Genomic DNA, 144179 nt, shown 5'->3' on the forward strand with positions numbered 1-144179 from the left:
TTCCAGTTGTTTACCTGTGACATGCAAAAAGTTTGAAGACGTGACAAGGAGTACTAATACGTCTCACACTTTTTGCATGCCACAAGCAAACAACTGCTTACGACTTTCATTCATCTGGCGTAATACAGCTACGTTGCCCGCAGCTCGTGGTCGTGCGGTAGCGTTCTCGCTTCCCGCGCCCGGGTTCCCGGGTTCGATTCCCGGTGGGGTCAAGGATTTTCTCTGCCTCGTGATGTCCTTGGGTTAGTAAGGTTTAAGTAGTTCTAGGTTCTAGGGGACTGATGACCATAGATGTTAAGTCCCATAGTGCTCAGAACCATTTGAAGCAATACAGGTACGTTAAATCTTTAGCGTTATGCACTTCCGATACAAAACAAATGCTATACACTATATTTTTTTATTTATGTTACTTTCATTGCAATATGTCTAGTACACGAACTTTAAAGGAGATAAATGCGAGAAACGAATAATTTTTACAGTCACTGTATTAAATTTCCCTGTGCTGTAGTAGTAGGCTACTGTGAGTTTATTATAGCTGTAAAGAAAGGCATTTAACGAATGATTTCGTCATATTGTCTTGTGCTTTTGATTCGGTGAGTGTGTACTCCACTACTGGCCATTCAAATGTCCCACCCGCAATTTGGCAGAAAAATGGCCGCCGTATCGTCCGGTTGGCCACTCTCTCCCTATACAGGCTCTCTAGGACAAACACAGACACCCATGCCCGAGGGAGGACTCGAACCTCTGCCGGGACCAGCCGCACAGTCCATGACTGCAGCGCCTCAGACCGCTCGGCTAATCCCGCGCGGCCCTGCTTAGAGAAACTGAACTACACTCCTGGAAACTGAAATAAGAACACCGTGAATTCATTGTCCCAGGAAGGGGAAACTTTATTGACACATTCCTGGGGTCAGATACATCACATGATCACACTGACAGAACCACAGGCACATAGACACAGGCAACAGAGCATGCACAATGTCGGAACTAGTACAGTGTATATCCACCTTTCGCAGCAATGCAGGCTGCTATTCTCCCATGGAGACTATCGTAGAGATGCTGGATGTAGTCCTGTGGAACGGCTTGCCATGCCATTTCCACCTGGCGCCTCAGTTGGACCAGCGTTCGTGCTGGACGTGCAGACCGCGTGAGACGACGCTTCATCCAGTCCCAAACATGCTCAATGGGGGACAGATCCGGAGACCTTGCTGGCCAGGGTAGTTGACTTACACCTTCTAGAGAACGTTGGGTGGCACGGGATACATGCGGACGTGCATTTTCCTGTTGGAACAGCAAGTTCCCTTGCCGGTCTAGGAATGGTAGAACGATGGGTTCGATGACGGTTTGGATGTACCGTGCACTATTCAGTGTCCCCTCGACGATCACCAGTGGTGTACGGCCAGCGTAGGAGATCGCTCCCCACACCATGATGCCGGGTGTTGGCCCTGTGTGCCTCGGTCGTATGCAGTCCTGATTGTGGCGCTCACCTGCACGGCGCCAAACACGCATACGACCATCATTGGCACCAAGGCAGAAGCGACTCTCATCGCTGAAGACGACACGTCTCCATTCGTCCCTCCATTCACACCTGTCGCGACACCACTGGAGGCGGGCTGCACGATGTTGGGGCGTGAGCGGAAGACGGCCTAACGGTGTGCGGGACCATAGCCCAGCTTCATGGAGACGGTTGCGAATGGTCCTCGCCGATACCCCAGGAGCAACAGTGTCCCTAATTTGCTGGGAAGTGGCGGTGCGGTCCCCTGCGGCACTGCGTAGGATCCTACGGTCTTGGCGTGCATCCGTGCGTCGCTGCGGTCCGGTCCCAGGTCGACGGGCACGTGCACCCTCCGCCGACCACTGGCGACAACATCTATGTACTGTGGAGACCTCACGCCCCACGTGTTGAGCAATTCGGGGGTACGTCCACCCGGCCTCCCGCATGCCCATTATACGCCCTCGCTCAAAGTCCGTCAACTGCACATATGGTTCACGTCCACGCTGTCGCGGCATGCTACCAGTGTTAAAGACTGCGATGGAGCCCCGTATGCCACGGCAAACTGGCTGACACTGACGGCGGCGGTGCACAAATGCTGCGCAGCTAGCGCCATTCGACGGCCAACACCGCGGTTCCTGGTGTGTCTGCTGTGCCGTGCGTGTGATCATTGCTTGTACAGCCCTCTCGCAGTGTCCTGAGCAAGTATGGTGGGTCTGACACACCGGTGTCAATGTGTTCTTTTTTCCATTTCCAGGAGTGTATTAATCGCGCATACTCTTCTCGACGTCGTAGATGCCGGTACCACAGTTTCCTTATGCGGCGACTATAAAATAAGACTGACGGTCTGATGACCCGCATAACGCGGAGGTGATGACGCAGGGCCCTGACAGCACTCCAGCGAGGCGCTCCTGGCTGACCTCTACGCCTGGCGGTTCCGCACCGCCCCGAACAACGGGCAGAGCCAGCCGCAGCTGCTGCCTTCTCGTGGCTGCACACACGCCGACCCCGCATTCAGCTCTCCGAGCGAGGCTGCGGGGCTGCCGTCCAACGTCTGCCTATTCGCCTGGGGCAACGCGGCATCCGACCTGCCGCGCACTGCGGCTCCTGCAGGCGTTGAACACGGCGAGCTCAGCGTGAAGCGCGCTCCCTAACTGTACAGCTGACCGGCGACAGTGATGCTGGCCCACGGTTTACTGCGCCTGTACAACGGTCCGTCCCGAAAACGTGGATCAACTGCACTTTTTTGTTCCCAATTGCCTGGTACTCTAGGGCCAACGGCTCCCGTCACATTACCGAAGTTAAGCACTGTCGGGCTGGGCTAGCACTTGGATGGGTGACCATGCGGTCTGCCAAGTGCTGTTGGCAAGCGGGGTGCATTCAGCCCTCGTGACGCAAAACTGAGTAACTACTTGGTTGAGAAGGAGCGGCTCCGGTCTCGTAAACTGACATACAGCCGGGAGAGCGGTGTCCTGACCACATGCCATTCCGATCTGCAACCAGTGACGCCTGTGGTTTGAGGATGACACGACGGCCGGTCGGTACCGTTGGGCCTTTGTTGCCGGTATAATAATAATGTCTTCAGTCCTGAGGCTGGTTTGATGCAGCTCTCCATGCCACTCTATCCTGTGCAAGCTTCTTCATCTCCCAGTACCTACTGCAGCCCACATCCTTCTGAATCTGCTTAGTGTATTCATCTCTTGGTCTCCCCCTACGATTTTTACCCTCCACGCTGCCCTCCAGTACTAAAGTGGTGATCCCTTGATGCTTCAGAACATGTCCTACCAACCGATCCCTTCTTCAAGTTGTGCCACAAACGTCTCTTCCCCCCAATCCTATTCAATACGTCCTCATTAGTTATGTGATCTACCCATCTAATCTTCAGCATTCTTCTGTAGCACCACATTTCGAAAGCTTCTATTCTCTTCTTGTCCAAACTATTTACCGTCCATGTTTCACTTCCATACATGGCTACACTCCATACAATTACTTTCAGAAACGATTTCGTGACACTTAAATCTATATTCGATGTTAACAAATTTCTCTGCTTCAGAAACGCTTTCCTTGCCATTGTCAGTCTACATTTTATATCCTCCCTACTTCGACCAGGCCGGCCGGGGTGGCCAAGCGGTTAAAAGCACTACAGTCTGGAACCGCGCGACCGCTACTGTCGTAGGTTCGAATCCTGCCTCGGGCACGGATGTGTGTGATGTCCTTAGGTTAGTTAGGTTTAAGTAGTTCTAAGTTCTAGGGGATTGATGACCTTAGAAGTTAAGTCCCATAGTGCTCAGAGCCATTTTGAACCTACTTCGACCATCATCAGTTATTTTGCTCCCCAAATAGCAAAACTTCTTTACTACTTTAAGTGTCTCATTTCCTAATCTAATTCCCTCAGCATCACCCGATTTAATTCGACTACATTCCACTATCCTCGTTTTGCTTTTGTTGTTGTTCATCTTACATCCTCCTTTCAAGACACTCTTCGTTCCGTTCAACTGTTCTTCCAAGTCCTTTGCTGTGTCTGACAGAATTACGATGTCATCGGCGAACCTCAAAGTTTTTATTTCTTCTCCATGGATTTTAGTACCTACTGCAAATTTTTCTTCTTTTTCCTTTACTACTTGCTCAATATACAGATTGAATAACATCAGATGATAATATATATAATTAATAAGTTAGTTTTTTTTTTTGGAATGTGTAATCAAAATTTGATTAGTCAGGAGGAAAGCTGATAAATGAAAAGTAAAATTAATTTAAAATATCTCATTCGCATACACAAATCACTTTCTTAATCTTTTTTACTTTTTGTGTTGTTTGAAGTGAAGATCAGTAGACTCTTAACGTGCTGAAAAAAACGTTTAGTTTGCGATCTTAAAATCTCAGGGGAATGGAAAATTGTCTTCTCGCCTCGCGAGAAAATTCAGATCAGTACTAAATTAATTTCGTGGGTATCGCGTTGACAACGTAAGAAAAAATGTAGTAAAGAAAAATCTGTAACATTTTATAAATTGGGGATTGATAACCGTTACTATGAAATGAAAGCGGAAATGCCAAATTAAGCTATTATTATTTCACGAAGTAAGTTTTTTATACAGACATCAGACATCTCGAACACTAATCTCACAGTTTTGAACAAAATAAAGAATTGTGCCGTATTTCGGCGAAACAAGTAGAAATTACACTAATCTGAGCTGGATTCTGGAGCGAAAGAAAAATATTCATAGTAAAGTCATTTCGGTAATTGCAATTGCCGATAATAATGACACAACTAAACAAATTCCTAACACGAGTACGATTTCAGTTCATTTGAAACAAAATTTAAGAAGATAGGAGTCTGGTAGCGTAAGATGCTGTCGGAAGGGTGCGCGACTAAAGACAGGAAGAAAAGACGAGCGCGCATTCTTATGTGGGACAAAATACAGACGATAATGCTACGCCGTTCTCATTATCCTGGGCGTACATATTCGCTGACTTGCTGCGCAGTCAAGTGACACAAAGATTAAATTCTATCTTTACTTTTGGTATTTCGATAGTAAAGGAAAATGTATATTATTACGTCGCGGGCAGGATACAATATTACACAAGTTCCGGCGCAGTAAACTGCCGCTGTCGGAGCACAGATTATTTCGGCTAATCTCTGCAGTATCTCAGAGTTATCTCGTCCAGATGCCTTTCCTCTGCTGAGCACTCTTCGTTCTCCTTGTATTCCGCGATCGCTTCTTTACATAAGACGAGAAATTCTTAGTATTTTTAGTCAGATACATTGCCGATATTTTATTTACGAATTCATCAAACACATCTGCATTGCACTCTTTGCGCTAATTTTGACTCAGACTAGCATTTGTTTGCCAACCAAACCTTCACTTCGTTTAATCCATTATTTATCATTGTCTCTTTGTTGGGACGCAAATATCTTATTTGTTTTACACAAGCATTGAAATCTTTAGCTTTCCTTTTTGTATCTAACGGCTGAACTGACTGCTACAATGCTTCAAACTGAAAAGGAATAATTTTTCTCTAACTAGCTTTTTTTGGGAGGGGGGATTAATATGCTGCACTGTGTGCCTCCTGGTAGTTTCTGCATAAAAAGGAATTTTTCAGATCTGCTGAAGTAACTGCCATATCATTTTATGCGTCCCAATAAAGGGCAATGGAATGTTACATTATTACTACTTTGTTGATATGCCGTATGACTTCTTCTTAGCGTTTATCCCACACTAGCAGAGTTTACTTGGTGACCCATCTGACTGCATTTGGGTCTAATCGTTCAAATAGCTCTGAGCAGTATGGGACTTAACATCTGAGGCCATCAGTCCCCTAGAACTTAGAACTACTTAAACCTAACTAACCTTAGGACATCACACACATCCATGCCCGAGGCAGGATTCGAACCTGCGACCGAAGCAGTCGCATTGTTCTAGACTGAAGCGCCTAGAACCGCTCGTCCATCGCGGCTGTGATGTATTTATATCGTTGTCATAAACAGACATCCAACTTAACGGCATTTCTTATATGGCTACTGTAGGACGAGTGATAGTTCAGATATTGTTATAGCGGATTGGTCATTGCGAGGGAACCTGCACAGGTAATGTGACCAGTTTTGACGCAACTCAAAAAGCAACAAACCTATCATGAAGTAGAAATGAATACTGGTTAAATGATATGATAGATGAAACTGTTAATAAATATTAGTTTCTCTGTAACAGAAAACTTCTTTTAATCACAAGTAAGTACGTCAAGAAATGTGAGATTTTTATTGCACAGAGGGGCCGGAAGGGGGGGGGGAAGAAGAATAAACACCACTTTTACAAGTGCCTATATGTGGGTAGAAATTGATAAATAGGCAGAGGATGTTACTACATAACAGCCATGTTTAAAGACATTGTTACCGAGTTCTTAACTCGTTATTTACTATTTACAAACTATTACGCAAGTTGCGAGCCTAGATTAATAGAGCAAAGTATTATTATTTTTCAGTCTTCGCGTTATATCAAAAGGGCATTCTAGATACCCCCATACACATTAATTGCTGTTTAGAACGCTTCTACGAGTAATATCAAATATTTTATAATATATATCGTATAAAGTTGCGTGTATAGATTCATCACCCCCAAGATAAACATTGCCGATTGCTCAGGGTTGGGGGAAAAGATGTCGGACGATTCAGCCTATTATATAGGAGCTCCATGACCCGCACTGAGGACGCCCTTGTCAAGCACACTTGCGCAACCGTGCTTGATCAAGGACGCCCAAAATCCTCCCGCCTGTACATGGTTCAAGGATACTTGTACAAGCATCAGTTCATTTGTCAGGAAATGTCAAGCTCAGACAACGATGTCCTGGCTTTGGCAGCCTTTTGGCTCGTGTTAATGAAAAACAAAACAAAAGAGAAAATGTGATATGTTGTAAGAGGGAAAATTGTTGCTGGAATTCTGCAAGAGGAATGGGCTGACGATCGCAAATTCCTGGTACAAGAAGAGAAGTAGTCACAAAATAACTTGGTACAGTGGGGACTGGTCCCAAACTTCAGTAGTAGACTATGTACTAGTGGATAGGCAGATGATGAGCAGCCTCACAGATGTTAAGGTCGTTCCATCTGAGGCCTTAGACAGTGACCATCGGCTGTTGGTAGCCACCCTGAGAGAGAAAAAAGATAGGAGGGCAACAGAAATACAGGAGAAAAGGTTGAAGACATGGATGCTGAAAGAGGATGAACGGAGGACCCAGTACCAGACACTGATCAGGAAGAAGCTGCCAAAGGAAGATCAGAGAACAGTGGAAGAAGAATGGGGAGATTTTAAGAGGGCCCTAGTTGAGGCAGCTGAGATTGTGTGCGGAAGAACTAGCACAAAGAGGAGAAGTAAGGAAACCCCATGGTGGAACAACATATGTAAAGAGGCAGTACTTCGAAAGAACAAAGCCTTCAGAGAATGGTTCCAGACCCGAACAGAGGAAGCTAGGGTAAAATATAAGGAAAGCAAGAAAGCGGCACAGACCATAGTAAGGGCGGAGAAGAAGAAGTGGATGGAAAAATGGACAAGAATGTTAGAAGAGGACAGTGAAGGGAACAAAAAAGTACTTTACACCATGGTAAGAAATAAGAGGAACGACAGAAGCGAGTGCCTGAGGATCATGGATAATAATGGAAGAGTTGTGGAGGAAATGCATGAGCTCAAAAAGATTTGGAAGGAGTACTTTGAAGATCTGTTGAATGCCGCCAAGCGGGTAACTAACAGCGATGGAGAGCCTAAGGCAGCAGACGATGATAATAGTGGGGAAATTGATGATCTAACTTGGAATGAAGTGGAAGAAGCCATAAAGAGGATGAAAGGGGGCAAGGCACCAGGTTGGGACGAAGTAACAGTGGATATGATACGAGCAGCAGGAGAAGTAGGAACCCAGTGGCTATACAGAGTGCTGAGGGTGGTGTGGAAGGAGAACAGAATTCCTGAGGATTGGAAGAAAGGAATTATAGTCCCGATCTTCAAGAAAGGGGATAAAAGGAGATGTGAGAACTACAGAGGAATCACCCTGCTATGCCACTGTGGAAAAATCTATGAAAAGATCCTGGAGAAGAGAATAAGAAGCAGTATTGAAAGTAGACTGCAAGAGGAGCAGTACGGTTTCAGACCGGGAAGATCAACAACGGACCTCATATTTGCGGTAAGGCAACTGCAGGAAAGGCACTATGAGTACGGGAAGGACTTAATCATGGCCTTTTTAGATATTGAGAAGGCGTATGACAGTATCTGTAGGGACAAGCTCTGGGATGTGCTGAACGCAAAAGGGATAGATGAAGAGATAACACGAAAAGTCAGAAAAATGTATGAGGGGAGTGAGAGTTGTGTGAAAGTGGGGAGGGAACGTACTGCATGGTTCAAGCTGGAAAATGGGCTGCGACAGGGAAGTGCACTTTCGCCTTTATTGTTTATTATTGTTATGGATGAAATCCTACAGCAAGTGTCAGATGCAATTGGAGATCATAAAATGCAAGCAGTGCTTTTTGCCGATGACCTGATGTTATGGGGAAATTGCGAGAAGGAGGTGCAAGAGCAGTTAGATGCATGGGAGGCAACGGCAGCACAATATGGAATGCATTTCTCTGCAAAGAAAAGTGAAATAATTGTCACAACAAGGAAGACGAATAGGCCAAATGTGGATATAACTTGTGGAGGGGAAAAACTACAAGTGGTAGAGAACTTCAAGTACCTGGGAAGCGTGATTGAAAGTAAGGGGGGAAACGCAATGGAAATAAATGAAAGGTGCAGAAAAGCAGGGCAGTTCTACAAATGCATTAGGGGGCTTATTTGGAGCAAGGAGGTGCCACAGAAATCCAAGGGAATTATATACCGAACCTACTTTGTCCCCATATTGGCATACGGAAGTGAGACATGGGTAATGCACAAAAGCGACAAAAGTAGAATACAGGCTAGCGAAATGAAGTTCCAGAGGAGCAGGTTGGGTGTAACAAGACGAGACAGATTGCGAAATGTGTATGTGAGGGAAAGACTAAAGGAGGAACCAGTACAGGACAGGATAGAAAAATCAAGATTGCAGTGGTATGGACACATGAAGAGAATGGATGAGGGAAGAATTCCAAAGAGGATGTTTGATCTGCAACTGGAGGGGAAGAGGCCCAGAGGAAGACCAAGAGATAGATGGGTGAAGGGAGTGAAGGAATGTGTGACGAGAAGAGGAGAGAACTGGACGAAGGTGGAAGAGGGGGAATGGTGGAAAGACAGAACACGATGGAGAGGCTTGTGTTCCCGACAGACCCAGCCAGTGGCTGGAAACTGTCCAAGATGATGAATGTAAGAGGTATGCGCTGTCTGCGATATGAGAATCGTTGACCAGAGAGCAGTGTTGACTGCAGTACGAACTGTGTAACTGTAGCAGTTAGTTGTTGCTTGTCGCTTGTCTGAGGTGGTCTGCGCTTGTCTGCAGTCTGCTCTGGTCGGGAATCTGAAGATGAGTATTGTTGTATAAGGTAAAGAAACAGGGTCGCGCATATCTAGTGATGTATTTGAACTGTCATCCAAATGTTTTTTAAAAATGTCCTAATAATAATTTTTGCAATATAAAGTAATTTTTAAAAAAGCATTCATTTCAATTTTAAAAAATCAGTTGCTTCCTTTCGCAAATCACAAATGTATAAGTCAGCATTGCACGGAGCTGTGCCGAAAAGATTTTTAGATAAGAGCAGATATATTCGCTGTTTTTATTGAGGTAAGAATTTTTGCTTTTTTATTCAGAATGATCTTACAGGGCCACGACGCAGCACTGCTCTCGTCCAAATTTTACCAGGTTACTGAATTTATTTTTTTATTATGAGGCTTAGGAATTTTTCTGTTTCGTGCTTACATTAAATGAGAAAAGAATTTTGTGGGTACATTGAATGGGAACCAGTTTTGTTCTGAGGTCAAACAAAAATGACAATCGCTATCCATAATAATAATTAATTTTTAATTTCAATTATAATATAATTGTGGGGAGGTTACAATGTGTATCAAAGAATGGTTAAAGAAAGGAAAACATTATTCCCGTACTATTTGCGGTAGGCACACTGAGGAAGTTGTCTCATTGTACTCTTGTTTTTCTTCTATCTTCTCCAAAAAAAAAAAAAAAAAAAAAAGGTTCAAATGGCCCTGAGCACTATGGGACTTAACATCTGTGGTCATCAGTCCCCTAGAACTTAGAACTACTTAAACCTAACGACATCACACACATCCATGCCCGAGGCAGGATTCGAACCTGCGACTGCAGCAGTCGCGCGGTTCCGGACTGAGCGCCTAGAACCGCGAGACCACCGCGGCCGGCTTCTATCTTCTCCCTGAAATATTGCATTCTTTGAGTTTATCTACGTTATAGTACAACCGAACCAGTCGCATTGTTCTGGATTGAAGCTCCTAGAACCGCTCGGCTACCGCGGCCGGCCATTTGGATCTGACAAGTGCATTTTCATACGTGGCATTGATTAATTTCATATCCTTCTTGATACTGTCCGTGCATCGTGTGCGTATTGTATGTCAGTCGCAGCAAGTCGTTCGTGGAGAAAGGCTGCAAGACGCGAAGGTCACGACTCGCACCGTTGGCCTACCGCCAGCATTCGGCTGGGGGGGGGGGGGGAGGAAGGGAGGGAGGGTTCCGCGTGACGTCAGAGCTGCTGCCGCGCTGGTTCTTGTTGGGCAGTCGTTTGCGAGACGTGTGAGACAGAGCGTGCTGCACCCATATCCGTCTACGCAACAGGGCAGGCGTGTGAACAGCAGAGGTAGGAGCGCTGAGCTAGCTCTGTTAAGACGCGATGTTATAAAGTCAGACATCCAGACAGTTAACTACTGGAGCAGGGGGCGTAGCTGGAAGTGGCGAGTCGCGAAATGTGTGGCCTCAAAAGCGGCGCCCACAGTGGCTGTGCGAATTTCGCGAAATCACGTTCTGTGGGCTCTCGTGTTTGCGTGGTTCATTTGCAGTAAAACATGGCATACTGCACAACTACAATGCGACAGTTGCTACGTCGGTATCTTGTCAGCAGTAGAAATCAACGTATCGTAGTAACCGAGTGTGTAAATAGCGTTGCATGTCGGCGTCGGTATTTCGCTTACTTTTCTGTAATAGTAACCGCGTGGTCATTTGCTACCAGTACCACAAAATTTGAAGCAACTTCGTAACATATGATTTCTTCAATTTCAATTACTACGACTTCCGACTCTCGCTTATTGTGCGAAAACTGTATTTGTTTCAGTGTACGCCTAAATGCAGAATGCTAGCGGGTCACAGTGAAAGCGCACTCATTTTGATTAATTTTTCTTTTGCTACGAGTATACAAGACAAGAGGAGATGTTGAGTCATAAGCTGATTTACCAAAATCTTTACTACCAATTTCAAACATATGATAGGTACGATAGGCAATTACATCTCTATCATTAAAACTTTCAAGACCAGGTACACTAGAAACTCCGCTACCACCTCTTACTATGGTAACGGTGAACCATCCATTTACATGTGAAAAAGTGTCGTTTATATCCAAGCTAAAATTAAGAGAACATCCAAGAAATACACAAGGTCCATCGACGAGAGCGTGGGCTGCAACACTCTTCACTGGAATGCGATTTTTCTTGTCTCCTGATGTTGTTGTTAGTTCAATGCTAGCGGGTCAGAGTGAAAGCGCACGGCTAGACAGACACAATTTTTGCGTAGAGAAAGTAATAGCAATGTGGACATTCACAATGATAATCAAAATATCCACGGGTATGCTGCCGGTCTATAGTGTCCAACGGGCACAATATTTCGGCGATCAAACATGTCGCCATCATCAGGTGAACTGACGGACTGAGCTCCTGTGAACGTACCGGCACGGAGATCCGTACGCTATGGCTGCTCATGGAGTATGACCGCACGAGGATTCTGGTACAGACGTCGAGATACTGGGACAGCGTTGTTAGAGAGGCCATCGAAATTCGCACCAATGACGACCTCATAAACCGGGACTGTGGCTATAATCTTAGCAAGGCTTGGGAACCAGCGATCGGGTTAATCAAGAGTAAATCGAGCAGACGTATAGTTGTGACGACCACGGCGGACAGAGCCATCACACCGACGTCATCTCAGACGCCGTCGCAAGCTGTTCCACCGCGCGACCGTGGCGCTGGGCGCGGACGGCGGAGGGAGCGCGCCGCGGGCGGAGGGTATTTAAATCGGCCGCCGCCGCGACCGAACCCAGTTCCCTCTGAGCAGCCATAGCGTACGGATCTCCGTGCCGGTACGTTCACAGGAGCTCAGTCCGTCAGTTCACCTGATGATGGCGACATGTTTGATCGCCGAAATATTGTGCCCGTTGGACACTATAGACCGGCACCATACCCGTGGATATTTTGATTATCAAATACGCCGGGAGAAACTCAAGAATCACATTCACAATGATAATAGCGATCATAATTTTAATACGTGAACATCGAAAATTGAAGTAAACATTTTTTAAATTAATTATATAAAGAGGTCAATGAAACTTATACAATTCGGAAGGAACTTCTACATCTACATATATACTCCGCTAACCACCAAGCGGTGTGTGGCGGAGGTCACAATTCGCGACAGTCATATTCCTAGTATGAAGGCTTTCACGGCCGGATGACATATCTTCTGGTAAACCTTCCGGGATGGTAACGCTCTCGCGATGGCTAAATGGGCCAGTCACGAATCTTGCCGCTCTTCTTTGGACCTCCTCAATCTCTAGAAACTGAGTTTCATGGACCACGACCTTACATCCCGGAAGGTTTACCAGAAGATATAGTCATATTCCTCCCCCCCCCCCTCCCCCCGTCTTTCCACTCACGGATCGCGCGAGGGAAAAACGACTGTCTGAATGCCTCAGTACGAGCTCTAATTTCTCTTATCTTTGAATGGTGATCATTGCGTGATTTCAAAGTTGGTGGTGATAATATATATGCTCTACATCTTCGGCGAAGATCGGATTTCGGAATTTAGTGAGCAGCCCCTGCTGTTTAGAGCGCCGTCTGTCTGCAAGAGTGTCCCACTTCAAACTTTCTGTGAGATTTGTAACGCTCTCGCGATGGCTAAATGTGCCAGTCACGAATGTTGCCGCTCTTCTTTGGACCTCCTCAAACTCTAGAATCAGACCCAAATGGTCAGGCTCCCATTCAGACGAACAATACTCAAAAGCTGATCGAACTAACGTACTGTAAGCAATTTCCTTTGTTGAAGGACTGCATCGCTTCAGGATTCTACCAATAAACCGCAATCTAGAGTTCACCTTAACCGTTACTTGTGTAATCTGATCATTCCATTTGAGATCATTTCGAATAGTCACACCCAGATACTTGACGGACGTTACCGCGTCCAAAGACTGGGTATTTATTTTGTACTCGTACATTAATGGGGATTTTCGTCTTGTTATACGCAGTAGGTTACACTTACTAATATTGAGAGGTAACTGCCAGTCATTACACCACACACTTATTTTCTGCAAATCCTCACTTATTTGTTCACAACTTTCGCGTGAAATTACTTTCCTCTAGACAAAAGGAAACAAAATCATGTGTATACATAGCCATTAGTTGAGCAAATATAGTCACACACACCTGCACACACTAGAAACGTTTTCCTTCTAGGTGAGGAAATATAGTCACACACACACACACACACACACACACACACATACACGCGTGCGCGCGCGCGCCACACGCACACACAAACACTAGAAAAGTTTTCCTTCGTCTTTGCTACCAACAGGCTTAATGATCAGGTGCTATGATAGAAACTAAACACGAAAGTAACAACGTTTCGTGAAGTTGCATTCCAGGGACAGTGATGTTTAAACGTTGCAGATAGTTCATTTGCAGTAACACTCGTATACTGGACAGCTGGAGCGCCGCAACTGTTGATGTTTCCAACAGTGGGAAACGAAACGTAATAACGAAGCCTTCGGGGACAACAAACGTTGTTTATTAGCGTCTTTTCAAAATGGCTCTGAACACTATGGGACTTAAATTCTGAGGTCATCAGTTCCCTGGAACTTAGAACTACTTAGGCTTAACTAACCTAAGGACATCACACACATCCATGCCCGAGGCAGGATTCGAACCTGCGACCGTAGCAGTCGCGCGGTTCCAGACTGTAGCGCCTAGAACCGCACGGCCACCCCGGCCGGCTATCGTCTTTTGTTCAGTTAATTTGGTATAAGAGTAAACGCAACTAACTCTGTGTTCGTTTGCCGCCATTGCTACAAGATTTAGTGTGTTCCCAACTTTCAGTATCTTCATTTTGAGTAGCCACAGCGTTTCTTATTACAAGGAAACAATATTTGTTTCAGGCTGCCTCGAAAAAGAATATTAAAGGGTCGGACAGGCCGAGGAAGAGCTAGATAGACACAGCTTTTGCATAGAAAAAGTTGTGCAGATGTTGATAGTAATCATTCTATTGTCGTTCTGAATGATACATTTAAATGTGCACTGAACAGAATTTCAAATACTTTTGAGAACTGTAATTGCAGTTTGATGAATTTACATTGGAGATTTCGTAAAGCAAATTATTTCGCTTCTGAGGTGACTTTCCGGCATTCACATTGTGTTGTAATAAGGGATAACTTAATTTGCCCCCATAAACACAAAATTTATTTTTCAATGCATTGTATTAAAGACTTCTTTCAAACGAATCTTAATCGTGTCACTGTAGATTCAAAAAATCATCATGTCACCAAAAAGTAAGAACTCTGCAGTGGTTGGTAATATTTCTAGTAATTTATTGAAATATTCTTGTGTCTAGATAAGGGACATACTCTCTCATATTTTCAAAGCTTCCCTTCAGATATGTGTTGCTCTCAGTAAACTTAAGAATGCCATTGTAAAGCCCCTGTACAAAAGGGGCGATAAAACTGAACTAACTAACTATCGACCTATCTCTCTGCTGGCAGCTTACTCTAAATTTCTAGAAAAGCTAATACATGTAAGAGTTACTGATCATCTCATGAAGAATGGAGTTCTCAGCAAGCCAATTTGGCTTTCAAAAGGGCCATTCAACAGAAGACACAATCTCTGCACTTGCAAATGAAGTCCTAGAAACCCTTAATGATGAAATGGTAGCACTTGGCGTTTTCTGTGATTTGTCTAAAACTTTAGATTGTGCTGATCACCAGATTCTCTTGTAAAAAGCAGAATTATAGGAATTAGTGGTGTTGCAGGTAATTGGCTACAGTCGTATCTCCAAAACAGAAAACAAAAAGTTGTCTTGAATAGCTCAGGTGGAGTATGTGATGTTTCCTCACATTCTGAACGGACTTCCGTTACAGGTGTAGTGCCTCAGGGCTCAATTCTTGGGCCTCTATTATTCCTGATTTTTATAAATGATCTACCATCATGTACAAGCTTACCATGTAAATTTACACCATTTGCTGATGATACCACAATTTTTATGAGCAGTAGAACAGATAGTAATCTTGAGGAATCCATTAATCACATACTCTCAAATGTGGTAATTGGTTCAAGGTGAATGGTCTCTCATTAAATTCCTGTAAGACCAGCTTTATTCAGTTCTGTACAAAAACAGAAAACGAGAGAGATAAGTGTGAGATGTGGTAATCAGCCAATAGGAATAATGAAAACAACAAAATATCTTAGAGTGCACATTGGCAAGAAAATGAACTGCTCTTCACGTATTATAGAGCTCTGTAAGAGTCTTAGCTCTGCTACGTATGCTTTACGAGTTGTCACTACATGTGTTGAACCTAACACTACAGAAGTGACATACTATGGCTATTTTCACTCAGTCCTTGAATAAGGCATTATTTTTTGGGGCAACCAGCCACTAGCAAGGAAAGTGTTCATTGCTCAGAAGCGAGCTCTAAGAGTTGTATGTCGATTGCGCCCAAGAGACTCGTGTAGAAATTGCTTTCGAAAACTTAAAACATACACAACTACTTGCCAATATTTTTCACTCTCATGTGTTTTGTTTCTAAAAATATAGAGATATTTCAACCAAACAGTAATTATCATGAGCATAACACACAGAGGAAGAATGATATACATAGTGAGCATAGAAATTTGAGCTTGGCGCAAAAGGTTGTCCACTATTATACTGGAACAAAACTCTTCAATGCTCTTCCTCCTGAAATAAAGGCAGAGATCCATCGCAAGAGTAAGTTTAAGAAAGCATTAAAAATATTTCTGCTAGAAAAAGCTTTTTATAATCCAGATGATTTTTTAAATAAATAGGTTATAAATTCTAATATTATACACTCCTGGAAATTGAAATAAGAACACCGTGAATTCATTGTCCCAGGAAGGGGAAACTTTATTGACACATTCCTGGGGTCAGATACATCACATGATCACACTGACAGAACGACAGGCACATAGACACAGGCAACAGAGCATGCACAATGTCGGCACTAGTACAGTGTATATCCACCTTTCGCAGCAATGCAGGCTGCTATTCTCTCATGGAAACGATCGTAGAGATGCTGGATGTAGTCCTGTGGAACGGCTTGCCATGCCATTTCCACCTGGCGCCTCAGTTGGACCAGCGTTCGTGCTGGACGTGCAGACCGCGTGAGACGACGCTTCATCCAGTCCCAAACATGCTCAATTGGGGGACAGATCCGGAGATCTTGCTGGCCAGGGTAGTTGACTTACACCTTCTAGAGCACGTTGGGTGGCACGGGATACATGCGGACGTGCATTGTCCTGTTGGAACAGCAAGTTCCCTTGCCGGTCTAGGAATGGTAGAACGATGGGTTCGATGACGGTTTGGATGTACCGTGCACTATTCAGTGTCCCCTCGACGATCACCAGTGGTGTACGGCCAGTGTAGGAGATCGCTCCCCACACCATGATGCCGGGTGTTGGCCCTGTGTGCCTCGGTCGTATGCAGTCCTGATTGTGGCGCTCACCTGCACGGCGCCAAACACGCATACGACCATCATTGGCACCAAGGCAGAAGCGACTCTCATCGCTGAAGACGACACGTCTCCATTCGTCCCTCCATTCACGCCTGTCGCGACACCACTGGAGGCGAGCTGCACGATGTTGGGGCGTGAGCGGAAGACGGCCTAACGGTGTGCGGGACCGTAGCCCATCTTCATGGAGACTGTTGCGAATGGTCCTCGCCGATACCCCAGGAGCAACAGTGTCCCTAATTTGCTGGGAAGTGGCGGTGCGGTCCCCTACGGCACTGCGTAGGATCCTACTGTCTTGGCGTGCATCCGTGCGTCGCTGCGGTCCGGTCCCAGGTCGACGGGCACGTGCACCTTCCGCCGACCACTGGCGACAACATCGATGTACTGTGGAGACCTCACGCCGCACGTGTTGAGCAATTCGGCGGTACGTCCACCCGGCCTCCCGCATGCCCACTATACGCCCTCGCTCAAAGTCCGTCAACTGCACATACGGTTCACGTCCACGCTGTCGCGGCATGCTACCAGTGTTAAAGACTGCGATGGAGCTCCGTATGCCACGGCAAACTGGCTGACACTGACGGCGGCGGTGCACAAATTCTGCGCAGCTAGCGCCATTCGACGGCCAACACCGCGGTTCCTGGTGTGTCCGCTGTGCCGTGCGTGTGATCATTGCTTGTACAGCCCTCTCGCAGTGTCCGGAGCAAGTATGGTGGGTCTGACACACCGGTGTCAATGTGTTCTTTTTTCCATTTCAAGGAGTGTATAATACAAGTTGACATAACGCCACTAAGAATGTTATTTAACTTGAGCTCTGTATCTGTGTGTATCTGTTTTTCCGTAGTGCTTTATTGATTCTAAGAAAATATGTATCGTCTTTTTACTATATTGCTGCTCAAAGACACTGTATAAATTTTTACATAATTATGTACTCAAATGTCTGTATATGCTATAAGATTATCATGTTGTATTTGTAAAAAAGTGACTCGGGTCCTTGTGAACTCAACACAGTTGGACCTATGGAACACTAAATAAAATCAAATCAACTGAGCAATTAAAGAGTAATGGAAGAATTATTTCTAGAACACTCGTAGCTACAGTGTATCATGTGCCACAGATCAGTTCTGCAGCTAAAATTTCAGATACGGTACATGACATTTGCTATCGCAGATAAGGTCCACTGACACAGTTGGTCGAATTTCGACCACAGGCGATACTAGGAAACACTGAGACGCGCGGAAAACTACGTTTTGCTTCTGGAGCGCAAAGTACCGAGACTACTATATTCATCCAGTGTTTGATAATGACAACAGTTAGTGACTTCAACGATTTTAAAATGTAATTTCAAATCTTTCCTACGTTTTTCTCGCTTACATGCTTAACGTAAAACATTAATTCATTTGTAAAGTAATCAGAAGACTGGAACTGTTTCATATATTGGAGCGCATTTCGTTAAAGCATCTTGAGTAGGTCATTTACTGGTTGTAGTGTAAAATGAATCGTGAACTATGCGGTGGAGCTTATGCCGCAGAATGGTTACGTCTGTGAAGCATGTGTTGCATCTACACTGCACGCCTAGATGTGTTTCAAGCTTTGCCGTAAGACGTGGTTGGATAACTCAGCTGGTAAGAACTAGGGGACCAGGCTGATGCCTCATTCACGGCACAGACGTCCGATCTGCCTCATCGTCCAGGTGTGGTTGGCGTTCTGTTGATGGACGCTGCAGTAAACATTCTGTCTGCAGGTGCGAAGGCAACATACGTAACTGCCTGCTTGACGAGCACGCTTGCCCAGGAACGCTTGAGCGAGTGTGTGACAGACTTGCGCAGGCGTCACAACCGTACAAGCAGCTTGATGGTGGATCGAATTTCGATTATGCATGCGTGTGCAAGTATTCAAGGGTCTGTATGGTTCAGCACGTGTGCCAAGAATAGGGGAGGCATGTGGAAGCATTCGTCAGTAGCTTCACTTAATTTTTATTTGGTCCTGTTATACTACTTTTTTTGTTTATGAATTTGGCCAGCTATGGACCGCATACAAATTAAGACTTATGGTGTTTCTTTTTCTTCCTTTCTTCCCAGTATTTCTTCATTTTCTCTCCAACTGCTTATCTCTGCTCATCTGTCCACACTCTCTTGGGTCGAGGTTTTGGCTCATCTTCTTCATAGTTTGCGTTTTTTATCAGTAGCCCGAAGCGATTCCTGTCACATATTATTTCTTCTGTAACACCTATTTTGTTGGCATCTTTCTTTACTGCTTCTATCCACCCTACAGTTTTTTTTCAGCTTACTAACTTAATTAAAAATTTTCTTTGTAATGCGTGTTTCTTCCATTCTTTTTAAATATCCATAAAATTCTAGCCGTCTCTTCTTCATTGTATCTGTTATATTTTCTGTATTTTCATATAAATCTCCATTTCTCCTTTTAATGCATCTATTTTCATTGTTTTTCTCAAGACCTAGAATTTATCTTAGTATTTTTCTCTCTCTTTTTTTCTAGTTCTCTGAATTCGCCTTTTTTTCAGTTTTAGACGCTGTGAGCCTAACATTGAATAAATTTGAATAGTACATTGCGTGTAAAGGTTGTACTACAATGTAGATAAACTCAAAGAATGCAATATTTCAGGGAGAAGATAGAAGAAAAACAAGAGTACAATGAGACAACTTCCTCAGTGTGCCTACTGCAAATAGTACCAGAATAATGTTTTCCTTTCTCTGACCATTCTTTGATATACATATAACATTTTCTCTTTTGTTTTGATTTTCATTAACACGAGCCAAAATGCTGCCAAAGCCAGGACATCGTTGTCTGAGCTTGACATTTCCTGACAAGTTCCTTGTACAAGTATCCTTGAACCATGTACAGGCGGGAGGATTTTGGGCATGCTTGATCAAGCACAGTTATCAAGCATGTCCTTACTGTGAGGCTGAATCGTCCGACATGTTTTCCCCCAACCCTGAGCAATCGGCAATGTTTATCTTGGGGGTGATGAATCTATACGCGCAACTTTATGCGATATTTCTTATAAAATATTTGATATTACTCGTAGAAGCGTTCTAAACAGCAATTGATGTGTGTGGAAGTATCTAGAATGCCCTTTTCATATAACGGGAAGACTGAAATATAATATTACTTTGCTGTATGAATCTAGGCTCGCAATTTGCGTGATAGTTTGTAAATAGTAAATGTAACGAGTTAAGAACTCGGTAACAATGTCTTTAAATATGGCTGTTATGTAGTAACAACCTCTGCCTATTTATCAATTTCTGCCCATATATAGGCACTTGTAAAAGTGGTGTTTATTCTTCTTCCCCCCCCCCTTCCGGCCCCTCTGTGCAATAAAAATCTCACATTTCTTGACGTACTTACTTGTGATTAAAAGAAGTTTTCTGTTACAGAGAAACTAATATTTATTAACAGTTTCATCTATCATATCATTTAACCAGTATTCATTTCTACTTCATGATAGGTTTGTTGCTTGTTGAGTTGCCTCAAAACTGGTCACGTTACCTGTGCAGGTTCCCTCACAATGACCAATCCGCTATAACAATATCTTAACCATCACTCGTCCTACAGTAGCCATATAAGAAATGCCGTTAAGTTTTATGTCTGTTTATGACAACGACATAAATACATCACAGACGGCCAGGGTTGCCGAGCGGTTCTAGGCGCTGCAGTCTGGAACGCGCGACCGCTACGGTGGCAGGTTCGAATCCTGCCTCGGGCATGGCTCTGTGTGACGTCCTTAAGTTAGTTAGGTTTAAGTAGTTCTGAGTTCTAGGGGACTGATGACCTCAGCAGTTAAGTCCCATAGTGATCAGAGCCATTTCAACCATTTTTTAAATACATCACAAATATTGCTCTCCACTTTGGAAATTACGAAAACATCTCAGGAATCGAAAACTTTTGAGACGTAACTGCTTCAGTGTAGTTTTGGCGGTGGGAAGAAACGCAGTTGCATACGACTGATTTCATTTTTGTAATTACTTTTATTATTGTAAGTTAAACTGGTAGGAGCCGTCCTTGGGGAAGATCAGTTCGGATTCCGTAGAAATGTTGGAACACGTGAGGCAATACTGACCCTACGACTTATAAGAGTCGAGGGACACGAAAGGGAAGCAGTGGTTGGGAAGGGAGTGAGACAGGGTTGTAGCTTCTCCCCGATGCTAATCAATCTGTATATTGAGCAAGCAGTAAAGGAAACAAAAGAAAAGTTCGGAATAGGTATTAAAATCCATGGAGAAGAATTAAAAACTTTGAGGTTCGCCGATGACATTGTAATTCTGTCAGAAACAGCAAAGGACTTGGAAGAACAGTTGAACGGAATGGACAGTGTCTTGAAAGGACGGTATAAGATGAACAGCAACAAAAGCAAAACAAGGATAATAGAATGTATTCTGGGGAACAAAATAACTGATGATGGTCGAAGTAGAGAGGATATAAAATGTAGACTGGCAATGGCAAGGAAAACGTTTCTGAACATGAGAAATTTATTAACATCGAGGATAGATTTAAATGTCAGGAAGTCGTTTCTGAAAGTATTTGTATGGAGTGTAGCCATGTATGGAAGTGAAACATGGGCGATAAATAGTTTAGACAAAAAGAGAACAGAAGCATTCGAAATGTGGTGCTACAGAAGAATGCTGAAGATTAGGTGGGTAGATCACATAACTAATGAGGAGGTACTGAATAGAATTGGGGAGAAGAGGAGTTTGTGGCACAACTCGACTAGAAGAAGGGATCGGTTGGTAGGACATGTTTTGAGGCATAAATAGATCACCAGTTTTGTACTGGAGGGCAGCGTGGAGGGTAAAAATCGTAGAGGGAGACCAAGAGATGAGTACACTAAGCAGATTCAGAAGGATGTAGGCTGCAGTAGGTACTGGGAGATGAAGAAGCTTGCACAGGGTAGAGTAGCATGGAGAGAGCTGCATCAAACCAGTCTCAGTACTGAAGACCACAACAACAACAATATCGTAAATTACAGAACAGAATTGAGCAACAGGTCCTGGTTCCCAGTTGTCTTTGCGACAATCTATGGCCCGTCTTTTCCTTCATTTTAGGTTACGTGGAAATCTAAACATGCAAAAGCTATGTTTGCAATAATTAGTGCAGTTCAGAGCTAAGCGGCCGCCCGTATTTACGGCGAATTCTTTGGCACATTTAGTTAGAAATCTCCACTCTCATTGTGACTCAAATGTAAATAAGTGAGAATATGTTATACAGGGTGACACAGGAAAATAGGTACATTTCCATAATCCAATAAGCCTGCAAGTAATGAAAGAAAGAAATTGCATTCGTAGTAATTGGAATCTTACAACTTTGCCATTTACGACAGAGTGATGGCATTTATCTTTTTTTTTTTAATTACGTCCTTTACATGACGTATACATTCGTGAATTCTGCTGTTGAGATTCCTCATTTAGCGCTGCAACATCTCAGCTGCGATATTGTGAATTGCATCCCCAATTCTCTGTTTTAACTCACCAGAGGTTTTAGTCGAGTCGTGCAGACTTTGCTCCTGAGGTAGCTCCACAAGAAAAAAATCACAATCGGATAAATTTGGCGATCTAGAAGGCCAGGGAATGTCATCGAATAGTGAGATCGCACGGTTGCCAAACAACTGTCGCACATGTGGCGTTGAGTGCCGTATAGTGTGTGATGTCGCTCCGTTCCGTTGAGATCAGGCTTCTTGAACGTTTGGAAAGTTGTTCAATGCAGGTGTAACGGAAGTTCATAACATCTGCACATAACGATCGGCATTGAGAGTTACTGTGTTTCCCTGCTCATTTGCGAAAAAATACGGTCCGATGATCCCATGTGACGAAACATCACACCATACTGCCACTTCACTAGCGTGTAAAGGGCGTTCATGAACGTCCTTAGGATTTGTGTAACGGTAGTTCTGTTTATTCACATAATGTGTGAGATGAAAATGTGCCTCATCTGACAACCACAACGTGTTTAGAAATTCGTCGTCATTCTTTATTTTTGTCATCATTTGTTGACAGAATCCTACTCGTAATCGGCAATTGTTGACCTTCAATTGTTGCACCATCTGTAGTTTGTACGCGTGAAATTTTAAATCAAGATGAAGAACTCTGTGAACACTCTCCCGGGACATCCCGACCACTGCTGCTTGCTTACTAATTGAACGCCCGTGGGCTCCGTAAGACAGACTCGTGTACATCATCTACGTTTGTTGGAGAACGCACACTTCTCGGTCGTCCTGTTGGTTTATTCTTGAGGGCAGATCCAGTCTCTTAAAAGTTATTAATCCAACATTTTATCTCGTGTTTCGACGGAACGGCAGCATTAAGACCAAAATATAAAAACGTCGAAACTCCCCCAAACGACCACTAGTTTTATAAAACATTTTTATGGGTAACGCACGCTGTTGTCCGTTCCAACTGATCCATGATTACCGAAATGGCGGACTGTTTACTCGCTAACTGTCACGAACCTGCAGTGCTGCCACCTGCCCGTGGGTGCCGCAACTCATTTCAAACATTCGCGTTATTCTGTGTCACCCTGTACTTTGGCGAAAAACATGTCTGTCAGTTGGGCTCAGATTGTAGGACAGCAAGTGGTCTGTAGGCTAGAAACGGCCGCCCGCACAGTGCAGGCAAAACAGCTGAGGCTGGGAGGTGACGTCACGCGGCCAGACTGGTTGGAACCCGTTGTAGTGTTGCAAGTGGGTTGGGGAGGGGCGGGAGGTAGGAGGGGGGACAGGAAGGGAGAGGGGCAACAACCGCTCTACCGCGACGGCGGGGCGTAGTGGCGTCTGTGACGTGAGTGCAGTTCGCCGAACACTGCACGGTGCCTTGAGCAATAGAGGTACAGGTGGTTATTTATTCATTTTTGCAGCAGACTCCAGTTCACTGTTAATTCTGTACATGTTTTGCTTTCAGTTTGATTCAAAATACGTGACCAACAAGACCTACCGTGATAAATTACGATTTAGTTGACGAAAGTACACAACTGGCCATTAAAATTGCTACACCAAGAAGAAATGTAGATGATAAACGGGTATTCGTTGGACAAATATATTATCCTAGAACTGACATGTGATTGCATTTTCACGCAATTTGGGTGCATAGATCCTGAGAAATCAGTACCCAGAACAACCACCTCAGGCAGTAATAACGGCCTTGATACGCCTAGGCATTGAGTCAAACAGAGCTCGGATGGCGTGTACAGGTACAGCTGCCCTTGCAGCTTCAACACGATACCACAGTTCATCAAGAGTAGTGACTGGCGTATTGTGACGAGCCAGTTGCTCGGCCACCATTGACCAGACGTTTTCAGTTGGTGAGAGATCTGGAGAATGTGCTGGCCAGGGCAGCAGTCGAACATTTTCTGTATCCAGAAAGGTCCGTACAGGATCTGCAACATGCGGTCGTGCATTATTCTGCTGAAATGTAGGGTTTCGCAGGGATCGAATGAAGGGTAGAACCACGGGTCTGGAGAATGTGCTGGCCAGGGCAGCAGTCAAACATTTTCCGTATCCAGAAAGGCCCGTACAGGATCTGCAACATGCGGTCGTGCATTATCCTGCTGAAATGTAGGGTTTCGTAGGGATCGGATGAGGGGTAGAGCCACGGGTCGTAATACATCTGTAATGAAACGTCCAATGTTCAAAGCACCGTCAATGCGAACAAGAGGTGACCGAGACGTGTAACCAATGGCACTCCATACCATCACGCCGGATGATAGACCAGTATGGCAATGACGAATACAGGCTTCCAATGTGCATTCACCGCGATATCGCCAACCCCGGATGCGACCATCATGATGCTGCAAACAGGAACTGGATTCAACTGAAAAAATGACTTTTTGCCATTCTTTCACCTAGGTTCTTCGTCGAGTACACCATCGCAGAGGCTCCTGTCTGTGATGCAGCGTCAGGAGTAATCGCAGCCATGTCTCCGAGCTGATAGTCCGGGCTGCTGCAAACGTCGTCGAACTGTTCGTGCAGATGGTTGTTGTCTTGCAAACGTTCCCATCTGTTGTCTCAGGGATGGAGACGTGGCTGCACGATCCGTTACAGCCGTGCGGATAAGATGCCTGTCATCTCGACTGCTAGTGATACGAGGCCGCTGGGATCCAGCACGGTGTTCCGTATTACCCTCCTGAACCCACCGATTCCATATTCTGCTAACAGTCAATGGATCTGGACCAATGCGAGCAGCAATGTCGCGATACGATAAACTGCAATCGCTATAGGCTACAATCCGACATCAAAGTCGGATGCGTGATGGTACGCATTTCTCCTCCTTACACGAGGCATCACAACAACGTTTCACCAGGCGACGCCGGTCAACTGCTTTTTGTGTATGATAAATCGCTTGGAATCTTTCTCATGTCAGCACGTTGTAGGTGTCGCCACCGGCGCCAATCTTGTGCGAATGCTCTGAAAAGCTAATCATTTGCATATCACAGCATGTTTAAATTTCGCGTCTATAGCACGTCATTTTCGTGGTGTAGCAATTTTAATGGCCAGTGGTGTATATTCACAACAGTTCATTTGGAGTAAGTTTCGCGGTAGCGTTCTCGCTTCTCGAACCCGTTCGATTCCCAGTGGGGTGAGGGATTTTCATCTGCCCCGAGATGACTGGGTGTTGCTGTGTCGTCTTCATCATCATCACGCATCCCCATTATGGTCGGAGGAAGGCAAAGGCAAACCACCTCCACTAGGACCTTGCCTAGTACTGCAGTGCGGCTATTCCGCATCACTGCCGTATGCTCTGTCAAGGACATGATTCGTCTGGCTACTATTAATTTCTATACGAACTGCGAAATGTCTGCCATTGAGGTTTCACGAAGTCCGCCATCTTTGGCGCTTCCGGCGCGTCTCCTGCATCAACACAGCGTCACTATGGAATTCCCAGCCTCGTGGGCAGGCTGGACCCCTCTTGCTTCGGCCAGCATCACTACAGCAAGGTTACTGATAGCAGAGCCATCGGCTCCTATCACTGAAACGAGTGACATGTTGTGTACACTAGTGCTGTTCACATGCAAGGTATTTTCTTTGTATTTATTGGCTTTTGGAACGCTCCCATATGGCTACCTCAACAGTGGAACGTCATTTCTCACGATACGAACGTAAGAACAGCACAACACCCACTGCCCGAGCGACAAAACCTCCAACTCCGACGGGAATCGATCCCGGACCTCTCAGGCTAGCAATACGCCACGCTGAACAGGGTGGACCATATGCCGCTTGAAATTCAGCCATAGTTGCACAAAATCAGTCACATGGTAAAAAGATAACGTCGGCCGCTGTGGCCGAGCGGTTCTAGGCGCTTCAGTCCGGAACCGCGCTGCTGCTACGGTCGCAGGTTCGAATCCTGCCTCGGGCATGGATGTGTGTGATGTCCTTAGGGGACTGATGACCTGAGATGTTAAGTCCCATAGTGCTTAGAGCCATTTGAACCATAACAATGTGCCAGTTAACCTCATCAGAGACTTACCAATCAACACCACATTATCGATATTCATACTTTGTTCACCAACTGTATGGATAAATTACGTGATATAACTGAAGAGTGGTAAATAATGATAGTAAGTTACTTAATAAAACATATGTTCTATCACTTGATACGGGCAAGTCTTCAGGTCCAAATTACGCTGATACAATAGCTCCCTACTTAGCAATCATATACAACCGCTCACTCACCGATAGATCTGTACCTACAGATTGGAAAATTGCGCAGGTCGCACCAGTGTTTAAGAAGGGTAGTAGGAGTAATCCATCGAACTACAGACCTATATCATTAACGTCGGTTTGCAGTAGGGTTTTGGAGCATATACTGTATTCAAACATTATGAATCACCTCGAAGGGAACGATCTATTGATACATCTACATCTACATCTACATCTATACTCCGCGAGCCACCTTACGGTGTGTGGCGGAGGGTACTTATTGTACCACTATCTGATCCCCCCTTCCCTGTTCCATTCACGAATTGTGCGTGGGAAGAACGACTGCTTGTAAGTCTCCGTATTTGCTCTAATTTCTCGGATCTTTTCGTTGTGATCATTACGCGAGATATATGTGGGCGGTAGTAATATGTTGCCCATCTCTTCCCGGAATGTGCTCTCTCGTAATTTCGATAATAAACCTCTCCGTATTGCGTAACGCCTTTCTTGAAGTGTCCGCCACTGGAGCTTGTTCAGCATCTTCGTAACGCTCTCGCGCTGACTAAATGTCCCCATGACGAATCGCGCTGCTTTTCGCTGGATCATGTCTATCTCTTCTATTAATCCAACCTGGTAAGGGTCCCATACAGATGAGCAATACTCAAGAATCAGCATGGTTTCAGAAAACATCGTTCTTGCGCAACGCAGCTAGCTCTTTATTCGCACGAAGTAATGGCCGCTATCGACATGGGTCTCAAGTTGATTCCGTATTTCTAGATTTCCGGAAAGCTTTTGACACCGTTCCTCACAAGCGACTTCTAATCAAGCTGCGGGCCTATGGGGTATCGTCTCAGTTGTGCGACTGGATTCGTGATTTCCTGTCAGGAAGGTCGCAGTTCGTAGTAATAGACGGCAAATCATCGAGTAAAACTGAAGTGATATCAGGTGTTCCCAAGGGAAGCGTCCTGGGACCTCTGCTCTTCCTAATCTTTATAAATGACCTGGGTGACTATCTGAGCAGTTCTCCTAGGTTGTTCGCAGATGATGCTGTAATTTACCGTCTAGTAAGGTCATCCGAAGACCAGTATCAGTTGCAAAGCGATTCAGAAAAGATTGCTGTACGGTGTGGCAGGTGGCAGTTGACGCTAAATAACGAAAAGTGTGAGGTGATCCACTTCAGTTGGAAAGACCACAAAGATAATATTGTGGGGAAGGCGAGCCAAAGGTTGCGTTTCATTGGCAGGACAGTTACAAGATGCAACAAGTCCACTAAAGAGACAGCTTACACTACACTCGTTCGTCCTCTGTTGGAATATTGCTGCGCGGTGTGGGATCCTTACCAGGTGGGATTGACGGAGGACATCGAAAGGGTGCAAAAAAAGGGCAGCTCGTTTTGTATTATCACGTAATAGGGGAGAGAGTGTGGCAGATATGATACGCGAGTTGGGATGGAAGTCATTAAAGCAAAGACGTTTTTCGTCGCGGCGAGATCTATTTACGAAATTTTTGTCACCAACTTTCTCTTCCGAATGCGAAAATATTTTGTTGAGCCCAACCTACATAGGTAGGAATGATCATCAAAATAAAATAAGAGAAATCGGAGCTCGAACAGAAAGGTTTAGGTGTTCGTTTTTCCCGCGCGCTGTTCGGGAGTGGAATGGTAGAGAGATAGTATGATTGTGGTTCGATGAACCCTCTGCCAAGCACTTAGATGTGAATTGCAGAGTAATCATGTAGAAGTAGATGCCTTAGACCGGCAGTGATAGGGACTGCCCGCGCTTGACTGAAGGTGCTTCAGTGTCTAGAACACGTTTACTCGATTACTGGCGTGCAAAATAAATTACGCACAAAGATGCCCTTATCTGTTAGGCAAGGGGGTCTAACCCTCCTTCCCCCCCCCACCCCCCCCCCACCCCCGGCCAGCTCCCAGGGGAAGGAAAGAAACATTCAGGTGTTTTTTCTTCCAGAAATTTACATGAAAGTTGGTATTACGCAGGTTTTTATGAGGTCAGAAATGCGTCTTTTTTTGGCTACTTACAAGTTGCTATGTTTCTTCCAAAATACTAAAAATACTCCACACCCACAGATCCAGAACCCCCCCCCCCCCCCCCCACACACACCTAGAAACTATCCTAATGGCATCCTTGCTTATAGATTAGGCGGTAGGGACGCGAAAAACTGACCGTCTGAAACGGATACTGCTAGTTTAGTTCTGAAGAACCGATATTTTTCCTTGTTTGTTTGGTCTAGGATATAACGGTTTCTTCACTTTTTTACTAATAACTGGATAACGAAACCAGAATACAAATTTTCCAAGGCACCAGCTCTTTGGTCTAGTGACTAGCGTTGTTGCCTCTCGATCGCAGGGTGCCGAGTTCGATTTCTGGCCAGGTAGGGGATTTTCTCCTCCCGGGGTCTGGGTGTCTGTGTTGTCCTTATCATGTCATCATCTTTCGGGTAGTGGCAGGACTGAAAATGGAAAAGAATGGAACTTGTACGGACGCTGATGACAACGATGTTGAGCGCTCCACAAACCACCACCACCACCACCACCACCACCACCACCACCATCATCATCATCATCATCATCATCATCATCATCATCATCACACTGTCAGTCACGCTACCTCACGTCGCATCCCGTCAGAACATTCCGCAACAATGGATTTCAAACGGTAGCATCCACACTGGCCGTCGTGTCGCCTCATATCACACCACGGCGCCGTTCAGGTTTCTCCGGAAGAAAGATTGTCGGTCACGTGACCCCGGAGCTCGTTTCCACCTCATGCACACATTTCCATATTTCGTTTCGTCCTGGTTTTCATGGTCGCTATCAGTTGCTTGTTGTTCTTTATTTGTTATAAATTGTGTCGTTTCGTTACTTCTTTTGTTAAAAGTTATAATTTTATAATAGATGATGAAAAATTAACTGAAGCGATGAGGCGGACGTCTGAATTGTATGACGTGAGCGTACAAAACTACTTGTCCCAGACTGCATTTATAAAGTTCATTTTTATACATACCGGCATCGTACGTAATATCTTAGAATGAGATGGATTGCAGTATGTCTGTAAGTTGAAGTGAAAAATGTGCTGTGGGTAGAACCCAATTGATTAGTAAGTGGTATTTATTTGTATGTTGGCAGGTATTTGTATGTTGGCAGGTATTTGTGCTGTTGAAACCTTCAGGCACTGCAACACTAACATAATGCCGATTTTGTGAAGTATACATCAAATAATGTACTAGAGCTGTTTGTCTGAATACGTCTTTCTCGCAGGTTTAGTTATTGTTCAGTAGTTGTCTGTATTGTGTGTGAAGCAGTTTTGCAAACATCAGTGGTCAATATTTATGTGGTTTCACTAGCTAATCCCAGTAGAAATAAAGCACTTGAACAATTAGAAGCCAAATACAAGGCGTAAAAATTATTCTATAAATCTTGAAGGGAATGGTAACGTGCGAGAGATGACTGTTGCACAAAAATTTGCACTGGACTGACAAGTAAACTCAACCTTACACAAAACAACTTTTCACAGGATATGTTGGCAGTTCGTAACACTGTGTTCTTTATAAAGCTGGTTCAAATGGTTCAAATGGCTCTGAGCACTATGGGACTTAACTTCTGAGGTCATCAGTTGCCTAGAACTAATTAAACCTAACTAACCTAAGGACATCACACACATCCATGCCCGGGGCAGGATTCGAACCTGCGACCGTAGCGGTCGCTCGGCTCCAGACTGTAGCGCCTAGAACCGCACGGCCACTCCGGCCGGCAGGAATAAAGCACTTGAACTATTAAATGCCAAATACAAGACGTAAAAATTATTCTATAAATCTTGAACGGAATGGTAACGTGGGAGAGGTGACTTTTGCACAAAAATTTGCACTGGACTGGCAACTAAACTCAACCTTACACAAAACGACTTTTCACAGGATATTTTGGCAGTTCGTAACACTGTGTTCTTTATAAAGCTGGTTCAAATGGTTCAAATGGCTCTGAGCACTATGGGACTTAACTTCTGTGAACTATTAAAGAAACTAGAACCAAGGCTGAGGAAAAAACGACACGTTCTGGAGGGTATCAGTTTCACCCAAAGAACGACTGGCTGTTTTTTTACGGTAGGTTAAAGAAAAGTACACAGAACACAAATAAATAAGATGTTTTGAGGACAGCATTTTTATTTTATTACTTTAGTAATTGAAAGATAAATACATAAGTTAGTAAATAATACAGTTAAATTTCTGCTACCCTAAGAAAAACAAATGAGGACTATTCAGTGAATTAGTTTCTGAAGCCGATGAGGATGCAGGGGAACTTGGAGGATGATGGCTTTGGTTATTTATATACAAATTGTGCGAATCCCTTTGCAGATCCAAAAGTTGCTGTGTAGGTTCTGTTGACTCGTTTTCCACAGGTGAAGGATATGGTGTTGAAACAAATTTTTCTGAGGAATTGGAGGATGATGGAGTGAATTGATGGACTGATACGTCATTCGTGAGTTGCTTCAGATCAAAGTCTTGTACAATTGAAAAAATCCTACTTTTAACTTGATGAAAAAGTAGTGGATGCAACGATTTTAGGGCTGGTGCTATACCAGCCAAAAAAGCGTCAACTGGGTTTTGTATATCTCTCTGTTTTTCAGCTTTTTTTTCTGCCAAAATATAAGCCATGACGTGGCTTGATGCAGATTCTTGTGGTTTAACCTCACGCTGAAATTTTCATTTCAGTGATGGTTTCATAAACGTGTTCTTATTTGAAGTGACGGACGAATGAGCTGAGGGCGTCTGGGAATGCCGAGTGCGCTCTATCAAATTCTCTGCTTCACTACACTGGGTTTTTAATGATCAATTCTTCATCTGCAATGTCTTCTTGTGTAGACTTTTTTTCGTTTTCCACAATAGACTGCTCCTCTTCGGAATCTGTATTTGATTCTTGTTTATGCTCATTATTGTCTTGCGTGTAAGGAACATTGGAAACTGTTTCTCGTTCTACCATGTAAGGTAGCAGAAACGTTAAGAGATCTTCAGACTTGTATTTATGTTGATGAACAGCAGCTTGTCCTGAAACAGTTTTCCTTTTCTGCACGGTCTTCCTTAGTTGGTCACGAACAGATGCCCATTTTTTTTGCATTCCTCTATTCCACCTGTAGCAAAAATATTTTAAATCGCGTATTTATATTACAATGTTTAAAATGCTGCAAATATTTTATATATTATACAGTATTTCTCATCTTATACAGTTCAATTTTTTTCAGGTTCCTTGCTACAGGAGATTCCTTTAAAACTATTTCCTTCAGCTACAGGTTGGGAAAATCCACAGTTGCAGCTATCGTCCGTGACACCTCTAGAGCCGGCCGGTGTGGCCGTGCGGTTCTAGGCGCTTCAGTCTAGAACCTCGTGACCGCTACGGTCGCAGGTTCGAATCCTGCCTCGGGCATGGATGTGTGTGATGTCCTTAGGTTAGTTAGGTTTAAGTAGTTCTAAGTTCTAGGGGACTGATGACCATAGATGTTAAGTCCCATAGTGCTCAGAGCCATTTGAACCAACACCTCTAGAGCAGTTATCGATTTATTGTTAGAAGAGGTGATGCCTGTGCCGAATGAAGAAAAATGGAATGCTATAGCTGAGGAGTTTTGGACAAAATGGCAGTTTACAAACTGCGTTGGATCTTTAGATGGAAAGCACGTAACAATACAGGCTCCAAACAACTCACGAAGTCTCTATTGGAATTACAAAAAAACATATTCCATTGTGCTTCTTGCTCTGGTTGACCCATGTTATAATTTTATTGCAATAGACGTGGGAGCGTACGGAAAAAACTCTGATGGAAGCATTCTAGTAAATTCAAATCTTGGAAAGTCAATGGAAAACAATACGCTTAGCGTCCCAAAGAGTAAAACTTTACCCGGAACTGATGTTGAACTTCCAATGGTAATTGTAGGCGATGAAGCTTTGCCTCTAAAAACATACTTGATGCGACCATATCCTGGCAGGAACTTAACAAATGACGAGGCTATATGTAATCATCGTTTGAGTCGGGCAAGAAGAATATCCGAAAATGCATTCGGTATATTGCAACAGAAATTTCGAATATTTAGAAGAATCCTTCAGGGAGATCCTAATAACCTTACAATGATTGTGACGGCTGCGTGTGTAGTGCACAACTTTATTCGAAAAATGGAAGGTTATAGGGTGCCCGAACAGAGGATGGATCAAAAGGAAACTGCTGAGGGATCCGGAAGTTCATTAAATCTTCGAAACCTACCTCGAATTCGTGGGAGATCAACAGATGCTGCATTTGCTGTACGAGAACAACTCAAAAAATTCCTGAACTCTCCACAAGGGACTGTGGAATGGCAAGAACATGTCGCCTTGGCGATATAACGATGACATAAACCAAACATCTGTTTGTAAAATAAAAAGTAAATAAATATCTTTCGGGTATTAAAACTTGTATAGTTTTTATCTCACCTTTGGCTTGTAGATCTGTTGCAATTGTCTTCCAAACTCTTTGTACTCGATATTCCTGTAGTTTTCACTTCCCTGATCGTAAAGAACAGGAAACTTACGAACTCCTTCTATTAGTCGTTCCACATCCGTGTTTTGTACGCAGAACAGTCTTGCGCAGTTGCACAGCTCACAGTACAATTCTACAGTCCGGCCGCGTCCGTCACGTGAGAAATTAAACACGGCGAATCCAGCCCGGCCCGTTGACGTTCCCCGTGCACGGTCCGGTCAAGTGGGGCCCGCTGCATTTGTTTTGATGACGTATTTCGTTGTCCGGGTGACGGCCGATACTCGGACGTTTGGTGGCACGGACATGATGTGTGTCCCGACCTTTAAGGCCTGGCCGGACAGAATACGGCCTGCCGCTGCGACGGATGGCGCAGCGGTGGGCCGGACCACCACCACCTAAAGCAGGGGCGGCCAGGAATCCTGCACGTGTGCGGTGCACTTGCACGTGTGCAGTTAACAGGTGTTCCGCGTGCACACAGGGGCAAGCTGGCCACCCGCTTCCCTCCACTCCCCACCATACCGTCTCTCCGCTTCTTCCTCTGTAATGCGTTTTGTTTCCTGGCCTGTTTTATTGAATGAAGGAATAGGGTTAGTAGGAGTGCTTGAAAGAAATCGTGGTTTGAAAGAGTACCTATTACCTACGATACGTTTTATTTAATTATCACAGGTGGAGTTTACAATACATTTAATGTCTGGAACAAAATTTCTACATACAGACAAACGCAAACAGTTTCGTAGATATTCATTATTGATGTTTGCTCTTAACCGAGACTTACTAATTTTCATAACAGGAAAAGTCTCTCACAAACGTATGTCGAGCCAGACATTGACATTATCTTTGCGACTTCACGATGGAGACGAGGAAATTCTTGCTGTGGAAAGTCGTGATAAAAATCTATTACACGTCTTGCCAAAAGGAACTTGTCTCTCAGACGAGAATTATGCTGTAGAATCTACAGTGCAGATCTATTAATTTCATTTGCAAACTGGGATGAATATCATCTACAGAAACAGCAAATTGTCTCGAGAACTATTCAAAACCATGGGATAAGTGTGATATATCCCCAAATCGCTTGAGAAATTCCTCTTTTATTGCACTAAGTACGGGAACATATTGAAATTTATTATAATGGCGTTCAATATTAAACTTTCGCTGACCAGCGAGAATACTGTCACATATTGTACATTTCGAATTTTCACGTTTTTCCACAAAGAAAAAATGATTCTTCCTTTCCTTTTTAAAAGGTAGCAGATCTCCACTTCTCCGTTTCCTTGATTCACTCTGCATTTTCCGGTGCTTGAAATACAACGTTCACTACGTAGTGGTCGCTTCGGTTCAACGTCCGCAGCTTAGCCTGGCACTACACTGCCGCAACCTGCCGGCTGTCGCCACAGCCCCTGTCGACGCCTGCACGCGAGCAGCACACGTGCAGCGCTGTGCGCTCACGAGCCGCGTGCAACGTTTGCCCGCACCTGACCTAAAGAGAAGGCCGCGGCGCGCTCTTGTGACGTCACGCAAAGCGGGCCAGGGTTGGCTTGGCGCTGCGCTGACAGAATCGAGGCGCACGGCTTGCAAATCTTCGTCAAACGGTTTTACAGAACCTATTCCGTAAAAAATAATTAATTTCTGAAATACTTTTAGCTTTATATGGCAGCTTCATGATGAAGTGCCAATCATTGCGATAATGGTCATAACTATTGTGGTATTTCACAAATGATGAGTATCAAATCTGAGAACGTTGCCATCAAAAATAGGGGTCGCTATGAATTTGTGTTTGATGCATATTACACATTCTATTGCTGAGTATGAAATACAGATGAGGTTTTGAAATTTTCGTAAAACTTTGGATCAATATCTGCTTCCAATCTCGAAAAAATTGAGCATCTGCAGCAACTTCACTTCAGATCGCAACGCGCGGGAATGAAAAATTCATAACGGCTGTCATATCTCGTAAACCGCTGGAGATAACGAAACGAGATCTTGGCAAATGATACCACGCAAAGAGGAGAGTACTTTGCCGAATGGTTAAAATAAGTAACTTTATCAATCGCGTTATAGCAGAAACTATAGTTTATAATTCTTTTTTACCGGTAATGTAATTGCATAAGAATTATCAATAGCCAGTGAAAACGTACGAGTGCGGGATGTAAATAATATTGCGATATACACGATAAAACAAGGTACATTTGTGAAAAATGCACTGTGATAAAGTACATTGTTTCTGGACCAGACAACTATTATTTACACTCACTTGAAAAATTCTGCACTAATACAGTGTATAATATTAAATTCCTCTGCCTTTAGTATCCTAAATAAATATTGTGTAGCTGTTTATAGAGCTCCCTCAGGAAACCTGAGTACATTCCCGAACCAAACAATCACTTTTAACTCACCTCACAAAAACAATTATGCGTTGTTATTGTAATGTAAATTTTCTTTCCTGTAAAAATATGGCAGATTTTGAGCATAAGTCAACAGTGAAAATCTACAAACCTTCAGCAGACATTTTCAGCAGTTGGAATGAGACAATGTGTCAAGCTAAAAACGTCAATAATAAATTTAACCTATTTCTAGATTAATTTGTTCCATTGTTTGACACATCGAAAAATAAAACAGATATGCTTCATACAGAGAGATCGCTTTTTAAACATGAAAACAGCAGTTTCAACATTCGTTAGCACTCATGCTAACTAATGCGAGAGTGAAAAACAACACCCACTCACAAACAGAGAATAAAGCGTAACGGTAATGCGTAACAGAATACTAACTGCAGAGAAATTTAAACACGAATAAAAAGTAACACGAGCCACAAATTTATATTTCGTTTTCAAAATCAAAATAAAGCCACTTGATAACGAATACTAGGCCTATTTACTGCGAACTTTTGCTCACAATTTTAGTCAAATGTATCCAAAATGCAAGATATTCCACCAGAAAAAAATAACAATTGTACTAGGTATATAGTTTTTACATACCTTCGTGTGCTCAGTGGGTTGGAAATTGTCCCGTTGAATCGCTGAAAGACATTTCCAACGCAGATTCGCATCTTTCGGAAAGGAAAACAACATTACTTTCGGTCGAGTTCCGTAATTCCCACGACACCTTGGCACACAACACTTGTAAACCATGTTCACAGTAGCTTCACTACACGTAAACACTGTAATCGCTAGTTTTAAGCACGAATATAGCTCTCGATCCAACAAACGTGTAGATAAACAAATGCTTCGAAACACAACACGGTGGCCCACTTGGAGTGACGTCACGACCTGCTATGAATTTCGTGCCGCGGCCTTGTCTCTAGGTGGCGGTGACACAACCCGTCAGCGGCCAGGGACGCCACACAGGCAAAGGCCGGTCGGCCGCAGCGACTGTTGATGCGTCAGCTGCGTTACACTGTGGAAGGGGCCGAAACCCATTATGAAGCTTGCATGCGTAGCGCGATTGTCTTGCGTTAGACGATTGGGAATCTTCACGCGCGACACGTTATCTTTGTGCGAATTCATTTTTTTTTAATTGCAGAAATGAGTAGCTTGCACTAGCGATACGAAATGGCACGAAGAAGAGGAGACGTTGGGTGCACGACATTGATAGCAAGTGAGAAAGCTTAGGAGAATACCATCGTCTGTGTATTGATCTAGAGTCTGACGAAGATAGGTTCTTCGAATATTTTCGTATGTCGCGAGAATGTTTCGAGGAAATGCATCGCCTGATAAAAAGGTAGCACCGAGAAGTGCACAACGAACCGGAGAAAGCCAATTGATACAAGGCACAGACAAGCCGTTTGTTTGAGGTAAGTTTTACCGTTTGTGGCCTCTTTGTGCTTGAAATAGAAGTCATATAAATTATTCCATTGCAACTGAAACTTCCTGGCAGATTAAAACTGTGTGCCCGACCGAGACTCGAACTCGGGACTTTTGCCTTTCGCGGGCAAGTGCTCTACCATCTGAGCTACCGAAGCACGACTCACGCCCGGTACTCACAGCGTCCATTGCAGTTTTGCTGTATCATATCGAAGGTTCGGCGGAAGAAAGTCCTATCTCACAACGTAGTTACGAGTGGAGAGATAAATTTATCTACATTGCTTACGAATACAGTAAACGATAGTAACATCTAGTTCCGTATGTCCCGCTAGAGACATTGTATTCATAACATTGTCATTGAATTTAAACAAACATATCTTTGGTCGTTAACTTATCTATTCGTTCTATCGGCATAATTGATTTTAATCTTTTGCAGATACTTAACTACAGGCGACAGTCACCAGACCATAGCTTTTTCTTTTCGGTTACGACGTTCAACAGTCTCAAAAATTGTGAAACAAGTATGCCAGGCAATATGGACTGTTCTACAGCCCAAGTATTTACCTACTCCTACAACAGAGATGTGGAAGAAATCTGAAGAAGGATTTATAGAACTGGGGGTTTCCGAACTGCATTGGAAGCACAGACGGAGAGGCTATCAGGTTACCGGATCCCAGTTCTTCTGTTACAAACAGTTCTTTTAGCTAGTTCTCCTGGCGATCGTTGATCCATACTACCGAGTTTACAGTAGTTGATATTGGAAGTTATGGACGTCGTAGTGACAACACTATTCAGCTTTCTATCAAGAGTATATCGAGGACAAAAGTACAGGGCTATTACAAATGATTGAAGCGATTTCATAAATTCACCGTAGCTCCATTTATTGACATATGGTCACGGCACAATACAGATACGTAGAAAAACTCATAAAGTTTTGTTGGGCTGAAGCCGCACTTCAGGTTTCTGCCGTCAGAGCGCTCGAGAGCGCAGTGAGACAAAATGGCGACAGGAGCCCAGAAAGCGTATATCGTGCTTGAAATGCACTCACATCAGTCAGTCATAACAGTGCAACGACACTTCAGGACGAAGTTCAACAAAGATCCACCAACTGCTAACTCCATTCGGCGATGGTGTGCGCAGTTTAAAGCTTCTGGATGGCTCTGTAAGGGGAAATCGACGGGTCGGCCTGCAGTGAGCGAAGAAACGGTTGAACGCGTGCGGGCAAGTTTCACGCGTAGCCCGCGGAAAATTGGCTCATGCCAGAACTGAAGACCGACAGCGCCGACTTCATCTTTCAACAGGATGGTGCTCCACCGCACTTCCATCATGATGTTCGGCATTTCTTAAACAGGAGATTGGAAAACCGATGGATCGGTCGTGGTGGAGATCACGATCAGCAATTCATGTCACGGCCTCCACGCTCTCCCGACTTAACCCCATGCGATTTCTTTCTGTGTGGTTATGTGAAAGATTCAGTGTTTAAACCTCCTCTACCAAGAAACGTGCCAGAACTGCGAGCTCGCATCAACGATGCTTTCGAACTCATTGATGAGGACATGCTGCGCCGAGTGTGGGAGAAACTTGATTATCGGCTCGATGTCTGCCGAATCACTAAAGGGGCACATATCGAACATTTGTGAATGCCTAAAAAAACTTTTTGAGTTTTTGCATGTGTGTGCAAAGCATTGTGGAAATATCTCAAATAATAAAGTTATTGTAGAGCTGTGAAATCGCTTCAATCATTTGTAATCGCCCTGTATTCTATAGTCTGCGAGATGAGTCTTTGGTATTGACAGCTCGGTAGCGTCTTTCCGTCGCCTAGCGACCGCAGGCAGGCAGCCAATGACGGCCTGACTTTGAGCGGGTAGCAAGGGCCGCGTTGCCGCTCTGAAACCCGGTCGCGCACGCTTATGGAACTTACCAGTGTCTCGTGTGCAGGCGGTGCGGTCGTTCGTCGTTTGTCTGAAGTTGAATTCGCAGTTTATTTCGTTTTTGTTGTTTTTAGTGTTTCTTTGTTTATGTTTCGTTGTAAACAATGTCTAGTGCGGCGGGTAGTACCAGCCCAACACAAGAAGTGAAACGGAGGAAGAAAAGTGTGCTACACACCCAGGCCCGTGAATTCGTTTGCTCTGTGAGGGATTACTTTGAGAAAGAAAAGGACAACGGTGGGCCCTTAATTCCCGTTGTTCAGGTTTTGAAGAGAACTGCAGCAGCATTGAAAATAAGTAAGAACACTGTTGTAAAGATAGGGAAAGAACAGTATAGTGTAGATCGTGACGAGAGTGGCACAACAAAACTGCACACACCAGGAAAGAAGCGACCGAGAAGTAAGCAGGTGACAGCTTTGGACGATTTTCAGAAAGACGCTATTCGTCGTCATATATACAGCTATTTTAAGAGAAGAGAACATCCTAGTCTATCTAAATTACTGGTGTCGCTTCAGAAGGACGATCTTTTTAAAGGGAGCAAATTTTCATTGCGTACAGTGTTGAAAGACATAGGCTTCAGCTATTCACTGTTTAACGGACGCAAAATATTAATGGAAAGGACAGATGTAGTTGCATGGCGGTGCAGATTTCTGCGCAGGATCGTGGGTGTGGAATTCGGAAGTATAGTGTGGTTAGATGAAACTTGGGTCAATGCCAGCCATTCTTTACGTAGAGGCTGGAATGATGGAACGCCCGAGGGGACAATGGCAATGCCTGTTGGCAAAGGAGGGCGTATTATTGTCTTACATGCAGGAACATCGAAAGGTTTTGTGCCAAACTGCTTGAAAATGTTTCGGTCAAAAAAGACGGGAGATTACCATGAAGAAATGAACAGTGTAGTATTTCAAGAATGGTTCGAGACATGGCTTATGACGAATCTGACAAGTCCATCAGTGATTGTTACGGACAATGCGCCTTATCATTCCGTTGTTCACGATAAGGCACCTACCTTTGCAACAAAAAAAGACGATATCATTCAGTGGTTGAAACGGCGAAAAGTAGATTTCAGATAAGATTTAAGGAAGGCGGAACTGCTCGAAATTGTGGCACAAAAGAAACCCCAGTTTCCAACATATGTAATTGACGAGATTGCTAAAAGGCACGGGCATGAAATCGTTCGGCTTCCTCCATACCACTGTCACTTCGATGCAATTGAAGGCGTGTGGGCGCAGATAAAAAATTACATTGCTGCAAACAATAAAAAATTCACGATCTCTGAAGTGGAAACTCTCCTTCCAGCAGCTATCAATAAAGTGACAAGCGAGACGTGGGCTAAAATTGTAAACAGCACTGCAAGTGCCATCAGAGAGGGCGGCCAAAACCGAAGGGGTTGTGTAAGAATGCATCGAAAATTTAATTATACATCTGGGAGAGAGCAGTGATAGTTGGAGTAGTGCTGAGGAAGACAGATTCTGACAGCGATGTGAGTGGTGTTTTTCCACTACAGTAACTACAACGTATTTAGGAATGTAAGGCGGGAGCTTGCTATCGATCTACAACCAGATCATCATATTGTGAGTACTTTCTTCAGATTATAACTCTTAATACACTGACCAATTATTCTGTAGCTTGTAGTAGAACAAATTAATAATGCTAATACTTAACAATGGAAACCAAAACTGCTAATGTTCAACAACTTGCGAAAATAGTTTTCATTTCAGTTGTGAAGTTTAACAAATAACTTTATTACGTTTCAGCATCTTAGATACTTGTACTAAATAGCTCTTATCAGTTTTCGAGTTAATATATTTCAAGCATCAACTTTAAATAAATTCACGCGTACCAATACGACTTGTATTTTGTCTCGCTTTTATTTCTGCTGCTAGAGAATGCGTGTAGCAGACAGGGCGCCGCGTGCTGTGAGCCACGTTCGGCAACAGCGCCGTCTGCCCGCCGGAACTGTCAGTACCAACCACTCGTCTCACGGACTATACCTCCAAATCGGGATCGCGTGTATCATACAAAAAGCTGTATTCTCCCACCTCCTCTATAAGTCTTTCTGTGTCCACGATGCATGCACTACGAGCTGCAAGACAAAAGCCGCCTCACGCCGCTGCTTCCAGTCTGACAACAGAGCAGTTGAATCAGTGTTGCCAACTCTAAAAAACCCGAGTCGCTAGATTCAATATAAAAAGTCGCTAGAAAGTCGCTAAAACTGATTTTACTAGTAGTATACTGAAAATTTCGTGCTGTGAATGGTGCAATAAGCCAGTGGGGGGTTACTAAAATATTAATAAAAATTGTCTCATACATAATTGCTATATTGTCTTAATTAAATGACGCATCGCTTGCAACAACATACATATAAAATACGCTAACGTTTAATTAAACATGTTATCATAATTGACGCAACACATAAACTGTTGTTTCAATCACAGTAGTCAAATATACTAGAAATATGCAACTATATTTGCAACAAAAGAAAGCAGGAACTCAAATTAGGTTACAAAATATATACATACCGGTATGTGAGCTATTCATCGTCGTCACTCAGAAGATCGAATAACTCCTCTGTTTCATGCTCTGACAGAACTGTAGTTGATGTAGAGGGCTGAACGTCGCTCAAAAGATGATGTTGCAGTTCGACTGGTTTTGTCGCAAAAGAGTAACTTTTGTTCGTTCCAAAAAGCTCCAATACGTCTGACGGTATGTCAAAAGATGCACAATCTTTATTTTGTTTCTTCAGCTGGTCTCTCAATATGATCAAAGCATTAATTGTCTTTAACGATAATCTGTTACGTTGTTTAGTTTTTATAATGTTCATAGAACTGAATATTCATTCCACTTCTGTATTTGAATGCGGTAGGCGTAGAACAGTCATTGCTAGGTGTGAAATCAAAGAAAAAGGATTTTCCCATGCGGCATTTTTATACTGCAAAACCTCACTCCTAAATCGAACAGTGTTAGTAATGTTATTCCACCTAATGAAGTTGATATTATGCCATTCGTACAGCATACCGTCTATGAAATCGCCACTAAAACCCAATTCTTAGGCTACATCCGCTACAAAATTATTTTTATTCACGTTTAGTGTTTCTTCAACTTTCAGCATTGACATTTTTTTCAGGTAAGATGGTTTGTGTTTTTTTTAAATCAATTTTTTGTTTATGCTTAATAGTTTTCGAATGCTTTCTAATATCACACAATTTAGCATAAAACTCTGTTGCACATACTTGGCATCTTGCCTTGGATAAGTCTCCAACGACTGGTTTCAGCCACCCATTGAATTCAGGTTCTGCTTCCCACGCATCCCGATATTTTTGAGCGTACTGCTTCTTCTTCTGCGGTAAATCCATTATGCAAGCCACCACAACGTAAGTTTCACTAATTTATAATCACTGAAAATACATTAAAACTCAGGCGAACTAGAGGTCATGAAACAATCTACTCATTCGGTAACTCGATATCAGTCCTATTGTTCATTGTTTAACACGTAATAATGTCTGAGATACCCCCACCGAATTGTTCTTGCGTTACCACTGTGCATGTGGTAATAATTTGACTGCGAGTTAACATTTCGGAAAATTAGAGGTTGCTAGAAAGAAATGTATTTTATTATACTTAATGTTACGTATGTTTTTTGTCAATTCGAAAAATAAAGGGAGTTCAAAAGTTGAAGAATTACAGATCGATACGCTATAGACGACAACAGGCTAGTGGGTAACGAATAATGAATTGTTCTATAGTCAAGGTTTTCTTACTCTGTAAGCAATTCCCACGTTCAGGTTTACTAAATGCCGAACAATGCTACATGGTGTGCTAAGAACTTAATTTAACTTAGTAATCTAGAACGAAGTCAGTGTAGCATCCATTCTATAATTAAAATCTTAGTGTTGTTAATGAAAATACTGGCCCAAAATACACTCCTGCAAATGGAAAAAAGAACACATTGACACCGGTGTGTCAGACCCACCATACTTGCTCCGGACACTGTGAGAGGGCTGTACAAGCAATGATCACACGCACGGCACAGCGGACACACCAGGAACCGCGGTGTTGGCCGTCGAATGGCGCTAGCTGCGCAGCATTTGTGCACCGCCGCCGTCAGTGTCAGCCAGTTTGCCGTGGCATACGGAGCTCCATGGCAGTCTTTAACACTGGTAGCATGCCGCGACAGCGTGGACGTGAACCGTATGTGCAGTTGACGGACTTTGAGCGAGGGCGTATAGTGGGCATGCGGGAGGCCGGGTGGACGTACCGCCGAATTGCTCAACACGTGGAGCGTGAGGTCTCCACAGTACATCGATGTTGTCGCCAGTGGTCGGCGGAAGGTGCACGTGCCCGTCGACCTGGGACCGGACCGCAGCGACGCACGGATGCACGCCAAGACCGTAGGATCCTACGCAGTGCCGTAGGGGACCGCACCGCCACTTCCCAGCAAATTAGGGACACTGTTGCTCCTGGGGTATCGGCGAGGACCATTCGCAACCGTCTCCATGAAGCTGGGCTACGGTCCCGCACACCGTTAGGCCGTCTTCCGCTCACGCCCCAACATCGTGCAGCCCGCCTCCAGTGGTGTCGCGACAGGCGTGAATGGAGGGACGAATGGAGACGTGTCGTCTTCAGCGATGAGAGTCGCTTCTGCCTTGGTGCCAATGATGGTCGTATGCGTGTTTGGCGCCGTGCAGGTGAGCGCCACAATCAGGACTGCATACGACCGAGGCACACAGGGCCAACACCCGGCATCATGGTGTGGGGAGCGATCTCCTACACTGGCCGTACACCACTGGTGATCGTCGAGGGGACACTGAATAGTGCACGGTACATCCAAACCGTCATCGAACCCATCGTTCTACCATTCCTAGACCGGCAAGGGAACATGCTGTTCCAACAGGACAATGTACGTCCGCATGTATCCCGTGCCACCCAACGTGCTCTAGAAGGTGTAAATCAACTACCCTGGCCAGCAAGATCTCCGGATCTGTCCCCCATTGAGCATGTTTGGGACTGGATGAAGCGTCGTCTCACGCGGTCTGCACGTCCAGCACGCACGCTGGTCCAACTGAGGCGCCAGGTGGAAATGGCATGGCAAGCCGTTCCACAGGACTACATCCAGCATCTCTACGATCGTCTCCATGGGAGAATAGCAGCCTGCATTGCTGCGAAAGGTGGATATACACTGTACTAGTGCCTACATTGTGCATGCTCTGTTGCCTGTGTCTATGTGCCTGTGGTTCTGTCAGTGTGATCATGTGATGTATCTGACCCCAGGAATGTGTCAATAAAGTTTCCCCTTCCTGGGATAATGAATTCACGGCGTTCTTATTTCAATTTCCAGGAGTGTAGTTCTGATTTGTACTTCAAAAGTCGTCAGCACTCCAAAAGTCGCCAGATAAGTCGCTAAATAATTTTTGTCGCTAAAAAGATTTTTTTGTCGCTAAGACGAAAGGAAAAGTCGCCATTTCTAGCGACAAAGTCGCTAAATTGGCAACACTGACTGTTGAATGCGCCAACAGTGGCAGGCAGCCGCTCCGGCTTGCGGCGAATCTGTGATCTGTGACAACCCGGCAGGCCGCGTGCCGGTGCGTCAGAGCCGCACTCTGTGTGGCCGCCGCCGTACAGTAGCGGAGGATGCTAAGTTCACCCAACCTGGATGTGATGTGACGTCATTATGACGTATATACACTTCAGTCGATTAACACACCTATCGACTTTTACGAACGTTCGAGATTCTAAACTGTCGTCAGCTAGTGGTTTGTTTTCACACGTTAGATTCTGATAACAGCTCAGTGTGGCAGCGTATATGTATTTCGCCAAAATAAAAGTAAAAGAGCTGGATATTAATAGAAATATTCCTGACCGTGGCCTTGAAAACACCACGGACAACACGTTTCGTTAAAAAGTGAAGTCTTCTTATGTCCTGACCAGATTAGATTGTGTGATTGTTGTATTGAATGCTTACGCTGAAAATAATATTTATTTATTATCAATATTTTAGTATGGTTTCATCGAATTGGTCTTGTCAGTACATATTAGATTGTAGCAGCATACTCTTGCTGACTTTTTTTTCTTAATTTATATAGCTGAAAGAGAACTCGTGCAAGTTTGTTAGCTAAGTAATTTATATGTCCATCCCAAGATAGTCTTTTATCAACCATAATTCCAAGTAATTTTACACTCGGACCGCAGAGACAGGTACCTTAGTGTCCAGTAATGGCTGGTGTGTAGAATGATTGAATTTCGAACTTAAAAAGAAAAATATGAGGCATTGTTGAAGAAAAATCGTCGACCGGAGATGAAATACGAGGGGAAGTGGATTTCTCGATGTAATCTTGACGAAAGGTTAGTGTCTTGACGCATCTAAAGATTTTGGCTGCTGAGTGCTTCTTCTCACCGAGTACGAATAACCGACGCACTTCAGCTGGGTCAGAAGTACATCAATTTCTGCTTCAGATTCACAATAACCACGCAATTGCCAGTCGTCATCGATGCTGAACTCTTTTCAGCTTTTCTCTCATTAGTCTCTCGAATGCTGAACACATAATTAGAGACGAGCAAACGAAACACAACGCACAGGACACACACAGATACACGATTTAAACGCAAGGAACGCAAAACACATTTAAACGAATGGCGCAGAGCACAGCGCTACCCTGTCACAACCTCTCGAAAGTTCACAAAAGTCGAATAGTCGATATACGGTTTCTATCGTTTTCGATGTAGCGTGATACGTCATAATGACGTCACATCGTATCCAAGTCCGGTGAACTTAGGCTCGTTTCAGATTGGGACACTTGTGACGGTCAACGTTGACGGTCTCCGGTGACTGTGGCGAACACTCCTGGGCCACTGGTGTCCCACACTGCTGCTGTCGCCGACTGACTAGCTGGTGAAATGGACTCGAGCGAGGAGGAACTGTTGTTAGTACTTGTAATGAGGAGGAGGAGGAGGAGGAGAATGAAGACAAAACGTTCATTGGAATTGTATTTGAAATGTGCAGTGTTCAATTATTACCATGTTAACTGTAACAAACCATACTGTTGCGTTCACTGAACTGATTAAAACTTGCAATTAAAATTATAATTGCAATGCATTTTTTTGTAATTACAGTTGTGTGTACCTAATTGAACAGAACCCAAGCACGAGCAATGTTCTCATTCGGGTGTCAAAAACTTGTAAGTCAATAGTATTATGGTAAATAAATAAAATTCATTATTATAGTAACAACATATGCGAAAATTATTGTTGTTTTGAATAATATTTTAACTGTATTTTTCGGACCATAAGGCGGAGCGCCTTATTAGACTACGAAAAGACGTACCTTTAATTTTGTTATGAAAATGTTGAAATAAAACTATTTATTTTATCTTACTTTCATGCGCCCTGTAGGGGTGGGTACATGGTTTCTGCGCTCATCCATTTTGTCCATTCTTCTCGCATTGAGACTGCATAACAGTACACTTGCTATTGGTAATGCAAAAGGAAAGGGGTGAGGGATAGCATTCTCCTTGTAGGTTATTAACCTCCTAGCCTCGTACAGGGGTAGAAAATATACTTCGCTATTCTTGTGGTCCAAAAAATACGATATTAAAGTGAAAAAAGAATATAGAACTTGCCAATTTTGTGTCTTTCGTCTATGCTCTTTTCATCGAAATCAGGCACAAACTTCGTAATAATTTCTTGCCACGCTTTCATTTTCATGACTTTGTTACCGTAGTCATCGCTTTTCATGTCCCAAATAACGGGACGACTTTCCACTTGACTTATAAAATCTTCTGTGTTGATGAACTCTAAACTGATGGCTGCACTGTGTGGAGAACCCCTGGGCTGAGCAACGGCTGCCTGTCTGTAGGCAGCTCTGCACCGCTGTGTCTGTGATCGGTGTCCCAGTGTGAACACTCCAATACAGGCTGATGCATGTCCGGCGGTGACCGCAGCGAAAGCAGTGTCGGTGTCCGTCACATGTGGCGAGGGTGAGTCACTGCTGGGCCACCGTGACTCGGTCACTCAGTGCAGTGTCCCGGTGTGAACGCTCCAATTCAAACGAAGGTATCTCTATCAGTGACCGTCACAAGTGTCCCAGTGTGAAACGAGCCTTAGCATCCTCCTACAGTAGCGAGCGATTCAACAGTGCTGCCTGCCGGCTGCGGTTCAAGGCCACAGCCCGGACGGCCAGGCCGCGCGTTCTGTCTGGCCAGGCCTTTAGAGATGGGTCGTTCACGAACTAACGGGTCCATAGGAACGGTTCACCAAGATGAACGGAATGAGCGAGGAACGAATTCTAAAGGAACAGTCTTTCGTAGTTCACTTCGGTCGCGGCTTTCTACTGGTATTTCCCGCGAACGGGAAACGGTCGGTTCCGTTCCCTGAACGGCACTTCGGCCGGTCTCGTTCCAGCCTCGGTCCCGTTCGCCTCTCTGTCTCGTTCTCGGTCTCCGTCGGCCGGACTCGTCCTTCTTCGCGTGGTCGCTCGTGGCAGTTCCACTGCCGACTGCTGCCGCTTAGTTCAGAATCGAGTTGTCCGTTTCGTTCGCTACGCACGACCGTTCTAGATCTGTTTTAAATTTTTCTTGAACTCTGCACTTCTGAAGGGCTGACTGCACCCTACCAGTCTATTCACCGAGAGCTGGGACGAAACATAAACAGTGTCACGTGAGCGACTACGCTCGTTTCCAGAGAAAGCATTCGCTGTTCACGTGATACGTACGGGTGTGGAAAATCCTTGGCGCACGCTTTGCAGCTGGCGGCGTTCGGCTGGCTGCCGAGCTGTCACAGCGGGCCGTGAGAAACCTGGGCAACAATGTACGAAATAAATTTAACAATAATGTTAAAATAATGTTAAACTGAGTTCATTCCGGCGAAGCAGATTCATTTTCATTCAGGTTGCTAACAAAACGCTCCATTCACACACAATTCTTAATTTTAATAACAATACCAGTAATAATAATGAGAAAGGACGAAACAAGGTTCACTCTGTCGAACTTGAACTGTTTTCATTGAGGTTTATAACAAACCGCTCCTCTCTCTCTCCTCTATAATGCAGTCTAATTTCCACATTTGGGTTTCCACTTGTAAAGGACAAACGGTTGCACCCATCGCATTTGAAAAAACTAAAAAATTAAATTCAAACCTTTCTGAAACTTTTCTCGCTTACACTCCCACAAAAAAATTTAAAGGGGAAAAGTTTGTCGCGTACTATATTTCGGATGATGATTTGGTAAAAATTCTGCATCTGACGTGAGATTTTTATTTATTACTTCACAATTACTGACTCTATTGCGCAGAAAATTTGCGGACGTCATCAACATACAGTACTGAAGGCAATTATAAAATTATTTTGCTGTGCGACACACAGTTTAGGAGATATGACGTGATGAATATAGAGGAACGCGAAAAAACAACTTTTCCTGAAAGCTTACATATTTCTCTTTTTCAGTGGCAATAAATTTTAATGTAATGTAAAAAAAGGGGTCGGTAGGTAGTTCTCTGATCACTTTATCATGCTCAGGTGCCAAATTATAAAAAACACGACTTTCGTTTTTTAATTTCTGACGCCCCTGCCTTGTACACCCCTCGACGGGAGCGCTGTGATCACGCGAATTGCCGTGTTTACAATTCGTTTCTTGTTTCGGTGAATGGAGTATCGGTCATGGAAGACAACGCACACTGATCTGTATTTGCACGCAGACAGCTGCCACCACCCTTCACAGAGGAATCGGGTACTTAAAACTCCAGTGCATAGGGCGCGCACTATCTCTGACGCAGAGAGTCTACCCCAGGAATTGGAACATCTGAGAACTGTATTTCGAAAAAAATGGGTACTCAGAGTGGCAGATTCAACGTGCTCTCCGCCCAACCACTGCAGCACGACCTGTGGAGATGGATGAAGTCACGAGGGAGGAGGTAGGCACTGCGTTCATTCCATATACAGGCGCACTCTCGGGGAAATCGCCCGCATTTTGAAGAAACACCGGGTCGGACCTGTGTTTTGTCCTCCGAATAAAACTCCTGCACTGGTGGGGAGCGCCAAAGATGACCTCGGTCTGAGGAAGGCCGGCGTGTACCAGATTCCGTGTCAATGTGGCAAGTCGTATATTGGTCAGACGATGCGTACCGTCGAGGATCGATGCCGTGAACACCACAGGCACACTCGACTGATGTATCCGAGCAAGTCAGCGGTCGCTGAACATTGTTTGTCGGAAAACCACGCTGTGGAATATGAACGCACGAGGATTCTGGTACAGACGTCGAGATACTGGGACAGCGTTGTTAGAGACGCCATCGAAATTCGCACCAACGACAACCTCATAAACCGTGGCTATAATCTTAGCAAGGCTTGGGAACCAGCGATTGGATTAATCGAGAGTAAATCGAGCGAACGTATAGTTGTGACGACCACGGCGGACAGAGCCATCACACCGACGTCATCTCAGACGCCGTCGCAATCTGTTCCACCGCGCGACCGTGGCGCGGGGCGCGGACGGCGGAGGGAGCGCGCCGCGGGCGGAGGGTATTTAAATCTGCCGCCGCCGCGACCGAACCCAGTTCCCTCTGACCAGCCATAGCGTACGGATCTCCGTGCCGGCACGTTCACAGGAGCTCAGTCCGTCAGTTCACATGTATGATCACCGAAATATTGTGCCCTTTGGACACTGTATACGGGCAGTACACCCGTGGATATTTTGATTCTGGTTCTTTTCTGTTTTATTCGTCGTCCACGACAGGCAACGAAAATGTATTTTATAATTACACAAATTACATAAATATTACGTGGTATGTGATACATACATATTTTCAGGTAAGAAAAGGGCATATCAGCTTACTTCACTATTTCGATAAATAGCAGAAGACACACTTATAAAAGCGCAAGTTTTTTTGTTATTACACGTGTAAAGGAAGTCGACACACCACACATAAGTGGCCATTTTGCGTCTCTTTTTATCCAAGGTAAAACAGCATGCTTACAAGAATAATATACAGAAGAATGGAAAAGAAAATTGAGAATGCGCTAGGTGACGATCAGTTTGGCTTTAGGAAAAGTAAAGGGACGAGAGAGGCAATTCTGACGTTACGGCTAATAATGGAAGCAAGGCTAAAGAACAATCAAGACACTTTCATAGGATTTGTCGACCTGGAAAAAGCGTTCGACAATATAAAATGGTGCAAGCTGTTCGAGATTCTGAAAAAAGGAGGGGTAAGCTATAGGGAGAGACAGGTCATATACAATATGTACAACAACCAAGAGGGAATAATAAGAGTGGACGATCAAGAACGAAGTGCTCGTATTAAGAAGGGTGTAAGACAAGGCTGTAGCCTTTCGGCCCTACTCTTCAATCTGTACATCGAGGAAGCAATGATGGAAATAAAAGAAAGGCTCAGGAGTGGAATTAAAATACAAGGTGAAAGGATATCAATGATACGATTCACTGATGACATTGCTATCCTGAGTGAAAGTGAAGAGGAATTAAATGATCTGCTAAACGGAATGAACAGTCTAGTGAGTACAAAGTATGGTTTGAGAGTAAATCGGAGAAAGACGAAGGTAATGAGAAGTAGTAGAAATGAGAACAGCGGGAAACTTAACATCAGGATTGATGGTCACGAAGTAAATGAAGTTAAGGAATTCTGCTACCTAGGCAGTAAAATAACCAATGACGGACGGAGCAAGGAGGACATCAAAAGCAGACTCACTATGGCAAAAAAGGCATTTATGGCCACGAGAAGTCTACTAATATCAAATACCAGCCTTAATTTGAGGAAGACATTTCTGAGGATGTACGTCTGGAGTACAGCATTGTATGGTAGTGAAACATTGACTGTTGGAAAACCGGAACAGAAGAGAATCGAAGCATTTGAGATGTGGTGCTATAGACGAATGTTGGAAATTAGATGGACTGAGAAGGAAGGTAAGGAATGAGGAGGTTCTACGCAGAATCGGAGAGGAAAGGAATATGTGGAAAACACTGATAAGGAGAAGGGGCAGGATGATAGGACATCTGCTAAGACATGAGGGAATGACTTCCATGGTACTAGAGGGAGCTGTAGAGGGCAAAAACTGTAGGGGAAGACAGAGATTGGAATACGTCAAGCAAATAATTGAGGACGTAGGTTGCAAGTGCTACTCTGAGATGAAGAGGTTAGCGCAGGAAAGGAATTCGTGGCTGGCCGCATCAAACCAGTCAGTAGACTGATGACAAAAAAAAAACAGCATGTTCATTGTTATGGGAGACCGACTTACAAACGAATGAAGCCCGCACTCCATAATCGAGTGCCTGGTGCCACATTCTGTAAAGAGCATACGATAACTCCTACAACACTATTTCAGTGGCGCACGAAAAATCGGCTCCGTCTACTAGACTGCTCATTGTCGCCCGCCAGTCGTCATCTATTGTTTCGAATTAGCTTATTTGGTATTTCTTTACTGCGTAATTATTACACGTTTACCTATTCTGCTCGTAGCGGTCAACAAATCGTGCGTAACTGGCGAGCAGCATGTACTCGGGGCCGCTTTTTCGTGTGCCATCTTATATTATTTCACTGCGATCAGCCACATAGCTCTACAGTTGGCTAAACGAGAGGTTCTGCAGAATCACGAAAACTACTTCTGCAGTGTGCGAGTATTCTGTAATGAATGAAAACTCTGTACTCCAGATGGGAGGCAAGTGCTCCCTCTTGGTGCCCTCCATGCTTCAGTCAGCTATGCTACTAGTTTTCAATTTCCTGTAAAACCGTATACCATGCACAAGAGAACGGTGAACGAGTAAAAATGAACGGTTCTCAAAAGAAAAAAGAGCAATCACCAGTAAAGTAGTTCCCAAGGATGAACGAGTTTGGCCATCTCAAGTGTGAAAAAAATGCTTCAAATGGCTCTGAGCACTATGGGACTCAACTGCTCTGGTCATAAGTCCCCTAGAACTTAGAACTACTTAAACCTAACTAACCTAAGGACATCACACACATCCATGCCCGAGGCAGGATTCGAACCTGCGACCGTAGCGGTCGTGCGGTTCCAGACTGTAGCGCCTTTAACCGCTCGGCCACTCCGGCCGGCCATCTCAAGTGTGAATTGGCCTTCATTCCGTTGGGTCTTATCCGCACGCGCTAGGTACAGAGCTGGCAACATCGCACTTTGACGTCGACCACGGTCTACGGCAGTGTGCGCGCATATCAGTTCTCTGCAGAGAAGCGAGTCGATCAGCAATAAGCCAAGTACGGTGCTCTTTTCCACTGCAACAACAGAGAAAGGTAAGGAGACCAGCCGAACTGTGCTAGAATTTCTCGGGGCTGGAAATGTCACTCCGTTAACCTGTACACGTTTCTGTGGTTTGGTGCTAGCTGATAACAAAGGAACGCTGCCTCTACGTACGTACTCTGTAAACCACTGCAAAGTGCATATCAGAAGGTACTTCCGATCGTACCAGTTATTAGCGCAAACTGCCGTTCCATTCACGTATAGAGTGCGGGTGGAACGACTGTTCGAACGCTGTTACCTAATTTTTTTGTATTATCTAAGAAAAAGTAGAGTCATCACAAGCAATAAGAAGCAATTTATATATCGAGCGGTCAGTGATTTACTGCCCGTTGTTTGTCACCCAGTCATCGCCACGTCATCGCTATAAAGGCGAACAAGAATAACATGGGTTGAACGGAAAATTGCGCGGAATTCAGTTCCGTCGGGCTTCGATGTACCGGTACCCATGTTGCGTTCTGCGGAATTTTCGTACGACATATAGTTACAAAGAAAGTCGTATTTTTAGTTGTGCCGCAGAAAACTTTACTTGAACCGAGTTGTAGAGAAAAGAGTTGAAGAGAAAAGAAGAAAAGAAAAGATTGAAAATGTGGGAAGAAATGGTGAATAGAAAGGGGTTTTTAAAATCGTTAATGACCGTGATAAAGGGAAAGAATGAAATGCAAATCGGACTTCGTATTACAGAAAACTTGTCGGACTTCGTGATTCCGAAAAGCTATTTTTGGAGTGGTCCTTGTGGCGTTTCTGAGCAAAAGTCAAACCAATTTCTACTACAAAAATTATTGAAAGAGAACAGAGAATAACAAAATGTGATTAACAGGGGGAAATGGCGTAGATAAGAGTTCATCCTTTACCATGTTAACATGTCTTCTCGCGTGCGGCGTCCCAGGTCTTCAAAAATCTCCTGCTTCATTTCTGCGTGAAAAGTCGTAGCTGCTCCGAAATCTTGCAATAAATTTCATTGTCCAGGAATTACTTATGTATACAAAACCGTCTTGATATTAAATGCAATGTATTTTACGTTGCTGCTTCCATCCTCCAAATTTCATTCCACAATACGTCTGCACATCAATAAGGTTTTTCGTCTTAATCCGACCAAGACTAGCTAATAAGTAAGTTAAGCTTCCGCTCTCAATAGACAAAAGACGGATAGAAAACAAATGGAGTTACAATTTTTTGTACCTTCATTTTCTTATTTTCTCTGCCGTCGAGCGCTCATACCGCTGCGACGCTATAATTTATCTCTGAGAGAACGAGTGTAGCGCGGAGAAATTCAAAGTCCAGCTACAGACTTGATATCCATGCAGCTCGTTTTGCAGAAAAGTTGTTACCATCGTGGTTGTGAATTTATCAACTCTTTTGTTACAAAAGAGTGAAAGATAGTAAACACGATACTGTCAATTAGCCGGCCGGTGTGGCCGAGCGGTTCTAGGCACTTCAATCTGGAACCGCGCGACCGCTACAGTCGCAGGTTCGAATCCTGCCTCGGGCATGGATGTGTGTGACGTTCTTAGGTTAGTTAGGTTTAAGTAGTTCTAAGTTCTAGGGGACTGATGACCAAAGATGTTAAGTCCCATAGTGCTCAGAGCTATTTGAACCATTTTGAACTGTCAATTACCAACTTGTTTACTTGACTCTGAATTGACACGATGAAAGGGCAGTGCACATTTTTATGTGCAACCTTCAACGAAGCTAGAAATGTGTGTAGCCCCAGTTCTTTCCAATGTATGAACTGTATGAACCGATTGTGATTTATCCATTTTCAGTTTCCACTAGCTGTATGCCTAGCGTTCGCAATGCAAGTTAAGGAAGGGCCTTTGCATTCCATAGCTTTTTAGGGTTGCAAACATCAGTCGCCGGAAACAGAACCGTTACAGAATTACTCTGTCAATAAATTCGTTTCTCCTGTCCAAGAAGTAAAGCCTATCGAAAGAAGCGAATCAGTTTCATTAAGTATTTAACACACAAAGCCAAATCAACAAATCCGCATGTCCTACCCAAGTACACTCAAAGCTAGTTTTACATTCGCAAATATAAGATTGTGGCGCTTAATTTTGTCACTGCCATGAATTTCCAAAGGGAAAAAAGTGTGAAGTTCGAAGTAGGGAAAGATTGAATCTTGAGGATTGGAATCTTCGCTATGTCTATGGTATGTCGATGCAATCACAGAGCTACGAATTCTGCATTCCAGTTGGCACGCTACATAATAAGGAGACGAACTAGAAAGACGAGGACTACCTTCATGCAGCACAGGCAGCTAAAACTCGACTTTACCGACGAATTTGAGGATGGTTTTGTGAGCCAACCGACATTCGTCTAGTCGTATATTGGCTCCAACCTACACTTTAAGTAACCGACCACAATAACTGAAGCTTTGAAAACGCATTGTCTTCAACAGTGTTTTTGAATGATTTTAATTGTAAATCTGTTTGTTCACGTGCAAAATTGGTGATAGTTACATAAAATTTTTCAGTGTGTTCTTACATGATACACGCACAAGCCGCAGAACTGGCCCATGTGAGTGCGAGATCCCATTCACAGACGTTTAATTTTCGTTTATGATCTTTGATGTCATTATTGGAAACCGAGCAATCTATGCTGAAATTTAAAAGGGAAAAAATCAGTCTTTATCGCAAGAATATACAGGGTGTTACAAAAAGGTACGGCCAGACTTTCAGGAAACATTCCTCACACACAAAGAAAGAAAATATGTTATGTGGACATGTGTCCGGAAACGCTTACTTTCCATGTTAAAGCTCATTTTATTACTTCTCTTCAAATCACATTAATCATGGAATGGAAACACACAGCAACAGAACGTACCAGCGTGACTTCAAACACTTTGTTACAGGAAATGTTAAAAATGTCCTCCGTTAGCGATGATACGTGCATCCACCCTCCGTCGCACGGAATCCCTGATGGGCTGATGCACCCTTGGAGAATGGCGTATTGTATCACAGCCGTCCACAATACGAGCAAGAAGAGTCTCTACATTTGGTACCGCGGTTGCGTATACAAGAGCTTTCAAATGCCCCCATAAATGAAAGTCAAGAGGGTTGAAGTCAGGAGAGCGTGGAGGCCACGGAATTGGTCCACCTCTACCAATCCATCGGTCACCGAATCTGTTGTTGAGAAGCGCACGAACACTTCGACTGAAATGTGCAGGAGCTCCATTGCGCATGAACCACATGTTGTGTCGTACTTGTAAAGGCACATGTTGTAGCAGCACAGGTAGAGTATCCCGTATGAAATCGTGATAACGTGCTCCATTGAGCGTAGGTGGACGAAACTAAAATGAGCTCTGACATGGAAATTAAGCGTTTCCGGACACATGTCCACATAACATCTTTTCTTTATTTGTGTGTGAGGAATGTTTCCTGAAAGTTTGGCCGTACCTTTTCGTAACACCCTGTATATTTTTAAATATTTTATGTTAATGGTAATGGTGACCCTTAACATAGACAAATGTAATGTATTGCGAATACATAGAAAGAAGGATCCTTTATTGTATGATTATATGATAGCGGAACAAACACTGGTAGCAGTTACTTCTGTAAAATATCTGGGAGTATGCGTGCGGAACGATTTGAAGTGGAATGATCATATAAAATTAATTGTTGGTAAGGCGAGTACCAGGTTGAGATTCATTGAGAGAGTCCTTAGAAAATGTAGTCCATCAACAAAGGAGGTGGCTTACAAAACAGTCGTTCGACCTATACTTGAGTATTGCTCATCAGTGTGGGATCCGTACCAGATCGGGTTGACGGAGGAGATAGAGAAGATCCAAAGAAGAGCGCCGCGTTTCGTCACAGGGTTATTTGGTAACCGTGATAGCGTTACGGAGATGTTTAACAAACTCAAGTGGCAGACTCTGCAAGAGAGGCGCTCTGCATCGCGGTGTAGCTTGCTCGCCAGGTTTCGAGAGGGTGCGTTTCTGGATGAGGTATCGAATATATTGCTTCCCCCTACTTATACCTCCCGAGGAGATCACGAATGTAAAATTAGAGAGATTAGAGCGCGCACAGAGGCTTTCAGACAGTCGTTCTTCCCGCGAACCATACGCGACTGGAACAGGAAAGGGAGATAATGACAGTGGCACGTAAAGTGCCCTCCGCCACACACCGTTGGGTGGCTTGCGGAGTATAAATGTAGATGTAGATGTAGTTTCAATCTTTACCATCATCATCACATCATTACATATCCCCGAGGTCTAAACAACATTTTTAGAGGAACTCGGCAACAAAAAACGAATAAGTGACAATAACCTGTACAGTAAAAGTCATAACAATACATAGAAACATTGTGAAGCAACAGACAAAGTTCCTGTCACCACGGTGGCCAACGGTGTCCTTCACCCGTATATCTGTTCATCGACGGCCTTATCTCCATGACGGCGGGCGGCGTCAGTCACCGGTATATCTCTGGTATGTCATCAGCCTTATCGCAGACGTGCTTTGCTGATATACGTCCGTCTCCATGACAACTGACGGCGTCCTCTACCTTTACCTTCGCATCGGTCACGTATCCACGATTTTGTCGTTACTTTCACGTACTGCCCATTTATTGCTCGACTAAGTAACTTCAATTATTTTCTTTCAGAAGTGTAATTTCCACAACCACAACCATGCTTTATAGATCTAGAAAAGGCATATGACCGGGTTCCTAGGAGGAAGTTATTGTCTGTTCTACAAGATTATGGAATAGGAGGCAAACTTTTGCAAGCAATTAAAGGTCTTTACATGGATAGTCAGGCAGCAGTTAGAGTTGACGGTAAATTGAGTTCATGGTTCAGAGTAGTTTCAGGGGTAAGACAGGGCTGCAACCTGTCTCCACTGTTGTTCATATTATTTATGGATCATATGTTGAAAACAATAGACTGGCTGAGTGAGATTAAGATATGTGAACACAAAATAAGCAGTCTTGCATATGCGGATGACTTAGTTGTGATGGCAGATTCGATTGAAAGTTTGCAAAGTAATATTTCAGAGCTAGATCAGAAATGTAAGGACTATGGTATGAAGATTAGCATCTCCAAAACGAAAGTAATGTCAGTGGGAAAGAAATATAAACGGATTGAATGCCAAATAGGAGGAACAAAGTTAGAACAGGTGGACTGTTTCAAGTACTTAGGATGCATATTCTCACAGGATGGCAACATAGTGAAAGAACTGGAAGCGAGGTGTAGCAAAGCTAATGCAGTGAGCGCTCAGCTACGATCTAGTCTCTTCTGCAAGAAGGAAGTCAGTACCAAGACTAAGTTATCTGTGCACCGTTCAATCTTTTGACCAACTTTGTTGTATGGGAGCGAAAGCTGGGTGTATTCAGGTTACCTTATCAACAAGGTTGAGGTTACGGATATGAAAGTAGCTAGGATGATTGCAGGTACTAGTAGATGGGAACAATGGCAGGAGGGTGTCCACAATGAGGAAATCAAAGAAAAACTGGGAATGAACTCTATAGATGTAGCAGTCAGGGCGAACAGGCTTAGATGGTGGAGCCATGTTACACGCATGGGTGAAGCAAGGTTACCCAAGAGACTCATGGATTCAGCAGTAGAGGGTAGGAGGAGTCGGGGCAGACCGAGGAGAAGGTACCTGGATTCGGTTAAGAATGATTTGGAAGTAATAGGTTTAACATCAGAAGAGGCACCAATGTTAGCACTGAATAGGGGATCATGGAGGAACTGTATAAGGGGGGCTACGCTCCAGACTGAACGCTGAAAGGCATAATCAGTCTTAAATGAGGATGATGATGATGATGAAGTGTAATTAATGTTTACAGCAGGCAATTTTAAGTCGTTATTTTATACTTTTTCTTTTATAATGCGCCCATACTGATAACTCTAAGCGTATTCATACGGTATCGTCATACGCCTCCTTCCGTGCTCATGCAGTAGCTGATGGAAGGAGCTTCACCCATCTAAGGCATATCGTTCCTACGCTAGTTAGCATCCGACGAATGTCTCGAGGAACGTACCTACAGCTTTTGCATGGGGGGGGGGGGGGTCCAACACTATCTTTTAGGAAGGTAAACCTGTCTTCGCCCACCAAATAAAAAGGTTTTGCTGTTAACGCCAATAGAGTAAATCAAGCAGAAATTTAATTACATGCGGGTAAAACTGTAGAGAAACACTAAATGATCCAAGCGTCTTTAAATAAAACGTATGTATTGTAGCTGATGAGGTATTTATTTATGAAAAAGCAACTAATTTTAAGCTAACATTGGAGGTAATTATATATTTTTGAATATCATTATTAATCATTTATATTAAGCAATAATATTATTATATTAGTCTTTGTATTTAAATTGTGACACTTTGGTATTTTGCCCTAACTTCAGGTCGTAAGTTAATTTAAAAAATACATTAATTAATTTAATTTAAAGTATTATATTTAGCCTTTTACGTCTTGCTGCTAACTTACTAATAATTTCTTCACAATCTAGTTGCATCGCCAGATCACGAGGAACACTCATTAGAGCAAGACCAGTAAGTCTTTCACCTCCCATTTTATTCCTTATGTAAGTTTTTAGCCTCTTCATAGTCGAGAAACATCTTTCAGGGGTCGCCGTTGACACTGGAACTGTAGCTAATATGATAAGAAGTTTTTTTATCGAAGGGAAAAATAGTTCATCACACTGATCAATAACTTGTATTGCAGTGACAGGTTTTTCCTCTACAGATTTCCAGTGATTGTGCCGTATCTCGTATTCACTCAGAATTGTTGTGCCTACATTCTCACCGAGAAATATTTGCGCTATCTTCTTAAGATTTTTTTTGTCCTGGAGTCATCATTGGTTTTTTCAGGCAGAAGCATCTGAACTCCTTTCATTGTTGCTTCATGTGGTTTAAAACGAGCATCAAGTTCTGTGATCACATTAGAGATGGGCAAACTGAAACATGTAACTGTTTCGAAACAAATCAAACAGTTCAATGTAATGTTTCGATACGCTGTTTCGAAACAGTGAAACAGTTTGTGTTTTGTAATCTAATAAACCTACACATTTTATCATCTTGAATGTCTACTGTATAAGTATGTCCATATAAACAGAAATGAGGTGCGAGAGCGCTAATCATATCGCAGAAAGTATGAAACTATCACTTAGGCGTCTTGGCAGTTTCGTATTTCCTGCAGCAAATGCGCTGCTTCCGTGTCATGTGACTTCCATACTTTTCAATTGGCTGAGGACAGACATAGCTTAAGACAGAAGAACCAACACGAACGGAACTGGAGGTGGGAGCAAACTGCAGAAACAACGGATATGCTACTGGGATTCCCATATTCTGTTAGTATGGGTAATATACCCATCCTGCTAATTTCCATGCACACAAAGGGAATCATTGTGGACAATAGGCACAGTGACTATAGACTCACAAATAACGCCAAATAATTCGAATAAATAACAAAATATAACAGAACAAATTTTTGTCTTTCAAGGTGTTTTGAAGCGTTACTATAAATTCACCATGCTCCCCAGCTCTTCCCGTTCACCATTACACTATAAGTCATATATGTTAGACAGATTGCTTGCAATTATACCTACATCAGATTTATGTATATGTCTAAACACTGTCACTCTACGCCTTTTTTTATTCAAAATGTTTAGGCTTACTTGTGTTTCTCAATATGATTACTGTACATGAACAGAGAAGCGTATGTTATAAAAAAAAAGTGTTATTTAACTGAATGATTTTCATATATTTATTATTTTGAATGTGAATAGTATGCGTTGTTTTATTGTTTGGTTAGTGTTTATAAAGTAGATGTTACGCCATTTCGTAATAGGACAGTCAGCTAGAAATGAAGCTTTATTTTCGGATATCTTAAGCTTCATACTATTGCTTGTCAAAAAGATTTCGACACTCTTGAAAGTGTTTCATGAAGTGGTATGTTGTGTTTCAGTACCTGTGCCGAGCCCGAATCTCGTACGACACAGGACTGGAATGAAACATCACTGTTTCGATACAATTAGTCCGTTCCAGGCGCAGGTGAAGTGAAACAGCCTTATTTTGAAACAACGATACAGTTTCTGTGTCTGGCTCGAGATAGAATCTGGTCTGGTTGTCCGAGACGGGGGCGAACTGAAACACCACTGTTTCGAAACATTGAACCACAGCCGTTCCGAAACACTGACACAGTTCCACGTATCGATACACTGTATCGAAACATAGAAACAGTGGCCAAGTCTATTATACACTGTACCTGTACCTTTGTCATCAGAGATGGATTTACGTATAGGCCCACTAGGCACGAGCGTAAGGGCGGTACCTTTAGAGGTCGGCATTTTTTGCATTCTATTTAATATTTTATGTTTTCAAAATAAGTGCTCTAACACATGACAAGAATGATTAATACTGTGAAATAACCTGGTAGTTTGAACAAGCCGTAACAACGACAATCGACAATACAAGTTTGAAATATTGTTAGTTTACTTGGCGACTCAATGTAAATTTAAACACTCATTTTCCGTCTGGAATCGAGTTTTGAAAAGTTATTATTGCCAGAATGCTGTCGGCTTTTAAGTTAACGTTCATTGAGAATAAAGAGGCGACATTGGAATCAAATTATTCTGCATTGTCATTCTTGTCTTAACGATTTTGTCTCATAGCACAGTTTGGTCAAGTAATCCAAGCTAGTCAGTTTGTCAGTGTTGTGTTTAAAGTAAAAAGCTTTCTCCTCGTGTACAGTGTGGTACAATTTTCAACTGGAACTTTTTATGTACAAACTTTTTTTGTGCTGGTGTTGCTTGACAATTGTATAAGTGTCTTTAAGGTGAATAAGAGTGACAAAAACAAACGCGCAAAATTAAGTGGGACGCGTATGTTACGGTGTGTTTAGGGTTGTAAATTTTTTTTATCCGCCACTGTTTGTCACATTTACTTTTCAGCCAATGAACAGTTACCATTTTTGCTGGCAAAAAAAGCTACTTCAACATGGACAAAGTTGCAACCATTATCCGATATTAAACTTCATAAAATTATATCACACTGTACAGTCTCAGTGATCATAGTTTCAAGATTAGGTACCACAAAAAGAGAGTTCCAAAACAATCACACGCTTTCTATATTTATATTGACCATGGAAAACTTATTTTAGAAAAATTATAAGAAACTTTCAATAAGAGATTGAATAATTCTGTAAGTTGAGATTTACACTGCCAATACATGTGCCTGTAACCACATGAAATTTCATTGACATCAGACTAACACGTTTCAAGAGTTTTGAAGTGAGTAGTTCCTAGGGAAAACGCCCATAATCCAGGCAGTTGTTACTATAAGTATAAATAGAAAATAGTTATTAAACATTACAAGCAAATTCTCTCATATAATAACCTAACGCATAATTAAACTAGAAAACATTGGTGTAACGTATTTTGCGATAGGCTCATTTGTTCACCTGTAATTAAATGTTAATCTAGAAGGTTCTTCTTTATTTTTTACAAAACTGCGGCTCAAAATCATATAACCCTTTTTATAATGGTAAATAGGAGACTCATCCTTCTTTGCTTCATCCTCAGTTTTCGTGGATGGTCCCGCTTCTTCATGCTGGGATTCCGCATCACGTGTTGACATGCCACTCTCTTTCGAAAGAAGTGCATCAGAATTCAGTGTCTCTTTTTTAGAAAAGAAAAAAAACCAGAAGGGATATCTGTCTTGTCCGTTTCATAGTTTTATTTTTTTTTTCAAAGACGACTCTTTTAACAACCAAACACACGCACACATAGTTTAAGCTGGCTTAACACACGACGTCCGAAACTTTGTCACTCTAATTGTGTCTAGACTTGGCCACTGTTTCTATGTTTCGATACAGTGTATCGATACGTGGAACTGTTTCAGTTTTTCGGAACGGCTGTGGTTCACTGTTTGGAAACAATGGTGTTTCATTCCGCCCCAGTCTCTGATAACCGGACCAGATTCGATCTCGAGCCAGACACAGAAACTGTATCGTTGTTTCAAAATAAGGCTGTTTCAGTCCACCTGTGCTTGGAACGGACTAATTCTATCGAAACAGTGATGTTTCATTCCGCTCTGTGTCGGACGAGATTCGGGCTCGGCACAGGTACTGAAACACAACATAACACTTCATGAGACACTTTCAAGAGTGTCGAAATCTTTTGACTTGCAATAGCATGAAGCTTAGGATATCCGAAAATAAAACTTCGTTTCTAGCTGACTGTCCTATTCCGAAATGGCGTAACATCTGCTTTATAAACACTAACCAAATAATAAAACAACGCATACTATTCACATTCAAAATAATAAATATGTGAAAATCATTCAGTTAAATTCAACTTTTCTTTATAACATACGCTTCTCTGTTTATGTACAGTAATCATATTGAGAAATGCGAGTAAGCCTAAACATTTTGAATAAAAAAAGGCGTAGAGTGACAGTTATTAGACATATACATAAATTTGATGTAGGTATAATTGCAAGCAATCTGTTTGACAGGTCACTTATAGTGTAATGGTGAACGGGAAGGGCTGGGAAGCATGGTGTATTTATAGTAATGGTTCGAAACACTTTGAAAGACAAAAACTTTTTCTGTTATATTTTGTTGTTTATTCGAATTATTTAGCGTTATTTGTGAGTCTATAGTCACTGTGCCTATTATCCTCAATGATTCCCGTTGTGTGCATGGAAATTAGCAGGATGGGTATATTACCCGTACTAACGGAATGTGGGAATCCCAGTAGCATATCAGTAGTTTCTGCAGTTCGCTCCCACCTCCAGTTCCGTTCGTGGTGGTTCTTCTGTCTTCAGCTATGGCTGTCCTCAGCCAATTGAAAGGTATGAAAGTCACACGACACGAAAGCAGCGCATTTGCTACAGGAAATACGAAACTGCCAAGACGCCTAAGTGATAGTTTCATACTTTCTGCGATATGATTAGCGCTCTCGCACCTCATTTGTGTTTATATGGACATACTTATACAGTAGACATTCAAGATGATAAATTGTGTAGGTTTATTAGATTACAAAACACAAATTGTTTCACTGTTTCGAAACAACGTATCGAAACATTACATTGTACTGTTTCATTTGTTTCGAAACAGTTACATGTTTCAGTTTGCCCATCTCTAATTGTGTCTGCCCAAGGGGAAGCGACAGAACACACTGGATTGGTTCCGTTCCGTGTTGCCAGCTACTAGCACTTCCAAATTCCACTACAGTTTCAAATGTAATTTATGATATCGTCTACATAACTCCTGACGATATACAGACTAAATAAATAATTTAAGCTATAAACAAATATATTCCATATCTTTCCAGCTGGGGCATTTAACGATGAGCGACAGCTAGGACGACAATGTCCACTGGTGGACCTGAATATCGTGCTTCATTCAAATAGTAGCTGTTAATGTAGTAATTGTAGTTTGATGCGACAGGTAATTTTCCTCCGTATATGCAATCTGAACTGGCTAAGGCGTAAGGAATTAGTTTACAAGGTTTTTTTTTAGCATTGTGTGTGTGAAACGTTTCAATGTTTATTAAAATCACAGTGAAATGTATGCAGCAATGTTTTGATCACCTTCAGTTCTCAGATAATAATCGATACGTTTTTCAAACTTACAGGCAACGGCCTTGCCGCAGTGGATACACCGGTTCCCGTGAGATTACCGAAGTTAAGCGCTGTCGGGCCTGGTCGGCACTTGGATGGGTGACCATCCAGGCCGCTGTGCACTGTTGCCATTTTTAGGGGTGCACTCAGCCTCGTGATGCCAATTGAGGAGCTACTCGACCGAATAGTAGCGGCTTCGGTCAAGAATACCATCATAACGACCGGGAGAGCGGTGTGCTGACCCCACGCCCCTGCTATCCGCATCCTCCACTCAGGATGACACGGCGGTCGGATGGTCCCGGTAGGCCACTCGTGGCCTGAAGGCGGAGTGTGCCTTTTCAGACTTACGGAAATTTTCCTCCGCAATTGTGTACGAAATATAATAATGATCAATAACGGTTCTTGTTTTGGATGTCTAGTCATACTAGGTCTTTTAGTTTTAATGTCTGTCATCATGGAGAAAGACTGTTCGGTATCTGCATTCTCGTGCAAATATTACATATTTTGTACTTGGCAGTGAAAATTTACGAGGGTTTTAAATTTCGCCAAAGAAAGTTGAATTCCGCTAAATGTTTAACAATTTCATAATTTCGTCGCTATGGTTGGCAATATTGCACTCACTTCCGTTGCACACACAGTTAGGGTGGGGGTAGACACCCCGCCGCAGGGCACAGCTATTTTTTTGCAGCCTCATTCCTCCATGACTTGTCACTACGTCAAACAAGAGCAGTGTGCGACTATTTCGTGGCACGGGGTTTCAAAAGTGGGTATTTTTCTAATATTGGCGTTTTTTGTGTAAACTAAGGAAGGGGAGGGTCCAGACCCCCTGCCTCCTCCCTTATATACGTCCGTGAATGTCTCCCTCCTTACGTTTCTTGTTCTGCCTCATGTCTCTGCACACCACCCAAGTTTATAAATCTCTTATATTCTCCTTATCTGCTCCTGATTCCCTCTAAGAAAAACATTATTTGCATTTCAGAGATATGTAATGGTCTGATGATCAACGCCTAGACTGAAAAAGGTTAACATTACAATAAAATATTTAAAAAAAATCATTCTTTTGCGATCAAGAATGATTATTTGCTATGATTTCATTTTCGTGGTTGTGATGCATTTATTAATAACAATTTAGCCACTGTTTAATTAACGCAGTACAGTTGGTTGTGATTTCCGTCGTGTATTTACGTCTACATTTCACTTCTCTTAATGCCTCGCTACTCCTTATGTTCTGCATATACTGATATTTCCAGACTAGGCAACTGTCTAAACTGGGATAGGCCACACCTACCTATAACGGGAGCGGCATCTACCCATGGCGTAATGATGTGTCATGTGATACCATACAATCACAGGCAGAGATATGACAGAATGCTGAAGATGTTTACTTGGTATCTAGTTTTTATATCTTGTGATGTACATTGTGCTGGCAGTCTGATCTATAGCGTAGCCTAGGATGACAGGCTACAGTATGGTTGTGATGTACCAAAACCAAAGAAATGGGTTGACATGACAATAACTATTTTTCTTCTTTTATTAGTCGAATTGAGCTTCTATGGACTGCGTGGTAACAACCAATTTCATTTTAGTGTCTAGGTCTTGTTCGTATTCCAGCTTTGACTTCTTGCCAGTATCTTCTGAGCTCATCAAGAAGTTATCCTCTTCAGACAAAGGTCCTCTCTGTCTTTTGGACGTTGATGCCATTTTAAGACCTTGGTAGTTGTTCACCAATCTTCGATATTTGTTCCCGTCAGGAATTTCACTCACTGGGATACCAATCTGCCTAAGATTTTTTCACATTCTTCGAACTATCTCGGCCTTATTTTCTTGGATTGGATGAAACTCCATATTCTTTTTGTTAGTTGGTCACCGTCCATCCTCACAAGATGACTGTCAAATAACAATCGTCTCTTCTTAATGAATTTTGTGATAGGTACTGTCTTGCTGTACAAGTCCTCATTTGCTCCCATTCGCCATTGCTCATCAACCCATCTATTACCTAGGATTTTCCTTAATATCCTGCACTCTCGATTTTCCAGCCACTCAGCTTGACCTTGTCTATTCGTGGTCAAAATTTCAGACACATATAAGCCCTCAGGTTTTACAACTGTATTATAATGTTGGAACTTGGCCCTATACTTATAGACTTTTTGCTATAAGTATTCTTTGTCAGTTGGTATGCCTGGTCTATCTTCCTCCTGACAGCCTATTGCTCTTGTTAACTGCTGACTCTATGTTGTTAGCAAAAATGGCCAGGTTATCTACAAAGGCCAAGCAGTCATTGTACACCCATTTGTTCTTAGGATCAAGTCTGAACTGCTCTTCATTTGTTTCTTCTTGTGCTAACAACTTTCTACACCAACTATAAGTATTGTTATGGCGCATTTTTAGTTACAGTGAATTTGACATGTGATTTTTCAGCGTTCTGATGACACCTAAACCGTAGTAGACCACCATTAGTACTAGGCACCATTCTTCCAAAGCCTAAAGATGCTATTATGCCTGTGCAAACTGTTAGTGCACGCCAGTATTGGAACAAGGCCAGTTCTGAGACACTCTGCATTGTTGCCAGATGTATCCAAGATGGCGGCGATGATGTCATCCAAGATGGCGACATGTAGACTTGGTAAAAGTGCATGACATCACCCAATATAGTGGCCATGACGTAATCCAAGATGGCAGATTTTGGTGGGGTTTGAATTTTGGCAGGAAGATAGGTCAATTGGGCTACCTCTAATAACTTAACCTCTTCCCCCAGAAAATGGCGGCAAGTTCAAATTCCATCAGGATAATGCAACACACATCTACAAACCTAAGAAAAATGGCGGAAAGTCATCCGACCGCCACCTATTCATTGGGATTAGCAGGAAGTCTGGCAGATATGTCAACAAGCTATCTCTACTAACCTAAGAAAATGGTGAGAAAGAAAGGGCACTTGGACTACCTCCACTAACCTAAGTCACCCGATTGTCACCTTGCCCTAGGAAATGGTGGGGAGAGGACTCAACCTTCATTAGATATAAGGTTTTTTATTTTGCACACACTATTTATTTAAACAATTTGATGCAATACAGCCATCCATTGTGTTCACCATGAGGTCTGGACTCCAACTGACCTAGTAAACAGTACCACCACCAGTGGGCACTCTCACCCATGATGTATTCCAAGACAGCTGTTGATGCAAGTACTGTTATCCAAGATGGCGGGAAACAGTGAGGTCGCAATGAGGTCTGGAGACCAACTTACCTAGTACACAGTACTGCCACCAGAGGGCACTGTCATCATTTCCATGACGTAATCCAAGATGGCGGACTGGTCTGTACAAGGGCCTCATAACGGGAAAATCAAGGGTATGTTGTTTATTTATAAAAAATCAGTTTGTGGGGTTTGGATTTCTCTTGCTCATCATTCTCTGCTGTTTGGAAACATGTAGGTCTTGTAAGAAGTAATTACATAGAGCAAGCATGATGCATAACCTAATGTTCAGCACTATGCTCCGGGTGTCAACCTAATGTTTGCCCATTTGTTGGCACTTAATCTTTTGTTCTGTTAAGTGGTTTTACATGTCACCCATATTTCCTTAAACTATTGTACCGCCTTTGATACCAAATGAAGTAATTAGTTGTGTCCTCCCACCATTTTCTGGTACACTTTTCGAATTTGACATGCTTTTGAACTCCATTTCTGGCGCATTCTTCTTTGTCACCCATTCTCTTAAACTTTTGTACTGAGTTTTACATAAAAGTGATGTAAATTAACCTAGCGTTCTGCATTTAATCTGCTGTTCTGCTCCATGTCACCTACTCGCACACGCCCTCCCCTTAACTGTTTTACTACTAACACGATGATATAAAAAATTTATGCAAATTAATTAAATCGATATTCTTCACATGTATGGGGTAGTATTTTTTTAATTCACAGCATCCTGTTGGTCTGTGAAATCGATGGAACATAGTTTGAACAAAAGATTGCTAGTAAAAAACACATCACGCCACTCGACACCTCTGACTCTGCACACGTCCCAAGGATATAGGATAGGAAGATGTAGGAGCCCATTCTTTGCACGTGATGCTGTTAAAGTGTGGATTAACAGAAGAAGTCTCATGAAAGTGGTTACATGTATCCTCTGCCAGGCACATTAGTGTGATTTTCAGAGTAGCCATGTAGATGTGGATTTGACCACTAACATCGATAAGGAACATAGTGAACCCACACCAGGTAGAAAGGTGAATGGGTACCTGCCCAGAAATTAGTCTGGTGCCCTGTAAGCTGTTGGAAAATAACATTTGCCGACCATTCTACCACTGAAAAAATTAATCCAGTACGGTACTGGGGTCAGTAGGTGAGAAAATAATTCATCTGCCCTGATGCACCTGTTACAATGTCTTATTTTTCCACCTACTTGTCACTGTGTGATTGATAAGTGGCAACTCCTTACCCCTCGATGCTAGCCACCACACACCGCCCTCACTCGGGTGATGCAGTGTCTCATGATGCCACTGGTGCAGTCTCTATCTTTTACAGCCATGTACGGGAATATGCCAAGCCTCTTAATTCGGTTCACTTTTTACATGTTATTAAATTAACCCTTTCAGACTTGATTTTTTGCTGGAGAGAGGAAAATTTTTCTTTATACTCTAATGATCTTAGCTGATTTTTTAATGATTTTAGACGCAAAATTTATACAAATATATGTATTCGTTTCGAATATATACTTTTTACAGTAAGCTTCATTTTATGGACTAAAATAATTTATGTTGAAATATACACTGTTGTGACAAATGCACTGATAATTCAATAATTACCATTCGAAAATAATAATGATACTCAGTTATACAGTGCAGTATCACTAACCAACAACTTCCGTGAACTCCTGTGGTTACAAGCTGCTGCAGAAAGACTGTGCTTACATTCGCTTGTTGATATTTGTACAGTGATGTCCAACATGTGGCAGCACATGTGCATGATGAAAAGACTGAACACTCACAGGTATGCACATCAGGTTTCCATTGAGGAAAAATACTTCTGTTGCAGCTAATACATTCTAAACATTAACGTACTCGGTTTTAGCCAGTGGGTCTGGAAGGATTAAGCTGAAGCTGTGATGGCAGGTTGTGTGTCAACCTTGGATATCTCAGTCAATGGAGCACTTGTCCACAAAAGGCAATGATCCCAGGTCCGAATGCCAGTAAAACACGCAGTTTTAATCTGCCAGGAAGTTTCAGCCCAAACAATGCTCCAGATATGGAGACAGCATATCAATAGAGGTATAGAAATAGTATATGATTTACATCAAAGTTATAGATCAGTAAAATGGCTACTGTTCTCGAATGAGAGTTACGCTTGTTTCTGTGAACTGTGTATGTGACAGAACCACCTGGAAATCTGTGATGTACTGGGCTAGACGTTATGGTCCCACACTGTTAGCGCCTTTGTCACCTTCAGTACAATCGTCCATGCACAGTGAGGCTCAGTCAGAAAGCTGTTCCCTGCATTATAGGACTTGTGAGATTAATGAGCAGAAGGCCAGTGTCTCTCGTAAGTGTGATCAGTTTGTATGTGAGTGTGAATGAACTAAGGTAAGGTAGGATAAGTGCAGTTTCAGGGCAAGCACACAGTTAGTTGATAGGTTCCATGAAGTATTTCTTGCAGAACTGCCACCGTGTGGTCATGTAGTGAACTACGTGTGTTTCGTTCTAACGTAGAATGCACTGGTATCAGTCGCAGCATTTCTAGAAGCTTCCTAGTCATGCATCCCATTACAGTAAGGTTACTGAGATCAACAGCGTTTCTACTCCTGGAAATTGAAATAAGAACACCGTGAATTCATTGTCCCAGGAAGGGGAAACTTTATTGACACATTCCTGGGGTCAGATACATCACATGATCACACTGACAGGCACATGGACACAGGCAACAGAGCATTCACAATGTCGGCACTAGTACAGTGTATATCCACCTTTCGCAGCAATGCAGGCTGCTATTCTCCCATGGAGACGATCGTAGAGATGCTGGATGTAGTCCTGTGGAACGGCTTGCCATGCCATTTCCACCTGGCGCCTCAGTTGGACCAGCGTCCGTGCTGGACGTGCAGACCGCGTGAGACGACGCTTCATCCAGTCCCAAACAAGCTCAATGGGGGACAGATCCGGAGATCTTGCTGGCCAGGGTAGTTGACTTACACCTTCTAGAGCACGTCGGGTGGCACGGGATACATGCGGATGTGCATTGTCCTGTTGGAACAGCAAGTTCCCTTGCCGGTCTAGGAATGGTAGAACGATGGGTTCGATGACGGTTTGGATGTACCGTGCACTATTCAGTGTCCCCTCGACGATCAACAGTGGTGTACGGCCAGTGTAGGAGATCGCTCCCCACACCATGATGCCGGGTGTTGGCCCTGTGTGCCTCGGTCGTATGCAGTCCTGATTGTGGCGCTCACCTGCACGGCACCAAACACGCATACGACCATCATTGGCACCAAGGCAGAAGCGACTCTCATCGCTCGAGACGACACGTCTCCATTCGTCCCTCCATTCACGCCTGTCGCGACACCAATGGAGGCGGGCTGCACGATGTTGGGGAGTGAGCGGAAGACGGCCTAACGGTGTGCGGGACCGTAGCCCCGCTTCATGGAGACGGTTGCGAATGGTCCTCGCCGATACCCCAGGAGCAACAGTGTCCCTAATTTGCTGGGAAGTGGCGGTGCGGTCCCCTACGGCACTGCGTAGGATCCTACGGTCTTGGCGTGCATCCGTGCGTCGCTGCGGTCCGGTTCCAGGTCGACGGGCACGTGCACCTTCCGCCGACCACTGGCGACAACATCGATGTACTGTGGAGACCTCACGCCCCACGTGTTGAGCAATTCGGCGGTACATCCACCCGGCCTCCCGCATGCCCACTATACGCCCTCGCTCAAAGTCCGTCAACTGCACATACGGTTCACGTCCACGCTGTCGCGGCATGCTACCAGTGTTAAAGACTGCGATGGAGCTCCGTATGCCACGGCAAACTGGCTGACACTGACGGCGGCGGTGCACAAATGCTGCGCAGCTAGCGCCATTCGACGGCCAACACCGCGGTTCCTGGTGTGTCCGCTGTGCCGTGCGTGTGATCATTGCTTGTACAGCCCTGTCGCAGTGTCCGGAGCAAGTATGGTGGGTCTGACACACCGGTGTCAATGTGTTCTTTTTTCCATTTCCAGGAGTGTATATTATCGTCAAGGAATTGTTTGCAATATTTTCTGTTTTGTGAGGGTAAGTAAATAGTGTTGATATTGTAGTTTAACGAATGCATTAGCCTTTCAAACATTTTATGTGTGTTTGCATTGCTGTTCATTTTTTCCATGAAAATTCAACAGTGGGGGAAGGGATTGTTCACTTGCCGCAGCACTCAATTTTCATGGGGAGAGGACAGGCCCTTCCGTCAGACAGGCTTTCGAGATGGAGGAGTTTACCCACGCAATAGGTAAAAACTTAACATGAATGCATAAGAGGATTATATCCCGACAAAAGTAAACGGAAGCAATTGAAAAGTAGAAACAAGATAGTAAAGTTAAGAAATCACTAAAAAATGAGGCTAATGGGATGACCAGTAGGAAGGTTGCTGGTTCTCGCAAAAGAATCTCTAAAAAGAGACAGCTTATGGAAGTACAATGAAAAACCAGCCAAAGCTGCAAATTTCACTTGTTTTACTCAGTGACTAGTTTCGGCCTGGGACCATTTTTCATCATAAGATAGTCAAAAATGGTATTTCCAAAAATGCAAAAAGTGTGCTAAAAATGCGCAAGGAAACACTACAGCGCAGTTATCTCTATGCAGTGTAACTGTTCGTTTGTGCATTCTTGACATGGTTTTTGCATTTTTGGGATTACATGGTGTACATCCAAACATAAAATTTACATTGGAGTTAGAGAAGGAAGGGAAGTTACCTTTTCTAGATGTGTTGGTAGAGCGAAAGCCGGATGGACGACTGGGCCATTCTGTGTACAGGAAGCCAACCCATACAGACTTATATCTGCATAGCCATAGCTTCCATCATCCGTCTCAGAAGAGAGCTATGCTGAATACTTTAGTACACAGAGCCAGGACTATTTTCGACAAGGACCACCTCGGTCCCGAGATCAACCATTTGACGACTGTTTTCAAGAGGAATGGTTATTCTGCCGGTGAAATTAAATCAGTATTGTCCAAGAAAGTAAGACACGATGCCGGCCACATACAAGAAGAGGACCAACACATAGCGCGGCTTCCTTTTTGCGGTGCTACAACGAGCAAGATAGCCAGAGTCCTGAAGAGGCAAGGAATAAAACCAGTTTTCCGACCACCTAGGAAAATTAAGGAAATGTTAAGACCAGTTAAAGATAGTCTCGGCTTAAGAGTGCCGGGAATTTATACCATTCCTTGCGAATGCGGCAAGAATTACGTGGGCCAGTCTGTAAGAACCGTTGCCGACCGCTGCATCGAGCACCAACGCCACCTGAAATACAGGTATTTGGAAAAATCAGCGGTAGCTGAACATAGCCTGCTTAACAAGCATAAGATTTTATTTGAAGAAACCAGAGTAATAGCCCACACATCGAATTACTGGGACTCTGTGATCCTGGAAGCAGTCGAAATTAGACTTAGCGATAATAACTTTAATAGAGACAACGGCTATGCACTCAGCAACACTTGGAAGAGTGCACTGGATAAAGAAAAATCGCAGAGAAAAACTTCTCGCACTTTACCTCCTGATTTAAGGGATGGCGCTGCAAGCAACGCGGGATAGCAACCACATCTATGGAAGTAGAGGGCACCACTTCGCTACGCGCCATATCGCTGACGTATTCCAGCCAATAAGAATCCGTCATTTGTATATAAAAGTGGGAACCTCGCTAGCTCACGACAGTCAGTTTTAGCCCTGACGACGACCATGGAGGTAGTGGTCGAAAGCTCGGAGATTTATCCTGATTTGACGCGGCATGTACACCGAGAAATTTTTACTCAGGAAATACGTCGCGAAAGACTTCGCAGCCACATTATGTTAAAATGATTTGAAAATGGGTCCCGACCCGAAACTAGTCATTGAATGAATAAAGAAAGAGAAATCTGCAACTTTGGCTGGTTTTCGGAAGTAGTGGTTAACAGAAGTTGCTGACCTATAATTATTGCAACATGCGGGAGCTTCATAAATTATGGAAGGTACTTCAGAATGAGACGGTGATGACTACAGCCTCAGAGAATACGACGAGGACTACTACAGCGATGTTTTGGAGGAGAGTGTGGCACAAGAGGAGGAATAGGAAACTGTGGAGAAAGAAGCAGAACAAGGGAATGATTGGGCTTTGAAAGCTGTAGAGCGATTAACTACAACTGACTGCGCAGTAGTAAGGTACGCTGGCAAAACCTAACTAAGACATTATGTGGGGAGGTGCTTAAATTTGCTGCAGTTGACCCCATTTTTTTTGTTGTCGAGGAAATCTTCATTTATCAGTGGCTAAACCACAATATAGGTCCCTCCTAGAGAAGACATTTGCTCAACAGAAAAGAGCGATATTATAAATACTCTTCCACAGCCCAGAATAAGAAGAAGGCGGACGTGAGCTTTAACACTGAACTCTTCAATTACAGTGTGCAGCAATGTGTATTTCAGTACATTTGATTATCATTTCTTGTTTAGTTAAACTAGTGCTAGTTTGATCATCATTATAGCGCTTAAGATGGCGAGATTTGTTTTTACCTGTAGTTCCCCTGTTTATTATAAACTGAATTATGTGTAGAGTTATACATCCTTAACCTCTGTCAACTCTTTATCCTGATGAGAAAACTCTGTTTTCTATGATACATCATTAGCCTACCATATATTCTGTGACACAATAAATCTTGGCTTTGATGTTAATTATTTTCTTGAGGTCACAAGCATTGTGACACATCATGTAACAACAGTTGATAACTCAAAAAGCTTTACTCCAGTTTTGGAGCTTCAGCCATAAACATAAACGTCAGAATACATGTTATTGTGCACTTGCTCCAATATTACACCCAACTGAAAAAACTCGCACAGGCCATGTTGTGCACTTTTTTTTAAATATTTGGGGAGATTAGCAGATAAAGGCATCTACTGTAGCACTTCAATAGCTCTTTTTGACCTTGTTGGTATTGTGCTAGACCTACACCTTGAAAGACTTCGAGATCCAGTGACACAGCACTGTAGCTAGAAACTGAAGAAACAGTCTTCACCCATTCTGAAGGCATGTGCAGAATGAGGGTATTTTGAAACAACAAGGGAAATAGTGATACTGTGTTGTTGAAGATCTGTAAATAGTAATGCTGTGTTGTTGAAGATCTGTAGCTATTATGTGTGGGATCAGCTACACACAATAAGGACACTCCTGGAAATGGAAAAAAGAACACATTGACACCGGTGTGTCAGACCCACCATACTTGGTCCGGACACTGCGAGAGGGCTGTACAAGCAATGATCACACGCACGGCACAGCGGACACACCAGGAACCGCGGTGTTGGCCGTCGAATGGCACTAGCTGCGCAGCATTTGTGCACCGCCGCCGTCAGTGTCAGCCAGTTTGCCGTGGCATACGGAGCTCCATCGCAGTCTTTAACACTGGTAGCATGCCGCGACAGCGTGGACGTGAACCGTATGTGCAGTTGACGGACTTTGAGCGAGAGCGTATAGTGGGCATGCGGGAGGCCGGGTGGACGTACCGCCGAATTGCTCAACACGTGGGGCGTGAGGTCTCCACAGTACATCGATGTTGTCGCCAGTGGTCGGCGGAAGGTGCACGTGCCCGTCCACCTGGGACCAGACCGCAGCGACGCACGGATGCACGCCAAGACCGTAGGATCCTACGCAGTGCTGTAGGGGACCGCACCGCCACTTCCCAGCAAATTAGGGACACTGTTGCTCCTGGGGTATCGGCGAGGACCATTCGCAACCGTCTCCATGAAGCTGGGCTACGGTCCCGCACACCGTTAGGCCGTCTTCCGCTCACGCCCCAACATCGTGCAGCCCGCCTCCAGTGGTGTCGTGACAGGCGTGAATGGAGGGACGAATGGAGACGTGTCGTCTTCAGCGATGAGAGTCGCTTCTGCCTTGGTGCCAATGACGGTCGTATGCGTGTTTGGCGCCGTGCAGGTGAGCGCCACAATCAGGACTGCATACGACCGAGGCACACAGGGCCAACACCCGGCATCATGGTGTGGGGAGCGATCTCCTACACTGGCCGTACACCACTGGTGATCGTCGAGGGGACACTGAATAGTGCACGGTACATCCAAACCGTCATCGAACCCATCGTTCTACCATTCCTAGACCGGCAAGGGAACTTGCTGTTCCAACAGGACAATGCACGTCCGCATGTATCCCGTGCCACCCAACGTGCTCTAGAAGGTGTAAGTCAACTACCCTGGCCAGCAAGATCTCCGGATCTGTCCCCCATTGAGCATGTTTGGGACTGGATGAAGCGTCGTCTCACGCGGTCTGCACGTCCAGCACGAACGCTGGTCCAACTGAGGCGCCAGGTGGAAATGGCATGGCAAGCCGTTCCACAGGACTACATCCAGCATCTCTACGATCGTCTCCATGGGAGAATAGCAGCCTGCATTGCTGCGAAAGGTGGATATACACTGTACTAGTGCCGACATTGTGCATGCTCTGTTGCCTGTGTCTATGTGCCTGTGGTTCTGTCAGTGTGATCATGTGATGTATCTGACCCCAGGAATGTGTCAATAAAGTTTCCCCTTCCTGGGACAATGAATTCACGGTGTTCTTATTTCAATTTCCAGGAGTGTTTTTACCAACTGTTGTTTCATCTACCTGTACAATGTACAAGAATTAAGAGTGCTGTGTGAAGGAAAAGGGCTGCTCAGTGATGCTATGTTTCAGAACCATCTGCGATGGCACCCACTATCAATGTTGAGACCGCAGCCGTGGACCTGGGTGCCCTCCTGGATGCAGAGGATGGCGCCATTGTGACGATGATCGCGGGGGAGACGCGGTTGATGGCGCACAAGGCAGTCCTGTCTGCCAGGAGCCCCGTGTTGGCTGCCATGTTCCAGCACGACACGCTGGAGGCCAGCAGCGGCCAAGTCACTATTCCAGACGTGGAAGGCGAAGTACTGAGGCAGATGCTGACCTACATGTATACGCTCCGGGCCCCCAAGCTGCCCAGCATGGCCCCCCAGCTGCTGGCAGTCGCAGACAAATACTGCTTGTCAGGCCTGAAATCTTTGTGTGAGCAGCAGGTGATTGCACAGCTGGCCGTCGGCAACGCAGCGGCCGCAGCTGTCCTCGCTGTGAGGTACTCGTGTCGGAACCTCACCGCGGCCGCCATCGCTTTCTTGAAGGCCCACACGCACAAGGTATTGGCCACACAGAGTTGGGCAGATGCAATGCGGAACCATCTTGAAGATGTGATTGAAGTAACTAGGCTCCTCGCTGAGCCATCAGCAGAAACCAGGTAAGCACAAGACAAGCAATTCTTCTTTTATTCCCATTTTGTTCGGTGTGTGTGTGTGTGGGTGTGTGTGTTAAACTGTTTGTCACTGATTTTCATTAGATTTGTCTGTGCTGTAATATGCACCATTGATGGTCATTCTGAAGTAACTAACGATACTTCCATTTCCTTTTCAGAACAGGTTCACTGGTTCTCTAAACTGAACCACGTCTATTTGGAGTTAAGTAAGCTAGAAGATCGTGGAAATGTCTAGTTTTTTTTGTAGCTTCGTAAACTGTTTTCATCTTAAACAAATCCATTCTTACTTTGTCATCACTTCAGTTATATTCCTTGTGTACAACACATTGTTATTTAAATTTTGGCATCAAGCTTCTGAACAAAGAATTGTTTACAGTGTACCCAGAGGACAGCATTCACGCTGCGGCTACAAAGGTGCGCTTCTCAACACAAAAACAGACACAATGACAGAAGCAGTTTGTAGCTAGAGAAGCGAGTTCACAGTTCTTGTTTTGCACGATTTAAAGGTCACAGTAACCCTCTTTACAAAAAGCAGCCTCCTGTAGTTTTGTGCCTTTACTGCTGTTGATAATGATACACCTATAAATGGCAGCATTAGAAACAACTTGATGCTGAGAAAGTATGTCACCCTTTACTAGCACCAGGGGCGTTGTAGTATGCTCAAACATGAGACAGGGAAGGGAATAACATATTTACGGTTGAAACGTCCCCTTTGAATAATTTATACAGGACTGTGCTTAAACTGACACACAATATTTTTAGCGCAACGCAATCTGACTTTCAAAAATCCCTACAAAAGAATGGCCCTGACTAACATTAACCTATACGTTTCACAAATCACTTACCTCACCAAAAATCTTCCTTACTCGAACTACTGCAATACAGCGAGCGCCACTACTGCCAGCTAAATAAAAGATTCAAACTACAGAAGGCACTAACTACTGATAGGCATAGTTAGCAAATGAAAGATTTTAATAGAGAACAAACAATGTATTTACCTTAATAATCATAATATATATAGCAGTTCATAACATCCATTCTGTACTCAAAAATCCGCCATCTCTCTCCTCACATCCACCACTGCTGGCGGCTCACCTCCAACTGCCCAACGCTATGCGCTGTTAACATCCACCTGCCCAACAATACAATGGCAGACAACAATGCAAACTAGCACACGGAGCGCTACATAACGTTGCCAATAAGAAAACATAAACAGCCTACTTACACAGTGTCCCATTTCTCATGTTGCCAAGTGTAAATGCTGACCTAGTACAACTTTTACATGTAATAAAGCGGATCACTAGGCCCACATCTTTCCCACATTCATGTCCCACAGTACACATTCAGTGGCCATAACCACATCTTAGAGCTGACAGACAGATCTCTTCACATGTCAGGAGCCTAGTAACTGCCAGTCTCAACTTTCACAAGCAGCCACATTAATATTGATGATTGTGCTGGATAGAAACACCTAATTAGAAGTGCAGTGTATTGTTCTGTAATTAAGAGCTGACATTTATTTCATCCTGCCACATTGTGTGCCTTCCACAGTACAGAATAGTACAACTTTGGGTGTTGTGTAACTGGCTTTACTTCCTCAGTATATGACAACAATGTGCCAACAATTTCCTTAGCAAATTATTTTATTACCTCCAAACAGTACAGGGGGTATCTGATATAATTTTTAAGGCACATCTTACGAAATACACCAGACTCTAACAAGAAGTGTATGGGCCACAGTGAAGTTGTGTATGTAGGACATCCCATAAACAAGGTGCTGTAAGCACAGGGGCAGTAGGATCTAGCTGATCACTTGTAACCCACCTGATGCACACCCTGAAAGAAAACAAACGAATCAATATAACCAAATAGCTGCTGCAGGCATTCACAGAAGATGCTGGATCTTCCTTTCACAGTGACTCCTCTCTATTAAGCCGTAGCCCTGAATATGAGTTCTATTTTAGCTCACTCCATTCTACAGTACTGACATGGATGGTGTGTACTGGTTAACACAATTGTCAACATGGTGGATTAGATTAGATTAGCTTAGAAACAGGCATCTAATCTCTGCTCTCCCGCCTTGTTTGAAGTTCTCTATGGTGTTACTAATATTTTTAATGGCAGCTAAATTTACCACTGATTTAGCTCCATTCTGTCATGAATCATCACCCTTGTGGAATGCCACCTTCTCTGAATTGCCTTTGTTGCTATGTTCAAAACCTGATGTCTGTCCTGTTTATTTCTCTGTCCTCTTATAGCCCAGTCTGTGACACGCAAGCTACAAATGATTTGAAAAACATTTGATGATCAGTCTTACATTAAATACGTTTAAAGATGTGAGACAACTTCATTAATGCTCTTATAATTTCTGTGTGATTATTGCTTTAGTGATGTACTAGAACTGTTCTGTACAGTAATTCTCCTGTCAGTCCAGCAATACTATTGGCCCTTATATTTACCTTTACTTTGTGCATAATTTTGAACAGTTTGTTGTTTGGTATGCTAAGGTACACCTGTGGAGACTGTAAGAAATTTATGTTAACTGATAGACCATTTTTGGTGGCAGCATGTGTTCTATTACATTTGTATCCAATCACAATGCAGTACTGCCTGAAGTAAGCAACCTCCTGACTCCCATGTGAAAGCACTCACTCACCCATTGCCTCTATGCACAGCATGCTGGCCACTACAGGGAGCACCCCCACCTCCAGCTCTCAGTTCCACAGGGACCACAGCCAAACTCGTGTCACCACTGCGCTACCCACAGCTCCCAGCCATACTCCTCCGCCGGACGATGCCATCGTCTCTCGCATGAGGTGAGTTGCACTTGTGCTATTTCCACGCTCACAGTGCTACTTATTTTGGTGTTAAATACGTTACTGTAAAATTGAATTTCCTGTTTTTTTCCTCTTTATGAGGAAAAATCTTTTTTTATGTTTTTGAGTTATGATATGGTGACATTTAAAATTTTGAACAGGTGTGCATGAAGGAGATGTACATCCTTTTCTGGATTAACAGTGAGAACTATATTCAGTTCAAAGTCACATAAATGCAATTATATGGGAAGTGTGCCATAGAAACTGTATTATTTCCCAGAGATTCTTCAATGTAGTTTCTGCTCTCAGTCATGGCTGTGTGTCATAAAATTTAGTCCTCAAGGAAACTGTTGTGGAAGCAGGGTTTTGGTGCACTGCCATTCCAGGAAACCGAGATGTTGTGAGAATTACTAATTGGAGTTTCCCAGAAACACATGTTGAAGGAACATTAAGCAGAAAAAGAAGGCAAAAAGTGAATGTTAACATCTGAGTGAGCTTATGGCTTGCTAGGGGTGCGTTCCAATGTGATTTGATTTCTAGTCAAATGATTTTTTGAATCCCTAAATATTGAAATTTTCTGCCAAAATAGAAGTTGAACCTGGCTATCATGCTTAACACAAGCAGTCACTGTAACTATTACACTGTCTGAGTGTGTCTCCAATCCAGACTCCAACATTCATTGTCACTGATATTTCCACTTATGATATTCACACACTAGTATCAGAGCTTCTCGCATGACGTATATGGGAACAGCAAGTGTGGAACAGAGTTGATGGAGGACCATGACATACCTTAGTGCAAAGGGTATATAAAGAGTACCTACGAGAGAGCATTTGGAAATCGTGAATGGAAAACATCAGCCACAAATCACAATGGAAGTTGATCATTAGTTGAAAATTATGATTGAAGTAACCAGGTAAAACATGAAACCAATTGAAGTAACAGAAATGTGGCTTTATTCATAAACCGTTGAACAATAATGGAAATAATCATCTTGTGACTTCTAATGTGACAAGACAAAAGAATCATACAGAAGCCGCAACATAAGCCAGAAAAACTGATGTGACTGAGTGCAAATAAAGGAACATAATGAGGGTGAATTAGTGCTGCTCCATGCATATACAGGCATGAATCACAAGTAGATTCCATGGTGGAGACGTTGCCATGTGCATGTTTCCTCTAGGCAGCCTCTAGTGACTGGCCAGCACTGATGCAGTTAGTGGTCGATTTGTGTACACACTGCAACACTGTTCACTCAACACACTCACACACACTAGTAGAAGGACACAGCAATGTTAATATTCCCAATCTTCCCTCTCATTTAAACTATCTTCCTCTTCTTCAGTGTAACCTTTATCATCTATACAGGGTGTTACAAAAACGTACGGCCAAACTTTCAGGAAACATTCCTCACACACCAAGAAAGAAAATATGTTATGTGGACATGTGTCCAGAAACGCTTACTTTCCATGTTAGATCTCATTTTATTACTTCTCTTCAAATCACATTAATCATGGAATGGAAACACACAACAACAGAACGTACCAGCGTGACTTCAAACACTTTGTTACAGGAAATGTTCAAAATGTCCTCCGTTAGCGAGGATACGTGCATCCACCCTCCGTCGCATGGAATCCCTGATGCGCTGATGCAGCCCTGGAGAATGGCGTATTGTATCACAGCCGTCCACAATACGAGCACGAAGAGTCTCTACATTTGGTACCACGGTTGCGTAGACAAGAGCTTTCAAATGCCCCCATAAATGAAAGTCAAGAGGGTTGAGGTCAGGAGAGCGTGGAGGCTATGGAATTGGTCTGCCTCTACCAATCCATCGGTCACTGAATCTGTTGTTGAGAAGTGTATGAACACTTCGACTGAAATGTGCAGGAGCTCCATCGTGCATGAACCACATTTTGTGTCATACTTGTAAAGGCACATGTTCTAGCAGCACAGGTAGAGTATCCCGCATGAAATCGTGATAACGTGCTCCATTGAGAGTAGGTGGAAGAACATGGGGCCCAATCAAGACATCACCAGCAATGCCTGCCCAAACGTTCACAGAAAATCTGTGTTGATGACGTGATTGCACAATTGCGTGCGGATTCTCGTCAGTCCACACATGCTGATTGTGAAAGAGAATATTTTCACTGAAATGAAGATTGACACACTGTCGGATGAACCATTCGCAGAAGTGTACCCGTGGAGGCCAATCAGCTGCTGATAGTGCCTGCACACGCTGTGCATGGTATGGAAACAACTGGCTCTCCAGTAGCACTCTCCATACAGTGACGTGGTCAACGTTATCTTATACAGCGGCAACTTCTCTGACGCTGACATTAGGGTTGTCGTCAACTGCACGAAGAATTGCCTCGTCCATTGCAGGTGTCCTCGTCGTTCTAGGTCTTCCCCAGTCGCGAGTCATAGGCTGGAATGTTCCGTGCTACCTAAGCCGCCGATCAATTGCTTCGAACGTCTTCCTGTCGGGACACCTTTGTTCTGGAAATCTGTCTCGATACAAACGTATCACGCCACGGCTATTGCCCCGTGCTAATCCATACATCAAATGGGCATCTGCCAACTCCGCATTTGTAAACATTGCAAAGACTGCAAAACCACGTTCGTGATGAACACTAACCTGTTGATGCTACGTACTGATGTGCTTGATGCTAGTACTGTAGAGCAGTGTGTCGCATGTCAACACAAGCACCGAAGTCAACATTACCTTCCTTCAGTTGGGCCAACTGGCGGTGAATCGAGGGAGTACAGTACATAATGATGAAACTAAAATGAGCTCTAACATGGAAAATGTCCACATAACATGTCTTCTTTATTTGTGTGTGAGGAATGTTTCCTGAAAGTTTGGCCATACCTTTTTGTAACACCCTGTATACTTTATACCTCCCCCCTGATCTCATAAATTATATTCCCATTTATAATGATTAATTTTGTTTGAGAAGAAATACAACTTTACTGTTCATTAAAACTGAGCTCTTTGGCTGCCCTACAAAATCTTACTTTAGTTTTTTCTATTCAGTTCACCCCCAAAATAACTTTCTCTTTGGCATCAGCTGTCACAAAGTATCCCTGGATAAATGTTAGGTTATTGATTCTGACAGTAGAATCTACTTACTCACAACTTCGCTATAACTCCTCATTGCTACTTTAATCTAAATCCCCATCACAGACAACCTAAGAAAATCTGTTTGTGCTTTGTTCTACCCCTTAACTTTCATACACATCACAAATTGGAATTCCAATTCAATTAATTCCCTCACAACTTATCAATTTCCATATGAATGTCTGGACTGCCTTGTCTCTTACTATCGTCCTTACTTTCTTCATCATACAAAACATATTTCTCAATTTCCGTTAAGCTTGCATCTATTATTTCATCTTTATCTGTGTGTGTCTTTCTACTCTTAGTTGCATGGTACTCACAGCAGTATTAGTATGTTCTAAGTTTTCTGAATTGTTTCTTGCCTCTCCCCACCATTCTGGATGCAAACTTTCACATACGCTTTCCACTGCATTTATCATCGTACCATTTCTACTTTCATTATAACAGTGGTTCCAAGTTACTTTTAAAATTTCATTCCTTCTGCATTTATCAAACGCTTTTTTTATCTTCATAATAACTACCTGTAATCAATAGTATCAACTGGTAAAATCTTACTCTTACATTCCTCTCTTATCAGAGTTCTGGCCTAAGTAGGCATAATTATCATCACTGTTCTCATAACTACATCCCTCGAAAACACTCTCTCGAACTTCTACATATATTGTATATTGTACCATCTTAATCATTTATACAGATCTATTTCACTTCCTATTTTCTGCTCAACATCATTACAATGTCTTCACTATCCTCATTACTGATAATCACTAATCTCATAATAACCATTTAATACATTCCTTTCACTCTCTTCACTGTTAACATCTAATGCAATCCCCCCCCCCCCTGCCAGGTACATGATTGTAGCATCAACATTAGTTGCAAACTCTTCATCTATATCTGCTACAATATTAGACATTAACTTATGTAAGCCAAATCCATCCGAATCATTGTCATCGTTGTCCTCTCCCATCAAACTTTCATTACTGAATACACTGTAAAGATTCACTAGAGATCTTGCATTTGATTCTATGTTCACACTAAGAGTAAACTTTTTGTGATGTTCTTCATCCATATATCTATATTCATACCAAGTGGGCATTGATTTAAATCAATAGGAAAAGTTGAAAATCTGTGCTGGACTGAGATTCAAACCCAGTTCTAATGCTTACTAGGCAGACCCTCTGACCACTAAGCCATCCAGACACAGTTACTATCGCAACTGCTTGGACTACCCAGCATGCCTCCCATCAGGCACAAATTCTCAAAGTATCCACACATTACTAATGTAGTGTCCCTCTTGATTGGTAGTCCATGATGGATACATTGAGAATTTGTGTCTGAAGGGAGGTTTGCTAGGGTAGTCCGTGCAGTTGCAGAGATAACTGTGTCCAGATGGCTTAGTGGTCAGAGTATCTGCCTAAGTACGAGATCTCGGTTCAAATCCCTTTGCGTCTTAATTCATAAAGGCTGTTGGATCAAATTGGTGTCTGTTGTTTAAGACATGTATGAAAGAACTATATATATATATACTGTGACTTACCAAGAGAGAAAGAGCTGGTAGATAGACACAATAAAAAACACACAAACACACACACAAATTACAAGCTTTCACAACCCACGGTTGCTTCATCAGGAAAAAGGGAAGGAGAGGTAAAGACGAAAGGATGTGGGTTTTAAGGGAGGGGGTAAGGAGTCATTCAAATCCCGGGAGCGGAAAGACATACGTTAGGGGGAAAAAAGGACAGGTATACACTCGCACACACACATATATCCATCTGCACATATACAGACATATGTCTGCTTGTGTCTGAGCAGGTGAACGAACCGGAGGATATAAGCTGAACATGGACAAAAGCAAAACGAGGATAATAGAGTGTGTTCAAATTAAATCAGTTAATGCTGATGGAATTAGATCAGGAAATGAGACATTTAAAGTAGTAGATGATTTTTGCTATTTGGGAAGCAAAATAACTGATGACAGCTGAAGTAGAGGATGCAATCTGTTAACTCCAAGTATAGATTTAAGTATCAAGAGATCTTTTTTGAAAGTATTTGCATGGAGTTTACCCACGTATAGAAGTGAAACATGGACAGTGAACAGTTTAGACAAGAAGGGAATAGAAGCTTTCAAAATGTGGTGTTACAAAAGAATACTGAAGATTAAATGTGTACGTCACATAGATAATGAGGAGACACTGAACAGAATTGGGAGCAAAGAAATTTGTGGCATAACCTGACTAAGAGAAGGAATCGGTTGGTACAACACATTCTGAGAAATCAGACGATCACCAGTTTAGTACTAGAGGGAATTGTGGTGTAAAAATTGCAGAGGGAAACCAAGAGATGAATATAGTATACAGATTCAGAAATATACACTGAAGAGCCAAAGAAATTGAGACACCTCCGGAATATCTTGTAGGGCCCCTGCGAGCGTGCAGAAGTGATGCAGCATGATGTGGCATGGACTCGACTAATGTCTGAAGTAATTCTAGAGGGAACTGACACCATGAATCCTGCAGGACTTTCCATAATTCCGAAAAAGTACAAGGGAGTGGAGATATCTTCTGAACAACATGTTACAAGGCATCTGAGATATGCTGAATAATGTTCAGGTTTGGGGAGTTTGGTAGACAAGAGAAGAAACTCAGAAGAGTGTTCCTGGAGCCACTTTGCAGCAACTCTGAACGTTTGGGATATCGCATTGTCCTGCTGGAATTTGCCCAAGTCCATCAGAATGCACAACACGAATGGATGCAGATGATCAGACAGGATGTTTATGTACGTGTCACCTGTAAGAGTCATATCTAGACATATCATGGGCTCCATATAACTGCACACGCCCCACACCATTACAGAGCCTCTACCAGCTTGAACAGTCTGCTGTTGATGTGCAGGGTCTATGGATTCATGAGGTTGTCTCCGTACCCATACATGTCCATCTATTCAATAGAATTTGAAATGAGACTTGTCTGACCGATTAACATGTTTCCAATCATCAACAATCATCAACAGGCCCAGGTAAGGCGTAAGGCTTTGTGTTGTGCAGACATCAAGGGTACACGAGTGGGCCTTTGGTTCCAACAGCCCATGTTTTGTTGAATGGTTTGCACACTTGACACTTGCTGATGGCCCAGCATTGAAATCTGCAGCCAATATCAGAAGGGTTGCACTTCTGTCACATGGTTTTGCTATATACAATTGTACATTTGAGATAATTGGTCTCACAATCTACTGCAGAGCACACTTTTATCTAGTGGAAATTTGGAAATTTGTGGTAAGTTCTATGGGACCAAACTGCTGAGGTCATCGGTCCCTAAGCTTAGACATTATTTAATCTAAGTTAAACTAACTTATGCTAAGTACAAGACACACATCCATACCCAAGGGAAGATTCGAACCTCCGACGAGTGAACCGTAACAAGGCGCATCAGACAACATGGCTACCCCGCGTGGCTTATCTAGTGCTGTCCGGCTTTGTAACGAATGTACACTTGGAATGGGCACTGTCCCTTGGAGGTAAACAGGTGCTCATAAAAGGTAATTTAAGGCTCACAGATACAAGACAAAATACCTGCACCAATGAACATTTGAAACGCAGCCCCTATAGGTTCAGCTTTTGATCCAGAAACTGCTTTTCATTCTTCTCTTGTAACTTTATCATCAGACCAGAGGTGCACCAAAATACCACAAAATCATGAAAAGCTCATTTTGGCTCAAAAAATGGGTAAGCAATATCCATCTGATTGAAATTTGCTCAGAAGTTTCACATGTGCCTTGTGTAAACCAGCTATTATTAGTAGACCAAAGAATACCATGGTTCTACAGAGTCAATTTTAGCCAAGCATTCAAGATATGGGTATAGAATTTCACTCTGTTGTGCACAATCATTTGTATGCGCTATAGCAGATTCTGCATGTGACTGGTGATGAAAATTCTGAGACACTCTGCCCTTTGTATTTGTGGTCTAAGGTAACATGGAGTATGTGCAGTTTCGGTGGTACACTCTTGGAAGTCTGCTTGATCAACAGGTACTATGTCATAGGTCATCTGTCCACTACTAGATACAGGAGTAAGCAAACTAGTTTCGTGAGTACCATTATCATCATCTTCACACTTATTAACATCCAACTCATCTCCAATGTGTATATTTTCCTGTCGCATCTACAACAGCAACCTTTCATTTCCGTTTCCAAAAATTGTTTCATTATCTTTATCATGCTTATGTATATCTGCTAAAACCTGTTTGAGTCTATAGTCCCTTTCAAAGTGTATATCATAATCCATTATGAATCAAATATAACACCACACCTTACTTCAACAAAACACAGTTCTTAACTATGAATTTGTTCCAACCATGTATTAGTATGTATTTTCTATGAATTGGTTATAACAGTGGACATATAAATGTTGGTTGTGAAGATAAATTGTTACCAAGTTTTTATTTCCATAGTAAAGAAATATAATATTGGAAATAATATATTACATACCCAGAATATTTTCTGCCCCTATTGGAAAAATTTCAAATTGTACTATGAACAGTGATACACACATAAATGATTTGCCCACCTATAATAAAAAGTCCATAAAAAGCATATCAGGAGGATGTGAACCATATGTCCAAACTGTTTCTTTGTGGGTAAAAGAGTCTTGAAGTCTAGAAGGACCCCAGTCAACAAAGAAGGCTTAACTTACAGTTTCTTGATGATAGCAATTTGAGGTGTGTATCTGAAGCTGCAGTTATCTGTACCTGAACGGAAATCTCAGGTAGTCAGTACTGTCAGGCAATTCCTGTTTTGTTGCTCATATGAAAATAATGTTGCCAAAACTTTTGATTGCTTTAGAATTGTTATTTATGAGGGCTGATCAACAAAGACTGAGACTGTTGTTTTTTGACAGATGTTTGTTACTCTATTTCAATGTTGACATGATCTTTCTTGAAGTACTTCCCTCCTACTTGAATTCACTTTTTATAACATCTCTGCCAGTCCTGCAGGTATTCTTTCTCAGGTCCTTGAGAGTCATTTGACTTTTTATGAGCACTGCTTCAGAGTTTTCAAATCGAATGCCAGAAAGCTTTGCCTTTAGTGATGGGAAATGTGAGGCCACACACTGTTCTGATGAAGTCGCCCCCGACACTGAGAAAGCTCTAGTCACTTACTTGCTTCCTCAGTTTAGCCAATACTGACTTGCACTATGCTGCTGTAACCGTAGTATGAGGGGGAGTTTCATTCTGGGAACTCATTCCGCCACAGTCGAAACATGTGATCAACATCACTTTCCTGCAGATTGAACAACTCTGTCATTTTTGGTGTTGGAGAACAAGGCGATTTACACAATTTGCTATCTCATTTTTCTTTAGCATAATTATCATGCAGCCATGATTCTTCACTGGTGATATCCAATTACAGAAATGCACCTCCTCCATCAGCAAAGAGACACAGCACCTTACAGCTTCTCTCCATTTGCACAGCCTTTTGTTTGACAGCCAACAGATGTGACACACAATGGGCAAAGTACGGGTCATATGAAGATGGAGATGGTAATGCATAATTGTAAAAACACTGCCATATGAAACTCTCAACACTTCACTGAGGTTGTGTAATGTTCTCTGCCAATCCTCATGGACAGTCACACCAGCTGTGTTGACATTGACTTATGTCACAGCAGAAGCCAAAACAACAGGCCTGCCTTCCTCAGCATGGACAATTCGGCCCTCTTTGAATTCCTTTAACTACCTAAACATGGTTGCATGAGGCAGAACAGAGTCTAGTACTCACAGATAGCACAAAGGGCACTGTCAAACTTGACATCCCCATCTGATTGGTGGTTCACTATCATAATGTCACATGAGACACTGCAGATAGTTTTGGTATTTGACCCAAGCCACTGGCACAAAGTCTGGTGATCAAGAACTTAACACCACTACCTCTTCTTCCCTTGCTGTCCAAATACTAGCAGTGAAAAGTTTTTCCACAATCATGATTTGAACCAGCTTACCCCCAGGTTGAGGAATCACCACAAAAGAGTGCGTTAGAGACCTTGACCATGAGGGTGGGCACATGGAGGGGGTTTGATGATGATTTCAGCAACTATATAGTGGTATTCCATTATGGTGACTTCTTTCATTCATCCCCACTGACTGCAGCCAATGATGCACTGCACCTGCCAGACATCAGCAGCTCCTGTCAGTTAATCTACCACAGCTTTTCTCCAGCATCTGTACTAGTAACTTTTACTGCAGGTAGCTTTTTGACCTCAACCAGGAGCCATGCACTCTTAACTGTCTTTGTTCCCACTTCTACAAGGAAATGTCTCCCAGCAGTACTCACAACAACTCTGCCTGCACAATGACACGTGGTTTACCTTAGCCATCATGCCTCACTGGCGTTAGCTTTAATGGTAAAACTTGATATTGAGAGTCAGTTATCATAGTTACTCGAAGCCCGGCAAGTGGAAGGAATTTTACAATCACGCTGTTTGAGTCATGATCTTTTGGAAGGTTCACTACTAGAAAAATGTGACACCAGATACCTGACTCATCCCTCCAGTATTGGTGCTGGAGTACTAAGCGTGTGAAGTGATTATTAGTGCAGTGATGTGATAGTGAGTGCTGGAAGTACCAGTTGACCTATTTTACAATTCATGCACCTGGATGTTTTGGCACCCTTTCACCAACAAGTGTGCCCAAAGACAAATTCCTTTCTGACTGTGCTGGTTCCCTTCACTGCCAGACAAATTCATTCTTTAGTTTTAATTTTGTTTTGTATAGTAACCAAAATATCTCTCCTTTGTTTGTGTGAGTCGTGTGTAAGGAATGAACACTAGCGAGTGCATCTCTCATCTGTCCCTGACATACCAGGTCCCATGCATGAGCTCAAGTTAATATTTTTAGAAACTGTAAGATACTGAACATTGCCTCAGTGATATCTTATGCGGTCATTTAAATTAGTAATCGGTTCATGTATGTTGTAATAGCTAGATCCCTGGACTAAAGACAGGATTATTTTCATAAAAATCAACCCCAAGTTTCATTTCACTGGCTGTGACCTTTCCCTCTTTCCTCACAAACTACTCCCAATCCAGGGCCTGTCACTCCCATTCTAATTACCAGTGCCAACAACTCGACCATTACTACTTGTACGTACCTGGTCGCTCAACTTCTGCCTTCATCTTGAACTCCTGTGGAACTTCATAGTAGCAAAGATGTTGTGGACCCCATTCTGGGCACCGATTTTCTTGGCCATTGCTGTCTACTGGCCAACATAGTAAAGTGTTATTTAGTTGACAGCATCTTCGGCAGGTCCATCTGCTGCAGTGACCATTCTGTTATATGTTTCGCTGTGATGCACCTGGCATATTCAGACCCATATGCTGAGCTTCTTGCAAAATTGCACAGAATGAGTTTGAAGAGCAGCTCATCAACAGCATGCTCTGCCCTTCCAAAGCCATTTGGCCTGAGCTCCTCACCTCATCCCCTAGAAAAGCGGTTCCTGGTGCCTGTGTGGCAGTTATCATAAGCTCAACATCTGCACCATTCCACTCCTATGCAGCACCTTGGAAGCAACTACCTTCAGTAAGATAAACTGCGTCAAAAACTGCATCCAAGGCCCGGTCGCCTCAGAGGACATTGAATTAATAACCATAATTGTGCCTCTTGACCTGTTCAATAGCACAGTTGACATTCATCCTCTGCAGTACTGTACAAACTTGGCAGCGATTTTTAGACAACATCTTGTGCGGTGCACTAGATCCTTTTGTATACTTAGATGATATATTCATCTACCCCACGCCATCCGGTGTGGCCGAGCGGTTCTAGGCGCTTCAGTCTGGAACCGCGCAACTGCTATGGTCGCAGGTTCAAATCCTGCTTCGGGCATGGATGTGTGTGATGTCCTTAGGTTAGCTAGGTTTAAGTAGTTCTACGTTATAGAGGACTGATGACCTCTGATGTTAAGTCCCATAGTGCTCAGAGCCATTAGCCATCTACCCGAGAGACAGCAAGAACACTGTCAACAAGCTCATGAAGTTTTTCTCACCAACAGAAAGCAGTGGTAGTAGCCAACACAAAAAATGTGTTTTTGGGGCAAACGAGGTTGAATTTCTCATACAAGTAGTCTCAACTGCTGTTTCCCACCTCTCCCCAAGAAAGTACAGGCAGTAGCGAACTTCCCACAGCCTACCACTTACAAAGGAGTCTGGTGTTTAATCAGAATGGTCAGCTTTTTCTGACACCACCTCAAGGATGCCACCAGTACTAAAGAGCCTCTTACTAATGCACTTCATACTGATAAGAAGAAAAGTCATAAAGCAGTCTCTTGGACACAGGGCATGATCAAGAGCTTTGAAAAGACAAAATAGGACCTAACCAATGCCACAGTTTGTCCCACGCACCCTCCTCGTAATTATTGTAGATAAAAGGCAAAGTGTTATTCGAGTCATCCTCCAGTAACACATGGGCAACATCTGGAAGCTCTTCCAAGCTTTCTGATGCACAACGCTGGTGGGCTGCACACAGATAAAAGTTTCTTGCTGTCTATGAAACCATTTAGTATTTCCAACTCTCAGTTGAGGGTTGCATCTTTACAGTCTGTAATGATCACTGCTAACTCACCATCAGCTTTTGTAGGAAAGATTTAAATCAGGTCTCCCCCAACACTTTAGACTACAAGTGTACATTGAACAATTCCCTACAGAAATTTGGCTTGTCACCAGCGTCAATAATATTGTGGCAGATTGCCTTAGCCGTTCCTGCACCACCGCCGAGCCACTAAATTACAGTGCTCTAGCTATCACCCAAGAGGATTAGACGGACTTCAACGGGTCCCCTCAGGACTCATCAACGTCCATTTACTTCCTGTGCTCAGCTCTGAGTGTAAAATCTGATGGAATATGCTCAAAGATCTATCACAGCCCAAAAGGTCTATCAGCTCCCTTCCTTCCTGTACCTTTCCAAAAATTAGCATGTGACCATTCTCATGATCTCAGACTCCCTGGGGGCCATGCATCTGTAGCTCTGATGAAACAAAGCTTTGTCTGGCCAGGCATTAGTGCAAATGCAGCAACTGGGCAAGAGACACCAGTGGTGTCAGGTATCCAGAGTGTTCAGAAAGCCAATGTTAGTTTACAGGAAGAGGGCAGGTGGGAAAAGTTGACTTAGGGTCATTCTTACACCTGAAATATTTTGACTAACGAATCTCATGTGAAGCAATTACTTTCTCTATTTGGTGACATTGTGTCATAAAATTTGCAAATAACTTGGCTGAACTTTTCGCTGTCAGCTAAGAAAATGTTCTTTAACACATTCCGGTCGTTGCCCGTAGAAACTACGAGCGCGCATTTATTGCCGTAACAGTCAGCGCTCGGAGATTCTCCGAGCGCCGCCTTCTCGATTATTATTTCAGGTTGCGGCGCATTATATCCGTGCAGTGACATCTGGAGTTGAGTGTTTCGGTCTTGTAGTACATCGGACGACCGCTAGATGGTGTTCCTGCATCCTCTAAGCGCTATGTCACTCAAAAAAGGCGCCAAAACAATTCCCGCGCATTCACTCTTGCAGTGTGCTTATGTAGTTGTCTTTATCGCAAACGTTTGTCGTAAAATGGGGGACAGTTTGACTGAAGAGGAAATTCTGAGGCTGCTGGAAGAATCTGGATCTGAAATTGACGATGATGGATTTCAAACTGAAAATAGTTCTTCTGAAATAGATGGTAATTATAATGGTCAGTCATTGTGTTTACGAATCACAATTATAATCTCGGCAGTTTCACTGACTTATGTCATTTATTTCGAAGATAACAACGAGTGGTCCGAAAATGAAAATGAGCCATCAGACGTATTAGAAGAGTGTGAAGCTCCCATTCAAAAAGGCAGAAGCAGAATACAACAACAGCAGTCCCAAAACAACGTTGTTGAATGGGTAAATGACGATGTCCTACAACAATTACCGCTCTTTGAAGGCGTAAGTAATGTCTTGGCACCTTTGAGCGCCGAAAGCACTGAATTTGACTGTTGGAGCGTCTTTATTGACGCAAATGTCATCAAAATTATAAAGACAGAAACAAACCGCTACGCTGCAGCAACAATTTCCAAATTGCGGATGAAAAATAAAATAACTTCCAGGTCGCTTTGGGCCAATTGGTCTGCTGTGAAGCTACATGAGATGTATCAGTTTTTTGCTATAATTATTCACATGTGCCTTGTACACAAACCAAATATTACGGACTATTGGAGCAATGACCTAATGCTAGATTCCTCCTTACCTGCAAAAATCATGAAAAGATTTTACTTTATGCTTCACGTAAATAACAACGACAATTATGTACGAAGGGGTCAACCAAACCATGATCCTATACACAAAATCCGACCTTTTTTTGATAACTTTGTACTGAAAAGCAAGAACAGTTTTTCTCCTGGCGAGAATCTCACAGTTGATGAAGGTTTATGTCCATTCAGAGGGAGAATTCGATTTCGAGTATATATCAAGAACAAACCGAGCAGGTATGGTATAAAATTTTTCATTCTAAGTGATTCAGCAACAGGATATGTTTTGAACTGTGAAGTGTACACCGGTGCAGGTGAAAAAGACAACAGTGCAGATTCAGTGGTGCTGCGTTTGTGCAACAGTTATCTACGTAAGGGTCATACATTGTACATGGACCGCTTTTATACTTCTGTAAAATTATTTGAAAAGTTGTTTGATGAGGGCACATCTGCTGTTGGCACAGTAATGAGAAACAGAAGAGGCCTACCACAGGAATTCAAACAGAATAAACTAAGAAGAGGTGAAATCGTATTCAAGAGAAAAAATTCCGTGCTAGCACTTCACTGGAAAGATACTAGGGATGTGTTTGCCCTTTCTACCAAACATAGAATGACAAGTAGTGTTACTAAGACAAAATCCAAGGCTGGAATGGTAGAAAAACTGAAGCCTGATCTCATACTTGATTATAATAAAAATAAAACTGGTGTTGATCATGGAGATCAGCTGGTGACCTACTATTATTTTCAACGACGAACAATGAAATGGTGGAAAAAGGAATTTTTTAATGTATTTATGATGTGCGTGGTCAATTCTTACATTCTGTACAAGAAACTTCGGCCTGTCTCTCACAAACGAACCAGCTTGTTTACTTTTATGGTGAACCTGGGAAAACAAATACTGGAGAAATCCGGCGAAGTTTTCAACGAAAATGAAAAGCAGGGTTCAGCAGCAAACAGGCTAACAGCAAGGCATTTCCCCACTCACGTCCCATCGACAACAAGCAAGAAATATGCATCAAGATATTGCATTGTTTGCTCTGAGAAGGGCACACGGAGTACTGGCAAATGAGTGAGAAGGGAGACGAGATGGTGGTGTGAAGAATGTAATGTAGGATTGTGTCTACCTGACTGTTTCAAGCAATATCACACAAAGACAAATTTTACTCAATGAAAAGAGTTGTAAAAATTCAATGAAATAATTTTGTACATTTATTTTATAATAAATTCTGATTTCTTGCAATTTCAAACTTTTTTTCTACCTCTGAATCATCTAATTTTCAAAATATAAATGATATCTTACAAAAAACTTTAAACAAATGTTTAGATATAGGATGATAACACACACATCAGTTAAAAGGTTTTGCTTTCCTTCATTACCTTTTGGTCAGGAGCCATGTAAAAAAGGCGCAAAAGTCTACGACTTCTGAGGGATTGCAGTAGTATCTATGGCCCGACTGCAATGTGTTAAATACACACGATTACTTTCATGTTTTTCCTTTTAAATGTCAGTAGGGGCTCCTGCATATAGAGAGTTGGTTTTTCATGTGTTAGTTGTATGTTTCAATGTATTAAAGTTCGTTATAAGCAGCTTTCTGAGGTGAAAGGAACTCACTGTTTGTAATGAATTCTGACAAAATATGAGAGTGAATTAGTTTTTAGGTGTAATTTAGGAAGTTTTAATGGCAAGTAAATGAACACTTTGACGAGGGGACACTGTTATCTGTTTGTATCTTCTACACTGACTTTTGGATTTTTATGTGTTATGGAAGGGAGGTATTTGATTTGTCATTGGACAGATGGGTATTCAAAACTGCTCACAGATTCACTTCCATGACATTTTCCTTCATTTGGCATGTGTGTTTATGGTAAAGTGTAATAATCTTGATGTTTTGTGCAGGAGTCTTCCTCCAGAAGAGAAAGGAAGGAAGCTGATCGAGTCAGCTCGGGTGGGTGCAGTGCAAGAGCTGCGGGCACTGGTGGCAGCAGGGGCGGACGTGAATGCTTGGGACGAGGAGAAGAGGACTGCCCTGCAGTGGGCAGGAGTGGGTGGACACGTAGAGGCGGTGAGGTCTCTGCTGGAGGGTGGTGCCGAGGTAGGGATCAGGAATATAAGGCAGAACACGCCTCTTCATGCAGTTGCAGATACTGGCCATGCAGTTGTGATTAGGCTACTGACATCATATTCTGCAGACCCTAACGCCAGGGGTAATCTGGGGAGGACACCGCTGCACTGGGCAGCATACCGTGGTCATATTGAGGCAGCAGCTGCACTGCTGGAGGCAGGAGCCGACAAATGGGCCAGGGATGACAGTGGAGCCATCCCTCGTCATCTAGCCAGTGAGAATAGCCACCAGCAAATTGTTGATTTGCTGACATGAAGCTTGAAGTCTCACGGACATCTGCAGTAAAACAAGTAAAACTTTGCTGTACATCTTATCATTATTTTTAATATACAGAATAAAAGAAATTGATCATCATTCATTCCTACCCACCATTATGTAGTACGTATAAGTGGACTGGTAACACCTCTATGGGCTTGACAACAGGAAACATCTCTATCTAATGTAAGTAACCTTCCTTTTGAGAAAGCAGTCTGAACCACACCCAATGACAAACCTTTACAGAACTCAAAATTTGAAAACACTCGCTTCATTACCAATAAATTCCAGTTTTCTGTCCTCCCAGTGTGCGATGTCAAACAACTCACTGTAATCCAGCCATATGGTATCTTTGACAACTGCCAATATTTTGATAGATACACACCCAATTGTTTTCAACATACAAATGGCTATATATCAGAGGTTCTCAAAGAAGTTAATCTAGCTGTATCCCCATAAGTTGTTTGACCAAACCTCTACATAATTTGGTTACTGACAGGTAGAGATCGGAACATGTTAAACTAGTGTAAACTGCATCATACCCAGATTACTGCCACATAAGCTATATAGTTGGAATGCATCTGCATGGACTAAATTTACTTATCTCTACAATGCAGATGGTGCAATAATTTCTGTATCTAATTATAATACGACATTACTTGCAATATTAAACTTACACCATATTCTTATTCTATGGAATCATATAACCAGTGTACATTTCATAAAGGAGAAGTGGGCAATAATGTAAAATTGAAAGATCCTCACATGGGTGCAAAGCTACTATTATGAAAACATATTAATATCTGTCAGGTAATTATATCAATCTCACATTACAGAATGTAACAGCAAATGCTCCCACTTTCCACATTTTCCTTACTTAGATCTTCAGTGAATTTCCCTCAGCCTGGTGTCTTGTCAGTACTGTACCTGAGGATCCACCATGCAACCTGAATAACAACTCTAGCTGGGCAGGCGGTATTGCTAACGGCACCCTCACTGCCCCAGCTGGCAGTTTGCCCAGATGAAATGTACATCTGATGGAAGGATTACAAAACTACATATGTCACAAGAGACATGAATGGTCCTCGACTCTGAAGGAATAAAAGCCAATAATGCTTGTAATATCTTAGAAGATTACTATACACATAGACAGAAATTCTTAATTATCTAAAACAGATAAGATAACAATAGAACATCAAGTGATGTGGTGCAGTGGTTAGCACTCTGGACTTCAAAACCACATCCAGCCATCGTGATTAGATTTTCTGGGATATCCTTAAATTGCTTCAGGCAAATGCCAACTTCCTTCCCCATCCTTTCCTAATCCGATGGGAGCAATGACTTTGCTGTTTGATTCCCTCTCCCAAATCAATCAACCAACCAACAACAATAGAACCTTGTCTCTCTTGGAGATTGCCACTGACTACCAAATAGTAACCACAGCCCATATTACAACCTGCAACGTAGCTCTCATGGAAAGTTAAGAAATTTAGTATCTGAATTTTGAGATAGTTAAACAGGCTACAACGGAGTATAACCTAAAGATCGATTTTAAAATGAAATTTTCACTCTGCACTCTGTTGGTATGAAACTCACTGGCAAATTGAAACTGTGTGTCAGACTGACATACGAACTCAGGGCCTTTGCCTTTGGGTAAGAGGTGAGCTGCCCAAGCACGACTCATGGCCTGCCCTCACAGCTTTAGTTCTGCCAGTTTCTTAGGAGAGCTTCTGTGAGGTTTGGAAGGTAGGAGACTAGGTACTGGCAAAAGTAAAACAGTGAGGACGAGTTATGAGTCCTGTTTGAGTACCGCAGTCAGTGCAGCACTTGTCCATGAAATGCAAATATCCAAAATTCAAGTCTGCCTGGCACACAGTTTTAATCTACCATTAAGTTTCAAGACCGATATTGTTTACCATAAAACATTTTGAGAAGTGGCCAGAAGCAGTAAAACACACAGAAATAAAAGATTGTACTTGCAAGAAATAAAATCTCTATCTTCATAATATTGTCATGAATACATTTCTTCATCAAAATACAACTGTCCAAAAAACTGAAACTGTGCTTGAGTCAGGACATGGATTTACAGTCGTGAGCACAACAAGAGAAGACACATTTCTTAATTCTGCACACGAAATGTGGCACACATCAGGCAGAATCACGCAGGTGAGGCGATAGTGAAAATCATAGATGCATAGTAAATAAAATTTTGCTTCTCTGGCCCATAAATCAACTTAATAATTCTAACTGAACAGAGGTCTGAACGTGTGAAAAGCGACTTACTGTTAGCATTGGTCAGCAGCAATGTAGATATCTTTGCTGACTGATATTATACAGTTTCTCCGAGTTTAACTGAATGTTAAAGCAAAATATATTTTTCTCAATTTTTGTAAAAGATAAGCTATTCTGTATTGATGCTCGTAATGGCAGCTGCAGACAATGAGCCTTTCTTACTCCAGTGCCTCAATAAAGCTGCACTACTAATGTCATTCACACAGTAAGACATCAGCCAGTTTGAGATATTCACACAGTAAGACATCAGCCAGTTTGAGATATTCACACAGTAAGTCATCAGCCAGTTTGAGATCTTCATGAGAAGTTTTCATTCAAAAGTGGTTGCACAGTAGTTTTAGTGCAGATGATTTGGGTTATTTATGTGCAATATACACTTGGTACGTCGATATGACAGCAGTGGGTGCTTCTTATGGCATCAGCTATTTTGTGCTCTGAAGCTTCAACAAACAAACAAAATAGGACATTAAATAAAATTTTTACATGTGTTGATATAATCATTGAAAGAGTATCTTGAACAGAAGGGCCACATCTATGACAACCAGCAAGAATTCTGAATTCATCAAGCATGTACATTCCATCTCATGCTTTTTGCATATGAAACCCAAAAGCCATTAGTCAGGGCAGCCATGTGGATGCAGTATTTCTTAACTTGACTTCTAAAAAGGGTGAAGGGTTTGACTCACTGACATTAAATGTAATTTGTGACTGTAATGAGGCTTTCTGCGTCAGGAAGAAGCAGCATCTTGCCTTGGATGGAGGGTCATCAAAAGAAGTTGGTGTACACCGTGCAAGTCTGTCTGTACCCTTGGTGTTCATATTATATATTAATGACCTGGCAGGCAATAAAAAGAATGTGAGCATTTTTGTAGATGAGTTACCTGAATAGAAGTGCTGTGTGATAAAAAACACACACAGTTATTCATATCTTAATAAGAGTTAAAAGTGGTGCAGAGATTGACAGTCATGTTAAATGATGAGAAATGCTGTGCACTTCGCAAAATGTTTAACGTAGTATCCTATTTGAATCAGTTAGTGTCAACTGAAATCAGTCAACTCATAGAAATACCTAGGTGTAACTGTTTGTGGGGATGTAAAATGGAATGATGGTATATGCTCAGTTGTAGATAAAGAGGGTGGCAGACTTTGGTTCATATGTAGGATCTGGGGAAAGTGTTTATACCTATTTTGCATTTTTTTGGAATATTGCTATGTTATTAACAACACATGAAATAGACTTAATGAGGTATATTAAACATTTAGAAAAAAGAGCAGGGTAAATAGTCACAGGTTGGTTTGTTCTGCAAGAAAGTGTCACAAGAATGCTAAAAAAAAACCTGGAATGACAGATGCCTGAAGATATACAAATATCTTTCAAAAGAAAAAAAATTGAAAACTGACATTGAATGAGCATTATGGGAATATAGTACGAACCGCTACATAAGAGACAAGATTAGAATAATTACAGCATACATAGAGACAATAATGGTCATTCTTCTCTCTCTCCTCTGCATTTAGTACAAAGCAAGGCATCCTTTGCCATTTACTTCAGTGTTTTACAGAGTTTGGTTGTTGATACAGAAATGTTCAAAAGCACACCTGAGCAGTGTACAGTAAATGACAGTCTACTTGATATTAACATTGATTCATTTGTTTCGCAAATGGAAAAAATATTAACTGTATTGCTTCCGTATGAGGCATACTGTCCCTCTCATTATTGTCGACGTCCCAGTGCAGGAAAACTAAACAGCCAACAAAAATGTAGAACAGTTTACTTTCAATAACTTTGTTCTGCATTTATCCAGCAGAATTTTGTGAGAAGATTGTCTTCCTTCGAAATAGTCCCATTTAAGTTATCTCACAATGCTAGTTACACTTTCCACTACAAAATATTGTGCCGCTAAAGTCACTGGAACAAGTCTTAAAACTCATTCAATGTCTTGCATCATGCCAACAAAACACCTGTGCACTTGGGTAGTTCGCATGGTCCGCTGTATGTCAACTACTAAACAGATGCACTGCACTTCCACCTAATCTTCCCAACAAATGTGAATGTCCCATGCTGTTTAGATGCTGAAGCACTAGGTAACAGATAGCCTGACACTAACCTGCATACTCACAATGCTACCGTAATACTGACAGTTGTTAATGTGCAAGGTAGGAAATAAAGACATCAAAAAATGGAGGAAATATGCTAAACAATGGCACAGAGGATAGAAAAGAAAACATTTGGTGTGCCATTGTCAAAGGGAGATGTATGAGTGTTAACATGGGGCTTCCTTATGCTTTCTCTACTTGCGTTCACATGCCCTTGTATGTTCCACAAGTCCCTCCCTGGTCTTGGGTGACATACACTGTAGCTCAGTCAAAAAAAGGTGTAGAAAACACTGTGTAAGGTTGACCATTGGTGTACTCCAAGTTTGTTCTGTTCATCAAATCCAGTTTCACTAGCCAACTGAAGTAAGTACTATGAAAAGTAGCTGTAATATATTTTCACACAGTTTCCCAACTGGTGCCACCAAGTCCGTGCTGAAAGGTATGTACACTTTTCTAATTCCCACTCCACGTACAAATGTTTCGTTTAACACGTACAATGGAACACCCACCTTATAGGCAGCTATATTCACTTTTGTTCCACTAGAGACACCGAAAAATGCGCTATAACTCTATCCAGCCAAAGAGGGTCTCATTTGAAATTTAGTCACAGTGTAGTGAAGGTCACTTGCTTCGTCATGCCAATTTACTGAACAAAACTTGCTTCCATTCCACACCCACACCACCTTTCAGATGGATGGTGGAGGTAAGAGCACGTATTCACCTGCCTTACAGATTGATGTTCCTGAACTCGCATTATTGTGCCTCACAAGCAGATAATCCAACTAATTCTTTATAAGTTCTTTTACGTGACATTTTAAGTTACTTGAATTCACTAAAGCTTAAGTTAAGTCTTAGTGAGTTTGCTTAGAGGAATTAGGAGTGAGTAACTTTGCTCATAAAAATCGCAGCTACAATGTTATTCACTTTTAAGTATGGTTTGAGTTCGTTTTAGTGTCGTTTTCTGTCTTTGTAAACTACTACGCCCTCGAAATACATTTTCTGTAATCTACTTTACACAGTAGCAATTTTTATTTAATTTATTATGTTACATTAATTTTTAGCTTTGTTTCTTGGTTGTTCGCTGATTTGTGAAGATAGATTGCTACCCTTTTTACAACTATTTTCATTAAGCCTAGCCTATGTTGATCTCTAAGTCAGGCTGGTTTTTTAGGGTGCAATGGCTGGAAACATGCATTCAAATGTGTCTAACATGTGAAGAAAGAAAAATTATGCAGATGACAGAGATGTTTTTGGAAGACTCTGAAGTTGACTCCTGTAATTCAGATGCACCTGACGAAAACAATGTCACTTATAGAACACAACACAGGCTACGACATATACGAAAATGAGTATTTAGTATGAAAAGGATGCCACCATTTGAAAATGTCAGCAGTCTCAATTCTGATGATAATGTGCCAGATACGATAATCATGGAATGTAATCCTTTGAATGCACCAAATGTTGCAAATTCCTCTGATACTTTATCTTAGAGCACTGAAGTGGATCTGGCGGTTGTTCCAGTATTCCGAAAATATGTGAAGACTGCTAAACCTACTTGAGAATGTAGTAATAAAGTAATAGACGAAATCGATACAAGTAACACGAATCTGGTTTTATTCGTAATACTCTGAACAATAGCAGAAATAAGCTTCTCATGATTCTACACGTAACAAGACAAAAGAATCATACAGAAGGTGCAAGATAAGCGATACACAGGTCAACTGACGTGAGCAGAACAAAGTGAAAGAACATAGTGTGCGTGAGTTACCACTGCTCTGTGTGTGTATATACTGGTTAGTCCCCAGTAGACAGCACAGCGGAGACTGTGCCACGTGCATGTCTCCTACAGTCGGCCTCTGGTGGCTGGCCCATGGTATTACTATTGGCGCTTGATTTAAGTACCCACATACACACACACACACACACACACACACACACACACACACACACGCAAACACACACAGTGACTCTGCACTCAAATTCACACAGACTAGCAGTGGGGTATAGCACACATCTCCGTGATGTGAGAGGGTGCCCACACAATGGAGGAGATGCCAGAGGCCTGATGAGAGACACATCCATTGGATCTGAAGTCGCGACAGTCAGTGCCAACAGCAGGAGCGGAACAATGTGCCAAGCAGGCACGAGATGTAATTCTTCATACTTTCCCGGCGATCTGTTGACATCTTGGATATTCGGGAATGCAGCCGGATGTTCGTGTCGTTCTCGCACGATATTTCAACAGCGTGCCTCGCTGTCTTCTTCAGGTGCTACCTGAGACTGGACCTTGGGTCGATCGAGTCCAGTGTTTATGCCTGGGAGGAGCTGGGCGTTCCCTAATCGGTCCGCGCCATTGAGATTAAGGTCACAGACAATCTAATCAACCGTGACTCGGGATACCAAATCAGCACTGCCTGGAATCCAGCGCTTGAGCTTGTGAAAACTCAACGCAGGACACTCCGGGATTCTACAAGAAATAGAAGTGGAGACCGAGAGAACAGCCGTGAGACAAGGTGTCTGACATTGGAGACCAGATCTGACACACCCCAGATCATGAACTCGACTTCAGAAGACGGCCAGGCCGGGCGCGGACGGCGGAGGGAACACCAGCGACCAGAGAGGGACAATGTAGCCGCGTCTGGCGGGCGCGGACCTCAGACGGAACACACGACGCGGCGCGGACCGATTAGGGTGCGCCCAGCACGAAACAGAAGTGGAAATCATAGTAACGGTCAGGAGATAGAGTACCCAACATCTCAGACCAGGTCTGACACACCTCAGATGATAACCACATCAGTTGAGGACGGCCAGAACGGGCGCCGACGGCAGTCGGAACATCTGCGACTGGAGGGGTCCATTGAAGCCGAGTCTGGCGGGCGCGGACCACAGATGGAACTCTCGACCCGGCGCGGACCGATTACGGAACGCCCAGCTCCTCCCAGGCATAAATACTGGACTCGATCGACCCAAGGTCCAGTCTCAGGTAGCACCTGAAGAAGACAGCGAGGCACGCTGTTGAAATGTCGTGCGAGAACGACGCGAACATCCGGCTGGATTCCCGAATATCCAAGGCACAAGATGATAGGACCAGAACGCGTGGAGGCATGTCCAAGGGTAGTGGGCCTGCCGCCGAATGACAGCACTGCGGAGGAGGCTGCCATTACCCAGTGCAGGTCTCAGTGCACGGAAGTCTTGGCTGAACCCACTGGCAATGATGGCTGAGGCAAGGGGGCTGGTGGAGGTGGCGCAACTGGAACAGCAGGTGGCAACAATGGACTCGAAGCTGGAACCTCAGGGCGCCCCATGTCGGGGACAGCTGATATTACATGTGTGCCTCCACAGCAGGTGACGGGTTCGAGCTGGGGTGGGGTGGGGTGGGGGGGGAGCAGAACAGGCTGCAGCGATGGAGGCCACATCCACAAACTGATAGCTTCTGATGGCGACCAGGGTCGCAACTGATCAAGGAGGCATGCCACCAGCCCTTCAGCTATGTGGATGTCACAAAAAAGGCACCAGACTGCTCAGCTTCCCTATAGGCATGAAGTGATAGGTGCTCAGAAAACTGAGAAGGGCATCATCTGGTGAAAAAAATGTTTCAAATGGCTCTGAGCACTATGGGACTTAACTGCTGCGGTCATCAGCCCCCTAGAACTTAGAACTACTTGAACCTAACTAAGAACATCACACACATCCATAACCCGAGGCAGGATCCGAACCTGCGACCGTAGCGGTTGCGTGGTTCCAGACTGCAGCACCTAGAACCGCTCGGCCACACCGGTCGGCCAACTGGTGAAGATTCCACACAAACGGTTTCATTTGGCACTTGAACGTACACACTAGTCGTTTTACGTCACAGTTTGATCAAGAGTGCAGGCCGGTGTGGCCGTGCGGTTAAAGGCGCTTCAGTCTGGAACCGCGTGACCGCTACGGTCGCAGGTTCGAATCCTGCCTCGGGCATGGATGTGTGTGATGTCCTTAGTTAGGTTTAAGTAGTTCTAAGTTCTAGGGGACTGATGACCACAGATGTTAAGTCCCATAGCGCTCAGAGCCATTTGAACCATTTTTTTTTTTTTTGATCAAGAGCGGAAGTGGAGCCATAATATTCCAAGATGCTACTCCAGGCAGGTGTAAAATAAATGTGCGCAACGAAAAATAATAAACTCTAAAATGAAGATTTGGCCCTGTCTGATTACTCCCTGAATCAGATCTCAGGATCTCTTAATGGACTTTAACATACACTCCTGGAAATGGAAAAAAGAACACATTGACACCGGTGTGTCAGACCCACCATACTTGCTCCGGACACTGCGAGAGGGCTGTACAAGCAATGATCACACGCACGGCACAGCGGACACACCAGGAACCGCGGTGTTGGCCGTCGAATGGCGCTAGCTGCGCAGCATTTGTGCACCGCCGCCGTCAGTGTCAGCCAGTTTGCCGTGGCATACGGAGCTCCATCGCAGTCTTTAACACTGGTAGCATGCCGCGACAGCGTGGACGTGAACCGTATGTGCAGTTGACGGACTTTGAGCGAGGGCGTATAGTGGGCATGCGGGAGGCCGGGTGGACGTACCGCCGAATTGCTCAACACGTGGGGCGTGAGGTCTCCACAGTACATCGATGTTGTCGCCAGTGGTCGACGGAAGGTGCACGTGCCCGTCGACCTGGGACCGGACCGCAGCGACGCACGGATGCACGCCAAGACCGTAGGATCCTACGCAGTGCCGTAGGGGACCGCACCGCCACTTCCCAGCAAATTAGGGACACTGTTGCTCCTGGGGTATCGGCGAGGACCATTCGCAACCGTCTCCATGAAGCTGGGCTACGGTCCCGCACACCGTTAGGCCGTCTTCCGCTCACGCCCCAACATCGTGCAGCCCGCCTCCAGTGGTGTCGCGACAGGCGTGAATGGAGGGACGAATGGTGACGTGTCGTCTTCAGCGATGAGCGTCGCTTCTGCTTTGGTGCCAATGATGGTCGTATGCGTGTTTGGCGCCGTGCAGGTGAGCGCCACAATCAGGACTGCATACGACCGAGGCACACAGGGCCAACACCCGGCATCATGGTGTGGGGAGCGATCTCCTACACTGGCCGTACACCACTGGTGATCGTCGAGGGGACACTGAATAGTGCACGGTACATCGAAACCGTCATCGAACCCATCGTTCTACCATTCCTAGACCGGCAAGGGAACTTGCTGTTCCAAAAGGACAATGCATGTCCGCATGTATCCCGTGCCACCCAACGTGCTCTAGAAGGTGTAAGTCAACTACCCTGGCCAGCAAGATCTCCGGATCTGTCCCCCATTGAGCATGTTTGGGACTGGATGAAGCGTCGTCTCACGCGGTCTGCACGTCCAGCACGAACGCTGGTCCAACTGAGGCGCCAGGTGGAAATGGCATGGCAAGCCGTTCCACAGGACTACATCCAGCATCTCTACGATCGTCTCCATGGGAGAATAGCAGCCTGCATTGCTGCGAAAGGTGGATATACACTGTACTAGTGCCGACATTGTGCATGCTCTGTTGCCTGTGTCTATGTGCCTGTGGTTCTGTCAGTGTGATCATGTGATGTATCTGACCCCAGGAATGTGTCAATAAAGTTTCCCCTTCCTGGGGCAATGAATTCACGGTGTTCTTATTTCAATTTCCAGGAGTGTATAAATTACAACCTAAACATAAATGTTGAAGGCAACTAATCCTACAAAATGGTAAACGTTGTCCCTGCTTATATATTTATTGTAGCTTAAAAAAAGCCTTTATATTTCAAAGTTTACATTTCCTGAGCAAAATTACTAATCAATTGCCAAACTCTGCCCCTTATTATGACTGTGCGATCTAATATCAATAACACAAAATGACTGACATCATCCACATACTGAACACTAGAAGACACTACTTTCAAAGATGATCTATGGTGGTGTGGAATATCAGTGGAAATAAACCAACGTGATCACAGTTGTTTAGCTTTTATAACCCTAGTAAGCTGAAGAAATTTGCGATATCACTGTCTGCATCCGGTGCATCAAAGTGATGGTTCTCGTACTTGTCTGCTGTGTTAGAAGAACTCCAGCCACAAATAAACTCTTTCAAATAATAGGACGGCAGAAGGCTATACTATAATACTGTCTGCTCCTCTCTGTGTTCTACAAACAAGAAGCACCAACTCTCAGCCCCAAGGACGGAGTTCAGATAATGTCTCAACATAAGCATAGGCAGAGAAAGTGCATTCAATTACTGAATGCTGCATACTCAACGACGACTTCCAACCCAGAGGTGAAGTCTACAATCGTATAGGTTCCCAACAGTACAGTGCCTAACTGTTCTAACTATAAACAATACAGGAAGCAGGAAGTCTGTCTGTATCAACAAAGCTAATACCGAGTGACCGTCACGCACGGACATTCAGAACGGAAGACCATGTCTCTCTACTGCTGGCTTCCCAGGAAGGCTCAGCTCCCCACCATTGTTATTCCGAAACGAATCACATTCCCGAAACGACGGAATATTCTCCCGCTCTACAGATTCTTCCAAACGCCGACCAAACATATTTTAGTCTTTTGTCGTCCAGCGCTGAAAATTTGCCAGGAAAAACCTATACTCGTACAATGGTACGCTTCTGAGTAAAAATCCTTGGAAATAACACATGTGTGTGGTTTCCGAGGTGCCGCTTCTTCATTCCTCTCACCTGGGTCCAAGATTTTCCTTCGGGTTCAGCTACAACACTGGCCGGTCGCGACTCTATTGTGATCCAGCGCTTAGGTGCTATGACATCCGTCTTGCTATTTCCTGTGTTTAAGCAGGACCGTCACACCTGTGTGGGCCTTCCACCCAGAACTTCAGTTCCGCCAGCAGTTTCATTTCCACTGGTGTTCCAACCCCTACTAGTATGGGCAATCATTAATTACGCTGTTTTATAATAAAGACATGCCATCACCTTTCATTCAATAAGAATTAACAATTATTTACAAGACGTACGTGACAATGTTAGTTTGCTTTACATATTCATATATATGATGTACAGCCTATCACATGATACCTAATTGTATTTGTAGATCAAGGCAAAGTATGTGGATGAGTGCTTATAAGGTGCTAAATTATAGGATGCGCTAATTCTTACAGTATTATCTTATCCAGTATAAAATCATATGACCATCCATTGTCTGTACAAGCGAAGTAATAAGAATACTGAACCGTATCATCTTTATCTTTGGCTAGGTGTGGTGTGTCGTCTTCCGGAGCCTTGGCTTTGCTCTGCCGCGATTGGTCAGTTTGCTTTTAAATTTCGGAGGGCACCGCGTTCTGGAGAGAGTCCTGCATGACCGAGTAGGCGAGCACAAAATACGAGATGGGGCGAGCACACCCTAGCTGGATAGGCTGCCCGCAGTAGTTCTAGTGACCGAGCATAGAAGACGTGACCGGATACGTAGCACGTAACTGCAAACACATTATAATGTCATTATTCGTGTGAGACTGCAGCCAGTACAAGCTCCTCATTTGTGGTGTCTCTCTCTCTGTAATCATGCTGCGCGAGGAAGCCAGTGCAGTAAGACGTAAGATTGAAACCAATGCTTACACATTGAAGAAACGGGAGGGTCTAAAAAGTCAAGTATGGAGTACATTTCTGTTGGTTGCAGACGAAAACAGTGCATCTAATGGGTACGTATCAAGCATAAACTGTTCAACATTATTGTGTTTCGAGTCGGGAACCACTCATCTAAAGAAACATAGTTGCAAGAAACCTCACAAAGCTACAGCTCCTTGAGGGATACCGGCAATAATAAAAAATACACTCCTGGAAATTGAAATAAGAACACCGTGAATTCATTGTCCCAGGAAGGGGAAACTTTATTGACACATTCCTGGGGTCAGATACATCACATGATCACACTGACAGAACCACAGGCACATAGACACAGGCAACAGAGCATGCACAATGTCGGCACTAGTACAGTGTATATCCACCTTTCGCAGCAATGCAGGCTGCTATTCTCCCATGGAGACGATCGTAGAGATGCTGGATGTAGTCCTGTGGAACGGCTTGCCATGCCATTTCCACCTGGCGCCTCAGTTGGACCAGCGTTCGTGCTGGACGTGCAGACCGCGTGAGACGACGCTTCACCCAGTCCCAAACATGCTCAATGGGGGACAGATCCGGAGATCTTGCTGGCCAGGGTAGTTGACTTACACCTTCTAGAGCACGTTGGGTGGCACGGGATACATGCGGACGTGCATTGTCCTGTTGGAACAGCAAGTTCCCTTGCCGGTCTAGGAATGGTAGAACGATGGGTTCGATGACGGTTTGGATGTACCGTGCACTATTCAGTGTCCCCTCGACGATCACCAGTGGTGTACGGCCAGTGTAGGAGATTGCTCCCCACACCATGATGCCGGGTGTTGGCCCTGTGTGCCTCGGTCGTATGCAGTCCTGATTGTGGCGCTCACCTGCACGGCGCCAAACACGCATACGACCATCATTGGCACCGAGGCAGAAGCGACTCTCATCGCTGAAGATGACACGTCTCCATTCGTCCCTCCATTCACGCCTATCGCGACACCACTGGAGGCGGGCTGCACGATGTTGGGGCGTGAGCGGAAGACGGCCTAACGGTGTGCGGGACCGTAGCCCAGCTTCGTGGAGACGGTTGCGAATGGTCCTCGCCGATACCCCAGGAGCAACAGTGTCCCTAATTTGCTGGGAAGTGGCGGTGCGGTCCCCTACGTCACTGTGTAGGATCCTACGGTCTTGGCGTGCATCCGTGCGTCGCTGCGGTCCGGTCCCAGGTCGACGGGCACGTGCACCTTCCGCCGACCACTGGCGACAACATCGATGTACTGTGGAGACCTCACGCCCCACGTGTTGAGCAATTCGGCGGTACGTCCACCCGGCCTCCCGCATGCCCACTATACGCCCTCGCTCAAAGTCCGTCAACTGCACATACGGTTCACGTCCACGCTGTCGCGGCATGCTACCAGTGTTGAAGACTGCGATGGAGCTCCGTATGCCACGGCAAACTGGTTGACACTGACGGCGGCGGTGCACAAATGCTGCGCAGCTAGCGCCATTCGACGGCCAACACCGCGGTTCCTGGTGTGTCCGCTGTGCCGTGCGTGTGATCATTGCTTGTACAGCCCTCTCGCAGTGTCCGGAGCAAGTATGGTGGGTCTGACACACCGGTGTCAATGTGTTCTTTTTTCCATTTCCATGAGTGTAGTACTACAGCAAAGTGTCTTGCAATATGTGCTAAAGATATCAGTCCTTTTAATGCTGTTTCCGGTGAAGGTTTCAGACAACTAGGCCAAGAATTAATACATCTAGGTGGACATTATGGAAAAGTTAACGTGGCAGATGTCATGCCACATCCCTCTACTATAAGCAGACATGTCAAAGAACAAGCTGATGCAATAAGAAACAGCATACTCCCTTCTGTTATTGCGGAAGTTATTAATAAAACATGTGCTATGACAGTTCATATGTAGAGTGATTCGTGTAATCAGGTGCACTATTTGACGCTTACAACACATTACATTAACACAGACTGGTCTCTTGTGAACAATGTTTCATTTACAACAAAATTCCTGGACGTTAAGAGGACGGGAGTAAATATTATGAAAGAAATTGAAGACAGGATGGCTGATTGGGACATTTCGCCTGATATGTCGCACAGTTTTCTTTTTGTCTCCGACCAGGGTGCCAATGTAATAAAGGCTTTGGTATATCACGAAAGGATTCCTTGTGCTGCTCATTCTACAAACACAGCACTCAGCCATACTTTCAATGAAGATAACTTCTTGTTAAATCATGCCCCGAACATCGCATCAACAGTAAATACTGCAAAAAAAATGGCTCTGAGCCATATGGGACTTAACATCTGAGGTCATCAGTCCCCTAGAACTTAGAACTACTTAAACCTAACTAACCGAAGGACATCACATACATCCATGCCCGAGGCAGGATTCGAACCTGCGACCGTAGCGGTCGCGCGTTTCCAGACTGAAGCGCCTTTAACCGCGTGGCCAGTAAATACTGCAAAATACATTAAGAAAAGTGGCCTCTGCTCGTCTTTGAAATCATCGTTGAAACAAGAGGTCTGCACACGCTGGACTATGCTGGAATCCTTACACATTCAGTAGAACGAAGTTGCTGCTTTGCTGACGGAAAAGGACTCCGCTTACAGAGTGCAAGGATATGATAATGAGCTTGCAGGAAAAATTGCGCATTTTCTGAGACCATTTAAAAAGGCCACAGATGAATTAGAAGGCGAAAAAGAACCGACAATCGAGTTAGTTCTTCTTTGGTTTCACAAACTGCAACAAATTTGCAGTGTCAATGACACTGACTGTCAGGTGAGTGATAACTGCAGTTAAAAGCACTGTTTCATTATGATACGCTACATATTGATAAGTAACTAGCATAATTGACGTGTAGTAACAGATATGTATTTTTTAACAGGAGGTACAAAGAATTAAAAATCGAGCCTTGACTTTTGTTTGTGAGAAGATTGTGATCACTTTCAGACATAAAATTGCTACTTTTCTTTGGCCGTCTTTCTGTGATCTTAATGTGCTTGAAATAAATGAAAAGCTGAGAATCCTTAGCAATGTGCGACAAATATGTGCTACTTACGCAGGTACAACATGCAATCATTAACGTAATCGTTTTTTCATAGTTAGTGGATGGTGTATTACAGAGAAACGGGAATGTTATAATTCGTATAATATTTCATTAACGTAAAACACCTCGTTTTTACGGGAACGTTTCGATGATTTCCACATCAGTACTGTATTACTTGTTTCTTTTGTTTATTATCATAGATCCTTCAAGTACTTTGTCATCACGACCCAGAAAGAGACATCGTTTCAAGGAATGGAGGAACAACAGATCATCTGCAGCAGATGATGTAGATCTCTGCATTTTAATGCACCCCGGAGATGATGATGATGATGATATCTTAAAGTGGTGGAGCAGACATGAAACAGATCTGCCAGGCCTGGCTGCAGTTGCAAGACGTATTTTATGTATCCCAGCAACAAGCGCACCTAGTGAAAGATGCTTTAGTAAAGCCGGCATGTTACTAAAATATGGCCACGCCAATTAAATCCGGAGCGCGTTAGTGATTTACTGGTGATCAACAATAAAAATAATTTTGTTTCTGTTACAAACAAATGAAAAGTATGACAAGTTACGTCTGTAAATGTTTAATGTTCTTTGTACGCTTTCTTTATGATGATGGTTGTCTTCTAGATTACGGGAACAGCACTTATTTAATGTTTGCATTAATGAAAGGAAAAATATATCTTCTGTTTGGAAATGAGACTCGTCTTGTGTCCGCAGTTGTATTGAAATATCATTTAACTTTCCAAGTGCTTTATGAATTTAGCTGTGTCAAGTACGCGGTCTTGGAAACGAAACTTTTGTATTAAAAGAGAGAGAGAGAGAGACAAATACATTGTGTGTGTGTGTGTGTGTGTGTGTGTGTGAGAGAGAGAGAGAGAGAGAGAGAGAGAGAGAGAGAGACAGACAGACAGACAGAGAAGCGTTGTATTTGTACAGTACAGGGCTATTACAAATGATTGAAGCGATTTCATAAATTCACTGTAGCTCCATTCATTGACATATGGTCACGACACACTACAGATACGTAGAAAAACTCATAAAGTTTTGTTCGGCTGAAGCCGCACTTCAGGTTTCTGCCGCCAAAGCGCTCGAGAGCGCAGTGAGACAAAATGGCGACAGGAGCCGAGAATGCGTATGTCGTGCTCGAAATGCACTCACATCAGTCAGTCATAACAGTGCAACGACACTTCAGGACGAAGTTCAACAAAGATCCACCAACTGCTAACTCCATTCGGCGATGGTATGCGCAGTTTAAAGCTTCTGGATGCCTCTGTAAGGGGAAATCAAACGGGTCGGCCTGCAGTGAGCGAAGAAACGGTCGAACGCGTGCGGGCAACAAGTTTCACGCGTAGCACCGAGCGAGGTGGCGCAGTGGTTAGCACACTGGACTCGCATTCGGAAGGACGACGGTTCAATCCCGTCTCCGGCCATCCTGATTTAGGTTTTCCGTGATTTCCCTAAATCGCTTCCGGCAAATGCCGGGATGGTTCCTTTGAAAGGGCACGGCCGATTTCCTTCCCCATCCTTCCCTCACCCGAGCTTGCGCTCCGTCTCTAATGACCTCGTTGTCGACGGGACGTTAAACACTAATCTCCTCCTCTCCTCCTTCTTCACGCGTAGCCCGCGGAAGTCAACGAATAAAGCAAGCAGGGAGCTAAACGTACCACAGCCGACGGTTTGGAAAATCTTACGGAAAAGGCTAAAGCAGAAGCCTTACCGTTTACAATTGCCACAAGCCCTGACACCCGATGACAAAGTCAAACGCTTTGAATTTTCGGCGCGGTTGCAACAGCTCACGGAAGAGGATGCGTTCAGTGCGAAACTTGTTTTCAGTGATGAAGCAACATTTTTTCTTAATGGTGAAGTGAACAGACACAATGTGCGAATCTGGGCGGTAGAGAATCCTCACGCATTCGTGCAGCAAATTCGCAATTCACCAAAAGTTAACGTGTTTTGTGCAATCTCGCGGTTTAAAGTTTACGGCCCCCTTTTCTTCTGCGAAAAAAACGTTACAGGACACGTGTGTCTGGACATGCTGGAAAAATTGGCTCATGCCACAACTGGAGACCGACAGCGCCGACTTCATCTTTCAACAGGATGGTGCTCCACCGCACATCCATCACGATGTTCGGCGTGTCTTAAACAGGAGATAGGAAAACCGATGGATCGGTCGTGGTGGAGATCACGATCAGCAATTCGTGTCACGGCCTCCACGCTCTTCCGACTTAACCCCGTGCGATTTCTTTCTGTGGGGGTATGTGAAAGATTCAGTGTTTAAACCTCCTCTACCGAGAAACGTTCCAGAACTGCGAGCTCGCATCAACGGTGCTTTCGAACTCATTGATGGGGACATGCTGCGCCGAGTGTGAGAGGAACTCGATTATCAGCTTGATGTCTGCCGAATCACTAAAGGGGCACATATCGAACATTTGTGAATGCCTAAAAAAACTTTGAGTTTTTGTATGTGTGTGCAAATCATTGCGAAAATATCTCAAATAATAAAGTTATTGTAGAGCTGTGAAATCGCTTCAATCATTTGTAATAACCCTGTACAGTGCAGCGAGCCGTGGCTAGGCGAGGTGAGCCGTCAGCGGTGACCGGTCATGCTAGGTTACCCGCGTGTCCGGAATCCGGACAACAGACATGGGGCGAGTAGGTGACCGAGCCGAGTCGTGTGGGGCCGGACACGAGCGGCTCGGTCCACCACCACCTAAAAGGTGGTGGTGCTCGGTCCCCCTGTCAACAGGCCAGCCGTGACGGGTTAAACATTGAGCGTTGCAGCACTCTACTGCTGACGACGACAGTATCGAGTGCTGCTGCCGGAGTGAGACGGGGAATTTTGTTTCCGGTTGTGTGGCAGCGCAATGTTGCGGGAAAGGTGGTATAACTTCCTGTGAACGCACGTGACTGCTACGAGCGTGTGTACCCGGGACGGCGGCAGTCGTTCTGGATGGGCTGTGTGATAAGGAAGCTCGGCATGGCAACTGTTGACGCGGCGTGTCCCCTTTGGTATGGCGGAACTGGGTCGATCATGGAGGTAAGAATAGAGGGAGACGCCGTGAACGTCACAGCTGCGAAGCCATGTGAAGCCGAGGGTAGCCATCTCAATCCGACCAAAACATTGCTGCTGTAAGCTTGTGTGCATAGGCTTGTCGCTCGCTTTTGGAAGGATTTTGCGCTATTATGGTGACTTGTGTGGTGTTCGGATGTACGAATCGTTCTGATTTTGATGCGAAATCGAAGGGAATAACATTTCATGTGAAAGTTGTCTCGTTAAGTGTGATTTTACAACTTCATTGTGAACGAACGTGTGCTACATCGGTACTTGTACTATAGCGTGTTTTTCTCCTGTACGATTTTAGATTTCGTAAAAATGAAAGTCGGAAAGCTCTGTGGGAGAATGCCGTGAGTAGGAAGAATTGGCGTGCGTCTAAATGGAGCACTATATGTTCTCAGCATTTCCGAGAAGAGGACATAGGCCGAACTTCCCTTTCAACAGTAAGGCTCCGAGAAAATGCTGCACCATCAGTTTTCCCTACACACCCAAAACATTTGCAAAAGGTATGTTAATTCAAAGAATCAAATTCTTAGTTTTCAACTTCACGTTTCAGCATAATACGTACGTATCGTCGATAATCGAAGTGTCGAGTAACTCACTTTGTCTTCATCATGTACCAAATTAAAAGCTAACGCTACATTAACTGACGTAAAGTATACGCCTAAACAGGACACTGTGTAGATTTGCCATTCTATGTACCGTATTTCAGTAAATATTGGTGGTAATGAACAGTGTTTCCCAGTAGTGTAACGTAACTGAAATGTCCCAGTACCTATTACAAACAAGATGTATTTATGGGGCTTTGGAGGGAGGGTATAGCTAACTTAGTTTTCAGTTTCTATTATTTAGTTTGTGATACACGTTTATTACTGAATTAAAAAAATTGTATCGTTTACATTGAAGGCTAGCTATTCGTAATATTACATTAAGAACTATTTTTAATCAGAAGAAACCCGGAATTTCGCCTTTACGAGATTTTATTTTAAACAAAAACTTTGAAACAACCAATCTGATGACGTTACATGCGTATATGGTGCAATTAGCGACTGTAATACACGCAGCGCTATAGCACACTGGCATTGTTTTGGTCAGAGTGTCATGGCAGCGAGCCACGCCCCCATGGCTTCAAAACGTAGTACGGCTGGGATACGTAGCGCCATCTCCCCTTATTCTTACCTCCATGGGGTCGATCGCCATAGCTCGAGTTGGTGCTGGTTGCAACCTGTCGCCGAATGCCTGTCTGCCTTCTGGACTAACGGTGAGAATTTCTTGACTTGATGTCTCACTCAATTTCTGCCCGTGTCGTCGGGTGTATCGCAATTTTAGTAGGCTCAGGCGTGCCCGAAATCCCGATTCAGTGATCTGCTGTTATATTGTCAAGTGTAACTATCACTAGAAAAGAGTGTTAACTCTGTTTGCCTTAATAACTGAACCTAAAATATTATCTGTGGTTGAAATTTTATTCTGACCCAAGTGCAATACCGATTTTGTATTTTACAATTTGTTGAGTGGTATTATTATTTGGTACTGGCTGTCACATTTACTAAGTCGAAGATTTACGAAGGCCAGTGGGCGTCTTTAACAGTTCCTGCCTAGATAGGCGTTGTATTTTGAACCATGCGTTTCAATGTTTAGTAATTTTTATTGTATGTGGTATAGAGAGTTGCTGTCATGCCCTATGTGGACGATTCGCCACGTTGGTGAAGTTTCTAGTTGTTCTGCTGGTCTGTGGCATATTGCTAAAGCAGGCAGTCCTTGCACACCTGATTGTAAATTTTTTCTAGTGGTGAGGAGCACGGGCTGGTTTTAAGTGCTAACTCACTAACTTCAGCCATTCTCAAATATTTATTGCTACTGATATTCACGCCCATCAGGCTGAGTGGCGACGTCACTATCCCTTTTGGTTATTAATTTTATCTTGTTACTTTGTTTCATTAAAAAACCTTTGGTATATGAATTTGTCTTTTGGTCTTTACTGCTCCTTTGGACGAAGTAAATTAACTGTTGGTTTTGCATTCTTGTAGCATTATCGAAACAGCATTTGTGCTGATATTTGATTGGCCCATCTGGCCAAATGATTAAAGTCGTTCCTTTCAGTAACTTATTGTATTGCTCAATAATTAATCAAAGGTGTTGGGTCCTTCAGACCGTAATTATCTCCTTATGTTGAATCTTAAGGTTGTCATTCTGACATTACAGTTGTGATTGTTCAGCGGCCCTTAAGTCCTGGAACTTAAAAAAATTTATTGTGTTTTGTGATATACAGGGTGAGTCACCTAACGTTACCGCTGGATATATTTCGTAAACCACATCAAATACTGACGAATCGATTCCACAGACCGAACGTGAGGAGAGGGGCCAGTGTAATTGGTTAATACAAACCATAAAAAAATGCAGGGAAGTATGTTTTTTAACACAAACCTACATTTGTTTAAATGGAACCCCGTTAGTTTTGTTAGCACATCTGAACATATAAACAAATACGTAATCAGTGCCGTTTGTTGCATTGCAAAATGTTAATTATATCCGGAGATATTGTAACCCAAAGTTGACGCTTGAGTACCACTCCTCCGCTGTTCGATCGTGTGTATCGGAGAGCACCGAATTACGTAGGGATCCAAAGGGAACGGTGATGGACCTTAGGTACAGAAGAGACTTGAACAGCACATTACGTCCATATGCTTACACCTTTTTATTGGTCTTTTTCACTGACGCACATGTACATTACCATGAGGGGTGAGGTACACGTACACACGTGGTTTCCGGTTTCAATTACGGAGTGGAATAGAGTGTGTCCCGACATGTCAGACCAATAGATGTTCAATGTGGTGGCCATCATTTGCTGCATACAATTGCAATCTCTGGCGTAATGAATGTCGTACACGCCGCAGTACATCTGGTGTAATGTCGCCGCATGCTGCCACAATACGTTGTTTCATATCCTCTGAGGTTGTAGGAACATCACGGTACACATTCTCCTTTAACGTACCCCACAGAAAGAAGTCCAGCGGTGTAAGATCAGGAGAACGGGCTGCCCAATTTATACGTCCTTCACGTCCTACGAAACGCCCATCGAATGTGTACCTAACCCCTCATGGTAATGTACATGTGCGTCAGTGAAAAATACCAATAAAAAGGTGTTAACATGTGGACGTAATGTGCTGTTCCAGTCTCTTCTGTACCTAAGGTCCATCGCCGTTCCCTTTGGATCCCTACGTAATTCGGTGCTCTCCGATACACACGATCGAACAGCGGAGGAGTGGTACTCAAGCGTCAACTTTAGGTTACAATATCTCCGGATGTAATTAACATTTTACAATACAACAAACGGCACTGATTACGTATTTGTTTATATGTTCAGATGTGCTAACAAAAGTAACGGGGTTCCATTTAAAAAAACGTAGGTTTGTGTTAAGGGACATACTTCCGTGAATTTTTTTATGGTTTGTATTGACCAATTACACTAGCCCCTCTCCTCACGTTCGGTCTGTGGAATCGATTCGTCAGTATTTGATGTGGTTTACGAAATATATCCAGCGGTAATGTTAGGTGACTCACCCTGTATATATTTATACCAGTGAATAAGTGTTTTTTAATGTTTAATAAAATTAAATTGTGTTTGAAACTGTAACCTCATTTGGGTCTAAGATTTCACTCCCCGCAGCCTTTGAGCTCTGCTTATCTTATGTTTTGGTTAAGTTTTCCCATACCACAACGTATCAAATACGAGGGCAGAGGAACACTAGAATAATGATATGTTCTTCTAAAGTCATTCCGCCTTCGTTGATGGGTTTGTTGCCATAAGTTTACTCATTACATGTTTATTATAATCTGTCTGCCATTTATGTTTGGGACACTTTTCCGAGACGTGACAATTGGAATATACAACATCAAAAGAAATTATCTAACATTCCAAAAACTTTAATGCTCTTTTAAAACTGTCAGTTCCCATCTTTCTTTAGACTTAAGGCCCACGCTCTCTGTCATTCATCCACCCCTAAGACATAGGTTGAGGCAAGATATATTAAAGTATCCTAATCTTTTCAAAGTGGTTGTCTAATAAATTACATGTGCTTCATTTAGCCATTAATACGCAAGACAATCAGTTACGTCAATTATTCAAGAGGTTATATACTGTTCATTATCCAGATATATAAAATTCTATGAAACATTCTGCGTAACTTTTAGTGGGTCATATTTATGCTCTTGGTTTACATCACAAAAAACATCATTTTACCAATTGATTGACCAAGTCTAGTGTTACCCTAACGTGTATACTCTTTAAACATTTCCAAAATCTTATGTTCTAAAGCAGGGGAGGGCAGGAATCCTGCACGTGTGAGGTGCACTTGTTCGTGTGCAGTTAACAGGTGTTCCTCGTGCACACAGGGGCAAGCTGGCCACCCGCTTCTCTCCCATCCCCACCATACCGTCTCTCCGCTCCTTCCTCTGTAATGCGTTTTGTTTCCTAGCTTGCTTTATTGAATAAGGCATAACGTTTGTAGGAGTGCTTGAAAGAAATCATGCTTTGAAAGAGTACCTATTACCTACGATACGTTTTATTTATCACAGGTGGAGTTTACAATACGTTTAATGTCTGGAACAAAATTTCTACATACAGACAAACGCAAACAGTTACGCAAATTTTCATCACTGATGTTTGCTCCTAACCGAGACATATTAATTTTCAAAAATCTCTCACATACGTATGTCGAAGCAAACATTGACATTATCTTCGCGGCTTCACAATGGACCGAGCGAGGTGGCGCAGTGGTTAGCACACTGGACTCGCATTCGGGAGGACGACGGTTCAATCCCGTCTCCGGCCATCCTGATTTAGGTTTTCCGTGATTTCCCTAAATCGCTCCAGGCAAATGCCGGGATGGTTCCTTTGAAAGGGCACGGCCGATTTCCTTTCCCATCCTTCCCTCAGCCGAGCTTGCGCTCCGTCTCTAATGACCTCGTTGTCGACGGGACGTTAAACACTAATCTCCTCCTCCTCCTTCACAATGGAGACGAGGAAACTCTTGCTGTCGAAAGTCTTGATAAGTCTTACATATCTTGCCAAAAGGAACTTGTGTCTCAGACGAGAATTACACTGTAGATCTATTAATTGCCGGCCGGTGTGGCTGAGCGGTTCTAGGCGCTTCAGTCTGGAACCGCGCGACCGCTACGGTCGCAGGTTGGAATCCTGTCTCGGCCATGGATGTATGTGATGTCCTTAGGTTAGTTAGGTTTAAGTAGTTCTAAGATCTAGGGGACTTGTGACCTCAGATGTGGAGTCCCATAGTGCTCAGAGCCATTTGAACCATTTTTTGATCTATTAATTCCATTTGCAAATTGGGATGAATATCATCTATAGAAACAGCAAATGGTCTCGAGAATCATTCAAAAGCTTGGGATAAATATGATAGTCCCACAATTGCTTGAGAAATTCCTCATTTATTGCACTAAGTACGGAAACATATTCCTTGCGATTCTATTCTCGCGCAGTAGACAGAGTAGGGAAATGCAGTGCGTTCCCTGACGAGAGCTGTTGTTCCCACAACTCAGGCTTGCTAGTGAAAGCTCGCACCTTTTCAGTCATTTCACAAAGTAGATGATTGTCTCCATGCAAACTTGTGTTCAACGCATTCACGTGTACGGTGATGTCCACTAAAAATGTAAGGTCGTTATCCACTCTGGATCTTCTAACTTGGGATCGTACCTTCCTTTGTCGTTTAAAAACTGATTTATTGGTATTCTCAGCTCAGAAAATCTTTGGAGTACGTTACCGAGGCTAAGCCAGCGGCCTTCACAGTGGTACTGTATGTCACCGAACTATTCTCCAGTTTCAGCTAAATATGTGTGAAACTATGTGTAATACCGTGGTATCTCAAATAATTAACTGCCCGAATACCCACTTGCTTGACGTACCCCAGTTTTGCTGCTTTTGCACAGAGTACTTCTTGGTGCAAAATGCAGAGGGTGCTGTACAATGACTCTTATGTACGCTGAGGCTTTTTTCTTAGTAGTCCAAAAAATCCGATTTGTTCCCCTTTCATTGCAGGTGCTCCGTCTGTTTTCACTGACACCAAACGTTCCCAGTTTAATCAAGCTGAATCGTCAGCTTCTTCAACGGCTTTTAGGATGTCTGCGCCGGTAGTCTTGCTTTTTAAAGATGTCATATCTAAAAACTCCTCTGTTATGTACAGAGCAGTGTCCCCGCCGCAGACATAAATCACTAATTGCGTGGTGTCTGAAATATATGTGGACTCATCAAGTGCGATGGAAAATGCAATAAACATCTGCACTGCACTCCTTAATTGACGGTAAATGCCACCTGCCATGGCACTTATACGACGACTTACAGTCCGCCGAGAAAGAGTGATAGCTCGAAACTGATATTTATTCAGTGGGCAAAAGTAAATCAGCAGCGTCATTGATGCACTCCTTTATAAACTCACCTTCAGCAAGTGGTTTTCCAGCTCTCGCTATATTAAGCGCAATCTTTTAACTTGCACGTACCGCCGGGCTATCATTGTTGTCGTCCTGAAAAATTGTAAACAGTGTTCCATAAAATGTTAAATCAGTTAGAAGAGAGACATGACGATAGAAGGTCGCAGATCTCTCGTGACAACAGCAACTTACGTCAGATTCACCTAGTATCGTCAGATCGCTCTTCTTAAGGCCAGTCAATTTCCCCATCCACTCAGAATCCGACAATAAATTGTACTCGTCCTTGTGATATTTATTATAATGGCGTTCAATACTAAACTTCCGCTGACCAGCGAGAAAACTGCCACATACTAAACATTTCGAATTTTCACGTTTTTGCACAAAGGAAAAATGATTCTCCCATTCCTTTTTAAAAGATAGCAAATCTCCACTTCTCCGTTTCCTTGATTCACTCTGCATTTTCCGGTTCTTGAAATACAACGTTCACTACGTAGTGGTCGCTTCGCATCAACGTCCGCAGCTTAGCCTGGCACTACACTGCCGCAACCTGCCGGCTGTCGCCACTGCCCCATTCGACGCCTGCACGCGAGCAGCACACGTGCAGCGCTGTGCGCTCGGGAGCCGCGTGCAACGTTTGCCCGCCCCTGCTCTAAAGTGTTCTTTGATGGCTGCATTTACATTTACTGTGACAATTAATATTTGTAATAAGAGTTCGGATTGACCACCAATTTGTCTAATGTGTTTGATCACAGTGTGTTAAATGTAATACATAAAGACATTAACAACCCATAGCATCATTAACAAAGAAATGAGAAGCAATAATTTTACATAAATACTTACACAAATAAAATTCTGGAAATACGCAAATATACGAAAACCGTGAAGGACATCGCGTCATTATCAAAGAGAATATCAAACATTATTTTACATGAATACATACACAAATATTTTCTTATGACTAACCTGAAAAATAAGTACAAAACGTTTACACAAATGGTAGATATCGGAAACTGTTAGTTTGTGGGTGTAACTGTTCAGTGTTCACTACCTTTTTTATCAAGAGTCACACACTGATTCGGATTTCACGACACAGTTTCGTCTTCATTTGTGTATGGGGATGGAAGCTCTAGTTTTGTGAAGTTAGGACACGAAGATTGTTCGAGATCGGACATGTTGCCTTTACAAGTCAGTCTTGGAACCGTCAGCCGATTGTTGATTTCGTCAGGTTACCAGTCTCTCGCAGAATTGATGATGCGGAAGAATCCTCAGATTATACAGCCAGATAAGTGGGTGTATGATTTGAAACAGCCAGGTTTTCGTCGAATTTCCACATAATATGAGGGAGGTACAGTCAGGTAAGAGCGTTATAGGTCACCTAGAATTCTTCTGCGTCGGCTAAGAGAAGTGTAATTGTGCCTAGTCGTTCTTCATGTTTGTTCCTTTACGATGTGTTCCTACTCTTCTGTTCTTCATGTCGCTTCTTTATCTTGATATAACTACTGTACTTTGGATAAGGATATCGGTAATTGTAGACAGGTAGGTTAGCTGTTTGGTGACCCTATACATGGAACCTGAGTCGTTGTGTGCGACTCAGATTCCTCAAAAGTCAATGGCAGGTGACTGCAGAAGATGGCGGAGGACTGCAGAAGAAAGCAAACACAGTTGACACTTCCGTACAGCTGATATCAGTTGCTGTAGGCTTACTTGACTGTATTATGTGTATAATTGGCTTATCTCATCTCCATCATGTAGTACAACAGTGGAGACAAGTTATCAGTGGCCGTTTAAATAGCCATTTGCCCCGAACGAACAGGACTGTTGCGGTTGCCGGCCGGTGTGGCCGAGCGGTTCTAGGCGCTTCAGCCTGGAACCGCGCGACCGCTACGGTCGCAGGTTCGAATCCTGCCTCGGGCATGGATGTGTGTGATGTCCTTTGGTTAGTTAGGTTTAAGTAGTTCTACGTTCTAGGGGACTGAAGACCTCAGATGTTAAGTCCCATAGTGCTCAGAGCCATTTGAACCATTTTTTGTTGCGGTTGCTGCCTGTTACCTGCGCCGTCATTGTATGCCACCAGAGATCTTCAGGTCGCCCATCAATAGCCCAGCTGTTTGCCCACGTCCGCAACTGAGCTTTGGTTTACATACGGCGTCCCTCTAGCCTCCCGTTCCATCCGCACATCATGTTGTTGCCTGTGTGTCTCGCAAAGTTTTTTGCGAATCCTGTGCTCACTAATGCCCACAATTAGTTTCCGTTTTACAACGATTACTATACAATACATAACACAATTTATTGACATTTATGAAATATAAAATTTTAAGTTGCAGTCATTAGTGAGGTCATTTACCTTTACATTTATTACTGTTTTATTTGTATTATTAGCCAAGACACATATTATTATTTTGATAATTTTTTTTCATGTAAAAAGTTAATGTTACTAATAAGAGAACACACCCCAGCCTTTGTGCTGTAATTATTATCTGTCGGCACCTGTATATGTATAAAAAAATACATGTTCATTAGTTGTCCATACAACCATAGCATTATACTCATCACCAGACCCAATGTTAATAATTGCAAATTACGTGTTAACTATTTGTTACACTACTGTTAATTACTGGCCAATAGGATTTTTCCACTGGTCCAACTACTACACTGTCGTGGGTATCACAAGATCATCCGATCTCATGGATCTTGGTTCTGTCGTGGCTGTCGTCGTGAATATCTGTGAACAATAAAGTGCACGTTCGCACACACACAAACGTACACAAATGAATGATTAGGTGGGCCTCTTCTTCATTTCATGCTTCGGTTTGTTTCCTGTGGACAATTGTCAACTCCATAGCAAGTTTAGTAAAAATTACTGCTAGCTTCTTTAATCATATTTTTACGTGCCTTTTCTCATGGTCTTCCTCAATACTACCGTCATTGTCGCTGTCCCCCTTTTGCAGATCTGCTGCTGTTACCGTTCTCTGGTGGTCTCTTCTTTTTATCTTAATAAAGTTACATTTTATGAATGGTATATGCAAATATAAAGATTTTAGTACATTGTATAGAATTACTGCTCATCAACATGACTGCATGTCCTTACGTATTACCCTCTGTGACATGTGCTTTGAACGTACAGCTTCGCACTTTTCCTTTATTACCTTTAGCGTGTCTATATCCCCTTATTACACTTCTATTTCATATTCCTCTAACACACAAATATTATTTTGGTGCGCTCATACGGAATTCCGCAGAACTGGCCACCATGTACACAACAATTCCATCTCATTGGACAGCATAAATACAACTGTCCCATACAAATAACGGTGCGCTCTCACATAGACACGTGGAGCTGGTCACCTATTGATCTCCGGTTTCTCTGAATGGAGACAAATCATACTTGGAAGGCGCACCTGCGTGTACCGGAAACCCTATTAGCAAGTCACTCATTTATTATCCTACTGCTTAACATGTAAAATAGACACTCATCTCTAAATCTTTTCTGACGTTCTCTCCTAATATGTTCCACACCAACTGGTTAACAATTTTTTATCTATTCACACATCTTTACAACATTTTTACAGTACCACACGTTTCTCAATTTCACTTTATTCCTTCATGGACAGAGAGCACATCTTAAACACTAAACACTTTCTAAAATTGTACACTCAGCTTGCTGTGCACATATTTATGGTTCACACAAAAAACGGGTCAACAGAAGCGTCCGATCTTACCCGTCGGCTTTGACCCGTGACGTAAGCGTGTTGTGGTGTGTGACGTCATTACGGCGCGGAGTTTGATTTGCGATTGTGGCGTGTTTGTAGATGTCTTGTTTTTGTTTGTCGTGCTCTCTGGTGGTGTGTTCATGGTTTTCGTTTGTTTCGTGTGGTGGGGTCAGTTTTCTGTTGCTCAGGTGTTGGATTTGAAGCGGAATTTGTATTAGTGAGTTAATGGTTAATTTAATGCTCATTGCTGTACGTCGGGTGAGTTTGTTATTGAGTGTATTTGGTTGTGGTTCGGTTGATCTGTAGCGTAGCCCTGAATACGAGGTTAGGTTGGGAGTTTTTTTTTGGAATGCGGCCGCGGCAGCGGCCGCCTATGATTCGAAAATATTGATTTGACACTAATGAACATGTATACGTAATATGAAGCAATTTGATGAACATATTGATCTGTAGCGTAGCCCACTTGAGGTTAGGTTGGGAGTTTTTTTTTTGGAATGCGGCCGCGGCAGCGGCCGCCTATTATTCGAAAATATTGATTTGACACTAATGAACATGTATACGTAATATGAAGCAATTTGATGAACATATTGATCTGTAGCGTAACCCACTTGAGGTTAGGTTGGGAGTTTTTTTTTGGAATGCGGCCGCGGCAGCGGCCGCCTATGATTCGAAAATATTGATTTGACACTAATGAAGCCTGTGGGGGGATGGGGGGGCACTGCAGACTCCCCCCACCGCATAACGACACATGATGATCAAATTTTGAAAAAAAATGAAAAATTTTTTCCGTACCTGCTAAACTGCATAAGTGCCGATGTATGTAGGTGTAAGGGAAGCTTTCGTTTCTTAGTTTTCTATTGGGGGATGTGATCGGTAGGTTCTGTTGAGCTATATAGGTTAAGGGAAGTGTCCGATTATGGATAGGAATGTGTTTTTTGGTATTTGGTCAGTTTTGTGATGTTGATTTATTTCGTTGTTTTGCGTGGTTTTGAATGGCGGTCGGTGGCTACATTTCTGTATATTTAGTTTCTCCGCACCCAAAAACCCCTAATTTCCCACGCTTGTCCCGTTACAATCATTAGGCTTTTTGTGAAACTTGTGTATTTCAGTGTTTACAATACGTATGCGATGTTTCTATATCCGCCATATTCGAATTGTTTATAGTCGTTTCCGCGGTATTTGTGACGTCATGGGTCAAAGCCGACGGGTAAGATCGGACGCTTCTGTATTTCCCAAAAAACTTACCCTAATTTTCTTACCCAAGACATCCTGCCATTTTATGTACTGTAGTACCTCTTTTAACATGATAATATTATAGAAAATTTGGTACATCTACAGATACCTTCAGTGTAATACTTAATTCCTAACTATATACAATACTTTACTTTCGCCATACCAACTCACTTTCATTCTTCCTCCTTATTCTACGCTATTTTGCTGCATTCTCCCAGGGTTGGGTGGTCTAATTTCAACTGAGTGTTCCCGATGCCTGTTGCTATTCATTACACCCCATTCTTGATCTGACCATTGACAAGTTTCTCTATTGTCATCCCATGATGCGCCATTATTTTGTGGCTCCCATCTCCAGTCCTTTTGTTGCCTATATTTTCTGCCATAGTTCCTCCATTGTCCATTATTCCCACTACGATCACTCTGGTCCCTGTTATTGTGAGGCGCACGATTTACAATGTTTTGCCAATTATGGCCTCTATTATTCCCTCAGTTGTTCTCCTTTCTTTTACTTTGCACGTCTCTCTGCCTACGTTTTTCTCGGGCCTGCTGTTCCTTTTGAAAGTGAACTCCAACTGTCTTAGGATACCTTTGAACCCTTCTACATCACTGCCACATCGGCCGACGAGCATTTACTGGTAGGAAATTGGCACTTCATGTAACATAACGTTATGATCTCAGCCGGTGTGCATGGATCGTCCAAATACTGATTTTTCTTGGTCAAGTTTTTGAAAAACTTTGCCAGACTATGGAACCCTGAACTCTCAAAGTCTCTGCTCATCATTATTTCGTGCTTGATCCTATCCTTTGTCTGTATGGACCAGTATTTGTTTAAAAATGCATCACGAAAGTCTTTGTATGACGTGCACGTTTTTGCAATATTCCGCATGCATTCGGCCGTTGTTTCTTCGGCATGTGAACATACGAAGCCCAGTTTGTACATCAGAGGCCAGAGAGGAGGTAGTGATAAATCAAATTGTCCAATGAACGTTTTCAGGTGTAAAACATTACCCTCGTCTCCCTCGTCTTTGTAGTGCTGAAATTTTCGTACAGATATAAAATGCTTAAAATCGAAAATTTCATTAGAGTTTCTTCCCGCTCGGCCTATCACACTGTCACTTGGCGCTAACTTTTCCTGTCTACCGTTACCTTGGGCATCCTCTCTTCTATTCCCTGTCACGTTTTCCTCACTGAAAAAATGTTCCGTGGTACGCATTATCGGATAACAATTATGCATAAGAAAGATTTCATTGCTGTTCTCCATATTCGCAGTTAGTGATCTAGTCGTGCCCTGTGTAGTTGCAGGGACCATATCTCTAGCGATATTTAATTCCTGTGCAGATACCCTTTCAGTCACAAAAAAAAACAGAAAATGATGAAAGATATGGTGATGTCGTCACTTAGCCGCTATTTTTTAAGGAACAAGTACCCCTATGCCCTGAGGTCCAAGGACCAAATGACACGTGCGTAGTGGTAAGAATGTCATCATAGGATAAAGAAGATACGAGTCATTTACTTACATGTTTGTATTTAAAAAATGCATTAACAGGAAAGAACTGAAAAGCCACACAAAAACAACTACAACACAGCAACAAAGGCACTACACTCCCTCAACATAAACCTGGTATTGCTCCGAAATCCCATAGAAAAAAAGGACGAACTAAATAGTTCACTCCTTGGTATTCTATTCCGCATCACCTCCCTCTGAATGCCGAAATTCAGCTACCGGATTGTACTACAATAGTACACTTTGATCAGCTAAACCTGTTTCACAGACTGGTTAAGCTCGCTCAGTCAGCACTGCCTGCTCCTGCCTCTAAAGTTGCTCTGATGGTTAAAAGTATCACCACAACAAAACAGAAAAAGAAGAAAGATATGGTGCTATCATTACATCCTCGCTATGGTTTAAGAGACAAGATCATCTTCACTCTGAGGTCCATGGACTAAATGAGACATGTATAATGATAAGAACATTACCATAGGATAAGGAAGATAAGGTTCAAATGGTTCAAATGGCTCTGAGCACTATGGGACTCAACTGCTGTGGTCATAAGTCCCCTAGAACTTAGAACTACTTAAACCTAACTAACCTAAGGACAGCACACAACACCCAGCCATCACGAGGCAGAGAAAATCCCTGACCCAGCCGGGAATCGAACCCGGGAACCCGGGCGTGGGAAGCGAGAACGCTACCGCACGACCACGAGATGCGGACCCAAGGAAGATAAGGATCATTTACTTACTTGTATTTGTTTGAAATTTTAAAACGCATTAGCAGGAAAGAACTGAAAAGCCACACAAACACAGCTAGATCACAGCAAAAATTTCGCGGTGAATTCTGAAATTCAGTTACCTTATCATACTACAATTGTACGCTTTGATCGGCTAAAGCTGTATCATGGACCAGCTGCGCCCCCTCAAGCTAAAAACCTGCTCCTACCTCTAAAGTTGATCTGACCGATAAAGGTATCACCACAACAAGACAGAAAAAGAACAATGATAGGGTAATACCATCCTGTCCTTGATACGATTTATGAAACAAGCACAGCTTCCCCCTGGGATCCATGGACAAATTGAGATGGACGTAGTGATAAGAATGTCGCCATAGGATGAGGAAGATAAGGATCATTTACTTTGTAACCTCCCAACAGTTTACTTCCATAAGCTAGGAATAATAAAATGTGACTAACCCCTCAATAAAATTGTGACTCAAATATAACCTTTCAACATTTAACTGACCGTGAATCTAAACTGGTAAATCTGGACGTCAGCTATGCTGTGCCATGGCACTGAGAAAATCATTCTGAATAGATTGAAAATTCTCACCTCAATGCAGTCGCCGGATAACGCGTATATATCTGCTCCTATAAGAAATTTTTCTGGCACAGCCCAGTGCAATGTTATCCACTAGATTTGACATGTATAAAAAGAAACAACTGATTTTTCTTTATGATAATCGGAATGACCATGGATAGGAGAAATTAGTAAAATCTTTAAATTCAGATGAATGATTGTCAAAAGTTAATTTTATAAGAAAAATTATTATTAAAAGACTTTTTTAAAAACATTTACATGGGACTTGATATAACAATAGTACAAAATCAGTTGTTACAAATTACATATGCACGCAGCTGCTTTTACCTTATACTACATCGTTCATGTACAGCCATCGCTCTCCACGTCCGACCCAACCGCCTGACTGCGAGCTACTACCCCTACTGCTGCCGGAGCTACAACTACTGCTGCTGACGGAACTGCTCTCTGGTCTGCGATTCTACTGTAGCATACAAATTGCAGGCAGTGTGTGAGCAATCCATTGAAATTGCATCTGCTTGATTTTGCTAGCAATAAATTCCTTAGTCATGGACCTCTTACATAACCCTCCACTGGGCGGGGGGGAGGGGGGGGAGGGTAAAAATTTGGCAAGGATGGTGAGTCAGTTGGACTTGCCATAAGCAACAAATTTCTCTATAACCTATTTAGTTTATTAAGTCTGCAGTCACAGAGTGTATATATATATATATATATACAGGGTTATTACAAATGATTGAAGCGATTTCACAGCTCTACAATAACTTCATTATTTGAGATATTTTCAAAATGCTTTGCACACACATACAAAAACTCAAAGTTTTTTTAGGCATTCACAAATGTTCGATATGTGCCCCTTTAGTGATTCGGCAGACATCAAGCCGATAATCAAGTTCCTCCCACACTTGCCGCAGCATGTCCCCATCATTGAGTTCGAAAGCATCGTTGATGCGAGCTCGCAGTTCTGGCACGTTTCTTGGTAGAGGAGGTTTAAACACTGAATCTTTCACATAACCCCACAGAAAGAAATCGCATGGGGTTAAGTCGGGAGAGCGTGGAGGCCATGACATGAATTGCTGATCATGATCTCCACCACGACCGATCCATCGGTTTTCCAATCTCCTGTTTAAGAAATACCGAACATCATGATGGAAGTGCGGTGGAGCACCATCCCGTTGAAAGATGAAGTCGGCGCTGTCGGTCTCCAGTTGTGGCATGAGCCAATTTTCCGCGGGCTACGCGTGAAACTTGCCACACGCGTTCAACCGTTTCTTCGCTCACTGCAGGCCGACCCGTTGATTTCCCCTTACAGAGGCATCCAGAAGCTTTAAACTGCGCATACCATCGCCGAATGGAGTTAGCAGTTGGTGGATCTTTGTTGAACTTCGTCCTGAAGTGTCGTTGCACTGTATGACTGACTGATGTGAGTGCATTTCAAGCACGACATACGCTTTCTCGGCTTCTGTCGCCATTTTGTCTCACTGCGCTCTCGAGCGCTCTGACGGCAGAAACCTGAAGTGCGGCTTCAGCCGAACAAAACTTTATGAGTTTTTCTACGTATCTGTAGTGTGTCGTGACCATATGTCAATGAATGGAGCTACAGTGAATTTATGAAATCGCTTCAATCATTTGTAATAGCCCTGTATATATATATATATATATATATATATATATATATATATATATATATATTAAAAACAAAGATTCTGTGACTTACCAAACGGGAAAGTGCTGGTAGATAGACACAATAAAAAAACACACAAACACATACACAAAGTTTCAAGCTTTTGCAACCCACAGTTGCTTCATCAGGAAAGAGGGACGGAGAGGGAAAGACGAAAGGATGTGGGTTTTAAGGGAGAGGGTAAGGAGTCAATCCAATCCTGGGAGTGGAAAGACTTACCATAGAGGGAAAATGGGACAGGTATACACTCGCGCACACACACATATCCTTCCGCACATATACAGACACAGGCAGACATATGTAAGGGCAAACAGTTTGGGCAGAGATGTCAGTCGAGGCGGAAGTACAGAGGGAAAGATGTTGTTGAGTGACGAGTGACGTACGGGGGGCGGCAATTTGAAATTAGTGGAGGTTGAGGCCTGGCAGGTAACGGGAAGAGAGGATATATTGAAGGGCAAGTTCCCATCTCTGGAGTTCTGATAGGTTGGTGTCAGTGGGAAGTATCCAGGTCACCCGCACGGTGTAACACTGTGCCAAGATGTGCTGGCCGTGCACCAAGGCATATTTAGCCACAGGGTGATCCTCATTACCAACAAACACTGTCTACCTATGTCCGTTCATGCGAATGGACAGTTTGTTGCTGGTCATTCCCACATAGAAGGCTTTACAGTGTAGGCAGGTCAGTTGGTAAATCACGTGGGTGCTTTCACATGTGGCTCTGCCTTTGATCGTTACAGGACTGGAGTAGGTGGTGGTGGGAGGGTGCAGGGGACAGGTTTTACACTGGGGGCAGTTACAAGCGTAGGAGCCAGACGATAGGGAAGGTGGTTTGGGGATTTCATGGGGATGAACCAGGAGGTTACGAAGGTTAGGTGGACGGTGGAAAGACACTCTTGGTGGAGTGGGGAGGATTTCATGAAGGATGGATCTCATTTCAGGGCAGGATTTGAGGAAGTCGTATCCCTGCTGGAGAGCCACATCCAGAGTCTGATCCAGTCCCGGAAAGTATCCTGTCACAAGTGGGGCACTTTTGGGGTTCTTCTGTGGGAGGTTCTGGGTTTGAGGGGATGAGGAAGTGGCTCTGGTTATTTGCTTCTGTACCAGGTCGGGAGGGTAGTTGCGGGATGCGAAAGCTGTTTTCAGGTTGTTGGTGTAATGGTTCAAGGATTCAGGACTGGAGCAGATTCGTTTGCCACGAAGACCTAAGCTGTAGGGAAGGGACCGTTTGATATGGAATGGGTGGCAGCTGCCATACTGTTGCTTGTTGGTGGGTTTGATGTGGACTGATGTGTGAAGCTGGCCATTGGACAGAAGGAGGTCAATGTCGAGGAAAGTGGCATGGGATTTGGAGTAGGACCAGGTGAATCTGATGGAACCAAAGGAGTTGAGGTTGGAGAGGAAATTCTGGAGTTCTTCTGCACTGTGAGTCCAGATCATGTTGATGTCATCAATAAACCTGTACCAAACTTTGTGTTGGCACGCTTGGGTGACCCAGAAGGCTTCCTCTGAGCGACCCATAAATAGGTTGGCGTACAAGGGGGCCATCCTGGTACCCATGGCTGTTCCCATTAATTGTTGGTATGTCTGGCCTTCAAAAGTGGAGAAGTTGTGAGTTAGGATGGAGCTGGCTTAGGTAATGAGGAAAGAGGTTTTAGGTAGGGTGGCAGGTGATCGGCGTGAGGCAGTGAGGCCCTGGAGGTGCGGGATATTTGTATATAGGGAAGTGGCATCAATGGTTACAAGGATGGTTTCCGGGGAAAACAGATTGGGTAAGGATTCCAGGCGTTCAAGAAAGTAGTTGGTGTCTTTGATGAAGGATGGGAGACTGCATGCAATGGGTTAAAGGTGTTGATCTGCGTAGGCAGAGGTACATTCTGTGGGGGCTTGGTTTGTGAATTTTAGGAAGTGGGTAGAAGGTAGGAGTGCAGGGTGTTGGTGGGGCCAGGAGGTTGATGGAGTCAGGTGAAAGGTTTTGTAGGGGGCTAAGGTTCTGAGGATTCCTTGAAGCTTCTCTTGTACATCAGGAATGGGATTATCTTGGCAAACTTTGTACGAAGTGTTGTCTGAAAGCTGACGCAGTCCCTCAGCCACATACTCCTGATGATCAAGTACCACGGTCGTGGAACCCTTGTCAGCCAGAAGAATGACGATGGATCGGTCAGCTTTCAGATCACGGATAGCCTGGGCTTCAGCTGTGGTGATGTTGGGAGTAGGATTAAGGTTTTTCAAGAAAGATTGAGAGGCAAGGCTGGAAGTGAGAAATTCCTGGAAGGTTTGGTGAGGGTGATTTTAAGAAAGAGGAGGTGGATCCCACTGTGATGGAGGACGGAACTGTTCCAGGCAGGGTTCAATTTGGATAGTGTCTTGGGGAGTTGGATCATTAGGAGTAGGATCAGGATTATTTTTCTTTGTGGCAAAGTGATATTTCCAGCAGAGGCTACGAGTGTAGGACAGGAAATCTTTGACAAGGGCAGTTTGTTTGAATCTGGGAGTGGGGCTGAAGGTGAGGCCTTTGGATAGCACAGAAGTTTCGGATTGGGAGAGAGGTTTGGAGGAAAGGTAAACTACTGTTTCCAGATTGTGTTGACTAGAATTTTGAGGTTTTGGGGGGAGTGGAGCTGGAAGTGGGAGATTGAGTAGATGGGAGAAACTGGGTCTGTGTGCAATGAGAGGAGGTTGAGGTTTGTTGGAAAGGTTGTGGAGGGTGAGTGAGTTGCCTTTTCAGAGGTGGGAAACGAGGAGATTGGATAGTTTTTTGAGGTGGAGGGTGGCATGCTGTTCTAATCTGCGGTTGGCCTGTAGGAGGATGCTCTGAACAGACGGTGTGGATGTGGGAGAGGAAAGATTGAGGACTTTGATTAGGGATAGGAGTTGATGGGTGTGTTCTTTGGCTGAGTCAATGTGTAGGTGAAGGATTAGGTGGGTGAGGGCTATGGATTGTTCAGTTTGGAACTGGTATAGGGACTGATGGAAAGAAGGATTACAGCCAGGGAAAATGGGGCAAGTATACACTCGCGCACACACACATATCCTTCCGCACATATACAGACACAGGCAGACATATGTAAGGGCAAACAGTTTGGGCAGAGATGTCAGTCGAGGTGGACGTACAGAGGCAAAGATGTTGTTGAGTGACAAGTGACGTATGGGGGGCGGAAATTTGAAATTAGTGGAGGTTGAGGCCTGGTGGGTAACGGGAAGAGAGGATATATTGAAGGGCAAGTTCCCATCTCCGGAGTTCTGATAGGTTTGTGTCAGTGGGAAGTATCCAGGTCACCTGGACGGTGTAACACTGTGCCAAGATGTGCTGGCCGTGCACCAAGGCATACTTAGCCACAGGGTGATCCTCATTACCAACAAACACTGTCTGCCTGTGTCCGTTCATGCAAATGGACAGTTTGTTGCTGGTCATTCCCACATAGAAGGCTTTACAGTGTAGGCAGGTCAGTTGGTAAATCACGTGGGTGCTTTCACATGTGGCTCTGCCTTCGATCGTTACAGGACTGGAGTAGGTGGTGGTGGGAGGGTGCAGGGGACAGGTTTTACACTGGGGGCAGTTACAAGCGTAGGAGCCAGACGGTAGGGAAGGTGGTTTGGGGATTTCATGGGGATGAACCAGGAGGTTACGAAGGTTAGGTGGACGGTGGAAAGACACTCTTGGTAGAGTGGGGAGGATTTCATGAAGGATGGATCTCATTTCAGGGCAGGATTTGAGGAAGTCATATCCCTGCTGGAGAGCCACATCCAGAGTCTGATCCAGTCTCGGAAAGTATCCTGTCACAAGTGGGGCACTTCTGGGGTTCTTCTGTGGGAGGTTCTGGGTTTGAGGGAATGAGGAAGTGGCTCTAGTTATTTGCTTCTGTACCAGGTCAGGAGGGTAGTTGTGGGATGCAAAAGCTGTTTTCAGATTGTTGGTGTAATGGTTCAGGGATTCAGGACTGGAGCAGATGGTTTGCCATGAAGGCCTAAGCTGTAGGGTAGGGATTGTTTGATATGGAATGGGTGGCAGCTGTCATAATGTCATAATGATACACTACACTAGTGTATCATCCAATTTGAATAATTATTGGCACTCATTGGCCAGTTAAAGAGAATGTATGTAGTACAGGAATGTATGCAGCATTGCAAAACATTATTGATAAGTCATCTGATTCAATAATTATTGGCACTCATTGGCCAGTTACAAAGCATTTATGTAGTAATACAAAACATTATTCAGTATTATTCAGAAGTCATCATTCAAAACAGGAATTACTGCGTGTAGCAACAAGCTGCTAGTGACTATATTTGATATCATGCATGTGAGATAAGACATATCTAAAATGTAAGACATTGGAACTAGTACTCAAGGTGTTTAGTCCAATAATACAGAGACATAGTGGAATCAGTACATCAGAAAAATTTGCATTATATTTAGGATTAGAAATAATCTTAAATGGTTAGCATTATTTAGTTGTATACTGGTAATAGTTGGGACTAGTAATAATTTCTTTGTTGTACTAGCAATTCATTGCATTGGCATCAACAGTCAATTGCTGGGGCATGAAAATATTTGCTTTTGACTTATTGCTGGAAATAAGGATTATTAACATCATTCATCATAAGTTAGCTGTAGCAAGGTTATCAAACGAGTAGAGTATATGTGATCACATTCATGAATGATAGACAACTGGGTAAAAAAATGCAAGTACTAGAACAGGTTTAATAACTAAGTGCCTGTAGTATATAACATAAGGACATATTTCAGAAATGATGTTAATATCATGAAATGCTTCTCCTGGAAGAAATACAAAGTGTATTATTGAGCTGAAAGAAGAAATGTATTCATATTATGCTGAAAAGTAGTAAACTTCAAATTAACAGGCAATGAAACGTGTACTTAATATGTATGTACTCTAGCTGTCTTTTCCAAAACATTCAGTCATTAGACTATGCGACATATGACATACTGTCAAAAAGAACTGCAACAAATACTTAGATAACAACATAGCATCTCTTGACTAATAGTAAATATATAAACTTCATCATTATCATCATTTGCAAAGAAAAACTTCATTATTCATTTAACAATATTCTTCATATAACTATTCATCATCATTTATTATCATCTGCAAAAAATAGACACTTCATTATTCATTATTCTTATTACCATTTTCTTCATACAACTATTCATTATCATTCATTACTTCATATATTAGAGAGTTTCTTACTTCTAGCATTCATCACTAAAATTAACATGAGTAGTTTTGTCTGACAGCCTGCCACAATCGCCTCACATTCTGAAAGAAAACGTATTAGTCAAGACTGCTATCATACAGTGTGTATTGTATATTCTTGTTAATGCTTGTTAACTGCGATCTATTTACTTTTCATGACAAAGTATTGTATCTTCATTCTTTCATTCTGATGGTAAAATTTCCATTTCATACTGTGGTTGTTTAATTTATTTCTTTTACACGTTATTGCTTTCTGAAAATGATGAATATTTATTAATACCTTGCATTTAAATCATATACCCATTAAATGAAAGCGTGTTTCTAATGATATGATTAAGCATATAGCACAGCATATCAGAAAACGTACTAGGTCAAAACCATAGACAATTTTCAAGTGCAAAAATGTACACACAATATCATAATGTAGTAGTAAAAAATGTAACATAGTCAAGATATTGGGATATCATAAGGCAAAATGTCAAATCAACTGGTGTTTGTTATATCTTAAAGATTTCATAGTGCATACAGAGAAAATTCTACTTTCGATAGGAAAATCATCATATATACAAAAAAATGGAATAAGTAGACGGTTTGAAATATAATGACAAGAAAAGCGACCTGCTAACCTTACCTTGCCAGGCACTTGCCAAGAAAAAATATGATCATTATCAGCAAGTAGTCACATAGATATAAGTGCATAAGTGGTCATATGAATATCAGGAAACGGCATTACAGTGTGATAAATCATGAAGTATGTTCATTCAATAAAGGGTTTACTATTAGAAATATGGTGATTACCCTTGGTTATTCTGGTACTCAAAGTTTCGACGTGCAGTACATTGGGGTCAGGAACGCTGCGAATTCTATATGGACCAGCGAATAGAATCTCAAATTTACTGCATCTACTCTTTCCTCTGTTGGATAAATAGTGTGTGCGTACTAACATCTTCTGTCCCTTGTGAAATTCACGGCGTGTACAAACCTGTTTTCGTCGTCTTCTGCGGCGTTCTGCGACACGTTTGATGTTGAGCGCAATGTCAATTATTTCATGGTGTCGTAGTCGACGAGATGTTGGAAAAGATACTAATTCTTTAATTTTATTGGGTGGTTCAACATTTTTCAATATAACAGTTAGAGATAGCACAGTAGATTCATTTGGTATGGAGGTAATTACATCCTGGAATGAGAGTACGTGTGTGTCCCAATCAATATGTCTTTTATGGCAGTATATTCTAACTATTTCTTTGATTTGTCGTTCGGAAGGGTCCGAAGAAGCGTGATACCTGGATACATAGATCGGAGAAATGTTTCTGGCTCCTAATATACGTGTCCATATCGCAGATCGAAATTGTGGTCCATTGTCGGAAATTACTTTCAATACATGCCCTAGATGAAATAGAAAATGTTTAACAAATGCATTCAAAATAGATTTAGCAGTAGCTTTACGTAACGGAGTTAAGGTAACAAATTTCGAAGTGAGTTCAACAGTGACAAAGATGTAACAAAAGCCCCTATTAGATCTGGGAATCGGTCCAAAAATGTCTACAGCGGCTATATGTCACAATTTAATCGGTACAATGGGATGTAATGGAAGAATATGTGAAGTAGTGTCTGAGTTAGCTTTCTGGCAGATTTTACATGACGCTAAAACTCGTCGAATACGTTTCTCCATGTTGGCAAAATAAGTTTTGTCTCAGTATAAGAAAACATTTTGTGGTTCCATAATATGCATAACTTAAATGAGTATACTAAATTAATTTGTTAACAAGCTTGTCAGGAATGCACAATAACCAGTTGTTGCTGTCAGGGTGAGTGTGGCGAAACAGAATGCTGTTGCGTACAGCATAATTGTTTCAGATGGTAACGTTATTCCTATCTTGCCAAAGGAGTTAAATTTCTTTCCATACGTTGTCCTTGCCCTGCTCTTGTGCTATGTCTCGTAATGACGACGAAATAAAATTTTCAAATGCAACTTGAATATACATGACGCTAAAATTTGCTTGGCAGAACTCGGTTGCGGTGTCTTGCTGATTGTTGCTGAGGGAACGGGATAGTGCGTCTGCTACAATATTTTGTGTACCGGGAATGTGAAAAATTGTAAAATTAAATTCCCCTAAATAAAGCTTCCATCTGCTTAGCCTGTCATGTGTAAATTTAGAGGAAAGTAAAAACAGTATACCTCTATGATCTGCATATACGGTAGTATGTCTTCCATAAAGAAAATGCCCAAATCTGGTAAATGTTTCAAGTTCTGTAACAGAATAATTGCGTTCAGCAGGTGACAAAATGCGACTTGCAAAGGCGATGTTTTTAATTACTGTAGCACCGTCTTCTTCAATTTCCTGAAAAATGTGTACGCCTAAAGCGGTGTTAGAACCGTCGGTAGCAATGGAATTTCTGGTAGGATCTGGGTGTGATAAAAGTGGTGCGTTCAACAAGGCATGTTTCAGATTGACAAACTCAGACTGTTCTTGGCTATCCCAGGACCAAATAGCGTTTTTACCCGTCAACTGACATAATCTTGTCTAATGCAAAGTAATGAATAAATTAACGGAAAAAGTTAATTAAAGCCAGAAAGCTGCGTTTTTGTTTCTTGGTCGTTGGAACAGTAATGTCACGTAAAGCTTGAAGTTTTTCTGGGTCAGGCGCAATGCCTTCCGCTGAAATTACATGTCCAAGAAATTTTATGGAAGTTTTGCCAATGTGCGATTTGCTAAGATTAACTGTGAGTCCTTGTGCACGAAAAGTTTGCAACAGTTGTTCAAGAATCAAACTGGTTCAGACCAGTTAGCTTCTGCGATAAGGATGTCGTCTGTATACGTTGTGATTCTGTCTTCACGTTCTGTCGGAATTATAGTGTTCAAACCGCGAATAAACGCTGCTAAAGAAATTGTTAGACCGAAACTGATAACTATCATCAAAACAGCTCACATTGCCCTTGATGTTGCCTATCTTACCCATGGACTACTCAGTTTGTATATTTTGCTTATTTTTTCATAGTTCCACACGACTTCTTCCTGTTTTCTAGATTAATCTGTGTTCAGTTTTTCAAGGCTGCCATCTTATAATTAAATCTGAGGGGGGTGCGATTGGGAGGTTCCCTTGTAAGAGATTATCGACATAGTTACTTTGTCCAGTAAATCGTGATCGAAGACATGGTCAAGAGCGGCAATAAAGACACCTGAACTAATATTCAAGCCAAAGGGTACGACACGAAGTTGATACGACCGACCTACAAACATAAAGGCCTTGTATTTCCTTCAAGATGGCGACAACTTCACCTGGCAATAGCTACTTCGAAGATTGATGGAGGTCAGAAATTTAATACCATAAAGCCTTTGTAGTTGCTCCTCCAAAGCTTCCGGCCGGGTACACGCAGGAACAATAATTTTGTTGATGTTCCTAGCGTCTAGACCAAGCCTAACACTTCCGGACTGTTTAAATACAGACAATAATGGGCTCAAATATGGAGAGTGAGAGGGCTCAATTATTTTCCAGTTTAACATTTTGCCGATTTCCTGTCGTACTGCTTCCTTGCAGGATTGCGGAACTGCATAGGTGGCTTTACAGTAGGTGCTGTGGGGCTTAACTTTCATGTCGAATACATAGTTGGCTATAGTTCCCGGTTTCTTAGAAAACACATTGATAAATTGTGACAACAGGTCGTATAGTTCCTTTCTTTGTCGGTCACCTAATCCATCAGATTCATTAGCCTTCACCAGTAATTCTTCATGTATCGGTAATAAGTCAAAGTCTTCGTCCGCGTCTCCTGACTTGTCTAAATAACTGATCTATTGTTGTCGAGATGTGAGCTTGCGGAGCTTTACTTTATTTTCTTGGCTGGACAACTCAACTTTGATCCTCATAAGTCGAATGACTATACTCTTATCACTGCATCTGAGAGTGCATATACCTTCATACAAATCTATGATGACACGATTCTTATGTAGAAACTCCATTCCTAGGAGGCAAAGTACTGACAGATTTTTAACAACGGAAAGTACATGGTACGGTGTCTGATGCAAATCTCACTGGTACATGAATTTGTAGCGTCACTTTTTGAACCAAAGAGCCTACAGCTGGGGATACAGTACACCCTTGTACTGACAGTGACAGAACTTTTGCTACATAACACACTTTCGTATATACACATAAAGACAAAACATTGATATTGGCACCAGTATCTATTATAGTGACAAGTGGTACATCATGAATATGAATCATAGTGGATGCCTGAACCTGGTTTTCCCATAAATCCTCACCATTCAAAACATAATTCTCTTTCGACAAGTCATCCCGTACGTCATATATCGTATAATGTTGATTTGTCCTCTAACGAAATCGCCCCAAACATGTTCCACAGCTTCCCCAAGGAGGCAAGAAAAAGAAGCTGCTTTTTGTTTTCCGCATGTTCATTAGGTTGAATTTCGCTCACAATTACCTTTGAAGTACTGGTTGGTACGCTTGGTAGCAAGTTTGCTTCCGTATTCCACATAAATTGAGGGTTATTTGCTGGAATTTCAGCCGAGATTGTGTGTGTTGGCCGGTTTGCTCGGGCATAGATGCGAGTAGTTTGAAGTTCATGATTTTGAAGCTGATTGTTAGTAAAAGGCGGCGGACTATTCCTAAAGTTTGGAGCATACCGTTGTTTGTATTGCTTGGAAGGATTTGGAGCATTTCTCCCTTGAGAACAGTGCTGGAATCTAGGTTGGTTACCATACTACTGTTGGCTGTCGGTATTAATACAGCGTCCTTTTCCATTGAAATTACTATTATTATTGCCTTAGCGATCATTATTGTAGTAATAGCGGTCACTGTAATAAACCGGTGAATTACCATATTGCTGTTGTGTTGTCTGGTATATGGGGTGATACCTGTTTTGATCCTGCTATTTGTTTCTGCTTCCCGTTGCGGCGATAGTATTTGTTATTATCACACGGCAAGTTGTGTCCTTTACTTTTGTTGGGTTGGTGTGACATACCTGAGTCTGAGCCTACGCCGTGCGGCTGTGTAGTGTGCGGGCCAAGATTACAATTACTCCGCGCACTTGCACGCACGTCTTCTTGAATCATGTCAAGGTTGTCAAGCACTGACAGAAAAGCCTCCGGGTCGTCGTCACTGACATTTACTAACTTCTCCTTGATTGATACCGGTAGCTTTGATTTTTTTTTTTTTTTTTTTTTTTTTTTGTCATTAGTCTACTGACTGGTTTGATGCGGCCCGCAACGAATTCCTTTCCTGTGCTAACCTCTTCATCTCAGAGTTGCACCTACGTCCTCAATTATTTGCTTGTCATATTCCAATCTCTGTCTTCCTCTACAGTTTTTGCCCTCTACAGCTCCCTCTAGTACCATGGAAGTCATTCCCTCATGTCGCAGCAGATGTCCTGTCATCCTGTCCCTCCTCCTTATCAGTGTTTTCCACATATTCCTTTCCTCTCCGATTCTGCGTAGAACCTCCTCATTCCTTCCCTTATCAGTCAACCTAATTTTCAACATTCGTCTATAGCACCACATCTCAAATGCTTCGATTCTCTTCTGTTCCGGTTTTCCCACATTCCTTGTTTCACTACCATGCAATGCTGTACTCCAGACGTACATCCTCAGAAATTTCTTCCTCAAATTAAGGCCGGTATTTGATATTAGTAGACTTCTCTTGGCCAGAAATGCCTTTTTTGCCATAGCGAGTCTGCTTTTGATGTCCTCCTTGCTCCGTCCGTCTTTGGTTATTTTACTGCCTAGGTAGCAGAATTCCTTAACTTCATTGACTTCGTGACCATCAATCCTGATGTTAAGTTTCTCGCTATTCTCATTTCTTCTACTTCTCATTAACTTCGTCTTTCTCCGATTTACTCTCAAACCATACTGTGTACTCGTTAGACTGTTCATTCCGTTCAGCAGATCATTTAATTCTTCTTCACTTTCACTCAGGATAGCAATGTCATCATCGAATCGTATCATTGATATCCTTTCACCTTGTATTTTAATTCCACTCCTGAACCTTTCTTTTATTTCCATCATTGCTTCCTCGATGTACAGATTGAAGAGTAGGGGCGAAAGGCTACAGCCTTGTCTTACACCCTTCTTAATACGAGCACTTCGTTCTTGATCGTCCACTCTTATTATTCCCTCTTGGTTGTTGTACATATTGTATATGACCCGTCTCTCCCTATAGCTTACCCCTACTTTTTTCAGAATCTCGAACAGCTTGCACCATTTTATATTGTCGAATGCTTTTTCCAGGTCGACAAATCCTATGAAAGTGTCTTGATTTTTCTTTAGCCTTGCTTCCATTATTAGCCGTAACGTCAGAATTGCCTCTCTCGTCCCTTTACTTTTCCTAAAGCCAAACTAATCGTCACCTAGCGCATTCTCAATTTTCTTTTCCATTCTTCTGTATATTATTCTTGTAAGCAGCTTCGATGCATGAGCTGTTATGCTGATTGTGCGATAATTCTCGCACTTGTCAGCTCTTGCCGTCTTCGGAATTGTGTGGATGATGCTTTTCCGAAAGTCAGATGGTATATCGCCAGACTCATATATTTTACACACCAACGTGAACAGTCGTTTTGTTGCCACTTCCCCCAATGATTTTAGAAATTCTGATGGAATGTTATCCATCCCTTCTGCTTTATTTGACCATAAGTCCTCCAAAGCTCTTTTAAATTCCGATTCTAATACTGGATCCCCTATCTCTTCTAAATCGACTCCTGTTTCTTCTTCTCTCACATCAGACAAATCTTCACCCTCATAGAGGCTTTCAATGTGTTCTTTCCACCTATCTGCTCTCTCCTCTGCATTTAACAGTGGAATTCCCGTTGCACTCTTAATGTTACCACCGTTGCTTTTAATGTCACCACAGGTTGTTTTGACTTTCCTGTATGCTGAGTCTGTCCTTCCTACAATCATATTTTTTTCGATGTCTTCACATTTTTCCTGCAGCCATTTTGTCTTAGCTTCCCTGCACTTCCTATTTATTTCATTCCTCAGCGACTTGTATTTCTGTATTCCTGATTTTCCCGGAACATGTTTGTACTTCCTCCTTTCATCAATCAACTGAAGTATTTCTTCTGTTACCCATGGTTTCTTCGCAGCTACCTTCTTTGTACCTATGTTTTCCTTCCCAACTTCTGTGATGGCCCTTTTTAGAGATGTTCATTCCTCTTCAACTGTACTGCCTACTGCGCTGTTCCTTATTGCTGTATCTATAGCGTTAGAGAACTTCAAACGTATCTCGTCATTCCTTAGTACTTCCGTATCCCACTTCTTTGCGTATTGATTCTTCCTGACTTTTGTCTTGAACTTCAGCCTACTCTTCATCACTACTATATTGTGATCTGAGTCTATATCTGCTCCTGGGTACGCCTTACAATCCAGTATCTGATTTCGGAATCTCTGTCGGACCATGATGTAATCCAATTGAAATCTTCCCGTATCTTCCGGCCTTTTCCAAGTATACCTCCTCCTCTTGTGATTCTTGAACAGGGTATTCGCTATTACTAGCTGAAACTTGTTACAGAACTCAATTAGTCTTTCTCCTCTTTCATTCCTTGTCCCAAGCCCATATTCTCCTGTAACCTTTTCTTCTACTCCTTCCCCTAAAACTGCATTCCAGTCGCCCATGAGTATTAGATTTTCGTCCCCCTGTACATACTGCATCACCCTTTCAATATCTTCATACACTTTCTCTATCCGTTCATCTTCAGCTTGTGACGTCGGCATGTATACCTGAACTATCGTTGTCGGTGTTGGTCTGCTGTCGATTCTGATTAGAACAACCCGGTCACTGAACTTTTCACAGTAACACACCCTCTGCCCTACCTTCCTATTCATAACGAATCCTACACCTGTTATACCATTTTCTGCTGCTGTTGATATTACCCGATACTCATCTGACCAGAAATCCTTGTCTTCCTTCCACTTCACTTCACTGACCCCTACTATATCTATATTGGGCCTTTGCATTTCCCTTTTCAGATTTTCTAGTTTCCCTACCACGTTCAAGCTTCTGACATTCCACGCCCCGACTCGTAGAACGTTATCCTTTCGTTGATTATTCAATCTTTTTCTCATGGTAACCTCCCCCCTTGGCAGTCCCCTCCCGGAGATCCGAATGGGGGACTATTCCGGAATCTTTTGCCAATGGAGAGATCATCATGACACTTCTTCAATTACAGGCCACATGTGCTGTGGGCACACGTTACGTGTCTTTAATGCAGTGGTTTCCATTGCCTTCTGCATCCTCATGTCGTTGATCATTGCTGATTCTTCCGCCTTTAGGGGCAATTTCCCACCCCTAGGACAAGAGAGTGCCCTGAACCTCTATCCGCTCCTCCGCCCTCTTTGACAAGGCCGTTGGCAGAATGAGGCTGACTTCTTATGCCGGAAGTCTTCGGCCGCCAATGCTGATTATTTATCAAAATTTAGGCAGTGGTGGGGATCGAACCCGGGACCGAAGACGTTTTGATTATAAGTCAAAGACGCTACCCCTAGACCACGGGTATAAGCTTTGACTGAAGGATCGTAATTACGTCCTTCGTGGAATTGGGCGTGTCCCAATATTGTATTTTTTTCAGGTATTTCTCGAATTACCTACGGAGACCAGCACTTCTCGTATTAAACGGTTCAGCATTATATACTTCCTTTCTAAGGCGTTGTTGTATGCCTGAACTTCAGAATTTGTTCAGAAATTGCTTTTCGAAGTCAGCGTAATTATTACATCTGTCAATTACTTCTGTTCCCCAGACAGAACCCTCTCCTTGAATGTAACCTACTATAAAGCGCATACGTTGCTTGTCATCCCAGCTCTCAGGAAAAACACCATTAAATGACTTCAGAAAAACCATTGGGTGGCAGAAAAGGCTGGAATACGCGGTGCTTGAGAACGCTTTCTTCTTTCATGAGCTCGACAAAAGTTACTTTATCATTCTGGTCGCGTACTAACGGATTCTTACTGCTGTGACCATGTACAAGTGGAGACAATTTTACACGAGATACGGGATTATCATTGTATTCATGTTCTGAAGAAAGCAAGTGTGAATTCTCACTTTTGTTGTCATTAGGAAAATCATTGACTTGTTGTTTCAACTGCTCGATTTCCTCAGTGAGGTGTCGTTTCCACTCGGGAAGATCTCGGTGAAAAACTCTACGAATCTCTCCTAATTCAGTGAGAATCGTATCTCCTGATGTACCTGGAGCAGCTAAAACTTCAACTGTGGCTGACTTAACGGCTTCTTTTAAGTCGTGTTCAACCTTGTCTTCTATGTACTGTTCTTTAGTCTCGACCCATTCTACAAATTCTTATCCTATCGTGGAACGTACGTTTGCTGCAGCATCATTCACCCTCTTTTCAATGTTAATTTCGGATAGCGCCTGTGTCAGGTCATTGACCTGGCCTTGCAGAGTGATGACGTTGTCTGCAAGCTTCTTTACTTTAGTTCCGACCTCAGCGTACTTCTTTGAAACTTCCGTTGTAACTGCCTGGCAACTTTCGACTTGTACTTTGATGTCTTTGTGCACGTTACCCACTGTGCTCTCACATGCATCTACCTTCTGCAGAATACCTTCTATCCTTTCATTAACTTTAGTACTTAATTCCGAGATATATTCCACCTCTAAGTTGGCATCAATATTATCTAACCTATTTTTCAGTCTGCCAATCATGGTATTTAGGTCAAACCATTTTCGCTCTGTCTCCCGTTCCTTTTCCCTTTCTTTTTGTTCCCTTTCTTGTCTATCTGGTTGTTTTTGTAATTTATAAGCATCCCTTTCCCGTTTCTCCTGTTCTCTATCACGTTGTTCTTGTAATTTATAAGCTTCCCTTTCCAGTTTCTCCTGTTCTCTTTCTTGAAAAAAAAAAAATTCTCATCATTTCAACCATCGAATTTTCTCCCGCTTGCTGTGACGATGATTGCTGTGACGTTACGTCACGCACACTATCATCGTCTACCGTTCTCTCCATTCGCGAATCGGGTCTGCCTGATCCCGTTCGCGAACGTAGTGGGTATGACTTGACAACTGTATCATCAACGTCATCCACACTATTTGTCGGCTTGCCTCTGTCATCTGACATGTTTATTTTCAAGTTTGTGACGTAACTGCTCAAAGAAATCTATCGCAGCACGCCGATTGTCAACTCTCAGATGCGCACGCTGCGAGTCAAACGTTACACCGCGCGGTAGCTGACAATTGCAGAGCTATACCGGGTAGAAGACAAGATGGCACTTAACTTTGAAAATAAGTGACAATCACCTACTAGACACTGAATCCTGCTATTATGGCATCCATCTTGTGTTCTTAACCATAGCAACAATGGAGATGCTAATAATGCTAATAAATAAACTTTGCATGAAGAGATGATCAGAAATGAATTCTAACTACGTAAATAAGCAACGCTGCAAGG

General features: G+C 43.1%; 1 protein-coding gene across 1 annotated transcript; it reads left to right on the forward strand.

Moving 5' to 3' along the window:
• The first annotated feature begins 10705 nt into the window (after positions 1-10705).
• LOC126108902 (ankyrin-2-like) lies at positions 10706-94704 on the forward strand. Its single transcript, XM_049914269.1, has 4 exons — positions 10706-10760; positions 75468-76041; positions 78732-78872; positions 94145-94704. The coding sequence occupies exons 2-4, from the start codon at positions 75479-75481 to the stop codon at positions 94623-94625; spliced, it is 1185 nt and encodes a 394-aa protein (XP_049770226.1). The 5' UTR covers positions 10706-10760; positions 75468-75478; the 3' UTR covers positions 94626-94704.
• Positions 94705-144179: the final 49475 nt, after the last annotated feature.

Source organism: Schistocerca cancellata, chromosome 11 (assembly GCF_023864275.1).
Source record: "Schistocerca cancellata isolate TAMUIC-IGC-003103 chromosome 11, iqSchCanc2.1, whole genome shotgun sequence".
Lineage (NCBI taxonomy): Eukaryota > Metazoa > Arthropoda > Insecta > Orthoptera > Acrididae > Schistocerca > Schistocerca cancellata.

Bases quoted from the DNA above. Each gene is read 5' to 3' on its own strand.
- LOC126108902 (XM_049914269.1), top strand. From the start codon at position 75,479: ATGGCACCCACTATCAATGTTGAGACCGCAGCCGTGGACCTGGGTGCC. The intron at 76,042-78,731 runs GTAAGCACAAGA...CTCTATGCACAG, and splicing joins GAGCCATCAGCAGAAACCAG to CATGCTGGCCACTACAGGGA. The intron at 78,873-94,144 runs GTGAGTTGCACT...TGTTTTGTGCAG, and splicing joins GCCATCGTCTCTCGCATGAG to GAGTCTTCCTCCAGAAGAGA.